Here is a 102936-nt window from a genome sequence, read left to right on the forward strand (position 1 = left end):
CACCCTGGCCCTGGAGATGGATGAAAGGCACACGTTTCTGGCTCCTGGCTCCACAGCAGAGGGCCTAGTGCCCCATCAGGTGGCTGAGGGAGGCATCCTATCCCACTTATAAAACTCAGCTCTGCTAGCTTCCAGAAGCAGCAGAAGCAGCTTCACGGAAAGGTTAAGCCTGCCCGACCCAACCACAGCAAGGAGCATTGGTGACAGGGGTGAGTATGGGGCAGCAACAGTCAATGGCATCTACAGTGACCACGAGAGAAAGATGCTCCGGGTTTAAGGTGAGAGGCTCAGGCTCACGGGCCGTGTGAGTACAACCCCTGATAGACAGACTCTAAGCTCCTCGAGAGACCCTTAGGGTCTTCTATGTGTTCAGAGTTGAGGCTCCCGGATCTAGCCAAGTGCTTGGAACATGGAACGTCCTCAGTGAATATTTATTTCACAAAAAGTGAAGAGTCCTGATGGGTGAATGAGATTTCATGAGCCCCACGGGTGAAGGCCCTGTGAGCATGGGCCCCGGGAACAGAGATGCTGGCAGTGGTGAGGTGCCCTCAAGCAGGCTGGTGGCCAGGAGCACACTTCTAGGGCTCACACGTCTTCTGGAGGGGTCTCTATCTTCCTGCCATCCTGAGCCTACCAGTTTCTGGTTCCTGGGCGGCGACTCAAGGCATATTTGCTGAATCAGATCAAAATGTTTGTTCCAGGGGTGCCTGGGTGGCTCAGTCGGCTAAGCATCCGACTTCAGCTCCGGTCATGACCTCATGGCTCATGGGTTCGAGCCCCATGGCGTCATCCGAGCCGGCTTCGGATTCTGTGTCTCCCTCTGTCTCTGTCCCTCCCCTGCTCGCACTCCGCCTCTCTCTCAAAAATAAATAAATATTAAAAAGTAAATTTTCTCAGTGTTTGTTCCAGACCTATATGTCCTTTGGCTTTGGTCTCTGGGATTTGGGAAATGGGACCGAGAAACACCTGTCAGCCTTTTCTGTCGTTATTGTGGAAGAGAAGCAAGAGCCACATCCACATCCGATTGTCCCTGACCGCCACTCAGATCCTGGGACACAGCCCCCGAAGGCAGATGCTGTTCCCTCCCACAGTCCCCGGGGTGACTGTCAGCAGGCACAGTGTGTCAGGTGCCACCCACCCCAAGACTGTGTGCATGCAGTATGCCCCTGTGAAGGGGCGGGAATGAGTCAGCATGGAGGAGGGAGAACGGCACACCGGGATGCTTCCAACAGCTGTTCCTGGAGTTCAGGCCAGAGCCCCACAGGCTGGTGAGCCCGTACAGCAGCCCTGATAGGCTGTCTGTCACGAAGGCTCCAGTGCCTGGCTTCAGCCCAACTTCCTCCAAGAGGAGCCCCCTTCACCCTCCCCTGCACTAATCTCTTCCCTTGTGGAGGGACACTGTGCCCCGACCCGCAGGGCCTGACCTGAGGCCAGAGTCTCCCTTCCCATCAGATATCTGCAGGGCACATGCCCGTGAGTAAGCCGGCTGAAACCTGAGGAAGGTGGCTAGAGCTAACACAGACGGGGCCATCCAAGAAGATCTTTGGCACCCCAAGTTCCAAAGAACAGTCCTGAGCGTTGCTCAGCTTCAGATTCCAGGCTCTGTCACTCGGTGGTGTCTGAGAGAGAGCCTATTCCTGTAACAGCAACGCGACGCGAAAGCTTTGACACCACCCATTGTGGGCTGTAGACCAGGTCCTATCCATAGAGGGACCCCAGTCTAGTGCCTACAGCCAGAAGCGTGGACATTAGAGTGTTAGGGCCCTGCTCTACCTCCAGCCCTGGGAGCCCAGGGGGAGGGGAGCCCCTCTTCCAATTACACGTATCAGTGACACGTGCTCCCTCCACACACTCAAGGTGGAGGTCATTCCTTAAGTCCAATACGATCAAAAAGGAAGGCGTCTTCAGGACATGCATGTTCTTTTTTTTTTTAAGTATAATTTATTGTCCAATTGGCTCATATACAACAGCCAGCGCTCATCCCAACAATGAGCCTCCATCCCAACAATCCCCTCTCAAATGCCTTGAGGAGGACACATTCTTCGAATAAAAGGCACAGAGAGCCTTTATTATGTCCCAGTCAGAGCCTAGATGGGGACAGGTTAGGTCAGATAAAGGGCAGATGGGTATTTTCTATCACCCCTATTACATAAGCTTTCTTATTTTCAGATTCCTCTTTCTCTTTGTGCATACTTTATTTTCTTTTGTGTGGCTGTGGTTGTTTTCTCCTCTCTCTCTTCTTGACTCGCCTTTGCCCTGACAGGGGCACTCAGGGATTCCATTGGTGTTCTACATCATACTGTTCGTATCGGTATTGAAAAAAAAGCCACTGACCCCAACACAGGTTTTTCCAAATACTGGGGAGACCCCAAGGAATTCTGTAATCCTAAAATCAAGTTGGGTCCATTAATGCAGAAACACAGAAAGCTCTTTTCTGATTTTCAGACACTTGGGTTTCAAATGAAATGAATGTTCCTGTGATAAAAGTAACGCAAGATCACCGCGAGCAATTTAGAGATGACGTGCAAGCCAAAGAAGAAAACGACATCAGCCGTAATCCCATCATCCAGCCATAGCCACATTGTCACATTAGGCACACGTTCCTTCCAGAGTATGCGTGTGGAGCAACTTTTTGCACATACACCCAGCAACCTTCCCTTAAAGTGACCTGCATTTTTACTACGAGTATATCATAATATTGTTGCTATGCTATTAAGTACTCTTCTATGACATTTCTAAAGGTTGCAGCGTTCCCCTTATAGCTATACTATTCCTCGTTTAACCTTAAGTCTCTGTTGTTAGTCATTTTGGCTGTTTCCAACTTTCCCCAGTTATTAAAAGAGCTGTAAGAAATGTCCCTGCAGCTGTATCCCCGTCCACATCCACGATTCTTTCCTCGAGATAAATTCCCAGACGTGGAGCCACTGCGGTGGTAACGCGGATGGCGGTTGCCAAATAGCCGACCCCGGCTGTCCTTCTCCCCACCCCTCGCCATGGATGAAACGCCTCCTGGAAAGAAGAAATTCAGGGGTGACCCAGGAACTGTTGCATCCCCAATCTGTCTTCTTTCTCCTCTTCTAGCCTATGGTTCTAAAAATCTCTATAATAACTCTATAAAGAAAGGGATTGGCAGCCCAAGCATCCCTCCCAACCATGCATGAGCGGGGAGGCTGGGGAGAGAGGGCTTCTGTAAATGCACTCCTCTTCTAGCTTCCCACATGCCCAGTGTTAAGCCCATCCTTGGTCTTCCTCAAATCTCTTTCACCCAAACGAATGCCCCTGAAGCCAGGGGAGATGGTCAGTGTGCTCCTTCCAAGAGGCAGTGATAAAAATCCACACCACCCTACAGAGGCACTGTGTCCTGGGGGAAGTTTCCTTCCCCTTCTGTGCCTCCAGGTGAGCCCCCTAATCTGAGGGGTTCCCAGCAATGGAGCCTCGGGCAGCCTGCCCAGAGGCTCTGCTGGTTGTCAGACAAAGTGAGATCCCTTCCCAGCCCTGTGGCTTCCCCCTTCCACTGCTCTTTGAATTGCTGGAATACATGCGGGGCCTGGGATGTCCTTGAGGCGGGCAGGCCAAATGGGGAGCCAGCAGCCCCTTCCCATCTGGGGGCTGAGGCTCCTTTAATTTGGATACCTTAAAAGGCTTGCGGGAGCAAGGGGTTGGGTTCTTATCTCCTGAGCTCTGGACAGTGCCTTATTTATAGCCCTACTGACAAGAGGCGGCACCTGGCCAGCAGCTGCATACACGGTTGGGGCAATCCAACAGGGTCGTTGGCCCTGTGCTGCCGTGGTCCCCTTTGGTCGGGCTGGAGGGCAGAAGACAGGACAGGTAAGTTTCCTCCTCTCCCTTGCCACCCTTCCTTTCCCATGTCTGCACAGGCTTAGATGCCAGCCGTGCAGCCTTTGTGCCCTTGGAGGGAGCTCTCCGGCACTGTGGACTTGCGGACCCCAAGCACAGACCCAGGTGGCACCGGCAGCTGGCTCCCACCAGCAGCCAGCTCCTGCTGTGGGGAGAGAACAGAACCTGCCCTCCCCAGATCTACAGCAGGTGCCTCCGGGAATATAAAGAACTTGGAGAGAGCCCTTTGTTCATCTTCCCCTCTCTGAGTGCGAATCAGGAATTACACTGAGTTTGGAACACCAGAAAGCTTTTTCTTAAGAGGAAAAAGAAAAAGAAAACAATTATAAGATAAACACTGGAGGGGGAAAACCACGGTGCCCGGGAGCTTTTTCTCTCTGACAGAATTTTCGGATGGCCTGGGGTGAGGATGCAAATTATTGACGAGTCTGATTACCCTTGGAAAGTATGTTTATGCAAGGTGACTTATTATGGCTGATGGCTCAGAAGTCCAGATAGCTGTTGTGTGCTTAAAGGAACCGCATTAATATTTTACTAATTTCTAGAGCAGGATATGAGCAAATGCGCAGGACTGAGTAATGCTGGACCGGTTGCACAATGATGTTAATACTGATGGAATGACATATTATGACGATAGGCAGCATACATACAAATGTCCTAGAGTCATAATCTTTGCAAGGCACTGTATCAGGGCCAATCTAAAAAAAAATATATTGTCAGACCAGTTTTTTTTTTAAATACTTCGAGGTCCAAAGATAGTATTAACACTTGGTTATCGGCTAATGTTGTCTTATCACATACTTGCTCTGTATAGGTCTCTTGTTGTTTTATTTGTTTCTTGAGAAATGTTATTTGAATTTTTTACTGCTAAGTTTATAACAAGGTGTGTTGTAAGAAAACCGATTACATTTTGAGATCTAGCTAATCTGACAAGAGTTTTTGTTTTTAATGATGTAGCCAACTAATCAACCAGCTCAGACGATTACATTTGGGGTGCTTTTTCCCAATATTGAGAAAATATTTCTAGGATGCCTGGGTTGGTTAGGCGTCTGACTCGATCTCAGCTAAGGACATGATCTCACAGTTTGTGGGACCAAGCCCTGAGTCAGGCTCCATGCTGACAACATAGAGCCTGCTTGGGATTTCCTCATTCTCTCTCTCTTTCTCTCTCTTTGTCTCTCTCTCTCTCAATAAATAAATTTAAAAAAAATTTTTAATTAAAAAAAAGAAAATATTTCAATATATAACTTCCATGAAGAGTTGCTCAGTTTCCCCTAAACATATTCCCCGACTGCTCACTCAATCTTGCCTGCCTTTGAACACATTTTGCACTATTAAATTTCATCATCCCATTGAATGCTTCCAGAATTCTCCATTGGTTCCAGATCCCTGAGGCTAGGCCACATCATATTCTCTCTGTAATCTGATAAGCCCTTAACACAGGGACCTACAAACTATCTACTGGTGTCTAAAGGGTTTCATATTTAAAATAGATGGCCAAGAAACTGAGTTTAAATCGTCCTCTCCCCACTGTCAAAAAAACAAAATTCAGCTGAGTAAATTGTAAAGATCATATTGTTTTATTCAATGATTCATGAACTGGGCAGTATCCCGTCCTGCAGGTAAAAAGGAGCTCTGAGGAGTTATGCAAAACGGAAGGCTTCTATAGACAGAAGGGAGCAGGAACAAGGAAGTTACACGTGGGGGGTTGGGGGGGGCCGGAAGTAGACTGGTTATTGCAAGGCTACTTTCCTTTAGGGAATGGCAGGCGTCAATCCAGCAGATGACCTAATTATTGCTGCTTAAGGGATTCCTCATCGACTGGTCTACAATTCCATTTTTGGAAGGGGCCAGTATTGTAACTAATTTTAAGTCTCAGTTTGGTGACGTGGAGTTTAGCATAAGTGACTCCATTTGGGGCCTGTTGTTTTGTTTTTAACAACACTAAACAAAGAGGTGAAGAGATTATATTCACAGTGTTTATGTTTTCTTTTGTTTTTTCTTACTGTGCACATGCTCACCCTTGAAAATACAGACCAGCAGAGAGAAGAAAATGAAAACTTATGTGTAGTCTTAGCACATTCATTTTTATCTTAACAATTTCTTGATTCTAAGAGGTCCTTGATTTTTTTTTTTTTCAACGTTTATTTTTTATTTTTGGGACAGAGAGAGACAGAGCATGAACGGGGGAGGGGCAGAGAGAGAGGGAGACACAGAATTGGAAACAGGCTCCAGGCTCCGAGCCATCAGCCCAGAGCCCGACGCGGGGCTCGAACTCACGCACCGCGAGATCGTGACCTGGCTGAAGTCGGACGCTTAACCGACTGCGCCACCCAGGCGCCCCTAAGAGGTCCTTGATTTTAAGACCAGCCATTAGGGGCGCCAAGAGGTCCTTGATTTTAAGACCAGCCATTAGGGGCGCCAAGAGGTCCTTGATTTTAAGACCAGCCATTAGGGGCGCCTGGGTGGCGCAGTCGGTTAAGCATCCGACTTCAGCCAGGTCACGATCTCGCGGTGCGTGAGTTCGAGCCCCGCGTCGGGCTCTGGGCTGATGGCTCGGAGCCTGGAGCCTGTTTCCGATTCTGTGTCTCCCTCTCTCTCTGCCCCTCCCCCGTTCATGCTCTGTCTCTCTCTGTCCCAAAAATAAAAAATAAACGTTGAAAAAAAAAAAAAAATAAAAAAAAAAAAAATAAAAAGACCAGCCATTAACTTAATACTAGCTTTACAAAAAGAGGGAAAAAAAATTCTCACTATGTTATCCAGATTGATATATTTAAAATGGATCTGAAAACAAATTACACAGGGAAATATAAATTATAATTAAGAAATATATATATATATATTCAGATTATTTGCTAATCTACCTTTTGTTCAATTTATGATTGATGTCTTTTTACCATGTATTCAAACTTTAATTCTTTGAAAATTGGTGATCTTTACATGATGTTGTGACTTCTTTCATTTAGCCAGAATATTAACATACCCATAATAGCTGGGAATAATAATGATGGGTAGTAAAAAAAACCATAAACTGAGCTTTAGATAAGCAATTTTTATCAGAATATAACTAATTTTAAAGTATAATCTGGAGGCACCTAGGTGGCTCAGTTGGTTAAGTGCTGACTTCGGTTCAGGCCCTGATCTTGTGGTTCGTGAGTTTGAGCCCCGCTTTGGGCTCAGTGCTGACAGCTCAGAGCCTGGAACCTGCTTCAGATTCTGTGTCTCCCTCTCTCTCTGCCTCTTCACCCCTCACATTCTGTTTCTCTCTATCTCTCAAAAATAAACATTAAAAAAATTTTTAAGGGGCTCCTGGGTGGCTCAGTCAGTTAAGCAGCCGACTTCGGCTCAAGTCATGATCTCGCGGTCCGTGAGTTCGAGCCCCAGGTCGGGCTCTGTGCTGACAGCTCAGAGCCTGGAGCCTGTTTCAGATTCTGTGTCTCCCTCTCTCTCTGACCCTCCCCCGTTCATGCTCTGTCTCTCTCTGTCCCCAAAATAAATAAACGTTAAAAAAAAATTTAAAAAAAATTTTAATAAGGAAGGCATGTATAATTAGATTTTAAGGGGAAAGTGCAAGAATTTCATTTTGGTTTTTAGGAAGTGGGCCTTCTTTCCCTGCCTGGGAGTGTCTAGTCAGCATGAAGCTGGTAAGGGTATCTGAAGAGGCAGGAGGAACTGACTATTTTCATGTTAAGTAAAAGCCACCAGAGTGCTTTCTGTCTGGGCTCAGTTTTGTCTGATAAATCTAGACTAATTGCAAAATGTCAGTCCATGGTTTAGCATGAGCACAAAAACACACAAAATATGTGATGTTGATTATTCTACTTCTCTCTAATTCATTTCCCTCATAGTAAGACAAAATGGATAATACAAAGGCACAAAGAGCAATGTGACAACATGTATATAATAATGAAAATGATCAACAGTGCAACTGCTCAAGAGTAGAGTATGCCCAGGGCGCCTGGGTGGCTCAGTCAATTAAGCATATTAGTCCTGGTTTTTAGACAAGGAAACTGACTTAGAACAGAGCTATCCACTGCAGAAGGTGCAACCAAGTTTAAACTGGTCTGGCTTCAAGGTTGGTAGTCTGGTTGGCATTTGAATCACAAAAGAGCAATCTTAAGGTCATATGCAATGAATAGTGTGGTTTGAAAGGCATATGCACTAGCTGAAATGGTGGGCAATATTCCTGCAGGAAGGATATATGCTGTAAAGTTTATACCGACAGAGGTATGGGGCCTAGAGGAAGTAAGGAATTATAAAAGGCAGAGACAGGTGGGGAAGAATATGAACAGTATGGAGATGGAAATAAATGGGATTTGCCCACAGAGTGAAGGGTGGTCCTACAGGTAAAAGATGAGCGAAATGTGTGTGTGTTGAGCAGGGAAGGGTAGTTTAGGAACAATGGTTTAGGGACAATCCTTGCTCTTTCTTCTCTCTGAACCCTTCTAAAAACCAAAACCTAAAGACTTCTAAAAATGAAGAGGTATCCTGGCTCCCCAAAGTCAAAAAGTAAAAAAAAGAAAAAGAGACCTCTCTGTAAAGAATCTGAACTGGGACCAATTTGAATTCCAAACTTAAAACAGAATGAAGCTCTGGGTTAGACAGGTGACAGTAGCTGACCAGGGGTGAGTGTTTGTCTCGCGGTCACTGTTGTGAGAGCCACTGTGTGTGACACACACACACACACACACACACACACACACACACACAAATGCACACACCCACATGCTCGTGTGATCCGCACAGCAGCTCTGTGAGGAGCCCTCCCGGCTTCCCAGCGTGTAGATGAGGACAGCCAGGGGCTGAGAAGTAAGGTGCTCAGAGCCAGTAGGTGGGGAAGCTGGGAGTTGAACCCAGGCAGTACGGGGGCCAGGGCTGACAGGAATCCGACCAGAGATTGCTGGAAAAGTCTCCACAATGGAGAAAGAACCTCACCTTAAAAATGAGTGAGGGCTTTCCACTTACCCTTTATTTTTCTTTTTTTACATTCTTCCTTCATTTTCAGCACCTTCTCAAGAGCATGGGAAGAGTGTTACTCTTCTTAGCCATACTCCTGAAAGCTAGCACAGTGCCTTGTACACAGCAGCTGCCAAAAAATATTTGCTGGACTAAATTGTGTTTAATTCAGGGGTAAGAAGTGCTAAGATGCGTAGGAAGGAGCCAGAAGTTTTCTTTGTTGGCTAGTACGTTTCCATTCTGTAATACTGGCTTGGAGAGCGGTTTGATATTTCTTTTCCATCCTTGATACACAGCACAAAGACATAATTAATGATCATAATAATAATGCCTCTTTAGATGGAATTTAAAGTGTGTGTGGTGTGATGTATGTGTATGTGTAAGTGTCGGGGCGGGGGGAGCTGTTGAAGGAAGGGAACAAGGATTGGAGATGCTGTATAAATTCTAGACGTGAATTTCCTTCGTCAAAATCTCTCCAACTTTGTTCAGAATCAATTAATTTATCAGGAAACAAAAACAATTTTGCTCTCTTTAAACATAATTTAGTAAGCAAAAAAGCAGGTGAGAAAGAACAGTCTCCTTATTTCACAACCCCGCCTCTAACTACACAGAATGATGAACCAAAGATTATGCCCTTCCGGTCCCTACGTCAACGAGACTTTCCCATCAGTTAGGTGCCGAGAAAACAGAATAACGTGTACGCAATGCAAAGAAAGCCAAGCGTTTTGAAAGTGCCCAAACTCCTTTGAGGCACCCCTCTGTCTACTCCTGCAAATTGAAAATGCAAAGATCCAATGAGCAGCTGCAAATGTGTTGTCGCTGTTATTAACCAGCATGGGCAATCATCCAAGTGAGGGGAGAAATATTCACGACCCAATGCCATGTCTAACATACTCTCCGATAGAGAAACTCAGACGGCAGCAAGAATGGCGGACTGAGGATCTTCTAATTAAAATAGAATTCTCACTAAGTCAGAAGGTTTGGAAACTCACAGTGACATGTTCAACAATCACTGAAATAATGAAATTTGGACAGAATTGATAAATCCTTCGGCTTCATTATTAAGCAGCTGCAGTAGCCAATCCTCGGGTCTGGCTGTGAATTCGCTCCGGCAGGATCCTGGAACCCCACCGGGGGCTGTTTCTACTTTTATACACAACACTTCACCAGTTCCTGGGAAGCCTCTTCAAACCTCTGCCAGCCTCAGCTAAGGCAGCCCCAGAGGCCAACATGAGCTCACCTGAACCACAAGTCTCTTTTCAAAATTTGTTAGCTTTTTTTTTAATTTTTTTTTTTTATATTTTATTTATTTTTGATGAGAGAGACAGAGCACAGAGAGACAGGGGGAGGGGCAGAGAGAGAAGCAGACACAGAATCCAAAGCAGGCTCCAGGCTCCGAGCTGTCAGCACAGAGCCCAACTCGGGGCTCGAACTCACAGACTGCCAGATCGTGACCTGAGCCGAAGTCAGGCGCTTAACCAACTGAGCCACCCAGGTGCCCCTCAAAATTTGTTATCTTAATTGCAACTTAAATCAGACTGTGTCTCTCACCTGCTCATAAACCCTCCTGTGGCTTCCCAAATCAAAATAAAATCCTAATGCTATGTAACCTACAGAGCATGACATGATCCAGCTGACCTCACCTCCTCCCTATTCCCCTCCGCCAAGGATGCTCCAGTCACACTGCCTTTCCCCAACTGTGCCAGATAGTTACCCTGCCCCCGGACCTTTGCACTTGCTGGTACCACCGATCGATCAGGCTCTCCTTCCAGAAAACCACACATCTCCTTCCCACCACATCTTTTTTTTTTCTTCTTTTCAACGTTTTTTTTTTTTTTTATTTATTTTTGGGACAGAGAGAGACAGAGCATGAACGGGGGAGGGGCAGAGAGAGAGGGAGACACAGAATCGGAAACAGGCTCCAGGCTCCGAGCCATCAGCCCAGAGCCTGACGCGGGGCTCGAACTCACGGACCGCGAGATCGTGACCTGGCTGAAGTCGGACGCTTAACCGACTGCGCCACCCAGGCGCCCCTCCTTCCCACCACATCTAAGCACCACCCCTGAACATACCATCTGAAATTATACTCTCTGTCACTCTCCAGCTCCCTGCCCTGATTTACTTCTTACCCCGATTTCTTTCTTTTTTTTTTCAAAGCTCTTATCATCTCACACACATATACACCCACAAAGGGACACGTGTATTGGCATCTGTCTCTCCCGTAATAATATGTAAGCTCCAATTAAAGCAGAGAGTCTTGGTTATGTTCCCTGAGGTATCCCCATCACCTGCAACCGTAAATGGGGCACAGTAGGTGCTACATAAGTGTGTTGTTGAAAGGTGGAGGCTCAAACGACCCATTTTCGTATATTTCGTTTGCACTAAAAACTCCCGGTACACCTGCATTTTGTGAAGGGAGGAAAACGGCGCTGAAGAGTGCTCGGATTTTAGCTCTGACACTTACAAGGTGCTCAGGCAAGGTTTCAACTTCCCAGAACCCCACTCCGTAAAATGGGGATGACAGCAACAACTCCCAGCAGGCAAGTCCTTGTAAGGCTTGAACAAGGCAGTAACAGTAGTAATGGCAATCATTAAGTGACCGCCCACCATGTGCCAGGGAGCGGACTGTGCATTTGACTGGCTCCATGTTGTCCTGTCTTCACAACAGCCACGTGGTGCAGGCGTGTGTGTGAAGGTGAAGAAACAGACAGAAATCCAAGGAGGTACCTTGGCTGAGCAGATGTAGCTGCCGTATGCATTTCTTATTGCTGCCGTGACAAATTACCCTACGTTTATTGTCTGAAAGCAACACAAATTGAAGATCTCACAGTTCTGGAGGTCAGGAGTCTGACAGGGTCTCCGCGGGCTAAAATCAGGGTTTCTGCAGGGCTGGGCTCCTTCTGGAGGCTCTGGGGGAGAATCTGTTCCTGTGCCTCTTCCGGCTTCTAGAGGCTGCCTGCCTTCTTTGCCTCATGGCCCTTTTCTCCACCTTCAAAGCCAAAAATGTAACATCTTCAGTCTCTCTTGATTCTGACTCTCCTGCTTCCTCTTCCCCTTATAAGGATCCTTATGATTACATGGGGCCCAGTTGGATAATCCAGGATAATCTCTTCATCTCAAAACCTTTTGCACAATCGCATCTGCAAAATCCCTTCGTAAATTCTGGACACGAGGACGTGGATGGCTTTGAGAAGCCATCATTCTGCCTACCAGTTGCGAAGAGAAAGACCTGGGATTTGAGTCTCAGCCAATTTCTTGACCACTACACTGCTGTATTACACAGCAAGCCCTTTGGTGTTTAGTAACTCTTGTTTCCTTTGCCGTAATGAAGGGAAAACGGAAAGCTTGGATCCCAGATTTGAGTTTTATATATGACAGTAAACAGAAAGTGTTGCCCCTTTCCACCCTGCTCCCCTGTAATATGGGATGCCAAACACGGTTAAGTCCAACAGACATTTTATCTTAAAGATAACCAGTCTTGCCTCATCCTCAAACATAACTACTGACTCTCAAGAAACCACAGACATTTGATAAAAGTGGTTGCCAAGAGGAAACGAAAGCCTTGCTTGGAGACAGTCCGAGCTCCCCCACGGGAGTGAGGGGTCCGGGCAGTCCAGGGTGGGCTGGAGCCAGGATGCCCCTTGGTAAGGCAGCAAACCAGGAAGAACCCATTGACACCCCAGAGGTTCTGGGACAAGCTGGGGCAACCTAGCTCAGGGTGCTCCGGTGAGGCACACACAGCCCAGGGATTCAGGTGACCTGGGACAGGGAGGTGGCCCAGGTCTCAACCACAAGGACCTTGGGAAAGTCAACAAGCTGTGGAGCAGTCTGATGCACCAGGAACAAAGGGACTGGGCCAGTGAGACCATGTGTCAGCCGTACAAGGTGGTGGCAGGCCTCCACATGGGGCTGGTGGCCATGATGGTTTCAACCTCCCAGGGTCTGGACAGAGCCCTCCTCCACCAGGGAGTAGGAAATAAGGCAGAAGCCTTATGTGGACGCAGAAGAAGTGGGATTGCGGGGGGAGAGCAGAAGCTGGGAACGGACTGCAGTTCGGGGAAGATGGGGTGGCCACGGCTCGGCAAGCCTTTGACTCCCAAATTTGTGGCAGTTGAACTACATCCTGACCTCACCTCGAGTGGCACAGGGCTGTCCCTAAATATACACATATTCATCCCTTCCACTTGAGGATGGCTCAGGAGCTGTCACAGTGAAAAGGGCTCAGTGCCTCCAGGTAGGCAGAGCTGGGGCAAAGACTGCAGGAGGCTTCTGTCTCCATGACTACCATGACCTTGAATTTTAGAAGCGGGTACCTATTTGCATTATTCCAACACTTGCTTTAAAGTATTCACAGGTTAGAAAGCAGGGGCGAATAAACACATGGTCTATATGTTTTTGTGACCAAGCAATAATAATAATATAGTTCGTGTGCCATAGACGTACTTCCTTAATTATCCATGTTAGCGTGACCATAGAATTTATGGTGCAAACTGGGGCACTCCGAAAGGGAAAGAGAGCGCTTTTAATAGATAAGCCAGGTCAACAGGTGTAACTGGCAAATGCAGTCCCTGAACCCCAGGCTTCATTCATATGCACCAAGGTCCCCCACCGTGGGGTTCCTTTGCTGGAAACTTAACGACGGTGTAGAGGGGTTATTTGATGCTCATAAGTTTCCTGAAACCACAGACATTTTTATTACTTTCACCAGGAAGATAAGAAACCCAGAAGCAGGATTTCTTTTAAGATGCTAGGATACAGGCCACCAAGTTAGAATCACGTGTCTTTCTCCAGGAGATGATTGACGTTTGAGAGCTGCAGACCCCAACTCACAGCTTGATTTCCCTTTAGGACATTTTCCTAAATCGGGTGCTTTTCCTCTCCGCTGTCATTCCACAAGGTCATGTGGGAACCATGAGTTCACAAGAAACTCTCCCTTGCCTGCACCTGCCCTCAATGGAGTTGTTCAAACAAAGGGACCATTTCATAATTTCACCGTGAGCCATAACATTTATTTACCAGATTGAGACCTGCATATTTCTAAAAATAACATAATGTTGACCAGATTTTTTTAAAAAAGAATAAAAAGGAACAGAATGCATCTTGCATCGTAAGGAGAAGAATGATTTTGTGACAGTGTTTTTTCAGGGCGGCGTGTGGGGTTAGGTGATGTGGTTGTGACTTTAAAAATGCACTTCCTAGGGCGGGTTGTTGTCAAAGTGTTGGAGATTCACTGCTGTAACCAAATTTGCAGATTCCCTTTCTCCTTTCTCCTGGACCCTAACAGTGGCGGGGGCACCTTGCTTCCTCATACACGCTTCTCAGCCGTCCTTCCCTCTGCAGATGGCTACTTGATCCTTGAGGCTAGAACCAGTGAAATGGTTTCCTCCCTGATCATTTGTACAAATGGGAGTCTTTGTGAAAAAAAAAAAAAAAAATGACAACAGAAGCCAGTGTCTTCACCAAAGAGTGGAAGGGACATGTGAGTAGAAATCTCTGAGAAGCTTAAAAAAAACAACAACAACAACGTGGCTAGTGGTCAGGAAGTCTACACTTCTGGAGCATCTGTTACCCGAGCCCTCTCTGTGTCTAAGTGTGCAAGCACAGATTGATTGTGCAGTGTGTTCTAACTCACCTCCTTTTTTTTTTTTTAATGTTTATTTATTACTGAGAGACAGAGAGAGAGAGAGAGAGAGAGAGGCAGAGCATGAGCATGGGAGGGGCAGAGACAGGAGACACAGAATCAGAAGCAGGCTCCACGCTCCGAGATGTCAGCACAGAAACCGACGCTGGGCTCGAACTCACAGACCGTGAGATCATGACCTGAGCCGAAGTCGGACGCTCAACCGACTGAGCCACCCAGGCACCCCCTAATTCACCTCCTTTCTGTACCACAGAAAATGTAAAACAAATCACAGCCTGAGGCCCTGGCCCCTTCTGCGTTGTTTCAGAGTCTCTGCAGCAAGCACTGGGCTTCCAGCCGATCCCTGCAATTTGGCAGAAGGGGTGGGGGTAGGTGGTTAAGCGGTTACCCCCCACATCAAAGGCTGCTTTTCATGACTGCTGGCTAGGGAAAGGGGGACGCGGGAATGTTGGGGGAGAGAAGAAGGGAGCCACCCTAGGGAGGATGTCTGGAAGGAGAGATAAAGCAAACTGCAAAGGTATTTTAACAGACATGCTGTTTCCATTCTTTACCATGTGTTTTTCATTGTTTTCGGTTACTTTTGACTTGAATTATGGAACTCTGTCTCTTGGTTAAGGTAACGTAGACGCAATTGCTTTTGTACATCCCAAATGAATGGTGATCTTTTTGGGTTGGGCTGGGGATGATGGTAAGTGGCCAAGACAGAAAGCATGTTGCCTTTCAGAAAGCTGGAAATGTTTTCTCTTTTCTCTTCCTTATGGGAGTAAAGAACAGTCCGTTGCCAAGAGCTCGGAGCACTTTGACAAATGCAGATGGGAAAACCTTGCGTCCACTAGGAAAAGGCAGTCCCAAGGATAAAAAGGTGTGGCCATGGGGTGCCTGGGTGGCTCAGTCGTTGAGCGACCGACTTCAGCTCAGGTCATAATCTTGCGGTTCGTGAGTTCGAGCCCCGCGTCGGGCTCTGTGTGGACAACTCAGAGCCTGGAGCCTGCTTCAGATTCTGTGTCTCCCTCTCTCTCTGCCCCTCCCCCCACTCATGCTCTGTCTCTCTCTGTCTCAGAAATAAATAAACATTAAAAAAAATTTTTTTAAGAAGGTGTGGCCATTACACTGCCAACGAGGGAGCAGACACCTTTTCACCAGAGGGGGCAGGGTGTCAGATAAACAGCCTTCCGGCTACAAAAACGGGGTGGAGGCATCTGAGGTCTGAAGCAAGTACTTCCTCTCTTTGTACCACAATCTCTTCTCCTCTAAAATACAGATAATTATATTTGTACAAGGCTACTAGGTCATTAGGTTGTCAAAGATAAGTCACATCTGGCAGGACAAAAAAAAAAAATTGGCAGAAAATTTATTTTAAGAGTCCTGATGTTTTTAAGTGGCTTATGGTTCAGTCTGTCGCTTCATGTCTCATCTAGAGTTACAATGTGGTAATTAAAAAAAAAAAGTAAATCAAACATGAGGAAACTATAAATTAAAACACACACACACACACACACACACACACACACACACAAACAAACCATGCTTGTCCTTGTAGGTGACTCATTGTTCCCGTGACAGTTTTACTTCCTCCGTAGCTTTATCTTATCTGAGAAGCACCCGCCATCCATCTCCTCCGGGCCCCAGGCAGTCCCCGTGCACAGGTCCATACCTGACGCCCATCCCCAAACTCATCTGGCCACCAGCTTGGGAAAGCCAGGAATCGGATAGTACACAAAACTCCTGTTCTCCTCCTCAAGGACACGAGCATCTGAAAAATCCAAAGTAAGAAGGCAACCAAGTCACAAGTAGGAGCATAATGACACGACAGGAAGCCAAAACAACTATTTCTTATTATCACCTTTCCTTTTTGATCCTCATCGTGGCCTGGATCGCTGCTGGGCCGGCCTGGGGTTCGAGGACCTGCATGCGTACTAGGAAAGACAGCCCTTCACTGCCTCTCTGCACCGGGGCAGGTCCTCTGGCCGACCCTCACTCAACTACAGGACTCCGGGAGAGGCGGAGGGCCGAGGGGAACAAGAAGATTGAGTACTGAACTCTGGTCCAAATATAAAAATAGTGTGGTGAGGAAATAGAAATGTATTTTCCATTCAATCAAAGAAACAAATCTGGAAAATTGGATCCTACCACGTTGAGTCCCTGATGGCAGGGACTGCGATTTATGAGGCCAGCACAGAGCCATGCTTCCCAGTGGTAGATATGCCTTGATTTAACAGTGCCGTATCCGTGGAACGAGGACCGGATTCATCTTGCTGCTCAGAAGCATTCGCTTTCCGTGAACTCGTTGTGAACACTTTCGTCCGACACCTAGCATCCAGTGACCAGGCTTGCGGGCTGCTGGCCTCCTCCTCCTTAAGCCCTGGCCGATAACCTCAAGGAGAGCGAAACACCGCCATGAAGCCCCAGATCACAAGCACCGAATCAAATTTATGAGGACTCTGTCCCAGGCACTCCACGTGAAGCTGGCCATTGTTCCAAGCTGGTAACAAGCTAGCAGCTCTGGGGCAGGGACTATATTCACTTTATTCCCACCTGAGAGCCTCGTTCGTCAATAGAGCCCAGACCGCATGCAGTGTAACCAGAATCCACAGCCCTCCCGTGGGTCTGACCTACACATAACACAGGGCCACCGGGCCACTGGGCCACCGTGGGCTCTGCACAACTTCAAGGGCCCCGTTCCTGGATGTGGATACAACTCCTGCAGCTGAGTGTCTTGGCATCTCTGGGAGACACATGCATTTTCCCTTTTCTCCCAAACCTTGCCGCCTAGCTCTTCCTTGGCCATCCCCCTTTCTACCCAAGTCCCTCCGATTCTCCCTCTTGCCACTATTAGTGGTGAGCAATTTGCTCCTCTTATTAGTAGAGGTGTCATCAGTTGAATTGTGTCCCTCCAGAATCCCTGTGTCAAAGTCCTAACTCGCTGTACCTTAGAATGCGACCTTGTTTGTTGCAAGTATGATTAGATAAGTTGGCGGGGGGGGGGTGGGGGGGGGGGCTTATCTAATATGACTGGTGTCCTTATAAAAAAAGAAAAAAGGACACACTGGGACACACAAACACACACAGACAATGCCATGTGAGCACAAAGGCAGAAATTAAGGCGATGTGCCCACAAAGCAAGGAAGGCCAAAGCTTGCCAGCAAAGATCAGAAGTCAGGTGAGAGGCAAGGGACAGATCCTCCCTCAGAGCTCTCAGAAAAGCCCCACCCTGCCAGCTCTTTGATCCTGGACTCGCAGCCTCTAGAACTGTGAGACAATAAGTTTGCGTGGTTTATGCCCCCCATTCCCTGACATGTGACATTTTGTTCCTATAATCCTAGCAAAGTAATTCAGGGGAATCGGTGGCATCTCTCTCAGAAGACAAGTCATGCTCTTCTGGAACCTGACCCAGGGCTATGTGTATAAATACACTTCATAGAGAGATGAGTCCTTCTGTTTTCATTTATTTTATTTTATTTTTTATTTTTGAGAGAGAGCGTGCGCACACGCACAGGGGAGAGGGGCAGAGAGAATCTGAAGCAGGCTCCGCGCTCTGCACAGAGCCCGACACGGAGCTCCATCCCACGACCCTGGGATCATGAGCTGAGACAAAATCAAGAGTCAGACACTCAGCCGAATGAGCCACCCAGGCGCCCCTTGTTTATTTTATTTTATTTTATTTTATTTTATTTTATTTTATTTTATTTTATTTTATTTTATTTTTGTTTTGAGAGAGGAGTCCTCAAACAAGACACAGCACACTGCTCAGCAGCACAACCTCGGCCACGGTTATACTCATAAACGTGGCAAGTGCAGAGCTGACACGGCTCCCTGTACCATCCTACCCAAAATGAACACCTAATGGTATCTAGGTTTATGGACCCAATTTTCTCGATACTTGCCAACTCGGACCTACCTGATCATCTGATCACAGTACTCTCTTGGTTCTTGTTGGTGTTGTTTAACCCATGGGTCTCTATGGTTTATTTTCAGTTGGAAGAAAATGAGTGGTTTCTGTCGGGGGGGGGGGTGTATCCCTATGGTCCAGGAAGCTCACTCTGGTGCTCAGCTGTCGGGCAATCACAGCATCACACTAGAAGGCCAAGGATTCAGGAAGGTCAGCTCATTCAGCCCAGCACTGTCTCCATGAACGTTGAGCAGCCTTCCACGGCCATTTGCAGAGTCAGAACTAAGAACAGATGTGAGACACGAGCTACACATGCTGCCTATAAATCTCCACCATCCACTTGGATGATTGAAATTATGCCACCCCCACCTCTATTACAAAACATAATAACTGCCCAACATACAGTGGCTTAGTTCGGTGGTTCTCAATGTGTGGTTCCTGCTCCCTGCATCCCTTTCAAAGGGTTTGCAAAAACAAACAAACAACAAAAAGGGTTTGCAAAGTCAAAACTATTTTCTTCACACTTGTTCACTGTGCGGACTTTTGGGCACAAAAGCAGAGGGACTCTTGTCCCTTAGCAGGAATCAAGATGGCGGCTCCCACCAAACTTTATCTCTACCCTGGTAGGGTGTCCAGCTGCATCCGAGACTTAAACTGACATAAAAAGATTAACAGGAGAGAAGCACACAGATTCTTACATGTATGTGGGAGCCTCTACAGGACAATGAAGACCCACAGGGGTGCTGGGCATATGTTTCTATGCCAGGTTGTACAAAGAGAGGCAATTGTGGCAAAGTAACAGAATAGATGGGGAACCTGAAGAAAGATAAGAGGTATTTTAACAAGGTCTCTTCGAATAGATTTTTTTCTGCCTCAGCTCCCCATCTGCTGATGAGAATGTTTTTTTCCCTCCCGGCACAGGGAGGACATCTTTCATATGGGAGTACATCTCTTGCTTTCAGGAAGAAAACAGTGGAGACCATTCTCCTTGCACCTGCTGTTTTTCAAGTGCTTTTAGCTTAAAATAATCCTTATGCCCAAGTGGGATATTTTGAGTGGCCTATTGTGCCACCCTTCAGACATTCTAATCACAAGAGGTGACACCCTTATTCTCACCCCTAAATCTACGTATTTTGGCCAATGGTGACAAAGCACCGCATATTGAATGCTGGTGCCATGCATATGTTTCATCCACAGGACAACATCCCAAACTTGCAAGGTATTTTCTCCCTCCCGGGGTCGAAACTGAGTCTTTTACACACAAGAAGATGCTCACCATCACTAAGTATCAGGGAAATGAAAAACAAAACCACGAGATATCACCTCACACCTATGAGAATGGCTATGATCAAAAAGATAAGAAGTGTTGGTGAGGATGTGGAGAAAAAGGAACCCCCATGCACTGTTGGTGGGAATGCAAACTGGTGTGGCCACTATGGGAAACAGTAGGAAGTTTCCTCAAAAAATTAAAAATAAAACTTCCATATGATCCAGCAATTCTACTTCTGGGTATTTATCCAAAGCAAACAAAAACACTAATTGGAAAACATATTTGCACACCCATGCTTACTGCAGGATTATTTATAGTAGCCAAGACATGGAAATAACCTAATTGTCCACTGATGTATGAAAGGATAAAACAAATATGGTATATAGATACAGTGGAATATTACTCAGCCATGTAAAAGAAGGAAATCTTGCCATTTGCAACATGGATGGACATTGAGCGCATTATACTAAGTGAAATAAGTCAGGCGGAGAAAGACAAATACCATATGATCTCTCTTATATATACATATATACACATATATATACATATATACATATATATACATATGTATACATATATACATATGTATACATATATACATATATACATATGTATACATATATACGTATATACATACATATATACATATGTATACATATATACATATATATATACATATCTATACAGATTGCTGGTTGTCAGAGGTGGGGTTGGAGAATAGGAGAAATAGGTGAATTGTTTGCATTTATTTAATTTAAATGAATTTAAATGAATAGAATAAAAAATCATTGTGCATTTGTTTTTACGTGCAACAAATATATGCCAGTATAACCTTAGGGACAAGGTATGTAATACGACATTCCTTCAACTACTGTTGTATCACAGAAAATTATAAGCGACAGGTTACTGAGTAATTAAAAAGCTATACAGTAAGCAGCATTTAGCTTAGTTGCCAACTGCTAGAGTAGCTCCAGGGAGACATGGTATTCTTCTCTTCTTTAAAAAGAGAGTGGAAATTTTCTAAGAAGAGTGGAAAGTTTCCTTCTTCTGACAGGGAAAGAAAAATCGGATTTTATGCTTCTTGATCTTGGAAAATTTCTGCCCATTTTTGTCAAAGGGTGAAGCAGGAGGGAGCACACAGAGAGAAAGGGGACAGTGGAGAGGCTTTGCCTTTGCACTTTTGAGAGTTTATTTCTTTTGCTAGTTGAGAAGGAGAGACTCTAAGGAGACACGGTGGGTGTTCAGAAACTGGTAATGGCCAAATGGCTTGCTCAGGAGGCAGTATGAGGGAAGCGAAAGGATCCAGCAGGACCCGGGTCAAACACTCTCTTGATCTGAATGCTGCCCACACCATTAACTCGGATTGGTGGCACATTAGTTAGCCTTTGTGCCTCAGTCTTCTCATCTGTGAAACCCCTCTATGTTGTTTCCTTTAGTCTTATCAGACTTCTTAGACTGACATCTCCACATCCTCAATCGCCATTGACTCAACCTGACTCAACTTGGCTTTGCTGACACTTCACTGAAATGGATGTCAAAAGTCAACCAACAGCCTCCATATTGCCTCGTCCAGGGAACTCCCAGCAGCCCCTAGTTTATTCAACACTACTGGCACTATTCCTAGAAATACTTTAGTGGTCAGCCTAACCACTGTCTCCCTGGACCCCGCACCCCACCTTTCTCAGTCTTTGTGGACTTCCTCCCTGCCTGTCCCTTAAACCTTAGAGGTTGTGGGAACTTGATCTTTGACCCACTCCCCACAATCCACCATCCTTCTTGGGAGACTTATTCTACTGTTTGTTTGTTTGTTTGTTTGTTTGTTTGTTTTAAATTACCGTTTGGTTTATGGCCCTTACGTCCATCTCTCCAGTTCTAACCTTCCCCCTTGAATCTCAGGTTCAGACAGGTTTGAAAAAGCTCTTTGTATGGCCATCCCCAAAGTGCTTCAGTCTCGGTAGGTCAAAAGTGAATTCATCAAACTCGTCTTTCTATTTTCCTCATGATGGTGGTAGTTTACAGTTACCCAAGTCAGAAGGTTGAAATTGTCTTAGACTCATCCTCAGTATCCAGTCATCTATGCCAATTTCTACTGATTTGACATCTTTAAAAAATTCTTGAAACTCATACTCTTTCCCCATTCCTACTACTACCTCCCTGCCTTCTTTTCACAGTACCAGCACAGCAGCCTGCTGTCCTGGGTTGGCTTTCCCAAGAGTAGGGTCTGGGAGGAAGCAGAGAAATGGGATAGGGAAGGGGAAGAAGGTACAGAAGGACATGGTTTCAGGTCAAGTGCCAGCTTCAGCCTGATCCCGCATAGACGCTCTTGGGTGTAGACCATGCCTTGGGTTTGACCCGGCCTGAGGAAGGGAGGTGGGCTTTCACATTCCTATGCCAGTCAGTTTTTGCGAAGGACACCCCAGGGAGGAGTAACAGAGCCTCAGTAGCCCAAAGGTAATAAAAGGGACCCACAGGAACCCAACGGGATCTAGGCAGAATGCTGACAATATTTCCTTACACCTCCTAAATGAGCCCTTGGTAGATTTCTATACTTCAGCCACATTTATCTACCAAAGTCAAAGAACTGGCCAGGTCAGCCTACTACTTAAACTCTTTCAAAGACTTCTAATCTCTTAGGAGCACTCTGTGAAAACTGGTTTTCTTCCCCATCTTAATAGGTATCAGAACTAGACAGGGGGAGGGAGTCTGTGTTAAAATACAGCATGGTCTCCTGAAGATTCACGCTGCACACCAACTCATGAAAGGCTCTGAAAAGTCCTGCAGTAAAGAAACCTGTTCACTAGTTCAGCCAAGGAATTATTAGCCCAATCTGACCTTAACCTGAGTGCTTGCTTGTGTGTGTCTTGTGGGAGGCACTTCCTACACACCACTGTCTGCAGACCTGGGTGGGAAGTGCTGACCTGTAGGACAAAGTTCCTCAGCATAGCACATGAGGCTCTCCGTGGGCTGGCCTCACCTCCTCTCAGCCTCATCCCTGGCTCTAGTAATGCTGAACTGTGCACCAAGCCTTGACACAGACCTTGTCACGTCACAGGGGCCTCTGTGTCCCATTCGTGCTGTGCAGCTGAGTTGCCGTCACAGCTCAGGTCTGTTGACATACATTCTAGGAAGCCTTCCTGGGACCCTGCACCAGTCGGGGTCCTCCAGAGAAACCAAACCAGATTATGGAGACTGAGAAGTCCCAAGATCTGCAGGGTGAGTAGGCAAGCTAAACACTTAGGGGAGCCAATGTTTCAGTTTGAGTCCCAAAGCAGAAAACAACAACAACAACAAAACACAAAAACAAAAACAAAACCCTGATGTCCCAGCTTGAAGGTAATAGGGCAGAAAATATTCTCTCTTACTCTGCAGGAGTCAGTCTCTCTGTTCTGTGGACCACTAAGGATGGCAATCTGCCTTAGTCGGTCTACTGAATCACGTGTCAATCTCATCCAAAAACACCCGCATAAAAATACCCAAAATGATGTTTGATCACTTAACTCTCTGGGTAACCCCTGTGACCCAGTCAACCTGACACATAAAGTTAACCATCACGGATATAAGTGTATTTCTTGCGTTCCCGTCACGTTTTTCTACATCATTTTTTTACCATCTCAACCATTTTTTAAATATTTATTTATTTATTTTGAGAGAGAAACAGAGCGGGGGAGGGGAGTGGCAAAGAGAGAGAGAGAGGGGGAGAGAGAGAGAATGCCAAGCAAGCTCCACGCCATCAGCACAGAGCCTGACAAGGGGCTCAATCTCCCAACCCAGGAGATCATGACCTAAGCCAAAATCAAGAGGCAGATGCTTAACCGACTGAGCCACCCAAGTGCCCCTCATCTTAACCATTTTTAAGTGTCCAATTCAGTAGTGTTAAGTGTATTCACACTGTTGTGCCACAGACCTCCAGAACACATTCATCTTGTAAAACTGAAACCCTGTACCCATTAAACGATAACTGCCCATTCCCTCTTCCACCTGCTCCCAGCCCTGGCACCAACCATTCTATTTTTTTTTTCTCTATGGATTCAAAGACTCTAGGAACCTCATGTAAGTGAAATTATTCACTTATTTGTCTGTTGTGACTCGCTTCTTTCATATAGCTTAATGCCCTCAAGGTTCATCCACGTTGTAGCATGTGACCCAATTTCCTTTCCTTTTAAGGCTGAGTAATATCCCAGTGTGTGCATTTTGCTTATCTCTTCATCCGTTGGTGGACACATGGGTGGCTTCCACGTTGAGACTGTTGTGAGCAATGCTGCGGTGGACATGCGCGTGCAAACATTTCTTCGTGACTCTGCTTTCAATTCTTTGGGATACATACCCAGAACAGTTTTCATATCTTAAATCAGACCAGATCTTATCGGAATTTCGTCTTTACCCAGCTGGCTCCCTCCCTTCCGGTCACACTGGACTTTAAGCTTTGGAAGGGAGGGGCTGAGTTTGATTCATGCTGGCAGCATGGTGAGGGTGAATTACTTAGCAAATAGCAATTTCCTGTCCAGTAGTTTCCTTGTGCCCACCGTCTTCAATGCGATTGCCACGAGGAGGGTATTGTGAGCTTTCGATGTCAGAACAGTCCCACATTCCAGGATCATTCACAAATTCTCCATTTCAAAGATTAGGAATCTGGGTGAGCAGGGGAAAAGGATTCTCACTAAAACCAAGAGTAAGGGACAAGGGCTATCATGATGTGCTTGAAAAGAATTGAGGAAAAAAATGTTGCGTGTTGCATTTTGTTTTCTTTAAAAGTTGCTCTGAATGAGACATCACTGATCTTTGGTAATACTCTTTCTATAGTTATAATTTGTTTTTATTTCTGAAAGTTACATCTTAAGACTAACTCAAAGGTAATACTAGGAAGTTACGCCGATGACCTTTAATTTTGTTCTACAGTTTAGGATACAAAGGGTGTCAGTCTGCCTTAGTTTTTGGATCAGTTTTATGACTGAAATGAGAATGAATGAATCTGAACATCTAAAGTGATGAAGGCAGGGGTGCCTGGCTGGTTCTGTTGGTAGAGCATGGGACTCTTGATCTCAGGGTCGAGTTTGAGCCCCACATAGGGCACAGAGCTCACTGAAAAAAAAAATAAACAAATAAAGTGATGATGGCAGTGTGCACACATGTGCTGCTCACGGGGCCCATTGTGCAGTTCTTCACGGACGTTCATATTCCTCATCTCCTGCTTTTAAATTCCATGAGGATTTCATAAATGAGCCATGGGTTCAGGGCCAAAATGGCAGACATTTTGTGAACGATGAGACGGAACTTGGAAACCTTAGAATAAAAATCCTCTTTGTATGGATCCCACGACACCTTACCTGAGGTTGGCTTAATATGCAATGTGCCCATTCCCAAAAGAACTCAGCATGCTTCTATCACGTGACGTTTTCGAATGCTCGAAGCTGTAACCACTGCCTTCTGCATTCAGCTTCACAGCGCTTGTAAGCTTCTATCCCAAAGAATTACTCACCTCACTGCTCCTCTCCTGAGCACTTCAGCATTTCCTTCTCCCTGAGTGGATCCCTTGGCTGCCAGCATAACAGAAACACAAGCTGATACAAGAAAATGTACATACCATAAACTTCCCTCTGCTTACCTGTGCCAAGAAATCCTTCTGGTCTGAGTAAGGCAATCCAACGTGCGGTTTTCGACACCAACATCATCTGGCAGTGTGATAGATGACATGTTTCCCAGAGATGAGCAGTTAGAAGAGACTTGAAAAGGCATTGCCCTAATAAATCTGCTGGTGGGCAGCTTACCAACATTCGGAGCACTAGCTATTGAAGGACTAGCCCTACAGTGATGCCCACTTCGGCTGTGTGGCCCCAGGTCTGTTTGGGGTTATTTCCCTTATCGGGGCACGGGCTCCGTTATTGTCAGGATGATGAAAGGAGAATGACTCCAGGCTTCTAGAAAGTGGAGGAGTTGCCTGGGTTTAAAACTCAGGTCTCTGTGTAGCTGGCAAGCTGCTTCCATTTGGGAGACGAACCTCTTACACTGCCCTCCTGCTTCCCGGTGTCCTGACGTTGGTGTGAACAGTCATCTTTGGTGCTCTGCTTCCCAAAGCACGCACCCTGCTCCCAGCTCTGCCGGGGGGCGCATGGTAATTGCAGTGTCCCCACCCCAGCCTGGTGACCAGGCCAGGGATCCTGGTATTCCTCATCCTCTGGAATGTCCCTTCATTCCAGTTAACTTGGCCTCAAGCCCTTGTGGTAGGAACAAGGCAGGAGTCGGCTTGTCCTCCTGGCAGAGACACTCCTACGGAGCTATAGCTTTGTTACCTGCTCCCGTGGAAAAGTGCAGTCACATGCTTTTCCAGCCTGACTCCCCAGGCAGCTCCACCCCCCCCCCCCCCGCCCCGGGGAGTCCACACTGGACGAGAGGCAGCTCCAGGCTGAATCTGATATTACCCCTGTGCCTCTTCTCTCTGGGACCAAGAACCTCCATAGGCATTGAAACAAGAACATCATCATTTACTACTGCATCGTAAATAGGACTTGCTAGAGTAGCAAGACCAAAGGATAACTTCTGTTAGTCCTACACAGCTACTTTAACAACTCCCAAACAAAATGTACCATTTACCGTGACCTCGGGGGTTGACCTAAGGAGCTGGTAAATGCCCTCTGCCCCTCCCTGATTTGCTGCCTTGCGGGGCTTATAAAGTCATGGCCTCCCTTGGAATGGCCGAAACTAAGTGTGAAGCTGTGTCGTGGAGAGAGTTTGGGGGTAACTGCTGCCTCTTCCTCTGAAACCATTCCCAAATTCCAGGGATCGGCAGGTAAACAGTAGCCTGCACCTTGTCTGTCCACGTGAATTAACTAGCCACGTGCGGGCTTCTTGTGTATTTCCCAGGTGGAAGCCTGCTTTCACTTGCTTTTACCCTCTCTTCCTCTCTCCTTCCCTCACTTCTCTGTTGTCTCACCCACAGTGTCTTTTCGTTCTCATTTGGACCAGTCTACCCAGCAGGCCTCCGCGGCCCCTTCTCTGTGTCCCAAAGCTCGGTTGCAGAGACATTCTGGGCCTTTGAGTCACAGCCCCCTCTCAGCCTTCCCGGCCACCACCTCTGGCCACCACCTCCGGCTGCGTCCTTGGCCCGCAGGGAGGCTCCCCACACTCCTGGTGACTGCTGCTGGCTCTCCTGGCCTCCCCTGAACCAGTGCTCTGCTACCTGCCCCCCACCCCCCGCCGTACCATGTGGGATACAGAGCCCCCTAAAACCACCCCTCCTCCTAGAGTCTGAGACAGAAAAGAGAAGAAACGAATCTTCCAAGACTCTGCCTCTGATCTACACCCACCTCACTTTCCTACACACACACAAAAATGCCACCGTATCAGCAACCAAAAAAAAAAAAAAGACAGAAAGAAAAGAAAACATGTGTTGAAACAGTGATGACGAATGATGGCTCCTCTAAACTCTGCATTCCAGAATCAGGGATGTCAAGTTTACATTCATTGTCTACTAGCCCTGATTAGTTCTGCTCGAGCAAGGAGCCGCTGTCCTCCCTCTGCTCGTGCATGCCCTTTGCAAGTGAGCAAGAGAGACCCATCCAAAGTAAATGAGCTCTCACGGCAAGCCCAACCAGCTGTGGGAAAGGGCGCTTCCCAGAAGGTTCTGCAAGTGCAGGGTGTTGCTTCTAATCTCGGCTGGGAGATGTCCAATCTTATTGTCTGGTGATGTGGAAGTCAACATGTGGATCCCATGACTTGGGAGTGTGGATGGCCACAGCGAAGGAGAGTACAAGCTTATTAACTTGGTCTACTTTGGTAATGTTTATACATCGGCAATACGAGTGAATGAGGGAAATACACCGGTTTTTCTGAATGCGTGATTCTGCCGTAAAGCACATTTGGTGGGAAAGGGTGATCCTATGTGGGCTCATCTCTGCAGCCTGCTCATCTAAAGCACATTTCTGGGGTGGGGACACCCCTCTCCAGCAGAGCTGGATATCGCTAAATAGGCTACCGCAATTAAACCCTCTGACAAATGGCCTGCCAGACATGCCCAGGCAGCTGCAGAGGACAGAACCTTTATCAATTTCTGTGGGAGACAGAACCTCTGTTTTGTATGCTCCCATTTGTATAGACATATTTCCTTAATGCATTTAACAGCAAATCAAGCATGTCCCAAGCATCATTTTAATCCAATGAATTCATTAATTCGGTTGCGAATGTGAATTAGCAACTGCAGTTGTAAATTAGCAACCGACACTGTGGCTTCCGTTTTGCATGGCAACTTGGAGGTTGTTCATTGTCCACGGATGAGCTGCTCTCTCCGAGGTTGAGGCAGGCCCAGGCAGGGGGTGACAGGGGCAGGCCAGGAGACGCAGCTCCCTCAGCAGGAAGAGCTAGACACTCAGAGGCAGAAGTGCTATCCTTCAACAGCCACTTGTGGACCCTCCTGCAGCCTCATTTCAGCTGCTCAAGGTCCCTTTGGAAGACAGCCCTGGGAGCACTCCAGCTAATGCTGGAAGAGCAGCTCCGGGATCACATCTGTCACTGCGGGGGAGTACAGGCTCTGCATTTCGCTTTAATGCAAGGGTTTGCAAGTCTGATCGCAGTGCAAAGCCCAGATAACTGGTCTGCCCAAATGGGCCATGGGATGAATTTGGCTGGTTCCAGGAGGCCCATATGAGCCCTTGCATGGCAGCCCCACATTGGTTTAGGCATTTTCAGGAAACCTGAATTGAATTCAGTGGATAATGACCAAGTTGCAGAGAACGCAGAAATGAATGTCTCCAACCTTGGCCATAAGGGGCTCACAGTCTTACCTCTATTGTTATAAACAAGGGAAGGACGAGACAGTATGGAATGGTCAAAAGCAAGGCTATTGATGGGTACTCCAGGCAGCTTTCCCAGAGGAGATACTTTACCTGTGTTTCAAAGGAGGCACAAGAGTTTGCCAGGCAGAACAGAGGGAGAAAAGCCATCTTTTCTCACTGGTGGCAGGTGAAGCATGTGGCAGCCAAGAGTCTGGGTAGGAAGGGGTCTCAAGGACCTCCTGACTTAGGAGGGAAGTCCCTGTCCTCCCGACCTGACTTTCCAACCATACTCTTCGAAATAGAAAACCTCTCAAGCAATACCTTCATCTGCTTTCAGCATGACCTGGAAACTCAAGGGACCTGTGTTGATCCAGGGAAACAGACATGTCACACAAACAGGGTGGGAGACAGAACTGGGTCCATAACATGGTAACAAGGTCAGGGAGCCAGGTGGTTATGATAAGGTCATCCACAAGAGGAAAGTGTAATTTCAAATTGTTGAAAGGAAAGCAAAAGAAAGACAGTGGGGAGGGCAGGAAAAGAAAAGAAAAGAGGAGAGGGGAGGGGAGGCGAGAAGAAGAGAAGAGAAGAGAAGAGAAGAGAAGAGAAGAGAAGAAGAAGGAAAGAAAGAGAAAGAAGGAAAGAAAGAAAGAAAGAAAGAAAGAAAGAAAGAAAGAAAGAGGGAAGGAGGGAGGGGGGAAGGAGGGAGGGGGAAGGAAAGGAGAAAAAAGAGAGAATGAGAGGGAGGGAAGGAGAGAGGGAGAGAGAGGACGTCCAGACTTTGGCGCCTCGTGTCTTGATTCCCAAAGAAAGAAAGGGAGAAGGAGAGAAAGAGGGAAGGAGGGAGAGAAGAAGGGAGGAAGGAAGGGAGAGAGAAATAATGGGAGGGAAGGAAGGCGAGAGGGAGAGAGAGGAAGGCAGGAAGGCAGGGAAACGAAGAGGCATTTACTAAGAGTTTAAGGAAAGCTAATGAAGGATTCGGGTATCTGACAGTGATTTGCCACTGGAGCCCCTGATCCCTGCAGGAGGCAATGACTAATCTGGAACTGTTACAGAATAATTCCTCAGCATCTCTAACTGTGCAGAAGTTTCCAAAAATATGTGTGCGGTTAGGATGGCCCAGAATTTTAAAAGATTCTTTGGGGGGAGGGGGACAAATAGTACTGCCAGGATACTCCGAAGGTCAGACATTTTAGGAAATCTTTTCCTGGTATTCCAGCGGTGAAGTACCATTACAAGGATGAGCACGAAGCCCGGCCCTTCCAGAAAGCTCTGTTGAGCCTCTCAGGACCGATGTTAAAGCACTTTCTGAACCAGGAGGAAGATAGCCCTCCCCTTGTTTTTTCAGAAGAACATAAGGCAACATAAAATAAAGTTCTTCATCACACACAAACGTCACACAACACGCTGTGGAGTCATTTCTATGACAGGAGACCTTTTAGAAAATTGTCAGTGGTTGATTAGCCATAAAACTAACTTCTGGAAGGACTAGACAATTTCAAATAACTCTTGGAGGAGAGAAGAGAGGTCATCGTTTGTTTTAGAGGTTAAGTAAAGAGGACTCACAAAGGTCACGTGTGGCACACGTACCCAGCTTCCCCCTGGGCTAGAGCCCTGCCCCACCCTCCCCTCCGGGCAGCCCAGGTTCGTCTTCGCTAGAACCCTGGATTTTCTGTTAATGACCCTGATCAAAGTGGAAATAGTACAGAGAGGACTTTGGTGGCAGGGAGAGAGAGTGCCGGGGATTAAAAATTACGGTGCTGGGTCAAAGTTAATTCACAAAGAAGAACTGTGACTTCGGTGTGGGTCAAAGTCAACATTCTGAAAAAGAAGGGAGCACCCTCCCATTTCAGGGACCCCAGGAAGAACTGTCAGAGGCCACACAGACAAGTGCTTCCGGTATTTTAGGGAAGAAAACATGGTGCGTTCAAAATAGGATTTTGCCAGGTTTGTGCACTGTTCTTTTAAATGGGTTTTGGAAGAGCAGACAGAGGAAAAAAGAGTAAAACTTGGCACCCAGAGAAGTGACTGGGTTATTGAAGAAAAAAGCTGAACTCAGAGACAGGAAGATCTCAGACAAGAAGCAAATGTTTTCAGGGCCCACATTAGAAAGTTTTCATCTGAAACAGTTCAGTAACATTTCCTGATCCACAACTGCCCTTTGAGCCTGACAGAAATGAACTGTGGTGTGGACGGTTTCATTTTATTGGCCATTAGGCTGCCAAACAGAACCTTTCTTAAATGAGTTATCAAAGCCACAGTGGAAACTTGTATGAAATGCTCCAAATAAGCTTTAACCAATAATGGCAAGCTCAGAAAAGCATGGAGTAGTTTGTGGATTTGGCTCGAAGCCAGACATGTTTTGAGGTTTTGAACACTTGTGACTATTTGCATCCAGTAAATCAGTTTGTGCAAAAGAGAGAACAAAGCAACGGGATATGGAAACTCTGCATCTTAAGAATGAGCCAAGCCTTTCCCTCCTAACCAGAGCACAGCCAGAGCGGGGAGGGGAAGCGAAAGAGTTGGCTTTTTTATGAAGGGCTGGGCTTTTCCTGAAAGTCTTAACAGGCAAAGGGGCAACGTTTAGAACAAGCTACAAGAACAGAGCTGTAGTGTAACCAGACCAAATTCCTCAGTTTGCTGGAGGGGACATTGGGACCAAGCTCATGGGCACAGACAGGTGAGCGTCCTGCCTGCATGGTCGACTTTGACAGAGGTGTTCCTATTCTATCCAGGCAAATGATACTTTTAGAAAAAGTGAGCCCATGTGTCTTAGCCAGCATCCTGGGGTGGCGCTGTGTCATGGGTAGGCAGACGCGCACAGACCTGCCCCCGACCCCTTTTCCCTCCTGGGAGCATAGCAAGAACTCAGGGCTGACCGCCAGCTTTTATGATGTTAGACACTCACCCTCCAACTATCTGAGGCAATTAAGAATGATTAACTCTGAATCAAGGGCAAATCATCCAACAGTTTCCTGCCCAGGCTTTGAGTGGGCAGAGTTCTGCCTGTGAGAAGTGCTATAAAAATCCTCATTGAAATGGCCAGTTAGGGTAAGGACATAGGGAGGTCTGACCTTCCACCCATGTTTTTGTGTTGTCCCTTTCTTCCCGGTGATGGTCACATCTCCTAGTACCCTGGAGGTGGCCAAGGTCAGGAGGAGGCCCCTGCCTGTGTGCCCCTCGCCCACCTGCTCCCCCCACCATCAGGTCTGACTACCCTCCCAGAAGCAGTGCCTTCCTCTCAGGGCCTTTCAGAGGAGAGGAATTAGGCTTCAGATCTGTATCACTGACATACAGGCTGCAAGGGTTTGCCTTGTGAATTTTCTGCCTGTACTTCCCTCCTGTAAGTACCTGGCAGAGTAATACTTGCACTTAATTGGATTTTAGAGTTCCAAAGCCCAGTCTATGTTTAGTGAATCTATTTCCACTTCCCCCACCCCTAGAAACTAACATGTGGGTTTCTGGTAAATTACTTGTGTCCAGAGTTGGAACCCCTAGGGAGTATTTTACCTCAAGGCACTATTAGTCATCAGAATTACCTGGAGGCCTTGTTAAAACACAGAGAATGTTTACTTCTAACCATTTTCTGGTTGACCCTGATGCTGCTGGTCCCTGGCCATACTCTGAGAACCGCTGGCCCACTCCCTACAGCCTTCCCTCTCTTTCCCTGCTTCCTAGCTACCCCATCCCTGAAACCACCCCTGCAGCAAAGGAAAAAGTTAAGGCGTGGTGCCCGAGGGAATTACAGGAGAGTTGAAATTAACATGAGAAGCGGGAACTACCTATCACAGTTGCCACTGTGCCTTTCCCAGAGAATATAATTTCTTAATTTCTTTCCTCCGTGAATTAGACTTGTATCCGCAGCAGAGAACTTTTCTCTCAAAAAGACAAATCTTTTATCTTTAGAATACAACCTCAACTTTATTCCTTCCTTCTGGATGAGAAGTAAGTCTGTTTCCTTCCCTTTTTTTTATTGAGATATATGGAACGTATAATATTATGTTAGTTTCAGGTGGACAGCATGCTGATGTGATATTCAAAGATACTGCTAAGTGATCACAATAAGTCGAGTTAACATCCATCACAGTTACATTTTATTCTTGTGATGAGAGCTTTTATGATCTACTCTCTTACCAACTTTCAAATATACAATACAGTATTATTAGCGATAGTCACCATGCTGTACATCACAATCGTCAGGACTTACTTTACAACTAGAAGATTGTACCTTCTCACCACCTTCACATTTCCCTCTTATTCCGAATTCATCTCCACTTTACCATCAAATAAAATACCATGGAATATGGGCTGCCTGGGTGGCTCATTCAGTTGAGTAGCTGACTCTTGATTTCAGCTCAAGGCAGGATCCCATGATCTCTCCAGAGTTTGATCCCCAAGTGGGACTCAGTGCTGATAGTACAGAGGCTGCTTGGGATTCTCTCTCCTTCTTGTTCTCTGCCCCTCCCCCACTTGCGCATGCGTGTGCGCGTGCGCTCTTTCTCTCTCCCTCTCGCTCTCTTTCTCTTTCTCTCAAAGTAAATAAACTTAAAAAAAAATTACCATGGAATAAAAACTCATATTTACTGAGTGCCTACTATGGCCAAGGACTGTCCTAATACTGGTTAGTGGTTTATGAGTCATCTCAAAGGATCTTTCCAACAATTTTGCCAAGTATGTTATTCACCCATTTTACATGTGAGCAAACTGTTTTTAAAATAGTTGTCCTTTGGTTAAAATTGTTCAGAAAAGTACATATCATTCAGCTTAGAATTGTATTTCTCTTGCCACTATTTCCAGCAAACCTTGATTTTCTATAAATTCTATTTAACAAATTTGCTTCCTATTTGTCTTAAAAAGGAGCACATGTTGCTTTAATTGGAAAAATATTGTTATGTTTTGAATATTTACACAGCTCAAAGTTTAAAAGAAACAAAAGGGTATAGAGTAAAACTCAAATCGCCGTTCCCCTCCTGACCCCAATCTCCCCAGATCTCCCCAGAGACCGCTATTACTAATATTCGTGGTCTTCCTCTCTTCCTTTCTCAACACAAACGGCTGGTTACTATCTACTGTTGTTTCCATGGACATAACTCAGAGATCAGGCCAAATCAATAAATACAGCTACTTTGTTCTTTTTAAGAGCTATGAATAGAAATAACTCTAAAATATTTACCATATCCCTGTTGATGAACATATAGCATGGTCCAATATTTTGCTGATACGAAGAATTTCACAAGGACTACTCTTGTATATGTATCAGTTTACACATGAGCAACTCTATCTGTAAGATAATTTCCTGTAAGGGAAAATCCTGCGTCAAAACCAAATGGTATGTACATCTGTAATTTAAAAAAAATGTTCCATTACATAATTTTTCAAGTATTACCAAAGGAAAGAGACTAGTATAATGAACCCCACACCCCGTCACCCAGCTTCAAGTTACCGGTAATCCATGGCTGATACTATTTCATATACTGGCCCCACCCCCCACCTCAATGTATTTTGAAACAATTTCAGACACAATGTTATTTCATTGGTAGATATTTTGGCACTATTTCTGAAAACCAGGGGCTTTTAAAATATGTGTATTACTTCATCATCACACCTAAAATAAATTAATACTAATGTATCAACATCATCAACTATCTTGTTAGGGCCACACTACCCCAAAGTGTCTCATGAAAATTGGTTTTTGAAGTAGTTTTTTCTGTGTTTCAGAATCCATTCAAGTCCACGCTGTTCATTGCAGCTAGTTAAATCTTTTGATCCCTCCCCCACGCACCCCCACCCCCCGGAGATCATTTTGTAATTTGCAACTATACAGACAACAAATCTAGATAACTGTCTATACACACTTTGCTGAAGATCCTGTCCTGCTCCATCAGTGGGAATGCAGGTCTGGAGCCCAAGCTCCCGTTCTTGTTGAGAACCTGTAGAGTCCGGGAGGAATGGGGGAAGGAAGGCTGGGTGGGCTCACAGCTGTGGCAAGTCTCAGCCCTCCGGGTTGGGGGGTGGGGGCACTGGAGTGCCTTTCTCTTCCCGCAAGCTACCTGCGTGGCTTTGCCTATGGAAAGACTCCAGGTCAAATCTCAGCCGGCGTAATTATTCTCAGGAGGCCTTGAACAAATCTCTCTGAGCTGAGATTTCCTCACCATAAAAATGGAATATTAATCCTTATCTTCAGGGGGTGAGAATCAAAGAAGATCTCAGGTAGAGTGATAGCGGCTGGGACTCTCAAGTTCTATGATTCCATGATGGAGACCCACTGGGAGTCTAAAATACCAGCAGACCCTGAGCATCCACAAAGAGAGAACAATCAAATCGTTCTTCCTCCTTTGAGGAGCACAGATTGTTAAATATAGCATGCCTGCCCACCGTCTTTCTGCTCTGCCTTTGCGGCGGCCCCATCAGCTCATCTTCCCGCGTGTCTGCGGGCGGAGGCTGGCCACCCACTCAAGAGCCAACATTTCTGTCTCGATGCCCCCCTTCCCCAGGCGTGGGACGCAGCCTGTGCCCTCTGTCCTGCAGGTTGAGCGGTGCCATCTGTCCCTACTAAGTGTGGGCTTCAGGCACAAGGGCTGGGCTTTCAGTGTGGGAGGCACTTTCTCCCCCTCTCACCTTTGTTTTCTCGCCCTCAAGGGAAGGACAGAAAGTCCAAACAGCCCTCGGGCCCCAGGAGTGGGGGGGGGGGGGGGCGGCTGGCCCTTCCCCGGTCCCCAGCCCCGTGGAACAAAGAACCTGGCATTATCCATTCCCTCGGGCCATCTGCTAGGCGCAGGTCGTGACCGAGGGGGGGTCTGCGGGGTCAGGAGGAAAAGGCCCAGGGCGCAAGTACACCCCAGGCGCTGTCCTCCTGCCGCCGCACGAGCTGATCGGCAGCCCCCGCTTCAGCAGCCCGGCCCACCACCCCCCCCTCAGGCTTCCGCGGGCCTGGCGTTCCCGGGACCCGGGCGTGGGGAGACCCCTGCCGCTGCGCCCCGGCCGGGCCCCGGGGGGCGGCAGCGGCGGCCCGCGCGCGGCTCTGGCCCCAAACTCGGCCCTGTGAGCCGACGCCGGGGCCGAAGCTCCCGTAGCCCCCGTGCGCCAGAGACCCGGGGAGGGGGGGAGCGTAGCCCAAAGCAAACAAAGAGTCGGGGTCCGCGGGCGCGCCCCGGCCGCCGCACCCCCGCGCGGCTGCCCCAGCGCCGAGCCCGCGCCGCCGGCGCCTCGGAGGCGTGCGTCTCCTTATATGGTCAAATGACACGGCGGGGGTTCTCTCGGGCGGGAGCCGCCGCGCTCCACCCGGCCGGCCGCCCCGCCGCACGCCCGCGCCGCCGCCGCCCCGGGACGCACGCCTGCCGGGTCCCCGGAGCCCGCCCGCGCCGCGCCGCGCCGTGAGTGCCTTCCGTCCGCGCCCTCCGCGGGGAGCCCACAGCTTGGGGACCAGGCGGCCAGGCCGCGTGAGGGCCGGGGAGACTGGAGCCGAGACGCGGGGGAGACCCCGGAGAGGGGAGCGGAAGCGTGCGGACACCTGGGGAGGGGACCCCGGCCCTGGGGGCGACCTGGAGACCGGACGCGGGGGAGACCCTTGGAGAGGGAAGCCGAACCTTGGAGAGATCCGGGGAGAGGGGGGCGTCTGCGGGGGCGACCCAGGCGGGGGAGACCCAGGCGGGGGAGGGGGAGCGGAACCGTGAGGACCCCTGGGAGAGGGGAGCACAGCTGAGGGATGACGTAGGCTGAGCGGAGCAGAAGCGTGCGGACACCTGGGAGAGGGGAACCGAGCCTGGAGGGAGACCCAGGAGAAGGGAGCTGAGCCTTGGGGACGCTCAGGGAGAAGGGAGCCAAGGCTTGGGGGAGACCCGGGTAAAGGGAAGCTGAACCGTGGGGACTCCCGGGGAGAGGGAAGTGAAGCCGCGGGGTAGACCCCGAGAAAGGCCGGCCTGAGGGGAGTAGAACTGTGGGGACACCTGGGAGAGGGGAGCCGAACTGTGTTAGGGACGGCTGGGGCGCTGTAGTGGGGGGGGGGGCAACGCTGGATCCTAGGGGTGGGGGGAGACCCATCGCCGGATCCTGGGAGGGAAAACATTGGTCCGAGTCCTGGCCAGGCGGGTCGCCGGGTGGGAGCGAGGGTACAGCCAACTCCCGGCGGGCCCTGGGTGAGGGCTGGCCGCGGTCCGAGCGCGGGGAGGTGACCATCCCCGCCCTTACCGGAGGCCAGGACTCTGGAGTGTGAGCGAGTGTGAGCGAGTTGTCGGGGCCAGCGAGCTGGTTGCCATCCACACCAGTGAGGGTGTCCGAGGCATTTCCCTTAGGTCCAAAGATGTGCAGCTTGCGATGGGACCTCAGGCACCGACTTGGGCAGAACTTAAAAGACTGAACTATCAGATTTTAAAATATGGGCCTATTTTAAACGAGAAATACTCTGATCTTAAGTTCCACTTGTATGATATTTTAGCACACCCGAAATTTCGGGTTAAATGTTGTCTCTTAGGTAATCAACAATGAATCCTATCTTATCTTCAGATCCCAGTTTGGGCTTCCATTGGAACTGGTCTAGCCCAGATTAAATGAAATGTATTCAGCTGCCTTCCATGATGTGCACTTAGGGGGTGTGCTCCCTTGCACTTACTTTGGGAGGTAATAAATCACAGTTTGGGTTTAGAGTCAGGAGAACTGTGTTCAAAACGAGGCCAGCTACTTCTTGCACTAGCTTTGCTTACCTGTGTTTTGCAAAAATATGTTAGAGGGGGGAAGTTCTGATATCCGGAACATCTGAAGCAAGTCTTAGAAGTACAGGGATTTCTAGTCTGACAATTCAACTTCCATAAAACCAAGGTACATTTATGTAAATTTGTTTCACAGTGTTTTCCTCTGAATTCGCTCACTCTGAATTTTTAAGGATTATCAGTTAATTCATTTGACCCCCAAACAATGTGGGGGGTAGGGGTGCTGACCCCCCATGCAGTTGAAAATCCATGTATAAGTTTTGACTCCCCAGAAGTGTAATTACGGATAGCCTACTGTTGCCTCGAAGCCTTACTGATAACGTAGTTAACATATTTTATATACTGTATGTATTGACCGCCGTATTGTTACAATAAGGTAAGCTAGAGAAAATGTTATTCAGAAAATCATGAGAAAATACATTCACAGTGCTTTATTTATGGGGAAAAAAAAGCTGCATATAAGTGGACCCGCACAGTTCAAACTTGTGTTTTTCAAGGGCCAACTGTATATAGAATTGGGTTTCTACAGTGTTTATTATGGTGCCATGTTTTAACATGCTTCTGCACAGCAGCACATTGACAAGGGCTAAATCAGGGTGCCTGGGTGGCTCAGTCAGTTAAGCATTGAGCATTAAGCATTGAGCATTAAGCATCTCAGCTCAGGTCTTGATCTTGGGGTCCTGAGTTCAAGCCCCGCGTTGGGCTCTGTGCTGTGCGTGAAGCCTACTTAAAAAGGGGGGAGGGGCTAAAGTGGTTTATTATAGATCAGGCACTGTTCTAGGCACTGACATTCAGTCTCATTCAGTCCTCACAAATACGCTGTAAGGCAGGTGTGATAGGCTGGTGGACATGCACGGTTGGAACAAGGCTCCCTGACATCACATTCCTCGGAGTCTAGCTGTACAACCTTAGCTAAGTCACCTTATCTCTTGGTACCTCAGTTTCCTCAACTGGGAAACAGGGAGGTGATAGTGGCTTGCTTGAAGGGTTGTTACCAAGGCTGCACGTCATAAGCAGTGTATATATTGACATCATCTTTGTCTTTGCAGATAAAGTAAAGCACAGAGAGATCAGAATAACTTTGGCTCAAGGTTTCCCAGACAGTAAATGGTGGTCCTTTGATCTGACCCCAGGCAGCTTAACTGGAGAGGCTGAGTTCTAATCACTAAAGTATTGGGGGCATACCTGTATATTTCAGTGAGGTCTTATGCTGCATACTTTGACCCATGAGTGCTTGTAAATTACTTCCAGTACTGCAGGAAATCTGGTTTGCACACAAAAAAAGCCCTGTCGGATATTGAAAAGCAGTTTGGCTGGGCAGTAGGAGGCCTGGGTTCTATTTCTGTCCTGCATCAAGGGTGGGTTACCCAGCCTCTGGGGCTGGGATTGTTTCATTTGTCAACAAGGGGGCTGGAGTAGATAAGCTGCTCTCTGGCTCAGAGGCCCTAAGATACAAAGTTCCTTGAACTTGAGTGAACAAAAACAGATACGGGATACTTCCTGTGTAGTTTTATTATGAGAATTTTATCAAAGCCCATTTATCATGTGGGATTATACTGAGAGCCCACTGCCTGAAGATGACCACCTTGACACAAAATTTTCCGGGCTCTTCTCTAGTGACCGAGAGCCTGGTCTTCCAGGAGATCAAGCTGGCACTGTGACTTTGGGGCAAGTTACCAGGCACCTCTCTTATCCTGAATTGTGGATTTCAACTTTGGCCCCTGTGATGGTTAATTTTATGTCAACTTGACTGGGCCGGCCACAGGATGTCCAGACAAGTGTCCAGACACTTCCTGGGTGTATCTATGAGGGTGTTTCTGGATGAGATTCACGTTGGAGTCTGTAGACTGAGTGAAGCTGATTGCCCCTCCCAATATGGGTGGGCCTCATCCAATCAGTTGAAGACCTGACCATGAAGGTTGAGCAAGTGGGAATTCCTCTTGCCTGACTGTTGGACTGGGATATCAATCTTTTACAGCCTTCAGACTCAGACTGAAAAGGCGACTACCTAAGAGGGCACTTTCCCTGCCTGACTGCAGACCTGGGATATTGGTCCTTTCCAGCCATTGGGCTTGAACTGAAACTCAACTCTTCCTGGGTCTTGGGCCTGCTGATTTTTGAATTGTAACTGACATCATTGGCCCTTCTGGCTCTCCGGCCTTCCACAGATCTTGGGACTTCCATAATAGTGTGAGTCAATTCTTTGTAACAAATCTCTGTATATATATAAATATATATGTATGTGTATATGTATATGTATCCTATGAGTTCTGTTTCTCTAGAGAATCGAATGCAGTTCTCCAGTAATTTTGCTTAAAAATTCTCCCACCAGCAATCAGTCTTGTTTTTTTTAAGATTCCATGGCTACTTTGCTACCGGTGGTATTGATTTTCTTTTTGCTATAAAATGTGATCCCCTCCTAGAGATCTAATGACACGTCTGGGCAGCGTCTGACGTGTCATGGTTCTCATGGGTGATTCTCACACCTCGTCTGAACTTGGACGTCATGTGTCATCACGCTCGTCCTTGGCCTTCATAATCCCTAAGTTTACTTCGAGTTAGTCTGTGGCTTAAGGATGTTTAGGCTGATGGTACTAAGTGAGGCAAGTGATGCCTGTGACAGTAAGGGAGGTGGCTTCCCTGTTTTTTGTGGGTAAATAAAACGAATAATCACAGGGCATCCTTGACGTCTGGAAATATTTAGGTTTCTAGTCAAAAAGTAAATGGATCCATCTGGGTTCGTTGATATAGCTTTTGGAACAATGAGAATTGGCCAGCCTGTGGACAAAGTCTTAGGAGCTGTGCCAGCCTGTCCTGACAGGATCCCCACGCAGTGTGCTGAAGAAACACCATGAAGGAAAAGGACTGGGAGAAGGAAAAGGCCATGGGCGTCATGGGCGGTGGGGTTCGCTACAGAAAGAGGCTGGTAGGGGCTCATAGCAGATGGAAGGCCGGGCAGGCAGAAAGTACACAATGAGCTGCCTTTTGGAGACTGGGGCAGACTGATGAGAGAGAGTGAGCGGATCTCATTTTGTTCCTGTGGGAACAGAGCATAAATAATGTGTTTCCATGTTCCCAGGAAGGTGGTGGTAGAACTATAAGGTGGGGCCTCCCCCGGAGCCCCACCCTGGGGTGATTTATGAGCCTGAGGCAGCCTGCCATAATTATGCTTGTCTCCCGTTGACTGAACTGACGTGTTTTGAGATTAAATTACAAGCTAGTATCCTGAAAGTGATTTGAATTCTTTGGAGGTAGATCTATTCTGGAACTCTTTAAGAGATCGTATGTTCTATCGCAGTCTCCCAGTGCCTAAAACAGTACGTGGAGAATAGTGGTTACTTAATACGTTCTTATCGAGTGGATTTAAAAGTCCGTAGGACATCAAAGCAGTATTACCGTTCTTGTATCATGGACTTAAGGTCAAACACTGGGCATTTTATTATTTTCCCATTTCGTTCTATTATTCAGTATTCCAGAGGTAACCTGGAAGACCGTGGTTTACCTGAGTCAAGCATTGTCTCTCACACAAAACCTTTCGTAAAACCATCAGAGACGAATCAAGATTTTAAGTTTTTGAAAGTTACTAGTTTCTATAACCAAATTATAAAACATCCCTGAGCCCGGCCCACATACTTGATAAAGGCTCATTAAATTAATCGGTACGTATATCACATAGTGGTAGACCTTGTCAATCTTACACCTTACCAACCATCTAAAAATCGATTTCACATTGATTCTAAATACATAATTATATTCTTTCTAATAGCAAACTCTTTGAACTTGCACCTTGCTCTCGTCCACCAGAATTTTGATTGAAAAGAAACAGTTCAGCTAGACGCGTTTTATAAACAGTGTTAGAAGTGAGCCATGTCTGTGTGTCGATACTACTTTTTTTTAATGTATTTTGAGAGAGCACGTGAGCAGGGGGAGGAGCAGAGAGAGAATCCCAAGCAGGCTCCGTGCTGTCAGCACAGAGCCTGATGCAGGGCTCGAACCCAGGAACTGTGAGATCCTGACCTGAGCTGAAATCAAGAGTCGGACACTCAACTGACTGAGACACCCAGGTGCCCTGTGTGTCAATACTTCTGTCCATAGGAAAGCAAACTGGTGCAGAATGTTCTCTGGCTGCAGTTCCAGGTATGAGAGCCTGTGCCCTTGGACGAGGCCCTTGGATGTGTAAATGTGTCTGTGCAGAACATCCAGCACTTTTCCCTGATATCTGGAACCTGTGGCAGGGTGTCTAGCACGTTCTTTGCAGAGATGCTTGGAAGCGTCCAAGCTGGCTGGTTTTTGCTTCTTGACCCCACCAGGCCTCTCCCGGGCTGTGCAGCTGTGTGTACACATGGATGTAGAATCCAAACCCAGTAGGGAAAATTCTGCCTGCTGTGGAAGCAGCAGTTTATCTGGAAGGGGGAAAGAGGCCAGAGACAGAGGAGGAGGAATGAAGCTCAGGGTCAGTGACGTTAGGAAATTTTCACGGCATCAGATGCCAAACCGCATTACATTTTGGGTTTGGTATGCAACGCGGATCGTTCGCATAACACGTTCCTCGTTTTCACTGTCGATTTTGGCCCACGTATTTGTACTCTCCATCCATTTCTTCAGTCATTCCACAAGTCTTTAGAAGCACCTGACCCTGTGTTTGTCACCTGCTGGCGAGGCCACAGCAGTATGCCTGCCTTCACAGCACTTACGGTTTGCTGAGGGACACAGGTGATCACAATGTCACGTAGTGTCATGAAAGCATTGTATTAAAAAAATTTTTTTTTTAATTTTAGAGAGAGAGAGCAAGTGGGGGATAGGGACAGAGGGAGAGAGAATGTTAAGCAGGCAGAGCCCACATGCAACAGACTGATTTTCTGAATTCTCTGCAAAAAGTTCTGTTTGACTGTTGACAAGCAATGGAATTTTCCAGCCTGGGTCATTTAAAGATGGACACGGTTTCAGCAGGGACTGACTTACGGGCACTGCTGCTCAGTGTTGTGAGAAGGATTGGGGAATATTGCAGATATTTCATTTTTTAGGAATGACTGTGAGAGAAGTCTTGCAAACCAGGGCTAATGCAGAGAAATACTTGGGTCTCCAGGGGAAGAGGAAAATGGCACCTCAGGGGTCAATTCGGCGGTAGCTGAATCAATGGAACTTGGAAGACAATGCCTAAGGGCGACCTCTTTTGCAAACCCGGCTTTTTTAGGCAAGCTTCTGTGGCCCACCCAGCCTCCCTCTGGGAAGGCCAGGCCAGGCATCTGGCCAGCCTGCCAGCCACCTCCCTCTATTCCCAAGACATTTCTCTGGTAAAAAAAAAAAAAAAAAAAAACAAACAAAACATGAACTTCTTGCTTTTAATGTCCTTGTGTCTTTTCTACCTTGTTTATCCTCCGTTCTTTCTCCCCTTTTCTGTGTTTCTCTTCTGTGTTCCCAGCTCTGACACCCCCGCTCTCAAACTTTGCTTCATGGTTTTTAAATCTGCAAAGATAGGGGCACCTGGGTGGCTCAGTCGGTTGAGCGTCTGACTTCGGCTCAGGTCGTGATCTCGCAGTCTGTGAGTTCGAGTCCCTCGTCGGGCTCTGTGCTGACAGCTCAGAGCCTGGAGCCTGTTTCCGATTCTGTGTCTCCCTGTCTCTCTGCCCCTCCCCCACTCATGCCCTGTCTCTCCCTCTCTCTCTCTCTCTCTCTCTCCCTGTCAAAAATAAATAAACATTAAAAAAATAAATAAATAAAATAAATAAATCTGCAAAGATAAAAATAACCCACCTATATAAGCCTGTGGACTTTAAGTTCATTTATTTATTTTGAGAGAGAGAGAGAGAGAGCATGAGTGCAAGCGGGGGAGGGGCAGAGAGAGGGGGAGAGAGAAAATCCCAAGCAGGCCTCACGCCGTCATTGAGGAGCCCGATGTGGAGCTCGAACTCACGAACTGTGAGATCATGACCTGGGCCAAAATCGAGTCAAACGCTTAACCGACCAAACCACCAGGACCCCCTAAGCCTATGGACTGTGCATCACGGCTCCCGTGCACTCGGAGCCTTTGATTTTATACCTGCCCGAAAGCTGGCCCTCGGGGGAGATGCTGAGAACCCGGTGCCCGGGGCTCGCCTCACCCAGTGCAGTTAGCTGGGCCTGGAGCCACGCCTGTACCCTGCCAGCCAGCTTTTTCAAATGCCCGGCTCGTTCTGAGCTGGAGGGGGAATGACCTCAGAGAACGGCTTCCCCCTGGGAAGGGATGAGAACTCCAGGTTCAATGTAACAGCAAGTCAGCAGCCACGCCCTGTGTTCAGGGACGTCCTTGCACCCTGCCGCTCACCTTTCAGCACTTCTGTGTCCCAGGTAATGGCCGGGAACCCAGTCTAACCCGTCAGGGGGACGCGTAGGTTCAGAGGGGGGAAGCCATGGTACACGAGGAGGTTGGGGAAAAAAAAAATCCTTACAGAGCCGGGGTGTCCTATTTTTATTTAAAGAAATGACTCGGAAGGAGACCCCGACACCCTGGAAACTTTCTAAGGTGTCACTGCCCCTCAGTTTCGTCTTCCCCACCCCCACTTGGCAAAGTTGGGCCTTTACGCGGTGAACCCTCAGCTGGGCCTCCTATTACCCATTGCCTACAGGGCAAAGCCAAGTTCACGGTCAAGAGTAGAGGCCCTCCTGTCTTTGAACTTTGACTACCTTTACAGCTTCCTCTACAAATACCCTACCCTGCTCCTTATCACCCCTCTGCCCTCTGCCCTCTGGCCTGCAGTCATCATCTGGCTTATCCTTCTCCAGCACAAGGAGAGAGACATGTCTGGGAAGCCTCTCCTGCCCTCCCAGAGGACCCTCATTGTGTCTCTCCATCACTGCCCTGAGCATGGAGCTTTATCATCTGATGCACAGTTGACTCTTAAACAATAGGGGTTTGAACTGCACGGGTCCACTTGTATACCGATTTTTTTTGTCCCAGTAAACGCGGTACATTACAGTAAACGTATTTGTTTTTCCTTACGATTTTCTAAGTGACGTTTTCTTTTCTCTAGCCTATTTCATTGTAGGAACACGGTATTTAATGCATATAATATACAAAATACATGTGAAGCAACTGTGTGTTATTGGCACGGCTTCTAGTGAACAGTGGGCTATTAGTAGTTAGGTTTGGGGGGACATCAAAAGTTACACGTGGATTTTTGACTGCTCAGGGGTTGGTGCCCCAACCCCCGCATTTTTCAGGGATCACCTGTGTATCTGTTTTCCACACTAGACTACGCGTTCTTTCAGGGAGGGCCTGTATCGTATTCATCTTTGTATCTCCAGCACTTTCCACAACCTCTGACACACAGTTCCAGCTCCACTGACGCCTCTGGAATGAATAATCAGGTGTTCTATAGATTTAAAAATACAAAGTTACGGGAACCTTCTAATGCAGGACGATAGATATATGTGTTTTTTTTTTTTTTTTCATTAAAAAGAAGCTTAAGATTGATAGTGTAACTTTAAATACACACTTTTTAAAAAAGAATGTTGTACGGGGCACCTGAGTGGCTCAGTCAGTTGAGCATCTGATTCTTGATGTCGGCTCAGGTCATGCATGATTTCACCGTTTGTCAGTTTGAGCCCCGAATCAGGCTCTGCTCTGACAGCACGGAGTCTGCATGGGATTCTCTCTCCCTCGCTCTCTGCCCCTCTCCCACTCGTCCACGCCATAGAAAGGAAGGATGGAAAGGAGAGGAGAGGAAAGGAAAGGAAAGGAAAAAGAATATTCTATTTGGTAGCAGTTAATTAAGGGAAAATTGGTATTAAGTACTCTGTGATAGAAGAGAAGCTCTTTGGGGGCGCCTGGGTGGCTCAGTTGGTTGAGCATCTGACTCTTGATTTCGTCATGATCCCAAGGTCATGGGATCAAGACCCATGTCAGGCTCTGCACTGAATGTGAAGCTTGCATGAGATTCTCTCTCTCTCTCCCTCTCTCTGCCCCTCTCCCCCACTTGCTTTCTCTCTCTCTCTTTCCGTATCCAAAATTTAAAAAGATAATAATAAAATAAAAAAAGCAGGAAGCTCTCTGTTTTCTCATTAGCTTATGAGCAACTTACTTTGACTCTCAGGGTCTGTGCTTCACATAATTCTCTGGGAACCCTCAAGAGGACCATCTCAGATCAAGTGTACCTTTCTCTGCTCCTCAACAGTGATGGGTGCTCATTTTACACCTAAACCCATTGGTTTGACAGAAGTGCTCTCCTGATCCTTAAAATTGCAGTGACTTCTGAGGGAAGATAAGGAACAAGGTGGGAGAGAGATCCACCATCATGAGAATCCCATTTGGACCCTCTGAGCAGGTGGTCGCTACTACTCTAGTCCTGCTGGGAGTAGGTGTCAGTGCCAATGACATCTGTCTCTGGAGAGCCTCCGTCATACTTTGAGCAGATGGGGAGCCCTACCAGTTCTTAGAGTTTACTCCCATAGATGATTTCTGTCCCAGGCCCGTGGAACTGGAGGAGGTAGAAAGCACATGTGGCAGGTACCTGAACAGCATCATGATCATTACCTTGAAGGAAATTCACCCCCTTCACTGGCTCGAGAACATAGGAAAGGTCTCTGGAGAAGCGGCTGGTGCTGTCTGCATCCTTTCCCTCACACCATCTGTGTTTTGTCCGAACCCACGTGGAACCACTTTTTGATTTAGACTGGGAGTTTGCTGTTTTCTAACTTAGTTGGCTTTTCTCTAACTTTCTAACTTTTGGGGAAAGCTCACGTGAATCCTCTTTTCTCATTAATATTCCTGGGCCCTGGTTTCCTCCATCCGTAAAATGAGGCCGTTGTTGTAGATCCTCTCGAGATGTGTTTCCACCTTTTAAAATTGTACAGTTTATCGTTCTGTCTCCTTTCATTATTCTTATTTCAAGCCCTCAAATCCTTACTCTTACATTTTTGTGAGAAGAATAGGCAGGCCGCCTCTGGTTCCGCAGGTACACGGCGATGTTTATTGGAAAAATATAAATGTTGGAAACACAGCTCCCAATCATGATGATATAAACAATTGGCATTTTCAAGAGCCAATAACTAAGGAATTACAGGAAAGCATTGAATCTTCAGCCAACATAGCTGCCGCAACCCGAGATGGCCTGAACACAAAGGATATTTATACATTGGGTTTCAGAAGAATAATTCAAGTGCACAAGAACTTCGTATTGTAATGTTATCACAAGAATATCCAGACAATGTTTTCTTTAACTCCGGGAAGAGCCGTTTAGAAGGCTGAATCCTGCCACATGTGTCCAGCTGCGCGTTTAACGCTCTTGGAAAAACATTGCTCTATAAACACAGAAATAACCAAGTACGGGTGCTTGAAGGAGGTTTAGTTCTTTGCTTATTGTTGTCAGGACCGTGGACATACAAGAGCACAAAATTAATAAATGCTATCAAATTTGCCGTGATCATAAACCAGGCAGCGATATTTTTTTTGCACCACAGGCTATTATTCCCGAATTTCACTCTTAAGATGGTTTGAAAGCCCTGGACATCGATCCCAGTGTAATTAGAGTTCGCGAAACACGGCTCAGAGTTACAGTCGTCAGTCTCCCTGTTTAACAATTTGTAAAACTGTGCACACTGAGCAAATTACATATTGCCACTTGAGAAAATACTGAAGAAGACCGAGTCTGTGTTCTTAACGCCCCAGAGGCACTTCTCGTCCCAAGTAGACCCATAGTGGCTTGTTTTGGGGGGCAGCTCTAACATGTTTGTAGGGGAACAGCACATGAGGTGAGCTGAGAAGCTCGTCCTGCCATCCTCCGCCCCTCCTCGTCCCCTTCTGCCTGTGCACACTCTATGCTCACCCTGGAAAAAATGCAGAGTGACTGGCACAGAGATGCATTCTTGTTCCTCTCCGAAAGGCGCGAGGTGTTGCCTGGAAAGCCATTGACCGCAGTCACTGCATTTCCCACTGTGTGATAATCTCTGTTCTTGGAAGCCGGCCTTCCCCTTTATCCTGCTGTCTGGATTACCTGAGCCTCGGAAGGGTTATCTTTTCATAGGGAAGAAGTGACTCGTCCCCAGGGACGTATGGCAGTTTCTCTAGTGCAAGGGCAGGTTTTGCTTCCCAATGTCTTTTCAAGGTCAAGGGTAATGCTCTTTTGGCCTCTCAGGTTTACCAACTCCTGAGGCCCCTCCCTCTGGGCACTGGTTTCTTACTCTTCAAATTTATGCATGATAAAGGGGAGCTCATGGAAAATCTTTTTATAGAAATGAACATATTGTTTCTATCTCGGCCTTTCTATTTTGGGGGCAGGGAGAAAGGGAAGATGTGAGGCTGCGTCACACGTTTGAAGCATAGACCCAGCCCTGCCCGGATGAGAGCTCTGTGTCCAAAATTGACAAAGCTTTTTGTGACACAGTCAACGAGAGAGGGGACGTTTAAGGCAGTGAAATGCGTTCAAGCAACAAAACGGTCCCCAAACTAATTTTTTTTTTTTAAGTATTACTGAAAATTCCAACCTTTGAAAGGGTGAGTTCTAGTTCTTTGCCCAGAGGGGATCCCATCCCTTGGCTAAAGATGACAGCAGGAAGGCATCGGGAGTGTGCTCACAGGAACCTGTATTTTCTCTTTCTGATAGGTCGTTGAAAAGCCGGGCGTCATGATGACGGAGCGCTTTGACTGCCACCACTGTGAAGAATCTCTCTTTGGCAAGAAGTACATCCTGAGGGAGGAGAGCCCCTACTGCATTGGGTGCTTTGAGGCTCTCTACGCCAGCACTTGCGAGGAGTGTGGGAAGCCCATCGGCTGTGACTGCAAGGTACCCCTGCTCCCCCTGCCCCGGGCAGCGCCGAGCACTCCTGGATCCCTCTGTGCTCCCCCGAAACCACGGGCCTCTCTGTGTGGTTTGTGCTGGAGCCCGGACCCATGGGGCCGATTGAAATTCCGTCTCTTGAGCCCCCTCTGATGGGCTTGTCCCCTCCAAGAAGCCTCTCCGAGCCTCCTCCCTCTGGCTGGTCTGTGCCCACTCCTAATTCCACAGCACTGGTTGGTGCGTTTCTGGGACATTTATGCTGAGGGTCCTGAGCACACCTCTTACATTCTGGCTGGTGGTGTCCTGATCTAACCACCCCCCTCCCCCCACCTCCCAGCACTGTCACTGTCTGGAAGGCAGCGCTCTCTTACTCATGTTTGTCCCGTGCTGACTCAGAAGCAGTCGGTGCTGCTCAGTAAATATTTGATGAATGCATGTGCACATGAGTGAATTGGAGCTGATTCCCAGATAAATGGGCACATAAAGCACTACATTCATTGGACCATTAGGGGCTCTTTTCTTCCTAGTGGGAGAAGAGCAGGATTTGTACCGCTTCTTTCTCCAGGGAGAAAGCTCACGCCTAAGGAATTACCAGCTTTCCCACTGTGGATGGGAAAGCAGGTTCAACAGAGGTTACCGGTCATTTGTGCTGATTGCGTGGGATTGAGTGTCCAGAACCCTAGCCCGTGCTTCTCAGCATATCTTTAGTCCAACCTGGACCACCCAGAAACGCCCCTGGAGGTCCACCCGTGTCTCTAAGACCTCTGATATCTTCACCTGCTAAACGGTGGCCAAAACGCACTTGACAAGACTTTAAGTGACTGTCATCCTGAGAGTCACAGAATTGGTACAAAATGGGGTCCCTTGGGGCAGCTCCAAAGGAAATCCCAGCTTCATGGACTTTAAAGCAATTCATGGCATTTTGGTGTCTCTATTCTGCTCTCTTCCCTTATACGCTTTAGGGAATTTGGCACTCTCCTCCGTGGTCATGAATATCGATACGTAGCTGCTGCCTCATTAGATTAGGCTGTGTCTGCAGCTGGACGGTTCTAACACAGTCCGTGTTTCATATGTTTCTTTTGTTTTAAGTTTTTATTTCTTTATTTTGAGAAAGAGAGAGCACGTGAGCATGAGTGGGGGGGGGACAGAAAGAGAGGGGGAGAGAGAATCCCAAGCAGGCTGCGCACCATCAGCACGGAGCCCGGTGCGGGGCTTGACGCGGGGCTCGAAACCACGAACCGCGAGAACGTGACCTGAGCCGAAATCGAGAGTCGGCTGCTTAACAGACCCCCCCCAGGTGCCCCTGTTCCTTACATTTCTTCCCATGATTACATCATTCCTAGGAAAGGCAGGAAGCAGAGCGCTGCACCGTCACTTTCTGTTGCGGGGTATTTGGTGACAGTTGGGGAATAACGTCCATCGTGTATGGAGCGAAGCCTTCGCCCCCAGCGGGCCCAGTGGGCAGCCCGGGCCACCTGAAACCAGGCCACAGCCATGTATCTTTTGGCTACAGAACAGGCAAGGCCTGCCAAGAGTGAAAGAACCAAACTCAGCAGTAGTCCTGTGTAAACTTCCGAACGTGCAGAGAGGCGGGGCTGCTGCGAGCAGAGAAAAGTGGCTGATCTTGCTAGTCCCAAAGGCTAGACACCGTCCTGTCTCTAATGTCGACTGATGTAGGTCTCACGGTCCCTAGTGGGTTCTTAGAGGGCTCTTAGTCCCTGTTCCTCTATTTACTGGGCCAAGCGTCAAAGCTCAGACACCAAACGGCCCTGTCCCCGTCCTCACTCTGTGGCTCGCTAGCTGTGTGAGCTTGGGCTGATTACTTGCCCCCTCTGTGCCCGTCTTGCCCTTTATGAATCGCCAATGAAACAGGTGCCAGTTTCATGGGGTTACTGCGGTCTGTGGATACGAAGCCTCAGCACTCCAAAGAGCAGCTGATGGTCTTATAAACTCTATCTGACTACTTCCCTATTCTTTCTGCAACACGTTTCTTCCACACCACCCTTGGAAGCTTCGCTCTCTCTCTCTTGCTCCATCTCCATTATAGAAACATCACTAAAAATGTCTGGTCTGAGGAAGAACCGAGAGGCAGAAGACAAAAATGATTCTCCTATAAAAATGTAACCTGGGGGGTGCCTGGGTGGCTCGGTCGGTTGAGCGGCCGACTTCGGCTCAGGTCATGATCGCGCGGTCCGTAAGTTCGAGCCCCGTGTCGGGCTCTGTGCTGACAGCTCAGAGCCTGGAGCCTGTTTCAGATTCTGTGTCTCCCTCTCTCTGACCCTCCCCCGTTCATGCTCTGTCTCTCTCTGTCTCAAAAATAAGTAAACGTTAAAAAAAAATTTTGTTTTAAATAAATAAAAATAAAAATGTAACCTGGAAGAGGCTTCAGTAGGTGAGAGGTTCAGCCATTCTTCTGACAAAGAACAACCGTAGTTTAGAGGAAATGTTTTGGATGTTTGGGACTAGTCACCCTTGACTGGCGGCTAAAGGAGAAACTAAGGGCGCTTCCCATTTTTTTCCAATACGATTGAATGGAAAGACCCTTCCAACTGGCTACCCTTCGGCACATACTTGATGAGCAAATAAACAAGAATCCCCCACATGGGGCCAAAATCAACAAGACTGCTGCAAAGCCAGGAGTTAATCGCGCTGAACTTTTCAACCCAGATTCATGGTTTACTACACGTGGAGTTGAGCCATGTGGTTTTTCTACATTTTGGAAGAAAAAGAGATTCTTTCCCGAAGTTTGCCTTGGCCGTGTGGGGCTCCTGAATATTTGGAATGGTTTGCTTGACTTTCAGAAGGAATTATGTACTTGACTTTGTGGAGGAAGCAATGATAGGAAAAACATTCCTGTTATTTGAGGGAGTAAAGCCAAAAATCTTGGCAGGCTTGATCGAGCAATTGAGCCGACAGACCTGGTGACCATTCTCTTTTCTTAAAAGAGCAGGGGCACCACGAGCCCCGCCTACCTCCTTTGAAGGACATGCGTGGGGGTACAGATTTCAGATATTGGCACACCAATGGGACTTAGGCTCATTTTGTGGGTACTGAGTGACTTTTATATGACATAGATGAGACCACAGCGCCAGGTTTCATAGTCAGCTCACATACGTGTGAAAACACTTCGGCGTGGTTACTCAGTTGTACTTGTTATTTCTGCTTAGTTACTCCGAGGAGATGTGCTCGCAAAGGGTAAAAACCATTCACTTCACGACCAGTGGAATAGTTGAGAACAGGCAATGCAAATAAAATGTCGTGATCCTCTAAATGACCCTGTTCCTGAAATTTTTCTTGGACATCTGTGGTTACTAGCAAAAACTGTCTTAGCCTGATTACAGATAGTCTTGGACGGGTCCACTCATGCTCTGGGCTTCAAAAAGTCAAGAAACAAAGGACAACGTAGGCAGGGCCCCTGACTTCGGAGATGGCTGCTAGTACCGTGCACTTAAGAAAGCAGCGAACAAATTCCGGGCCGTATGCCTGGCTCGGTGTGTTTCTAGAGCACACTTTAAGCTTCCTAGTAATTAAGTGGGAAACGTCAAACTGATAATCAGGCCCAAGTCCACCCACCAAACTGTAAGTTTCTCAGCAAACATCTAGAAAGTTCTTAAGGAACAGAAAATCGCTGGGATCCTTTGATAGAAAGCAGTCGGGACTAAAGGGAGAGACAGAGGCTCTTACCCCTCCAGTGAGATCTAGATGTCTCTGGTACACTTTTAGAAGGCTCCTGACCCTGGCTGGTGTAGGAGGCATGAGATTACAGTGGAAACACCTGTCCTGTCCTGGAGCAGGACGCAGGCCTCTCCTGCCCACCTTTCTGGGCCGTCATGGGGAAGGCTGCTATTCCAGACACGTTCCAGACACGTCCTCACAGTCCAACTCCCCCACCCGGCACTATTTTTTGTTTGTTGAGGTGACTTTTAAGGGCTTAGTGAGTGAATCATCTTTTTAGAGTTTCCATGTAATTTGTTCACAGGGTTTGTAATGGGCACTGAAAATATGTCTATTTGTTTAGACATCCTCCTGTAAGAGAAAACTGTGTCTCTAAGGGGAAGTGAGTGCCGATCCACTCACTACGCAGGATCACTAGACGCGGGAATGAGGCTAGCCATGTGGGTAACACGGGGCCCTGGAAAACCAAAGGGGCACCTGCAAGGCACGCCACCAAAGGCACAGGACATTTGGCAGTGAGTCGGCCCCCACCAGGGTGGGTCTCGAGCCAGACTTGCTGAGACGTGGGTAAGTTATGCCGCCTACAAGGGCTCTGTTTCCACATCTGAAGACGGGGCTGCCGGCCTGGCGACTGTCACGGGAATTTAGTTACCGTGGTTGGGACACCTGATATAGGGCCATGTAGATCGAGTGCTGTCCTTTCTGCCATCATCCGTTCTTCAGGACTTTTGTTCTTAAGTATTGGAAGGAACATCCAGTTGGAAACAGGATGCCCCGACAGTCTCAAAGCATAGAATGCCTTTTCAAAGTGCGGAGTGTGAAGGGTTGTGAGCACCCACTTACCACATGAAATCTGGTGGATTTGAGGAGCGGTGGCTTTGGGAGATCTTCATCTGAACCAGTCCCGGCACAGGTGGAACGTGGTGGAGGGGTGGCGCCAGCCCCTGCTGCCCAGGGTCACCTCCAGTCAGCCGAGGGGACGAGGGCCCCTCTTGGCCACCTGGTCGTCCCCCTGGCTCAGCTGGCATCTCAACAAGGCACGTTCGGCGTCACACGAGAAGCACTTCCCATATCGGGCATGTTTCTGAGATGGAAAAATATAAAATCTGAAAGGAAGTGTTGGGTCCTAATCTCACATTGTTTATCAACACATTACTGCAATTGATGACATTTCTGTGAGCACAAGGTTAGCCATGGTATTTTTCCTGGGACGTGTAAACGATTCTTTCCTTCTTCCAGTCTTTCTTTCTTTGTCCTATTCTCTCTCTAGAGGACTTTAAAACCAGCATGTTTCTAGGACATTTTGAGTTTCTTGAACGTCAGTCAGTGAGTCTATACTTCTTAACCTTGTGCCTCCAGCATCTAAACGGTGTCCTTTGGGGACCACGTGGTGTACTTAAGATACATAGCAGGATTAAGCTAGATGGACGAGCTCAGTCCTAAGAATGAAAACTCACCATCTGTTTGGAGCTGTGAACGCAAGAAATGAGAAGGGCCTCCAGGTACCAAAGCTTTGAGAGAAGGATTTAGAACGCGACATGAAGCTCAGGTCCAGGCACGGGGCTGTGGCCCATTATAATAGCCTCTTGTACTTCTGGTGGTATTTTCTGGCCCAGCTCTCAGCTCCAGGGACTTCTGTGTCTAAACTCCTACCCCACACCGAGAGGAGAAATTTGTCTTGGCCAGAAGCCTCACCGTGCCCTCGGAAGGCAAAGCTGGCAGTGTTCAGTTACCTTCCTCTTGCCATAAAGTCTTTCCTCGCTTCCTATGTATTGTGGGCTTTCTTAAGAAGTGAGTCCAAGAGGAAGCTGTGACATGAATTTATTAGCTTAACTCAGACTTCCAAAGAGAACACAAGCCAAGAGCCCAGGAAAGAGAATTACAGGGAAACCTGATAGCCTAATGACTTAGATAAGGGTTTCCATGCAGGAGTTTGAAGAAGATGTCGACACAGGCATGTTAGCTGGGGTGGCGCATGTGTTGCCTTGGGCCGGGGCAGCTCAGAGCAGGTGGCGTGTGAGCTGGGCTTTATAGGGAACAGGGTTCTCCCAGTTGGAGAGGAGGGGCAGGGCCTTGTGAGGCAAGGTGTGGCAAGGGCCAGGGTGCAGAGGTGTGAAAGGTTGGGAGCTGGGCTTTGGAAGGTCAGAAAGTCTTGCACTGATGCGTAAGGTCTGCTAAAGTCACGTGGACGGTACCCCAAATGTGGAGGAACGCTTTCTAGTGCCTAACATCTGCCAACGCATAGCTATCATGTTGCACGTGTGTTTTCAGGTTAACCGTAGAAAAACTGGGCTTCTGCGGTGCTTCGGAGCCCCAAGCACATTTAAAGCAGCTTTTCCCACGACTGTCCGTGCACGTTGACCACTCCGCTGCTCTTTCCTCCCATCTGGGTACTCGCTAAGCGGTCTGGGGACCGTGGTGACATCTGGTGGCTTTGCTCTCGCAGTGTCGCCCATAGAGGTCCCTCCCTCAGTGTGTTTGAAGATCGGTCCCCAAAGGCAAGTTTCCTTGAACCCATGTTTCCTTTCCTTTTCATTGCACTAATGAGCTGTGTAGGCGCTGTGTGTGTGCCGTGGATGCCCTGGGCAGGGCAGCCCCCAGCCCCACTGGGCCACCTTCCGGGAAGCAGGCCTGGGATGGCTTCCCTTCCGCCCTCGAGACCTCCCCGGGGGGGCTTCTCTTCTCAGCCAGGCGGTGGGCGATTCACGGAGCACGGAAAACGCTTCCAGCTTTCCCACGACGGCAGTCCTTTCTGAGGTGACTGGCCTGCACAGGGGGCACCTACCTAACATCTGAAAAGGCTTTTCCACCTGCTACGGAATAGTCCAAACCGATCGCTCTAACTGTGGTAAAATACACCTAGCATAAAATACGCCAGCTTCGCCCTGTTGAAGCATGCAGTTCAGTAAGTGCCACGAGGCTTCACGTTGTTGTGCAGCCAGCCTCTGGGACTCTTCATCCTGCAAAACCGAAACTCTGTCCCCGTGAAACACTAACTCCCCGTCCCTCCTCCCCCAGCTCCTGGCAGCCGCCGCTCTAATTTCTGTTCTGCGCATTTGACTCCTAGGTACCTCGTCTCAGCGGAGTCGTACAGGACTTGTCCTTTCGCGCCTGGCTTATTTCGCTGAGCGTAACGTCCTCAGGGTTCCTCCACGTGATAGCTTGTGTCAAAGTCTCCTTCCTTTTTGAGGCTGGATAATATTCCATCGTATGCATGTACCACATTCTTCTTAGCCGTTGATCTGTTGATGGACACTCGGGTTTCTCCCACCTTTTGGGTGACTGTGGACAATGCTGCTTTGGATGTACCCATGTGTACAAGTTCCTGCTTTCAGTTCTTTATGCCAACACTGTTTTCCATAACGACAACAAAAAAAGTTAAATGCATGTATTCTGTAGCATTATCACAATAATAGCATGATTTAAAACCTCCCAACTCTTTCAGCGTCTGGGTGGCTCAGTCGGTTGAGCATCCGACTTTGGCTCGGGTCGTGATCTCGCTTTCATGCGTTCGAGCCCCGCGTCGGGCTCTGTGCTGACAGCTCAGAACCTGCTTGGGATTCTCTCTCTCCCTCTCTGTGCCCCTCCCCAACGCATGCTGTCTTCGTCTCTCTCAAATAAATGAATACAAGCTTAAAAAAAAAAAGAAGTATGAGATTACTTAGGATTCCTCAGGTGAGGTCAGGAGCAGCACAGAGACCACACGATGTTCTCTCCTGGATTCATTTCTCCTTTTCAGCCTTTGCTAGAAAGCGTGGATTCTGCCTTCTTAGTAACCCCTGCCGTCTGTTCCCGACTGTGTGCCCCACTCTCGTGCACAGCCTCAGCCGGCCTGATTCTCTGCGGTGCCTTCTGTGAGGTCTCCTTCCTGTCCCCCCGTACGTCCCCCACCACATGTCCCACATCGTCTTAGCCTTTCATGCCCCTGTTTAAACAGCTCATGCCCCCTCCACTGCCTTCAGGGTAATCTTAACTTCTGTGCAGACATTAAAGGACCCTCCTGTCCCGACCTGGATTTGAACCTTCCTGCCTGGTGCCCTGGGCTGTCCCTCCAGCCAAGGACCCCTCTCACTCACACCTCAGCTGTGCTCATGCTCTGTCTCTTCCCAGAAGTCCTTCTCCGACCCCCTGTGCCCACCTCCCTGCTGTCCGTGAGTCGTCCACACTCAGCCCGTGCCACCTGTTCCAGAACTCTCTCCCAACCTGCTTCCCACCAAGTGACACCAGAGCCCTGTCCTCGTGGCTGTCTTTCTGAAGTTCCCTACATCCAGGCTTCTCTGTCCAGCCAGGTGTCCCAGTGACCCTGCTGTCACACCTGGTTTTGCTGGGCTCCCTCAGAGCTGAGGGCTGCGCTCTGTTTCTCTCACCAGTTGTCAGTGAGAAGCAGTGACGAGTCGCATGTTTTGTGTTTCACTTTCTTACAGACAATACTGAGGGGGAATCCATTTGTTTTGGGGAAGCATCTCTTACACACACACACACACACACACACACACACATATCTAAATAGTTGCTCTGAAAGCCCAGCCTTCCTCATTTCACCAGCAGGGTCACGATCCAGGAACGCCCACAGGCTTCAGCCCCCGTCTGCCCCCAGGATTTGCACGACTGCCCCGTGCCGTGGGTCAGGCAGAGCAGCCGTGGCCACTCCGGCCCTCTCACTGTCTCATGCTCTGGGTCTGCAGGACTTGTCCTACAAGGACCGACACTGGCACGAGGCCTGTTTCCACTGCTCGCGGTGCAAGAGCTCGCTGGTGGACAAGCCCTTCGCTGCCAAGGAGGACCAGCTGCTCTGCATGGACTGCTACTCCCACCAGTACTCGTCCAAGTGCCAGGAATGCAAGGAGACCATCATGCCAGGTCAGGAGCGCGCCCTCCTCCCTCGCCATGCCTCAGAGCAGGCATGCCCTTTTCTGCCCTTCCACTGGCTGAATTTGTCCGAATCTGGTCATTGCAGCAATGGGTATGGTGCCCCGCTGTGCGCCAGGCGCTGGGCCGGGGGCCGGGTGCTCACAAAGCAGTGAGCCCCCTGTCTTCCTGGACTTTGTGTCCTACACCCACAGACATTCGTTTTCAACAGACCCAGACTTGACCCCAGCTGGGTCGGGTGTCGGAGGAGTAGTGAGGTGGCTTGTCTGTGATGGGGGAGGTGGGACTGGGTCCCTTGGGGGAAGTTTCTTGGGGCAAGTTGGTCTGTTTTGTTTTGTGGGTCTTTCATTTTTTTTTTTTAATTTTTTTTTTCAACGTTTATATTTTATTTTTGGGACAGAGAGAGACAGAGCATGAACGGGGGAGGGGCAGAGAGAGAGGGAGACACAGAATCGGAAACAGGCTCCAGGCTCTGAGCCATCAGCCCAGAGCCCGACGTGGGGCTCGAACTCCCGGACCGCGAGATCGTGACCTGGCTGAAGTCGGACGCTTAACCGACTGCGCCACCCAGGCGCCCCATGGGTCTTTCGTTTTTAAAAAACTGAGTGAACACGTGGTTTGTGAGTTTGAGCCCCACGTCAGGCTCTGTACTGACAGCTCAGAGCCTGGAGCCAGCTTCGGGTTCTGTGTCTCCCTCTCTCTGCCTCTCTCTGCCCCTCCGCGCCCCCGCTCACACTCTGCTTTCTGTCTCTCTTGAAAATAAATAAACATTAAAATAATAGTAATAAATAAATAATTAATTAATTAAAAAACACAAAAGACTAAATTGAAGTATACAATTTTTTAAAATATTTTTCTGAGAGAGCACAAGGAGGGGAGAGGCAAAGAGAGAAGGAGACACAGAATCCAAAGCAGGCTCCAGGCTCTGAGCTGTCAGCACAGAGCCTGACGCGGGGCTTCGAACCCACGAACCGTGAGATCGTGACCTGAGCCGAAGTTGGACACTTAACCGACTGAGCCACCGAGGCGCCCCTGAAGTATACAGTTGAATACGATGGGAATTTTCATAATTTATCAACTGTTGTGATGCCTGAAGTATTTTATGGTTCGTATTTATAAGCTCAATTCATTTCAGCAACAATCACTTAAGAACTTGAGGTTTGGTTTGTTGGTTGAGGTTTTTTAGAGGGACGTCAACTATGTGAAACTTTCAGGTGCAGTTTTGAAGGAGTTGAGGTCCAGACCGTAATAAATAGAAGAAAGCACCAAGTCCCCTTCAAAGTGATTTTTAAAACCCGCTGTATTCATGAAGCCAGATAAGACGTGCAAAATGAATGGAGCTTGAGAGTTTCGGGCTGGTTGCATCAGGAGGTTGACGTTAATTTAAATACAAATTTTTTTAGTGTTTATTTATTTTAGAGACAGAAAGACGGAGCATAAGCATGGGAGGGGCAGAGAGAGCCAGAGACAGAATCTGAAACAGGCTCCAGGCTCTGAGCTGTCAGCACAGAGCCCAACGTGGGGCTCGAACCCACGAACCGTGAGATCATGACCTGAGCTGAAGTCAGACACTTAACCGACTGAGCCACGCAGGTGCCTGTAAGTTTTAAAGCCCAGGGTGGCCTGCTGAGTCACAGTATTTCACACAGCAGCTGGATTCCCGCTGACATGTAATGGAAATTAGGGTTCCCAAGGTCATTTAGAGCCAGACTCTTGACTCTTTTAGCAGAAAACTGCTTGCCATGCCCCAGAGTTTTCTTTTTATTTTTGGTTTGCTTTGTTTGTGGCAGTGAAGAGATACTGAAGAGTTTTGAGCCGGAGACTGATGGGCAGGAAGTATAATTTTAGGAAGATATATTGGATAAGAAATAAAAGGCGAGGGCACGAGATGGTTTCTCCTGGCTACTACATTTCTCTGGCTAATACATCTCCAAGATAACTGACTCCATGCTCTTACAAGGAACAAAACCCCCAGAGCAAGGCCTCTTACAGAGATGCGTCCATGCTGCAGCTGTGGGGCAAGGGCCCAACGTGGGGGCCATGGAATGAAAACCAAAGCCCACGTACAGCAGAGCTGACCTGAGGTCACGGGTATGGACGATCACTGACTTCCTTCCACTTTGGCAATCGTGGTTAATTCAGAAGGTAGAGTCACAGAGGACACACAGGATGAACCTTCACAGAACGGAGGTGCTCACAGCCTCCCCAGAAGGAGAGCAAAACAGACGTGTTGGGATCATGTCCGAATCAACTAGGTTTAGTCCAAGCTCTAGCAGGCCTGAGGGTCTCTGCTTTGCTGCACAGTAGCTGTGTGGCCTTGGCCACTTGGAGCTGGGGGAGCCTTGGTCTCCCCGCCCCCACCTGCACTTTAAATTCAAAACCAGCCCCGCAGATACTGCTTTATGCCACCACCGTATGTCTGTCCCAGCTTCCCCCTCACTTCGGCGCTCCTTCCCTGAACCATCGGTTCTCAGGGAAAACCTAGAAACCGACAGGTTTGGTTGGCTGTTCGCTGGCTTTGACTTTCCACTGATCATTGCCCCTCACGGAGACTTCACTAGAGAAGCCTGGCTCCTACCCGCTATGGTGGACCCAGAGCAGAGGAGTCAGAAAGGGGCCCCGGGGATGTCGCATGTGAGTACTCTTGAAGGATGAGCTGAGCTTCACCCCTGGAGAAGTCAGAAAAGGGCACTTATGGCAGAGGAAGTGGACGCAGCACCAACGTCAGAGTGTCTGGAAAAAGCTTGGTTGAAAGGTGGTGGGGGAGGGGGGGAGTGGTAAGGGAAGAGGGGAGGGGAGGGAGAGGGAAAAGGAGATAAAGAAAAGAAAGGAAAAGGAAAGGAAAGAGAAAAGAAAGAAAAAAGAAAACGAAAGGGAAAAGAAACAGAAGAAAAGAGCTACATCATAGCACGACCTTCCTTGCTTTGGTTCCATTTTTTAAAGGGCTACCAAATCAAGATGACTAGGAGTACAGATCATCAGCGTAGCTTTTGCAACGACCTTAGATACACAGAACAAGAGGCGGGTACTAACTGACAAACCCGCCCACTGGCCACAACCCTGACAAGAGTTAACTTCCCAAAGTAGTCAGGAAACTAGAGTCTGTCACAAACCACAGCGAGCCTCTGTTTGCAGAGGATTCTGCAGAATCCTCTGAGCAGCCTCTCAACTGTTGCCAACCCTTCACCACGTTTCTGGTTCCTCACTTGTTTATTTGAATCAGGAAAACAACAACAACAACAACAAACAAACACCCCTTGGTCAAGACCAAGACCGTGTACTTGGCATCTGCCGGAGAAGCTGGGCATTGTTAGAAAGAAGGAAGTTTGCTGCCACCTGCTGGCCATGTTGTAGAACAAGCTATGCAGGTGTGACTGCAGTAAATAATTGGTACCTCTCGGATGCGCATCCACCATCCCAATTGGGCCTCGAGTGCCCACCAGCTTCCCGCCTAGAGACAAGACAATTCCCTGAGGCCAGTGTTGATATAAGACGGTTATTCTGGAACACGCCGAGAATGCACTTACACGGTCTTGCTTGTGGTCTTTAGTGATCATCTGACTGCCATGTATTCATTGATAAAAATCCTTTGGTATTTTAGCTGTTTAACCAGAGGGAAGGTCAGAGATTAAAGGAGCAAGTGGCAGGGGCACCTGAGTGGGTCAGTCGGCTGAGTGTCCAGCTTTGGCTCAGGTCATGGTCTCTCAGTTCGTGGGCTTGAGCCCCCTTTTGGGCTCTGTGCTGACAGCACTCTGCTCCTCTCCAGCTCACACACACACTCGCTCTCTCTTTCTCTCTCTCAAAACTTAAAAACGTTTTTAAAAAACATTTAAAAAAAGAGCAAGTGGCAAAAATATATGTGGAAAAATAAGCCCCTGGAGACAAGGAAAATCATTCCAGATTTATATCATAATTCTTCTATTTTTACCTGAAATTCAGTCACTGAATGTAATTTTCCTTGTTTCAGGGTTCATCACCCTGTGATTGGATTCCATAGCTTTGAAGATCATTATGTACCCCTCCATGAATTCCCTCACACACATCCCCACCTTCCAACGCCTATACTTACCCTGAATATTTTATATACTCTGTGGGAGTTAGTGCCCAAATGTCCTGTCTGGGAAGTACAGGAAGCTGAGACAGTGACCCAAAAATGACATCTAATAAAATAATCTTGCAACGGTTTTCTGCATATATTCTAATTCCTGGAGATACGGACATCTCTTTGTCAACCTTGGAAGCAACCAAAACACAAACCCTTAGCCTGTCATCTCGCCCATATTATCTTTGGACTTAGGCTAAAGGCGAGTTTCTAGATGCCCGAGTTACGCTGTCTGCCTGATGCCAGCATGTGGCCATCCTGGTTCAAAGATGGCAGTCCTGCTCCCAGCCTAACCACCCCCGGCCCCCGCCATGCTCTGATCCCACGTTGAAGTCCAACTTATGCGCCCTTCCTTCTACAACCGCAAACTTTCAGTGAGCCCATGGGTTGGCCAACAGGTTACCAGAATGAATCAAATACTTGGGGCCTTGAAGCCCACACTTTGTCACAGCTCCTTTCTGCCATTGTAGGATGAAGCAGCCGTAGACAATTGAAATAAATGAATGGGTGTGGCTGTGCTCCCATAAACCTTCAATTGTTAAATGGGGGTGGCTGAGACTGTGCGCACAGGCCCTAGGTAGTGCACTGGCCCCGGGCACTAGCTCCGAGATTTGGAGCCCTTTTCTTGTTTTTCACCCCCTACCCTCCTGTCCCCCCAAAACTTACCTTCTGCTGCATGCAAAGGGCTCTTGCATACAATCTGTCTTGAATCATCTCTTTCTGTAAACACACGCCCTTTTATTTTCTGGGAAAAGTACGGGGAAACATCAGTCAACAAATACCAAACATTGGCTATGAACCCAGCTTGGTGGTGTGTGTGGAGTGGGGGGCGGGGGGTGAACCAAACAGCATTTCCGTTCTCTAGACTTCTTAATCTACTCGAAGAAATCACGTAAACCTATCAAATGATAACAGCCATTCGAAAGGAAATGGGATGTCACAAGATAAGATCAGAAAATCGCGAAATGGAACGTATGAGTGTCACGTTTGGCTTTTAATGATAGTGCTCAGTGCAGTGCATAAAACCGCTACGACACATCACAGCTTGGTTTATTTACACAGCAGGTCACATAAAGTGAGCGACGTGGAGGCTCCTCACTGAATCAGGCTTGAGACTCTAGGTTCATTTACACCCCACCAATTTCCATCCCGTTGGAGAGCCGAAGGGTGTTCGTTCACGGGCCCCCGGGCTCTGGGAATCTCACTCCATCCAGGAATGGTCTGAGCTATGCCAGATTTCTCTTTCTGTTATGCAGTGCTGAGAGACAGAGACAAATACTTGCTCCAGTTAATGTTCATAACCACCCTGCTGGACAAATAAATCCCAAGTATGCACAGAGACTGTTCTAGAAGTGGGGTGTATGGCAGTGAACCAAAAGACAAAGTCCCCGCCCTCTCCAAAACATTCCCACTTAAGAGGCGAGCCTCTGAGAGCTGAAGTGACTTCCTACAGCCCCAAAGCCAGATGGTGGCAGGTTCTCAATGCAGATCGTAGGGGCCCCGAGCCGGTCGTGTTGTCAACTCTGCTCTTTGCTGCTTCTTCTGGACTCTCATGACAGGTACCCGCAAGATGGAGTACAAGGACAGCAGCTGGCACGAGACCTGCTTCATCTGCCATCGCTGCCAGCAGCCAATTGGCACCAAGAGCTTCATCCCTAAGGACAACCAGAACTTCTGTGTGCCCTGCTACGAGAAACAGTATGCCTTGCAGTGTGTTCAGTGTAAAAAGGTATCTGTCATGCTCCCTCGGACCTTGCGCGCTCCATTCGGTCTGCCCCCACGGCCCCTGGCTGGGAGTCCTCCCTCCCCGGACAGACACCTGTAAGACTGGAATGGCACAAGAGTCTTGCAAAATCCTCACGAGCGCATGTGCATTTTACCTGCTGGACGGACCCCCGTCCCGGTCCTTCTTTCAAGGACATGAGTGCCCCTGTGACCTGAGAGAAAAATCCTGGTCGCCTCCCTCCGACAGCATTGTCCAAGATTTGTCCCTGTTTATGGCTTCATGTTAAAGGGGAGGAAAACTTACTGTCCCAGAGCTCTCCTGATATGCTCGCTTTCCACCAGTAGACAAGAAACCAGCTGCTAATAACCCTAGTGGGAGGGAGGGAGGGAGGGAGGGAGGGAGGGATGTGAGAAACGGAGGAAAGTTGTGCCCCGAGCGCTTGCAGACCCTCTTTGGCTCCGGCCCCTTTACCAACTCTGCTGTTGGGCCTTTGGGGGCCCAGCCTGGTCTCCGCCTGCGGCACTTTTCAAAGGGCACCATATTTCTAACTCCCTTTCAGCCTTTCTTTCTCATTTCCTAAGGTCTTATTTCTGTCCTGGTTTGGTTTTTGTTTTTTTTTTTTTTTTTTTTATTACCACTTTAAATTCCACGTCTCCCGATTTCCGCTCTTCTGGTTATACTATTTATCTACTGTTTATTCCTTCCTCCTTAGCTGGAACTCTCATTCCCGTGTTTATTTCAGGAAGCTGCTTCTCCGCTCTCTCCCTTTTTTGTTAGGTTTGCTCTTTCCCACCAAGAGCGAAGGAAAGTTCATGTGATTTGCTTTTCTTCCCCTCTTTTCCTCCCAACCTTCATCGCCACGTTTCATTGCGGAAGTGATGGTAACACATCCTCTGGGCAGCACGGCCCTGTGTGTGTTCATCAGGACACATGACAGCATTCATGCCAGAAACATCCATCACTCCTGTAGTGAAGTAGGCACCCAAGGCTACCAGGGCCCGGTGGGGGGGGATGCAGTCCAGCGGCAAATATTCGAGTACTTACTGCCAAGTGGGCTTTGAAGGAGAACAGAGTTTAACAGAGTGTGTACTGGGAGGACGTGAGCTAGCCTGAGGGGTGGGAGCCAGGCTGGTGTTGAGGGAGGGGCGCTCTGAGAGAGTGACCCTGTGCTGAGCATGTCAGAGCTAGCCGCGTGGGGATGTGGGGTGGGGGCATGGGACCTGGAGTCCAGGCGCAGAGAGGAGAAGGATGTGTGTTTCATCCTGAGCAAACCTCTTACATACACACATGCCTTCTGCATTCACATAGATACCTTGCAACAGTCCTGTTCCAACAATGAAATTAAAAAAAAAAAATTTTTTTTAATGTTTATTTATTTTTGAGAGAGAGAGACAGAGCGCGAGTGGGAGAGGGACAGAGAGAGAGGGAGACACAGAATCCAAAGTAGGCTCCAGGCTCTGAGCTGTCAGCACAGAGCCCTATGTGGGGCTCAAATCCACAAACCGTGAGATCATGACCTGAGCCAAAGTCAGACTCTTAACTGACTGAGCCACCCAGGTGCCCCCCAGTGGTGACATTTATAGGAAGATCAGTAATGCTTTATAGTTTAATGAAAAGATATGATAAAGGGAGTCCTAAACACTGGCACCTGCTTTGTCTTTAACTAGCTATGAATTCTCAGGCAAGTGGCTTAATTTCTCCAGGTCTCCGTTTTGTTCATCTGTAAAATGAAAATGATATCTGTGTTATTTCAAGGTCTTTATACAGTTGAGCCTTGAACAACACGGGGATTAGGGGTACCAACCCCCGTGCAAGTTGAAAATCCACATAAAACTTTTGACTCCCCAAAAACTTACCTACTAATAGCCTGAGGTTGACCAGAAGCCTTACTGATGACCTAAATCCTCGATTAACACATATGTTGTATGTTATATGGACCGTATACTATGTTATTACAAGAAAGTAAGCTAGAGCAAAGACCATGTTATTCAGAAAATTCTAAGGGAAGATACATTGATAGTACCATACCGTGTTTATCGAAAGAGATCCAAGTAGACGTGGACCCGCGCAGTTCAAACCCGCTGCTCGAGGACAAGACTGTCCTGACTGTAAGGACGAGAGGTGGCAGTGGATGATGGGGCCGCGTTACGGAAACAAGATGCATGAACCTGCCAAGGGCAGGTGTCTCCACTCCATTCTCCATGGTTCTGTGGAGCTGAGACCCGCCCGTCCCTCGTCCACTGTTGAAATAAATACGAAAAGCAACAACATGAAAAGAAAAACACTGAGTAAAATTGAGGTGTTGATGACCAGTTCTATCACATGTGGCTTCTCACTGCATTCTAAGCGGCGGGACGGCGTGAGAAGGCAGGCCCTGGCGCATTGTCCCCCCGCTCTGTCCAGGGGGCCGCCCCTGACTGCAGCCTTGGTGGGCACCGGGCCCACGGTGTCCAGGCCTCTCCTGTCTTCCACCACTAGGAACCGCGTTGTAAGTGGTGTTTGCAAGTTTAGCACCCAGAGGGAGGCGCGGGGAGCTTCGCACATGACCTGCCCGCGGGCACAGGGCTGGTGAGGGGAGGGGTGAGCGTTCACATCTGAGTCTCCTTGAGGCCGCCCCTGGCCGCACCCCTTCCCAGCACGGCCCCTTGCACAGCGGCCACGCGGAGCTGCCTTGTGGCACCTGTACCTTCAGATGCCCCAGCATCCCGAGGGGCTGAGGTCACGGCTGGGATCCGCAGCACTGCACTGAGAGTATACAGAAGGGGAGTCCAGAGCGACTGTCAAGTCAGGGGAGCCGTTTCTGGGTGACCTTTAGCCAACACCGGCCGTGCTCTGGATGGGGACGTCGCATCCCCCGGAGGCTGTGCGGCCTCGGGAACCTGAGCCTCTGCCTCCTTCCTCCTGCAGCCTATCACCACGGGAGGCGTCACGTACCGGGAGCAGCCCTGGCACCGGGAATGCTTTGTGTGCACGGCCTGCAAGAAGCCGCTGTCGGGGCAGCGCTTCACGTCCCGGGACGAGTTCGCCTACTGCCTGAGCTGCTTCTGTGACTTGTACGCCAAGAAGTGCGCCGGCTGCACCAACCCGATCAGCGGTGAGTGTCCCCCAGGCCCCCACTCACGCACGGCCACCTGCTCTCCCTCACTCAGCCACCCCAGGGATGGACAAGATACCGGACTTTGGCCCCCGAATATGTTTACCTACCAAGACTCCGGGCCTCGCTGAGGTTCTGAACAGGCCGACACTTTCTGCCTCTCTTGCTTTCCTGTCCTCGTTACACTGGGGCCACTTGGGCAGGGGACGCTGCCCCTCTAGCTCACCTGATCACTGAAACCCATACGGCCTGTTCTCAAGAGGTTTGTTATTTCTGCTTTTGGTTGGGTTATCTCCACATAGCAGTCTGTGAGTCTATGGCACCCGGAGAGGCACAACGAAACTGGCATTTGCAGGCGAGCCGCTCCTCTGTGTTTCTAAAGGTGCTCCCTGGCATCTTCGAGGGACTTGTCTACCACCAGGGCATAGCTTCACGAGGGCAGAGGGCAGTGTTCGAGGCGGTTCTCCCTTAGCCCCCAAAGGCTCCCGCAGAGCAAGAGCCCAAAGTCTGGCTGGCTGTAGACTGGCATTGTACTAAACGGTTAGACGTGCCGGGAAATGGAGCGTGGAGGACAGATGGCTGGTCAGACTCAAGTCCTGTAAATGTTCACCACGCATCACCACACGAATCAGTGACTGGGCCGGAGGGAACCGTGAAAATTCCAGACTGACGGAGGAAAAGTTCCGTGACCTGGGATTCCCAGCTCTGCTACGTTCGGGTGACGGGCTGATCCCTGTCAGTGGCAGATGGCAGACACGCGTAATGTAAATATAGCTGTGTGGCCAAATGGCGTCCCTGTGTAGCTTTGCAGTGTAATCACACAGACAGATTTCACAACTCCTGTGTGCTTGTCCGTGACTTTCTTTTTCCTGGGGTCTGGAACTGAGTGCATCTAAATGCACCTTTTTTTTTTTTCTTTTTTTTCTTTTTACGTTTATTTATTTGAGAGAGAGAACCTGAGTGGGGAAGGGGCAGAGAGAGAGGGCTAGAGAGCGAATCCCACACTGCCAGCGCAGAGCCTGACACGGGGCTCGAACTTACGAAACTGCAAGATCATGACCTGAGCCGAAGCCAAGAGTGGGACGCTTAACCGACTGAGCCACCCAAGCGGCCCTAGAACTCAGTGCAGATAACTCAGCCAGCTCACCCGATGTAGGAAGCCCCAGGTCACTAAAATAATCCTTGATGCGTAATCCAGAGCTCGTATTTCCATATGAAATTAAAATGTAAAGAAAAGAAGTCCAACATTTAAATTTTTCTGTTAATTCGATTCCAGCCATATATACCAGATTGCCCCCTTAGAATCATTTAGAGAGAAGAAAAGCAGTCTTTTGATTAATCCAACAGATTAATCTTGAATACTGTTTTTACAGTAACAATCTGTGGAAGTAAATGTTTATAAAATTAGGCTTCATATGGGGCCCCTGGGTGGCTCAGTTGGTTGGGCATCCGACTTCAGCTCAGGTCATGATCTCACGGTTCGTGAGTTCCAGCCCCACATCGGGCTCTGTGCTGACAACTCAGAGCCTGGAGCCTGCTTCAGATTCTGTGTCTCCCTCTCTCTCTGCCCCAACCCTGCTCATGCTCTGTCTCTGTCTCTTAAAAATAAATGCTAACAAAAATTTTAAAACAATAAAATTAGGCTTCATGAAGCAATATAATCTAGCTAAAAGCGCTTTGAAATAGAAAGTATCAGATATGTGTCGTTATTCCCCTGGTAGCACTGAAAAACGGAAACACCACTAGGAAAACAGTGAGGAGCGTGGCTTCTCTGAAGTGCAGAGAGTAATGTTCTGGAACCTACAGAGGAACTTTGAAGTTGCAGCTGAAATGTACTTTTAGCCGAATCCCCATTTGCAGGACATTGTGCATTTAGATTCGGTTTTTAATAGATCCTTACTCAGCACTTTTTCTCGTCAGCAAAATCTAAATGATTTTTGCAAATAAATCACTGCACATCCTATGTGCAGCGATGCTAAATCCACACATGCGCACAGTCCTCGTTACTCTGAGTCCGTATCTGCAAATTCACTGACCTTTGTTTGAAAGTCCAAAATCAACACCACGTTGCTTTCATGGCCATTCCCAGGCACCCAGAGTGGTGAAAACTTTGACTTGTCTGACACGTGCACCCCCAATGGAGGCAGAACGAGGTTGACGCTCTGCCTTGTTTCGACTAGCATACTATAATCATGACCTGTTTAGTGCCATGTCGTGGCCCGTTAGGTGCCATGTCGTTAGCATTTTGGTGCTTTTTGTTGGCAATTTCGCTGCTTAAAATGGCCCCCAGGGGGCAATGCAGATGTGCTGTCTGTGTTCCTGAGTGCGGGAAGGCTCTCATATGGAGAAAATAACACGTGTTAGATGAGCTTCCTTCAGGCCGGAGCCATGGTGCCATTGGCCGCAAACCTCAAATAATGAGAGTTGACGTATGTACCTCTTGCCTTTAGAAGGATTCGTCCTCCTTGGGCTGCTTTGGGCTCTCATTTCTGTGACCTGCCCCATTGATTGGCATTTCAAGGCAACCGTGGAGTTTCTAATCCACCTGGAACAGCACCCAGCATAGCTCCTACGCTAACATCCTTCTTCATCCTCTTCGGTTCGCTCAGTGCCGAGAAGAAACACAAGTACCTTCTAACTGTTCTGCAGCCCCCACCCCTGAATCAAGTTAAAGGGTTGCCTGAGCCTCTGGTTTTTAAACATGGGTGCATATGTGAAACGCCTGGGAAGCTTAAACAGTTACTGCTGCCTGGGTTGTGATTTAATTGGTAGGGGCTATGACCTGGGTGGTAGGATTTTGAAAAGCTTCCTGGGTGATTCAGATCTGCAGCAAAGTTTGAGACCCTTGGGCCTAAATCACTGGCTTGGTTCTGCCGCAGGGCCAGGGCATGCACTCTGCGACCACAGGTCTAGTATTAGTAAAGGCAATCGGCGTTTTAGTAACATTGCATATTCAGGATACCTCTGCTTTTAAATTTTTTTTATTTTATTTTTGAGAGGGAGAGACAGAGCGTGAGCAGGGGAGGGGCAGAGAGAGAGAGGGAGACACAGAATCCGAAGCAGGCTCCAGGCTCCGAGCCGTCAGCACAGAGCCCGACGCGGGGCTCGAACCCACAAACTGCGAGATCATGACCCGAGCCGAAGTCGGACGCTCAGCCGACTGAGCCACCCAGGCACCCCCAGTATACCTCTGCTTTTAAAGCTATGGGGTATTCAGGAAAAGAGTCAAAAAGCTTTCCTAGTGCATACCCCCCCCCCCTCCGCAGGGCTAGAGAGGCATTAGAAGGAGCACAGAACTGGTGTCTAATTAGCTGAGGGGGATTAGCTCATAAGTCTCCCCCAGGTGAAAGGACTAATGCCCCAAGCCAACCTAGCCAATTAAGTTACAAAAGGAACTAGCTGTTGAGTGAATTACAGACTTCTCATGCTCTCTATTTTATTATAATGGACTTCAAGCCATTATAAATGGAGCAGTCAGTGTGGTTACTTTCTTTTTTACTGGGGTAGATTGAACCACTATTTCTACAAAGAATTCTTTGTAATTGAAATTCATGATCCAGATTTCACCAGAATCAATCACAGACTTTTTTTTTAAGTTTATTTATTTTGAGAGAGAGAAAGAGAGAGGCAGAAGCAGAGGGAGAGAGAGAGAGAATCTCAAGCAGGCTCCGCGCTATCAGCACAGAAACCAACGTGGGGGTTGAACTCACGAACTGTGAGATCATGACCTGAGCAAAAACCAGGAGTCGGATGCTTAACTGACCGAGCCACCCAGGTGCCCCTCGATCACAACTGTGACTGACCCTGTGTATTTCATTCCATTTTATTCCAGGTGGCTCAGTGACAGCACAGAGCGACCGTATTTTAATAGGTGGCCAGTGTACCTTAAACATTTGATAAGAAGCAGTCCTCAAACAAGAGTCAAACGCCGAACTGACTTACCACTTTTCTTGCTTAAAGTATCAGATGGTTTACTGCTCACACATCATAATGTGCCCCCACCCACCTTAGCAGCCCACCTTCCACCTCTCCCACCGAAGTTCATGCTGCCGTAGCTTGTCTCCTGACATTCCCACCGCAAGAAATGTCCACACCCACCTACCACATACCGTTTCTTTTGTGAGGCCTTTCCTGGCCATTCCAGAGAAAATTAGCTTATGCCCCTTCTCCCCCCACCCTTCAGCACTTCATTCATCAAATCACAAACTATTTGAGCTCCAGGCAGGAGGCACCCAGCGAAGGAACAAGAGAAATCAGCGACCTGTCTCCTGGAGTTTCCTTCCGATGGGACGAACACACACACACACACACACACACACACAGTGGGCTCTTCCTAAGTATAGTACTGATCACACAGATGTGGAGCCAGTTTATGTGCCTGCTCCTGCTGAGGTGTATGAACCCCTCAAGGCTGTGCGGGGTGTTCTGACTAGCAATGTCCTCCCCCGACCCCCCGACCCCGGTGTTCTTTCTTGTCTGTTCACAGGACTGGGTGGCACAAAGTACATCTCCTTTGAGGAGCGACAGTGGCACAACGACTGTTTCAACTGCAAGAAGTGCTCCCTCTCCCTGGTGGGGCGAGGCTTCCTCACAGAAAGAGACGACATCCTGTGCCCGGACTGTGGGAAAGACATCTGAAGTCCGCACCGCTGACTGCTGGCGACACTCACGGAGTTATGTACGCTCTCCTTCTCAGCCAGGCAGTATTGTGTCTGGTCTCCACCGGCCGCGTTGAGACTCTCCTCTTGTGCTTTTCTCAGTGATATCCACGTTTGTTTAAACCCTTTAATCCTTTGTACTAGTTCAGTCCCAGGGAAGGAGGAAACCCCTGTTGTAAACCCTCGGTGGGAAGCTGGTTTTGGAGTTTTGTAATCAAGCAAGGCAAATCCAAGTGCAAAAGTCCTTTCGAATGACAGCTTTCTAAATGTATCTTTCTTTCACTGCGTATTTAATTTTTAAGTGCAATTAACATGTCACGAACTCGAGTTTCCCAAACCACACGAGATAATGCAGAGTAGGTATTTACAAGTATGTAACTTCCTGTCACGTAAGCCCTAAAGCAAGATTATACAGCTTACAATAAAGTTATCCAGAACAAAATGGCCACACAGCGTGTGAAACAATGATTAAACACTGAAGTTCTGTGCACCGCGGTATAAAACGCTTTATCGTATGTTCCGCTGATCGCTGTCTGAAGTGCACGTTCAGACGGGCTGGGTCAGCGTTCACTGAAATTACATCACACCTTTCAGTCCAAAGAAGGCCTTCAGTCAGCAGCACAGCCTCTCTCTTGCTACCTTCTCTTTGTGCCTCTCTCCCACATTCTCTTGCTCTGCATTGGATGCAGCAGCATAAACTCCAGAATATGAGCAGCAGAAAATGAACTAATGACAGTGAAGGCAGTTGGGGGGAGGCGGGGCACTTTTTCTTTTTAGAGAAAGAGAGAGAGGATGCAAGCAGGAAAGGGAGGGACTCTTTTCAAGTTTGTTTACTTTTGAAAGAGAGTGAGCATGAGGGGCAGAGGGAGAGGGAGAGGGAGAGAACGAGAATCCCAAGCAGGCTCCACACTGTCAACACAGAGCCAGAGGAGGGGCTCAAACTCACAAACAGTGAGATCATGGCCTGGGACGAAATCAAGAATCAGACACTTAACTGACTGAGCCACCTAGGTGCCCATTGGGGTTTTTCTTTCTTTTTTCTTTTCTTTCTTTTTCTTTTTCTTTCTTCTTTCTTCTTCCTTCCTTTCTTTCTTTCTTTCTTTTTAAAAATTTTTAACATTTTTATTTTTGAGACAGAGAGAGAGCAGGGGAGGGGCAGAGAGAGGAGGAGAGAGAATCTCAAGCAGGCTCTGCACTGCGAGCACAGAGCCCGATGTGGGGCTCGAACTCACGAGTTGTGAGATCATGACCTGAGCTGAAATTCAAGAGTCGGCCACTTAACCGACTGAGCCACCCACGTGCCCCATTGGGGTCACTTTTGCTAACAGAGCTGAGTTCTTTCCCAATACCATGGGTCCATATCCTACCTTGACTTACCTTCTCGTTCATGAAGTGAAGGATTTCAAAAGGATACAAGCACCTTGAGGCCAGAGATGACCTCTTGGTTCATCTGGGTATTCCCAACACCCTAGCAATTTAGGGCATGCTTTGGAAGCCTTTGGTGTTTCTGAAAGGGGGGAAAGGAGAGAGAGAGAATTGTGGCTATAAAGATATGAGCTCCTAGTTTGGCATTTGTCTGTAAAACCGTCTGTGAAAGCATGGTATACGACCGGAAAGCACTGAGCCAATTTATGAGACACGGCAATGTGTATTTCTCTTTACAGAATGGTAACACTAGTGATTTTTGTCCTTAGTTTTCTGAGCGCGGTACCATAAAACGATAGGCCATGCAACAGAAAACTCTGGTGGAAATCAAGTCCCACCCATGCTGAGCATGTGTGAAGTCCGTCTCTTAACCTGAGTGCCAGTGCATGTGAGAAATGTCTGAGACAGGCCATCTGAGGACTCCACGACTCGCGAGTCGTTTTGCCTCCTCCTACTTCATGGGATAAAAGTGAAAACGTTCCTGCAAGTGTGCCTTTTGAAACAAAAATAACAAAATTCAAAATAAAAAGGTAAAAGCTTTGCGAATCTCATTGTGGAGCAGCTTACCTCTTCCTCATTAGACCAACAGAGACACTGGATGCACCCAACCTTAAATTAATGGTAGGGGAGGTTCTACTTCCAGTAAGGAGCTCCTGTTGGGCTCCAATAACCTTCTGGACAAAAATATTTAAAAATCTTCGAAAACCCTGGTGCACGACCCAAAGCAGGAACACTTCGGAGGGGAACAGATACCTGAAGAAGAGAATGGCGGTGGGTAGGTTTCCCATTTTCATGGCTTTTACCGAGGGGTGGGTCCCAAAGGGGAGCTAAAACTCTGTTACAGAACCTATGGTCTTACTGGCTTGAAGACCCAAAGGCCAGAGCTTGGCACAAACTGTCTCTGGGAGGTAAGAGTGAAAAATGGTATGAAAAAGAACCCCGAGTTCTCATGAAATCCCTACCAATCTCTGGCTGACAGCTAAATCACATGCAGAGGCTAGACTCCGAGTAGCCCAGCCAAAGCTCAAAGGTTGGGATTTTCGGGATGGTGGTGTGCAGAGCTCAGGGAATCTCTTCCCAGTGTAACCATGTAATTGGGAGAACTATGCGCGTGTGTGTGTGCCAAATAAATACCTTCCACTCTTGGAAAATTACCCTAAAGGTGAGCAGCAAGTGGAGAAACATGCAGGGAAATCTATAGGTTATAGTAAGAAGAGTGAGAGTCTACAGCAGTTGACCACGGACTGATCCCACCCCACCCCTGCCCCCAGTTTCATGTGACAAAAGCTCTACTCTGGGCAAGTGCAGCCAAGAAGGTAAAGGCTCCTACTGTTCTAGGGCTGTGCCCCAGGCACGACAGTCTGACAATCCTGGGATTCCCATCACTCCTGCTCCAGCCTGCCCACAGGGTGGAGGCTCCATGTTAAGAGGGGGCAGTCTGAGAAGACCAGAGGCTACTCCTAGGAGGAGGATTGTGTGAAGACATTTATTAGGATGATGTTGGTATGTTCCGCTAAGGATACCGGTCCTCTCTGTCGAGCACCTACTCATAGAGGTGAAGCCAGACACCGTCCAGCCCCGAGGTATGGGTGTAAGTGGCAGCTTTGGGAACTGGTAGCTCCGCAGCTCTGCAGGAAGGGACTATTTGGTACCAAGAATGGAGGAATCTGTGCTTAAGGGGACTATCAGAAACAATGGGGATCTTGGTGGCAAGTGACTGAGAGGGGGATGGTAGGTATAGGATACTAGCAGCAAAAAGCAAAATGGCAGATGAGCCAGGAGTTTAATGGAGAGAACCAGGGAAAGAGACAGGTAGGGAGAGCCCTCCTGGGATCCCACTTACCCCTAGGGTTCTGGAAGACCATAGGCATGTACCCCGTGGATTGTACCCACTCCGGAGCAAACAGTGTGGGGGTCCAGAAGACCATGGGCATGTACCCTGTGGGTTTTACCCACTCTGGAGCAAACAGAGTGGGACCCAAAGACCACTTGAAAGCATTCTCCAAGTCACACACAGATCATCAGCAAAGAGCATCTTATTAGCTCAAAGTGCTTACGCAGAAACCTCGAACCAAATGCTGGCCAAACATATAAACATGTTCAAAAAACTAAAGGAACATATATAATAACAATTCTCATCAGAGAACACCAATAAAGAGATAAACATTATTTAAAAATCAAATGGAAATTCTGGAGTTGAAAAGTATAATAACCAAAATGGAAAATTCACTAGAGGGGATCAACACTACATTTGAGCTGAGAGAAGAAAAAAAAAATCAGTGAACTTGAAGATAGATCAACAGACATTATGAAATTTGAAAAATGGGGTAAATGAGGAAAAATTAACAGAACCTCAGAGCAACGTGAGACAATGTTGAGAACCAACATAGGTATAATGGGAGCATCAGGAGAGGAAAGGGAAAAGGGACAGAAAGAAATACTTTAAAAATTAATGGCTGAAAACTTCCCCAAGTTTGATGAAAATTTTTTAATCACCCATTCAAGAAGCTGGACAAACTTTAGGGGAGAGACTTTGATGTTTGAGTCCAACCACATCAAAACCTGGGTCTGCCTCCAGCCTGACTCTACTCAGCCTTCTATCAATTGGGAGTCATGACACTGCATGATATTTCTAACTGGCTCTAAAATAACACAGTTATACGATACTACTTTTTATTAAACAACACTTTCCATTAAATTATGAAGTAAAACATACACAGAAGTGCATCATACAGGTGTTAGGTAAAACTGAACCATAGAGATAGAAGTAAGAATGGTCTCAGGGAAGGGACACGAGAGAAGCTTTTGGAATGCCGGAAATGTTCTGTATTATGGTTGGCAAACTATGGTCCATGGCTAAATCCTGCCCACTGCCTGTTTCCTTAAACAATGTTTTTTTTGTTTGTTTTTTTCAACGTTTATTTATTTTTGGGACAGAGAGAGACAGAGCATGAACGGGTGAGGGGCAGAGAGAGAGGGAGACACAGAATCGGCAACAGGCTCCAGGCTCTGAGCCATCAGCCCAGAGCCTGACACGGGGCTCGAACTCACGGACCGCGAGATCGTGACCTGAGCTGAAGTTGGACGCTTAACCGACTGCGCCACCCAGGCGCCCCTCCTTAAACAATGTTTTATTGGAATACACCCATGTCCACTCATTTACGCATCGTGCGGCCCACAAGACATTTTTACTACCTGGTCCTTGACAGAAATTTTGCCAACCCTGCTCTATACCTTGATCTGGAGAGTGGCTACATATTTAGGGATATATAAACTCGCTCTGTAGAAGATTTTTTAAACTCTACAGTGGTTTATGATACCTCAATAAAAATAAAAATATGGGGGCGCCTGGGTGGCTCGGTTAGTTAAGCATCTGACTCTTGATTTGGGCTCAGGTTATGCTCTCACAGTCGTGGGAGACTGAGCCCCGCATGGACTCCATACTGGGGGGTGGAGCCTGCTTAAGATTCTTTCTCTCCCCCCTCACCCCCCCCCCGCTCACACTCTCAAATAAATAAATACATACATACATACATACATACATACATACATATGTTATACTTTTTATAGTTATCTCTACCGAACAATTATTTTCAAGCTCACCTTTCCCTTGAAACAACGCAAGCGAACTTGCCTGATCTTTACTTGGTGATTCTAATACACGAAAGGTCTGGAGGTCAGTCCCTATCACCTGATGCTTCTACTGCGCCTCATGCTTGGTGCAGTGTTTCCTCGTAGGCTTGGGCACTTTTGACTTGGGCTAGTTAGTCACTGACTTTAGAAAAATCATCTGTGGGGGTTTCCTCGGGAAAACCTGTCTTCCCACAGACGATTTCTGCTGCCTCTGCCACGCACCTGGAGCACCCCCGAACCGGAACCGATTCCCAGTCACTTACTGTGTTTCTTTCACCACGCTGGCGGTCTATATTGTGGCTACAGATCTGTATGCCAGCCTGCTTGCTCGTTTCCAGCCTCCGCCGCCTGCCCTGCTCCCTTTCCTGTTCTTCCTTGCTGTTTTCCTGTTCTTCCTTCCTGTTTTCCCGTTCTTCCTTCCTGTTTTCCTGTTCCTTCCCTCTTGTCTTCCCGCCCTCCCTCGGTAGGGCAGGTTTTCTTCTCATTTATCTTTGCCATGTGGGGTTGCTCTTTGGGGTCGTAGCTGTTAGGTTTCCTATTTTGGGGGACACGGGGCATTGACGTCTCTGTACTTTACATCACTGTCATCAAAGCCATGGCTCACGTTCGAGAGAACATCAAAGTGGCCTGCTTCCCTGGATTCTTGTGTTCTCTTAGACTTGTGACTGTCAGCTCATCAGTGCTTTTTTTCCCTCAAACATTTTTTCCAGCAGGGTTGTTCCTTACGTTTAAAAAGTCAGCTTCTTTCTCTACGGTTTGGCATAAGAAAACGATAAACGTGTGTTAATTCCTCTCTTTGTGACTCAGTCTACAATGTTGAGACTTACCTTAATCTTGCCTATTTTAGTATGTTGGAGCTTTGATTTAAAAATGTAGAACTATCTTGTAGAACAAGTTATATATTTATTAGAATTACATACTTACACTTGGCGGTAGTATTTAGGATACTGTACAATTTTTAAGTTTATGTATTTATTTTGAGGGGGGGAAGGGGCACAGAGAGAGGAGAGAGAGAATCCCAAGAAGGTTCTGCACGGTCAGCACAGAGCCCCACGCGGGGCTCAATCTCACGAACTATGAGATCATGACCTGAGCTGAAATCAAGAGTCAGACGCTTAACCAGCTGAGCCACCCGGATGTCCCAGGATATTGGAAAATTCTTACTAGTTTACCTTCAACCCAAACCACGAAAATCCAGTCACCAGACTAACTGAAAGCAAACAGGTTTCCTCATGAGGCAGTCACCTGTTGTAGAAACTCATCAAAGAGAAGTGACTGCCGTTTGGCACGTGAGCTAGACCTGGGCACTCGGAGGCTCCCTGCTCCCTCCCTCGTCCATGGAATGTGGGAATATAGCTTGCCTTTCCCGCTCCCAGAGGCTGCCCCATGGACACGGCCTTGAGATAGTGATGTGGGGTTGAGAACACCCACACGGTATATGTGACGGAACCTCGTTAAGGGCTCTTTATCAACTTTTACAACCTGGAGGCTGGGCGCCGGGATCCATTCATCTTCGTTGCTACCCAAGACAAGCCTCGTATAGAAGTTCCCTTTGCTTATTAAAACTGCCACCTACCAACCTGGAGCGGCCTTTCTCTTCAGTCTCTCCCTGCCCTCCTGCAAGGGGGCCAGTTTCAGATTCCACCCGGGGAATCTCCTGAGATGGTTACTAACACACATGACCTTGCATGGACCCTGACCGTAGCAAACAGCTCGGTAAATGTATCTGCTCTGATACAGTGAGCCCTGGAGCCAGGCCGATGACCACCGTCTCAATACTGTCCTTAGTGACAGCTTCATCTCTGATTAAACTTCAAAGACATGTCTGTGAAAGTCCGCAGTGCTGGCGGTGAAGCAGAACCCTAGAGGTCAGCAGAGAAAGCCTGGTCATCAACAGAGGTGAAACCAGAGTGTATTTAAAACACATCACTGATGGGGCGCCTGGGTGGCTCAGTCGGTTAAGCAACCGACTTAGGCTCAGGTCATGATTTCACGGTCCGTGAGTTCGAGCCCCGCGTCAGGCTCTGTGCTGACAGCTCGGAACCTGGAGCCTGCTTCGGATTCTGTGTCTCCCTCTCTCTCTGCCCCTCCCCTGTTCATGCTCTGTCTCTCTCTGTCTCAAAAATAAACGTTAAAAACAACAACAACAACAAAAAAACCACATCACTGGGGCGCCTGGGTGGCTCAGTCGGTTGAGCGTCTGACTTTGGCTCAGGTCACGATCTCACGGTTTGTGAGTTCGAGCCCCGTGTCGGGCTTTGTGCTGACAGCTCGGAGCCTGGAGCCTGTTTCGGATTCTGTGTCTCCCTCTCTCTCTGACCCTCCCCTGCTCATGCTCTCTGTCTCAAAAATAAATGTTAAAAAATAAAAATTAAAATAAATAAATAAATAAACCTTAAAAAAAAAAAACACAACACATCACTGATTCACCACAGATGGACACAACCCAGTCTGTAAGCAGAGGGCTGCCCACAAGTCATAAAGCAGCCTAATAAATAAATTCTAATTCCCTTTGAGAAGATTTTTTAAAAATTAGCTAAAGTAGAATAAAAGTGGGATTAACTTGTGTTGTCAGTTAATCATATTCCTTTGGAAACTTAAAATAGGTGAAACATAAAATCAATTCTCAAACAGCATTAGTGATGCCCGTTGGAACTTGAGGGCACCTCTCATTTGCTGCCTGGCCACTAAATGACAGAATGGGGGCTCTGGGATCCGTATAAGGTAGAAATATGGGGAAATAAGATCTGGAAGAGACTTGAGGGTCAGAGAGAAATCTGCTTCCTGACAGAGGAGGAAATGGGGGAGCACGGAAGGAAGAAAGCTGACTCGAGACTACACAGAGGCCAACATACTAGAACCCAGGTCTCCCGACTCCTAGCTCACTGAGAATTTTCTGACGGCAGTAAAAAGCCAGCTGCTATACATGTTTATAATACTTACATCTCGTCCCTGTGGCAGCCAGGTTGACTGCCCTTTTGAATAACTGCTTTTCCAAAAGCTGGTGCCATTGTATACGTTGTTCCCAGGGCAGGGATGGGGTGGCTTTCAGAAAGGGACCCAACCTCTGGTTTAATACAGAAGGGTGTAGGTTTTAGTCACCACTCGGCCCACCATCAAACTGCCCGCCTTCAGAGAAGCCACTCTTCCTCCAGGTATCAGGTTCCTCTTTTGTAAAATCAGGAAGTTGGATTAGACTGTGTTTACAGTCGGAATAACCTCCACTGGAGAAGAACTAGAAAAACCCATCATTGGACTTAATCAGTTTCAGGGAGGGTAATCTATCTAAAATAAAACACAAACTATTTTCTTACATGAAGAGATGATTATGGGGGAAATGCCGTCTCTGAATACGTAGCAGTTCTTCTGAAACACCGAGGAATGTCCGGGTGATACCTATGCCAAAATGTGCATAAACTAAGAAAATGATCTTCTTTTTTTTATTCTTTTTTTTTATTTAAAAAAAATTTTTTTTTAATGCTTATTTACTTTTGAGACAGAGGGAGACAGAGCATGAGCAGGGGAGGGGCATAGAGAGAGGGAGACACAGAATTGGAAACAGGCTCCGGGCTCTGAGCTGTCAGCACAGAGCCCGATGCAGGGCTCGAACCCACGAACTGTGAGATCATGACCTGAGCCGAAGTCGGACGCTTAACCGACTGAAAAACCCAGGCACCCCGAAAATGATCTTCTTAAAAGTGGCAAAGCAACTGGGAGAGAATGACAAATAAAACCCTGTTACAAAAATAGGAGCAGTGTAACTTTCTCCACAGACATCTATCAGCAATTACAGTTAGAAGCATGTGAATAAAGGGGCGCCTGGGTGGCTCAGTCAGTTAAGCATCTGACTTTGGCTCAGGTCACGATCTCATGGTTTGTGAGTTTGAGCCCCACATCAGGGTCTGCGCTTACACTGCAGAGCCTGCCAGGGATTCTCTCTCTCTCCTTCTCTCTCTGTCCCTCCCCCACTCTCTCTCTCTCTGTTTCTCTCTCTCTCTCTCTCAAAATAAATACACTTAAAAAAATAAAGAACACACTTCTTTAAAAAAAAAAAAAGCATATGAATAAAAAAAAATCCAGGAACAAGACAAACGAACACACAGCAACAACAACAAAAAACAGCGACAGGCTCCTAGATACAGAGAACAAATGGGTGGCTGCCAGAGGGGGTGGGCGTGGGGAGATGGGGGGAATAGGTAAAGGGGATTAAGAGGTATAAAATAAATAAATAAGTTGTAAAATAAAGAAGTCATGGGGATGAAAAGTACAGCACAGGGAACATGGTCGCCAATAGTGTAATAACGCTGTATGGTGACTATACTTACTGTGAGCGTCTTATAATATACGTTATTGTCTAATCACTAGGCTGTACATCTGAAACTAATATAGGTCAACTATCAAAAAAAAAACACAAAAAAACAAAAAACCCGAGCCTCTCTTCCTTCTGCCCCCCTACACTTTCTGCTCTCCACCGGAGAGGTGGTGGAGAGGCCAGGGAACAGGACAGGCCCCTCCTCAGGGACCCCTGCCCATGCGACGCCATACCTGCACATGTGGGGCCTTCAACTACCCAATCCAACACTAACCTATGTTTTGATTTGTCTCAAACACAGGGCATGTAAATTAATTTTTAACTCATTATTTTCCCCCCGGCGGATCTTCTAAAAGAAAAATCCATTCTGTTTTGGGTTGGCTTCCTCAGGTTTCAAAGAATTAAAAACATAACTAGTAAACTATCTAGAATGCAGAATACCGTGACTTGAACTATTAAATGTTCTTCAGATTCCTTCTCAAATTATTTGAATACTTAGACTGAAACAATTGGGATTGATCAAAGGATAAAACCCTTTGAGGGCAGGGGGCGTGTCTTATAACGATGCCTTGTAAGAGTGTGAAAACACAGCAAACACCTGTTGAATGAATGATACGTTTTTCCAGGGAGTTCACTTTGTTTGTGATTAAGAAAATAGAGAAAAGTTAACTTGACAGTCTCTTTTTCATTACAATGGTAAAACTGCAAACCCATCAAGTGATAATGACTTAAATGAGAGGAAATGAGAGGAATCTGTCAAAATAAAAGCAAACGGAACTAGGCATAAGCGCCATACTCTAATTGGTAACGTTTTGCACACGGATTCAGGCTAACAATTCTGCAGCTGCTGGAGTGCTGGAATTGAATGATGAAGGAAATGGATGGTGGACGGTGGGAGCCAAGTTTCTCACTGTTGGGGTGGGAGGTTACAGACAAGCAAGGGAAGCCTGGAATGATCCACAGGTAATGGATTCAAGTTGGAGATATCAGTATGAACTTATATTAAACTTACTTTATAGAGAGATGTTTAAGATGCGTGTATCTACATGGTTAGTATACACACACATCTATTTCTTTACTCTGTCAGTTGAGATCTAGAAGCAACGACGCCCCACTCTCAGTGTCCAGATCTTGCTAACACCACTCGTCAGTAAAAGGAACCAAGACTCTGTGGAGGAATGGCTGAGTTTAGGACGGGGGCAGGAACCTCACAAGATGAACCTACAGCAGCTGGAAGCGCTAGAAAGTAAGGAAGGGCTCAGAAGAAACCACAAGGATGAGCCAAGAAAGGGACACAGGAGACAGCTGAAAGTTTCCCATGGCCAAATCTGGAACAACTGGAGAAAAAAAATAAGAAGGCATTAGATAATAACCCAAAGTGTAAGAGTCCAAGTCGACACTGACATAAGTTATTAAGTAAATAAATAAGGGCGAATAGATCAATCTGCACAGAGTAATCACAAGTCATTTATGTGGAACAGTTGGCCCATAAGGTGGAGAATAATGCTCTCCTCAGGTCTTCCTTCCAAAGAGTCCAGTAGGAAGAGGAGGAAAAAGAGTAGCTCTGCATTAACCCGACACAGAGTACCTCAGCCAGGTGACCAAGACTAACACTGCAAAAGCAGTTAAGTCACGTTGACAGCACGTACCCTTAATGTGGGATGACAGTGGAACTTTACCTCGGTGATGTTGCCTCCCAAATCCATAACCCCAGTCTAGTCATGAGAAGAACATGAGACAAATTTGAACGGAGGGACCTTCCACACCTATCTAACCAGCATGCCTCAAAACAGTCAAGGTCATCCAAAATCTAAGGAGAATCTGAGCAACTGTCACAGCCAAGAGGAGTCTGAGGAGACCCTACGGAGGAGTCTATACGTACTCCTAATGTATGCAGGGTATCAGATACTACAGATAAGGTGGTGTCCCGGATGGGATTCTGGGACAGAAAAATAACATTAGGTAAAAAATTAAGCAAATATGAATAAACTTATGGACTTCAGCTAACAATAACGGACCGGTATTGACGGGAAGTCCACAAACGTACCAGACCGATGTCGATCAGTAATAGGGAAAACTGGGTGTGCAGTATACGGGAAGTCTCTATCCTTTCCTGGCGATTTTTCTACAAATCTCGAACGTTCCTAAAATAAAAGGTTGATTTTTTAAAAGTTTATTAAAAAAAAAAAAAAACCCTATAGCAGGGCAGGACGGACGTAACAGAAAGCTTGGCTAGATACGGTGTTTCTACATTTACAAAAAATCTCTTTTGCCACAAGTGGTGTTTTAGTCTCTTAAGGTTTAATCATTAGCCAAAGAAACACAAATATTTTAGTGCAAATGGACTGAAAAACAAAATGAAAAAACTTGGATAATTTTACTAGAGAAAAAGATGCTTAGAGCTATTACATACTTTATTGAGCCAGTCTTATTTCTGTCTTTTGGCTAAATGCTTGGTCAAGTCTGAACAGTTGACGGCTTCCAGTTGCTCTTAGAATCGAACCCAAAGTCCTTAGCGTGGCCCACAGAATCCAGCTCCTGCCTATCTGCTTTGGCTGCATTTTAAACTACGCTTCCTGCTATTTTCACTGATTGGAGCTGCACAGTCTTTCTATTCTGAAATCCTTTATTTTTTTTTTTCGTTCTAAAATCCGATTAAGTCTCTCTGCTTTCACTCTTCTTGTCCGGTATCTGTTATCTAATGCCGGGCAGCAAACCATCCGCGACACTTGGCGTGGCTTTAATGTAGCCCCTGTTCTGTTCACTCAGGATGTTCAGAGTCTATCTGGGCTGGTCTCACCTTGGACACTCATGGGGCAGCTGGAGCGGGGACGGGGGATTAAGTCACACCTGGTGGTCAGTGCTGTTGGCTAGTATGTTTTTCTAGCATACTAGAAAAGTGGCTCTCTCAGGGGGCTGCAGTAGGGGTCCCAGAGTGAGAGGAGCATTCAACTGATGAAAGCAAATCACAAGACCAATCTATATTCGAGCAGCAGGAAACAGACTCCATGTCTGACAGAAGGAGCAACAAAGAATATGTAGACATTTAAAATCTATCACGTGTACAATGCTTTTCCTGAAAGCTTTCCTTAACTGTCCCCTTAAGAATAATCTCTTTGGGGGCGCCTGGGTGGCTCAGTCGGTTAAGCGGCCGACTTCGGCTCAGGTCATGATCTCGTGGTCTGTGAGTTCGAGCCCCGCGTCGGGCTCTGTGCTGACGGCTCAGAGCCTGGAGCCTGTTTCAGATTCTGTGTCTCCCTCTCTCTGACCCTCCCCCATTCATGCTCTGTCTCTCTCTGTCTCAAAAATAAATAAACGTTAAAAAAAAAAAAATTAAAAAAAAAAAAATAATCTCTTTGGCGGGCACCTGGCTGGCTGCCCGTAGAGCATGCAACTCTCAATCTTGGGAGTCGTGAGTTGGAGCCCCATGTTGGGTGGAGTTTACTTAAAATTAAAAGAGAATTTAAAAATGTTTTCAAATTTCTTCAAAGAGGTCTTTCCTAACATACATTTCTTTCTTCCTTTTTCTTTCTCTCTCTCTCTCTCTCTCTCTCTCTCTTTTTTTCCTTTTGAGAGAGCTAGAGCACAAGCTGGGGAGGGGGCAGAGGGAGACAGAGAATCTTAAGCGGGCTCCACACATGGCTCGATCCCACAACCCTGTGATCATGACCGGAGTTGAAATCAAGAGTCAGATGCTCAAGTGTCTGAGCCACCCGGGCACCCCGCAACCACTATATTTAAAGCAGCTCTTCACCCTACATTCCCCATCTCTCACGATTTCATTTCTCGGTTTGATTTTCTTTCTGTCATTACGATCATCCATTATTTCATTGAGCAGGAACATAATTAACTCACACCTTTGTTTTTTCTGCCACAACACTATAGACAACCAGGTTTAACAGCTGGAAAAGCAGAGCACTTTAGTAAACAGCACTTTAGGAAAAACAAGGTAAATGAACATAAATTTGTCTCTTCTGTCTCCTCCCCAAAAATGACCTATTTTTTTAAAATTCAAGGTAGATAAAGTAACCTGAGGTGTTTTTACAAGTCAGTTAATTTAGAGCTTCGGTTTCCAACATTAAGATGACCAGTTTAGAGATTTACTCTTTAAAGACCACCCCGAACGCAAATAATCCTTTCGCCTGAACCTCTGGTTTGTTCCAGTTTGTTAAGAAAGCTTACACAGGATAAGGTCTGAGGGACTTGTTTCCGTCTACCAAAGAATAGTGGCAGTCGGTGTGTCAGCCCCTGTGGCGTCAGGCTCTCCTGAACGCCAGGCCACTGTAGCCCCCAGCACTTCACGGTAGGGTCCCCAAGACGTGGCTGGACTCTGGGGATCATGCCTGATCCCAGTCAATTCTGGTACAGAAGGTCGTACTATAAAGAATGACACTTTTCCACTGGATAGTCTGCTCAAATAAAAGGAGACCAAGTCATTACAGAATGTTTTTCCACTTTATTTTTTTATGAATGACAGACCTACTCAATAATTTTATTCAGTTTATTTAAATAAGGATAAGGCTACTTAAAAGACCTTTACATACAAAAATGTACATTACAAGGTTAAACTCTCTGTACTGAATTACAAAACCTGCACAAGCATTTAATAAAAGAGCACGCTTAAAAACATTTTGACCGTTTTGTAACCTCTTAAAATTACTGAAGTTCCACAGTAGTAAATAGAGGAAGCTCTTACACGTGTATGATTTAAGCTACTGGCAGTTTTACTTAATGTAAGTTTTTAAAAGGTCATTGCTATTGAATGAGTCTCTAGACCAGTTTTAGAATCATCTCTCAGAAAACGAAGTCAACCAAAATATTATTTCAAATAATAATTACAATTCTGAGGAATTTTAATACTAGCAAAAATATTATGGCCTCATAGTGGTAGTTGAACCAACTTTCCAAAGTGTCTCGTAGCTGTCTAGATTAATAAAGCTATTTTGGTAAACTGTACTGCCTTTACGGCCACTGGGAAGCAATTCAGGGCCTTTGGTGCTGCAGGGGCTGGAGACTTCCAGAATTCACGCGGCAGTCTATGATCCCTCAAATGTAAGAGGAACGGGGGTTATCCTATCTTCACTCCTCAATGAATGCGTAGGGCCAGGCATTATGACCCGCAAACCTAAGCCTGATGCTTAGGGTCTGCAGAAAGGAGGATGGAGAATAGAAGCAAAGAAAGTTAAAATATGGGAAAGGAGAATAAGAAAAAAGAAACCAAGAACAAAGAAGTTGGGGAAGAAAAGAGCAAGACCACCTGCCAGTGGCAGAAGTGGTCAAGTGCTCATAACTACACCTCAGAAGCCACTCACTGACTCGAATGCCATTCGTCTGCCTACCACCCCCCCCCCCAAAAAAAAAGCTGGCTCTGTTGAAACAGGAAATCGATAGTAACAATATTACAATGATCGTGAGTCAAGAGTATTCCAAAGTCGTTTGCCATTCAACTCAATTCCTTGTAAGCTTTAAAGCACACCAAAGCAACCCTTCAAAACCTAAGATTGCCGACACTTCTGCCTCAAAGTCCCATCATTCAGTAGGCTTCGTCATGTGGAGGAAGACATCTCAAGACCAGCTGTATGTAAACACCTTGAGAAGGCACAGCGCTCTGAGATGTCAGCATTAGGTAATACACAGTCCATGGTTTCCCACTTCTCCACATTTCAACCTCAAAATAGCCCAATAATATGCTGCTATATGAGCATTGATTCTGAATGTTCATAATATAAACTTCAATTTGAAGCAACAATGTTACACAGTTCAGCTGTTATTACCAACCTACTCTGTAAGTTAAATATACAAATTAAAAATTAATTTTCTTGAGTAACTAAAAATAAGTTTCCACTGACTTAAAACTGTCAAATGGCTAACTCTCTCTTAACTAAGAGAGAATGCAGATGGGAGCAGCAGGGACAACTGAATACAAAAATCTGTCATTCTACTCTAAAATCTGCACTTTTAAAATCTCCCTTTACAGTTATGTAGAGGGTTACAGTTGTCCTTCAACAGTATCACACGCATCAGCCCCGCAGGTAACTATGTAGTTACTGATTTAGCACAACATGCAACACATCGTATGTACCAATTTTGTCTCGTATGTATAGATTTATCGACTGGATAAAGGCAGAACGGCTAAAAACTGTAGGGTTAAAGTTTTAGTACCATATGTACCTGCAAGGCTGAATGAATTTTTTGTAAGGCTATTTGAGAGCTGAACTAAAATACTTGCGTTAACAAATCAAAAGAGGAACGAGACTGCTGTCAGAAGTAAAGAAAAGGCAAACCCCAATTTGAAGATCGATCACATAAGGAAAAAAGTATAAAGTATCCTCTGCACTTGGTTAGAAATACAAGGCAAAACATGGACACGAGAACTCACGGCTCTAAGGTATACCCTACTTTCCCACTGATTCCCACCACACAAATGGGATGGTGACACCATTCCAACAGGAACACACAACCTCAGTGGATAACTTGTGCGTGTGACAGACAGTCCTGCGGGGAGCTGTCCCCGTCACCCCAGCAGGGAGCCCCGTCTAGCTGGTACTCGTCTCCCATGCTGCCACTCTGGGGTGACTTCTGGCTTCAGTATCTTCTCGTCTTCTGCCTACTCCAGAAGACACTAAGCTTCCCTCTCACCGCTATCCTTCCTGGACTCTCTGAAGTTCTAGAATTCCATCCCCCTCTTCCTACTCTCTAAACCTTCTGCCATTGGGTGCCATCTTGAACATGACCACACATGAAGGCTTTACAGTTGGCTTCTTTTTGAAAAGCTGCAGCACCAGGGAAGGAGCGATCCCTGCGCTCAGAGTGAGATCACAGACTGCTCATGAAAACAGCAGGTAGGGCTACTACACGGCCAGGACATCTTAAAGGGCAGACCAGCTGTGAGAACGACCAGTCAGCTCCTAACAGACCAATCCTGTCGGGACTTCAAGGGAAGGAGCAACAGCAAGCACTGATTTACCTTTTGATTTTTATGGGGAAAGGCAATGTAAGCACTTGGAGAACAGCAGTTTCATCTGTATATTCTGAATAGTTTACCGGCAGCACTACAAATATGCTTTATTGGTGAACCTTGAGGAGTTTGGCAGTATTTACTAAAATGTTGGGATAAACTGTCAAATTCTTTTGCTAGGGAAAAGAAATAAAAATGGTGAACTTCCAGAAGATTTGAGCTTAAACAAAACCTCAAATTTCCCCAAAGACTAAAACAGGCTAATGAGAATAATTCTTAAAAGTCATCAGATGCTTTATACCAGACTTGCAGCTAATAATTGACTAGGATCGCTATAAATGACTCACACTAAGCCGCTTGTTGAAAAAGAAATTCCTTCCAAATCAAGGAACAAAATGCAAAAATTAAAAAAAACAAAAAAGGAGGAAGGGAAAAGGAAAGACTTTTTTCAAACCTAATTTGAAACCTCTTTGGAAAATTCCACAATAATCAGGATCTCTGTAAATACTGTCAATATATGTGAACTTGCTTGAAAAACTACAGTTACAGTTATATTTACATTTTTGGAAACTTTCCTTCATGGCCATGTAACATGCTGTATCTTCCTCTTTGCTTCTGGGGGCTTCAGGTTATTCTGAAAAGACATGAACAGAAATCAGTATATACTTGCAGAAATGTCAGAGAATAACTTGAAATGAGCACTCTAAACCACCAAAGTGTACTACTAATCTATGCACAGTAGATCACTGCTGCCATCTGGTGGGAAAAGACTTTAGGAGCTTGGGGGGAAAAAAGCAAGCCCCCTGCCACCCTTTTTTCCAGCTGTGGTTCTAACGTCTGCAAATTAGAATCGCCCACGGCACTTACAAACATGCCCAGACCGGGGCCTTATCCCACAACCAATTAAGTCAGAATCCACGGGAGGTGGCAGGAATGAAGCTCTGACGTCTGTCTGGGTTTTCAGGAAGCTCCTCCAGGTAATTCTAAGGTGCATTCAGAACTGAAAAGCACTGAAGGCTCCAGACCTGCTTCCTTCCTGCCTGCCCCATCGCCTTCCTCAAATTCACAATCCAAGATCTTAACACTCATAAATTAAAAAAATAAATAAAACAAACCTCTGAAGGAGTAAAATTTTTGAGTAGAAAAATGCTTTCTAACAGACCGAAAGAAAAGATCCTCGAAGCTAACTCTTTATTGTAATATTTGAGGTCTGGATTCTTCCTCCTACCTTTTCTCTTATTCTTCCCTCTCTTATCTGACACCCTCCTCCCACTTCCCACAGAAGTGACTGAACTCTGTCAGTCTAGAGGCAGCCCGGTGTCAAAGGTGCATGCACTGAGGTGAGACAGACCTGAATTCCAAATGCAGCCTGGCCACTTAGTAACTCTGACACCCTGGACAACTTTATTTAAATTATCTGAGCTTCCATTTCCTCATCTGCGAGATGAGAAAAAGACCTGTGCTATGTCACAGGGTCACTGAAAGGATGAACTAACATAAGAAGCATGAGCTGGTCACACTCACAATAGTTTTCTTTTTTCAGGGTCTACTATTTTAGAATGTTGGAACTAGTCTGAGTCTTGATCCTTTGGACACACAATTCCAAGGGGATAATAAAGTCACTGTATACTATAGGAATACTACAGAAACTGAATGCCTGTGTCCCCTCGGAAGTCCCATTTTGAAACCTAACCCCCAAGGTGATGGTATGAGGAGGCACGGCCTTTAGGAGGTGCTTAAACAACAAGGAGGAGCTCTGATGAATGGGCCCTCATAAAAGAGACCTCAGAGAGCTTACTAGCCCCTTCCACCAGGTGAGAACACAGCGAAAAGCAGCCAGCTATGAACCAGGAAGTGGGCCCTCACCAGACACTGAACCTGTCAGCACCTTGATTCTGGACTTCCCAGCCTCTAGAACTATAAAAAATAAATGTTTGCTATGTAAGCCACCCAATCAAAGTTGTTTTTTTGTCATACCAGCCTAAATAGACTCAGACAAGAAATAAAAGCTATAAAACTGGATATTTAAAAGTAAAATAATTTTCTGACAAGTCTAGGGAAGGATCAAATACACACACACACACACACACACACACACACAATCTCAACAATTAAACCCTAAGTAAACTCTAAATATATTGCCTATCTCTACCAAATTTGCCAGTATATGAAATCCAAGCATCTAAATGGTTAACTGTGACACAGTCCAACACAGTAGATTCCCTTAAACTTCCTCTACCCTCCAAGGATAGGTAAATTTGAGAAGGGGAGGTAAGTGATAAATCCTAAACACTCTAGTGTGGTTTAAGATAAGTGCAAAACAGACAGACTAAAGGTCAAGCTCTAAAACTCTACTTAATAAATATGTGACCCTGGGCAAATTGCTTAACATTCTGAGCTTTGCTAACAAAGGAATATTTTCCTCTTTTAGTTCCAAGATAAAGGATCTAAATGAGAAAACGCTAGGAAAAGTGCCTAAGACACTCTCTTTACACATTTTAAGCAGAAAGAAATCGAGTGTACACAGACTTCAAGCTGTATTACAAAGCTGTAATCAAGACAGTATGGTACTGACATAAGAACACACTCAGATCAATGGAACAGAATAGAGAACCCAGAAATGGACCCACAAACGTATGGCCAACTAATCTTTGACAGAGCAGGAAAGAGTATCCAATGGAATAAAGACAGTCTCTTCAGCAAGTGGTGCTGGGAGAACTGGACAGCGACATGCAGAAAAATCAACCTGGACCACTTTCTTACACCAGACACAAAAATAAACTCAAAATGGATGAAAGGCCTAAATGTAAGACAGGAAGCCATCAAAATCCGTGAGGAGAAAGCAGGCAAAAACCTCTTTGACCTCGGCCGCAGCAACTTCTTACTCAACTTGTCCCCGGAGGCAAGGGAAACAAAAACAAAAAGGAACTATTGGGACCTCATCAAAATAAAAAGCTTCTGCACAGTGAAGGAAACAATCAGCAAAACTAAAAGGCAACCGACAGGATGGGAGAAGACATTTGAAACGACATATCAAACAAAGGGTTAGTATCCAAAATCTATAAAGAACTTATCGAACTCAACACCCAAAAAACAAATAATCCAGTGAAGAAATGGGCAAAAGACATGAATAGACACTTCTCCAAAGAAGACATCCAGATGGCCAACAGACACATGAAAAGAGGCTCAACGTCACTCATCATCCGGGAAATACAAATCAAAACCACAATGAAATAACCACCTCACACCTGTCAGAATGGCTTACATTAACAACTCAGGCAACAACAGATGTTGGTGAGGATGCAGAGAAAGAGGATCTCTTTTGCGCCGTTGGTGGGAATGTGAACTGGTGCAGACAGTCTGGAAAATAGTATGGAGGTTCCTGAAAATATTAAAAATAGAACTACCCTAAGGGTCAGTAATTGTACTACAAGGAATTGATCAATGGGATATAAAAATGCTGATTTGAAGGGGCACATGCACCCCAATGTTTATAGCAGCATTATCAACAAAAGCCAAATTATGGAAAGAGTCCAAATGTCCATCAATGGATGAGTGGATAAAGAAGATGTGGTGTGTATATGTATGCATGTATGTGTGTGTATATATATATATGTATCTATATACCTATATATAGATACATATATAGATACATGTGTGTATACACACACACACACACACACACGCACACACAATGGAATATTACTCAGCAATCAAAAAGATTGAAATCTTGCCATTTGCAATGATGAGGATGGAACTAGAGGGTATTATGCTAAGCAAAATTAGAGAAAGACAGTATGACTTCACTTATATGAGGACTTTTACATACAAAACAGATGAACATAAGGGAAGGGAAGCAAAAATAATATAAAAACAGGGAGGGGGACAAAACATAAGACTCTTAAATGTGCAGAACAAACATAGGGTTACTGGAGGGGTTGTGGGAGGGGGGATGGGCTAAATGGGTAAGGGGCATTAAGGAATCTACTCCTGAAATCATTGTTGCACTATATGCTAACTAACTCAGATGTAGATTAAAAAATAAATAAACATAGAAAAAAAAAAGAAAGAAATCGAGTAGACTTTAAAAAATGTTAACTTATCATCATGGATTTTATACTTCCAGGATTCAAACACGAGAAAGGACATGTAAAAAGTAAGATCATTTAAGAGTTCAAGATCTGCTTGTGGCACTGCTCTCCCACCTCAGCTATGAGGCAGACTGCTCGAAGATTTCATTCACATCTCCCATGAGCCCAGAAACTTCTGCACACTTACCACGGCCTCCGCTTCTTCCTTAGGAGCAGCTCGCTTTAACTTCACTGGAGTAGTTCCAACAGGGGACAAAGGTGGGGACTTTGCAGGACCCAAAGGACTTTTCCTATGCGTTAAGTCATGGTTCTGTTTAGTGTCATTATTATTGTGTTCCGTTTTATTGTTCACAGGCAAATTGGAAGACAAAATTAGGGGTGAAACACTGGAAGACGAATTTGGTAATTTTCGAAAGGCATTACTGGTAAAGCTTGCCTGAGGGGGAGGCTTGAGTCGATCATTATCTCCATTCTCTGTCTTTTTCACTTTGATGCTTGTTCTGGTTGAACTTCCATCAAACACAATGAGGGGCCTTTTCCTTAACCCATCCACAGTGCCACTCCTGCAATCACAGAGATGTATTCACGGAAAACATAATTGGAACAGCAAACCCATTCGTTCACAGGAACTCAAAGCTAAAACAATGGCCAAAAAAACATTGCTAAGACTAATCTATTTTAAGTAGGATTACTGGGAATCAAATTTTCTATGTTCACCCTAAATGAAATGGTAATATTCTAGGGCTTTGACGTTTAAAGTATTTACTGACAAGAAACGTAAGTTAGCTTTAATGTACACACAAGATACAAATATTTTGAAAACATCAGCCGACAAATTAACCCTAGGACTTAAAAATAAGATTCCTAAGTAACTAAAAAAAATTTTTTTAAGTTTTAAAAATCACCCTCTAATTGACAGAATTATCTTGACTATGTATCAATTATTACTTTAAAAAGGATAATAACCTAGAAAACTATAGCAAGACTCCTACAGTAGCAGTCTACAAACAACGAGACAGAACATTCTGTTCTAGTCATTAAAGATCTCTAAAGCCAAGGCATTTTCTAAACTGTAACTATAACATTTATAAAGTTTTAATGTTAAAATTCAGCAAGTCTTCACATTTAGCTTCTGAAAACCAAATTTCCACTCTGAATCACAAAGACAAATGATAAGAGCGTTCATTTGTCCATTATTCATGACACCTCGGGACACAACACATTTGTTCTTGGGGGGAAAAAAAACCAAAACCTTTTAATTAAACACGTAAGAATTTGAGCGGTCATTTATTAGGAAGAACACTTTAGTCTTACATCTCCAAGTGTGGTCCAGGGACCAGGGGCATTAAGCATCCTCTGGGGAGCCTGTTAAGAAATGCAGAATCTGGATGTGAGGGCGATCTGGCTGCGACATCTGTCACCCCATTGATCGCCAGGGTTGATTCGGCTGATCTGGCTGGCTAGGCGGGTGTCCCCTTCCTCCCTCACCGCTCCATGTGCGTCCCTCCCGAAGCTGCGCGCTCGGTCGAAGAGGACGACCTTCCCCGATAGAGGAGGACCGTTCTTTGGTCAAGGGTATACGAGTAGCTGCGCTCCCCTGCTAGAACCTCCAAACAAGCTCTCAAGAAATACAGAATCTGAGGCTTCAACCTGTACTGATTCAGAATCTGCATTTTAACCAGATCCTAGGTGATTCGCCAAACTCACCAATTCTCAGGTCACCACTGAACATTATTTGGTAGAAGGTAAAAAATAAGCTCACTATACACCCACTGTCACCACAGAAGGGAAACAGCACGTCAGCTTGTGAGAGTTCAACCTAAGAGCCCAGAGGCCCGCTCCAACTTGGGCACCGTCCTGTAGATCTGGTCCCAGCTCTGTGTGGTCTGGAGGACATCACAGGAGCTCAGTCTGTCCACAAAAAAATTAATAAACAATTCAACAATACCTGATTGTCTCTTAGATGCTTCCAGCTTTAATGTTTTGATTCTAAAGTCAAATTGTGTTTTTTTTTGTTTTTGTTTTTTTTAAAGAGCCAAATATGTCCTCCAAAAGGATACTGAGGGGTTAAAGGGATTTTTATACGAAGTATAACAGTATTGAAAGCTTTGCTTAGAACAGTGTGCCTGAATGTGCAGAGCAAGAAGAAAATACTTTCTTATTAAGAATCAACAGAAGTAAATTGAAAACATATTTGGCCTAACCCAAAGATTTACAAAAGCTAACTCTAATAAGTAGCCTATCCCAGTATATAACCATCAAGCTAAAAGGATCCTCGATCTGAACTGAATGTGTTCCTGATCAAAAGAGTGACTGTATTTTCCAAAAGACTAAGGGCATACGTGTTACATTCTTCAACGTTTTCCACAGTTGGGGGAATAATCTCCTGGTCAATCATGAGTTTTTCTTCATAACTACAAATTAAAACCTCAATTCATCTCACCACTAGCATCTTCCCTCGCTCCCACCCTTCACTGCATCTTTTTCCACAATCACTGGTGTACTGCCTATAGACACTACCTTACAAACAGAAACCTCCAAAAATAAGTTCAGTAGTTAATCAATAGCACCCACGTGGGATACAACAGACACAGGAAGAGAAATAACTAGCCCACTCAGGGTTGTTAGGACACCTTGTCCTCATTAAGCTATCCCTGTTAAAGAAAGGTAGCCTTCTTTTAAAAAGGAAATTTATTTGCTGTGGTTTTATCAAGTATTTTCTGAAATTTAAAAAATTTAAATAGTGCCCCCGAAGCTACATGACAGTTCCTTCGTTCCTGCATCATTCAAAGACCTTAATGTCTTAACTTGACTCTACCTTTTCTCCCAGTTCAGCAAATCTTGTTGGCTCTACCTCCAAAATAAATCCAGACTCTGACCACCTCTTACCAAATTCACTACCTCACTCAAAGTCACCACCATCTACTGCCTGGATCACAGTATAGTCTCCTGTTTGACTTCCCTATCTCCTTCCCCCCACCTTAAATTACAGCCAGGGTGATGCTGTTGAAATGTACATCATATGGTGTCATCATTCTGCTCAGAATCTTCCAATGGCTCCTCATCTCAGAGCAAAGCCAAAGTTCTTACAACGACTTACACAGCTTTATGGGATCTAGCCAACAATTTCTGCTGCTCCCCTCCAATAAACCTCTTTCGTCTACTCTCCCTCAGATTCTCTCCATACCAGCCTTGATAGCCTCTTTATTGTTCTTGGTCTATGATGGGCACACTCCTGACTCTTGTATTCTGTCTGGAATGCTAGCTTGCTCTCTACCTTGTAGGTTTCTCTGCTGAAATGTCTTTTCTCAGTGAGGTTGTTCTTGGCCACTTTACCTAAAATGGTAATCTCTCTCCCTGTTGTCCTTTTCTCCTTAGCATTTATCACTACATAACATACCGTATATTTTATTTCACTTTCTAAATTATGTTTCTCCCAATTAAAATACAAGCAAGGAATTCTGTCAGTTTTTTTCGTGCTATAAGCACAGTGCCTGGTGCTCAATAAATAGTAGTTGTTGAGCAAATGAATTTTTCTTTTTTTAAAAATTTTTTTTTTTTTTCAACGTTTATTTATTTTTGGGACAGAGAGAGACAGAGCATGAACGGGGGAGGGGCAGAGAGAGAGGGAGACACAGAATCTGAAACAGGCTCCAGGCTCTGAGCCATCAGCCCAGAGCCCGACGCGGGGCTCGAACTCACGGACCGCGAGATCGTGACCTGGCTGAAGTCGGATGCTTAAACGACTGCGCCACCCAGGCGCCCCACAAATGAATTTTTCTTACCTAAGTTTACCTGGAGAAAAAGAAGAAACACAAAACTGTTAAGTCATATAAACCAGAACCACTGAAAAGTACCTTTTAGTCTCGTTTTTCGTCTCATGTTGCTCTCTTTTCTTTTCCATCATTTTCCCCCATCTGTTCTTTGGCAAATCTCTCTGAGGCAACGGTATTGCATGCTGAACATAAAGATCAGTAAGATTGTCTTTGTTTATTCTTACATCATTTTCAACAGCTATGTTCTTCTGTGGAGAAGGAAACAAAAGTAATTTCAAAATAACATCCTTTGTTTTAATTACTACCTACATAACACGGTAGAACGTTTCTGTTTAAATAACAAATTTTATAATAATAAAATTTAGTAATTACATAATATATAGTTTATTTATAATCATAAAATGTATCGTATAATATATACTCTTATTTATAATTTATAACCATAAAAATCAATATAATATACTCATAATTTAAATTTCCAATTATTATATATTTAATATAATTACAAAATTTGTTATTTAAGTCAGAGATTGTTATCTAAGTCTTACACGGACTTACAGGGACTTCAAGTACACCGCAGTCCTATACAGTTCTCTAAGAAGTACTATTACTAAGAGATTCAGCTCTGCAAACATCAGGTTCAGCTGCATCTTAAAGACAATGGCCACACGTTCACTGTGACAAGGACTGCAGCTCACATCTGGTCAGCCAGCATACCAGGCGCGAAGGCCATTTCCAGCAGCATCATCTTTTTTTTTTTTTTTTTTAACGTTTATTTATTTTTGAGACAGAGCATGAACAGGGGAGGGGCAGAGAGAGAGGGAGACACAGAATCTGAAACAGGCTGCAGGCTCTGAGCGGTCAGCACAGAGCCCGACGCGGGGCTCGAACTCACGGGCCGTGAGATCATGACCTGAGCCGAAGTCGGATGCCCAACCGACCAAGCCACCCAGGCGCCCCCCAGCAGCATCATCTTAATCTAGGACGTAAACTGAAAATGGGAGACTGCCTGGGGAAACCGGACAAAAGAATTCCAACAGTGATGACAATTTACTACCTGCTGTCAAAGGTCACCCAGAGTGTTACCATCACAATCAAAGCGTGGGCTGTATATTGTTTCCCATGTCTCCCTAATAATGCTTAAGTTGAAGTTAACCACCAAGATTTCAGATGGCCCTACAGATGGAAACTGCAGTCCCTTACTGATGACCATCACAACAGTGCGTCATTACAACCTCCCTTTTACGTTTTCATCAGTCCTTTCTATTTTTAGTACTTAAAAATTTTTTTTCATGTTTATTTATTTTTGAGTGAGAGAGAGAGAATATGGCCCTACTTACTGAGCCACTCAGGTGCCCATCACCAGTCCTTTCGAGTAGCTTCCAGTCACTGTCCATCAACCTTGTCAATATTACCTCATTCTCCCTCATTTTCCAATTTGCTCTCAACATCACGGAAAACATATAGCATAAAGAGAAGGAGCAGCTATGGATAGGGTTTGGATTTAGGAAGGAAAACGAAGATGGTAATGAGATCATGGACTCCTCAACTGCAATTCAGGAAAGCTTGGAAACATTTGTGCTCAGCTTAACTGGCAAAACAAGCCCAATCTTTGTGCTCTGATAAACTTATCCCACTTACTGTTTCCTTCCAAATTTAAAAGCACAAGTAGTACTTTTCTCTCTTATACTTGACCACCCTTTGTTATCAATTTTCACCCTCTATACACTTAGAGATACGGAAAAACCCTGGAGAGTCTCTTGGATAACATTCCTAGGGAATTCATAGGCACGTTAGTTTGGGACGCACTGCTCCAGGGTGGTGATTCTCAAACTGTGGTCCCTGGACAAGCAGCATTGGTTAAAAATGCCAATATTCAGGCCACACCCCGGACCTACTCAATCCGATGGAGCCCAGCAATCTGTATTTTAATGAACCCTAGAGTGATTCTGATGTACCTAAAAAGTTTGAGAACTGCAGGTGAAGGGTAATTGATATCAATACATCTGCAGGGCACTTGAGGAAGTTAGAGACAGAGTACTGAGGAGAAAACACAAGGAAAACCACAAAACAAGCTACTTGAAACCACAAGGAAACTTTCAGTAATTCTCTACCACTTTAAACCAAACTCATCACTTCTTTTGTCTTTTTTGTTGACTATCAGAGGCCACATTAGCTCGAAAAGAGGATATGCTACATTGAGAGCCAGGAGTACTGGTTTCTCCTCCTGGCTGCACCACTTACCGGTGGTGCGACCTTAAATATGTCACTTCACCTCTCCGAGACTCAGTTTCATCTTTAAACGAGGTGACACTATGAAAAAAGGGCGATTTCTCCGATGCTTTCCAGCCCTGACAGTCTCTGATTACTACCCTTCATTGCTACTACGATTCTTCCCCAGGCCCTTGCTCACATCCAGGCCGCGGGGGTCGCCTAGGACTTCTGTGTCGGAGCCATCAAAGACCCCAAAAAAGAGAAGTCCTAATTCCCAGGAATCCCTGATAGTCTAAGGACGTCTCTTTCCCGGATAGGGGCGTGGGGAGACCTGGTCGGTCCGTGTGGAGTGGACGCTGACACAAACCAGGCGGGACAAGCGACGGCGGCGGGTGTGTCCGCTGCCACTCAGGATTACTTGGGGCCGGCTCAAGTCCGAACCTCTCTCCCAAACAGGCCCACCCGCCTCGGCGCGCCCGACCTGCTCCAGGGTGAGGAGAAGGAACTCCTGGGACAGCAGCTCCGGGTGCAGCAACAGCTCCGAATCAGTGCAGCTGCGACCGCCCACATCCCCCGCCATCGTCGTCGCCAGGAGACCCCAGCCGGCTACCCACAAGGCTCCGCGAAGGAAGCGTCCCGGAAGTGATGTAACGGGCGGGGCCTCGTTTGACGTCACTCTTAGTGCGCCAGGCGTCCGCTCCGCCTTTCGCGGCCGGCTGGGGTGCTGGGAGAGATCTTGCGGAGGGGACACTCCTGGGAGCGGTAGGAGCGAAAGGGACGTCCGCAGAGGAGACGACTGGCGTTTGACGCCTTGCAAGAAGAGAGGGGAAAACCAAGTTCCCAGAGAGGGTCACGATTGGTCGCGATTCTTGTGACGTCCAATGGCAGAGGCCAAAGGGATTCCGAGGGCAGTCTCGCGGGAAAGAGGCGAGGCAGCCTGACGTCCGTTACCCAAAGTATAGCTCTGGTCGCCTCTGAAATTGTCTTAGTTTTTCTTTTTGACCTCTTTGTCCCCTAATCCTCTTCCAATATGATGTAAGGCCAGAGACTTTAATTCCTTGTAACCCCATGGCTTCCCACATAGTAGGCGCTCAAGTATTCCCCGAAATAATAAGACTCCGAGCTGACCTCGCATATGAAAATAACGAAACCGCAGGTGACAGACAACAGCTAAACATTTGTTAGACATTTACGATGTGCCAGGTGCTGGATTTTACATGGATAATCTTGCTCCTCAGAACAGCACGATGAGGTGTATATTATTAGAATGCTTATTTTCCAGGTGAGGAAACAGGGTAATTTGCTCAAGATCAGAGAATGAGGAAGTAGCAACACTGACAAGTACATTTTCTCTGCACTAATTTCTCTACACTTATGTATATTATTATACATTTGCTCTGCACAAATGACAAGTGCATTTTCTCTGTATTTATAACTACAATGAAGGAACAGTTTTAGTTTAAATTGTTGCAGGTTCAAATATGATCTAAACCTTGATAATTCAAGAAATCTTTTCTACTTCTTTCATCTTTTGTGGAAGAGATACATGTTCCAAAACATTAGGCACATCTAACACTTAAACTTGCAGGCATGTTGTAAATGCTTATTCTAAATATGATGTATCATTTTATTGGAAATTATTGCAGTAAAAAATGTGACCAAATCTGAGGATGTTAAAAGATAAACCTTGAAAAAGTTGGGAAATAAATGAGGTGCCAGCTTAAAAAGATAAGGTAAAGCTGGGAGATGTTTTGCAATTTTTCTTAATCATTTATGTATATGATACTTCCGTCTGGAAATTGAATTTCAGAGCTGGGCAGAAACTTAAACGTTAGCCCAGTCCTTTCATATTAGTGATGAGGAAGCTGATCTAAATGAAAGACATTTAAGATGACTTGCCCAAAATGGAACAGAGTTTAGACCCGAGTTGAGGCAGGCATTTGGATGTTCTAATTTGGAGTTAAGTGCATTAACTTCATGGTATTAAAGTCATGGTATTTTATAACCAAAATCTGAATACATTTCTTTTTTTTTAAATATTTTGTAAAAACTATTTTAGAGACAGAGAGAGCGCGTGAGCAGGGGACGGGCTGAGAGAGAGGGAGACACAGAATCCAAAGCAGGCTCCAGGCTCTGGGCTGTCAGCACAGAGCCCGACATGGGGCTCGAACCCACGAACTGTGAGATCATGACCTAAGCCAAAGTCGGAGGCTCAACCGACTAAGCCACCCAGGCACCCCTACGTTTCCCTAACAATAGTGAAATTAGTGTGACTGGTATCCCCATTTCCTTCACCGGAAAGCACATTGTTTTAATGGCAAAAGCAGTTGTCTTGGAAGGAACCTGGCCTTGAAAACTAGAACTTAGTTCAGATTTTGTTCTGCTGCAAAACGAGACGTTGGGTGAGTTACTCAAGTCTCTCAGCCTCAGTCTTATCAGAAACAAATGCTGTGCTAACATCTGTGAAGAATTATCAAAGGAGTACAGATTATATAACACACTTGGCACAGAGCAGGGTACTCATTAACCGGTAGCTGGTTTTTAGAAAGTATTCGACCATAATTATGAGGCAGTCTAGCAAACTGGACCAAGGGAAGGCTTTCGAGTGGCTCAGACTTGGGTTCTAGCCTGGCTTCAGCACTCACCTAGGAAAGATATTCCATGTCTTTCCGCTGCAGTGTCCTCACCTGTAAAATGGAAATTGTAAGGCCACTCCACATTGTGCTGAGATTGGAGCTAGAGTCTGTAAAGTGCCTGCTCTGTAGCCACTACCTGGAGATTTGTTGTAGCCTATTGACTGTCAGTGAAGGAGACATGTGGCATGATGGTGGTGTAGGTGGGGAAAAAAATTGAGTTTAAGAGTCTGAAAATGTGATTATAGGTTCTTGCTGGGCTCTTTCTCCCTGTGGTTTGCTGAACCAATCACCTAACCCAAAGCCTCAAGCTTTTAATCAGCAAAAATGTTTTGCAGGAGGTAAGATCTATTCTTTTCTCTCCCTCTCTGTTTTTCCTAATTTCCCAGAAGTACTTCTCTGCTTTAAAAATAATCCGTTAATTCCAGTTGCCTCGGAATCAAAAATCTCTAGAAGGAGTGTCCCCTGGGGCAGAAATAAAACCATGGAGATTCAGAGTGGAGGAAGTAGAATGAGATTCTAACACTCCCCAAAGGAAGGAGAGACTATTTGGTAAAGCCTGCTACACTCCATCCTGGGCAGAGCCTGGGAGAGTGGAGCCTCGGAGAATTTGTGGTGAGGTGACTGTGCTTTAATCTGAGTCTCTGATGTAGGAAGTCGGGGTAGGGGAGAATTAGCATTTCTGACAAGTTCTGATGTGATGTTTCCAATATGTCCAGGCTGAAGAGCCACCTCACAGAGATTTCTGCCTCATCCCAGAACAAGAAACCCAGACATTCCCTGACCCTCAAGCCAGGCCTGTCAATACGGAAGCCATAAAACTGAAAACCAAATATCCCAGTGGACAAAGAACATCTCCAAGTCCCCGTGATGCTAGGACCTGACATCTCTTGCTTCCCCTGTTGGCACTTCAGAAATTCCCCAACCTGATTAACACAGCCCTGGGAAAGGGAGAGGGCCTCAGTTGATAAGATTATTGTCACTGCAGCTGAGTGAGGGCTTGAAAAAGAAAGAAAGCTCAGTTACAGAAAAACTTCTATTTGTTACCTATTTGAGTTTGTAGACTGAAGTTCATTCCTGCTATGCTGTTACCTGTGAGTGTGAACTAGTAGCCACTAGTTTTTAAGTTCAGTAATATAAGAATTTTCCCTTTACTCAAAGATCGTAGGGTTTTATTCTTTAACATTTTTACCTGGTGCCTATAGTTGACAAGAACAAACTGAGGGAAATCAACAAACACTTCCCTGCCTGGCATCATCACCTCACTGGGTTATGAGTTCTTCTGGGACAAGGTCCATACATTTCCTTTGAATCTCTTACCTGGTCATTAGCACACACGATGCCTGCACTTAGTAGGTACTCAGTAAATGTTGAATGAATGGGTCATGAACAAAATATGGACTGAAAACTTTGGGTGTTGATTCTTCTTGTTGGTAGTGTAATATTTAAGATACTTAGGTTCCAGGGGCACCTGGGTGGCTCAGTTGGTTGAGCGTCCAACTTCAGCCCAGGTCATGATCTCCCGGTTTGTGAGTTCAAGCTCCACATCGGACTCCTTACTCCCTGCTGTCAGCGCAGAGCCTGCTTCAGATCCTTTGTCGCTCTCTCTCTGTCCCTCCCACGCTTGCACTGTCTCAAAAATAAATAAAACATTAAAAAAGAAATAAGATACTTATGTTCCAAATATTTTAGTTGTCAAAAATATATTTGAGCGCAAATAAAATTAAGGAGCTTCAAAGTGAATGTAACAATTTAAAGAATACTTCACATTTTGACCTGTGTTTTTAGGTATTTAAAACCCCAGTTTTGCTTTGAATTTCAAATAACTATCTTCAGTACCACAGTAATAATGACTATAGTTTTATTGTCATTTCTTATTCCTTTTACGATCAGATCATAATTAAGATGCGTTTGCATACTTAAACTACTCATCTCATAGGTCACCCCTTCATGAGCTCCTTGAAACAGTGTTTCATTTTTGGGTTATCTCCTGTCACCCAACTTCTAGAACACATTATTTTTTGCGTTAGGGGCTGTTTAGGTGGGTATTTCTTCCACATGTTCTACTAACTCAGGGTTTCTCAAAATTGATAGAGTATTAGAGTGACCTGGAGAGCTTATGAAAAACAGTTTGCTGGGCCCTGTCCTGCAGTTTCTGATTTAGGAATTTTGGAGTAGGGACCCAAGAATTTGCATTTGCAGGTTTGGAGATGATGTGGGTACCGTTGAGTATCGACCATACTTTATAAACCATCGCACTAAATTAAGCTGCTTGAGGGTGGGGGCTGTGCCTTTTTCATTCCAGGATCCCCTGCAGCTTCTACCATAGTACCTGGCACATAGGAGTTGCTCAAGAAATAGCTGACTTGAATAATAGTTCAAAAAGTTTGTTGTACTGAATCTAGATTATAGGTATATGAATGTATGTGCATGTATCCTTAAATGAGCTGATACATAGTGTAGTGAGCTCTGTCTGCTAAAATAAAAACAAAAATCATTATTGTAACCTTTCTTTGCTTAACTTCATCTTCTAAAATGATACCCAAACATTCGAGAGGTGTACGCAGCAAGTCTGCTTATAAATGAGAGCAACAGAATCTTTGCAGTAAGAGCCTCTTTTAAAAATAACGTAATTTATTAATATTGAGCATCAGGAATTAAAAAAACTTTTTTTAATGTTTATTTTTAAGAGAGAGAGAGAGAGAGACAGAGCATGAGCGGGGGAGGGGCAGAGATGGAGGGAGACACAGAATCCGAAGCAGGCTCCAGGCTCTGAGCGGTCAGCACAGAGCCTGAGGCGGGTCTTGAACCCAGCCCCGAGCATCAGGAATTTTCAAAATTGGTCGAGTGCTTCCCACATGCAGACAGACACAGCAAGAACATGGTAGCCACATTAGTTACCCTCAGGAGCTTATAGCCAGTGAGGAAGTAAGGAACCCAGAGGAAGTGTGAGGAGGTGTAAGAGGGGATATTAAATATATCCCCTATATAGCTGGGAACTATGAAAGGAGTCAGTTATATCTATTCAACTCTTAATCGTCATTAATCTGTTAGATTTCATCTTTTGTATATTCTATGAAATACGCCTAACGTGTTTGGTATGGGCCCTAGGGATATTTACTAAATATTAATAAATGAGGTTAATAATTCCTTTGCAAAACTTACGACTTTGCTATTTCTTCTTCAGTGTAACCAATCAAAACAACATGAGGAATGTAGAATTAGTCTGATGCAGATACTTGTACACTTATGAAACAGCTATTTATATCCAGGTATCTGTCATATGTGAAACAGACTTTTCAGAAAGTTCCAGAGCAAATGTTATTAGATGGAATAATGTGTGCATGTGGAGCTTGCCATTTTAAGAATCCTATGGTAAACCTTTCATAAAGGAAATAATTATTTCGGAATTGCCCTTTTCCCCTCTTTTTTGTTAATACACGTTTTCACTTCTACATCGAGGCAGAACATAGGGGTTCCATAAACTCAATCAATAGAATTTAATTTTATATATACGAACGTTCACTATGTTGTTGAATTTTGGGTTCTTATGCCCTCTACTCTTACTACCATGGAATTTGGGACAAATCATTCCGTTTTCTTCACCTCAGGCAACTCATCTATAAAATGGAGAAATTAACAGTGCCCACTTTGTAAGGATATGGCAAGGCTTAAATGAGATCAGTGCTGTTAGGCCAGTATCTGGCAGTCAGGAGATATCACCTCTGCAGCTAGTTTCGTGCAGCTCTCTGTACGATGGTAGATTAAAATGGAGAAGCACAAATTCTAGGCCCAGCTGGGTCAGTGATTAGCTGACGACCACTCACATTTTCTTCGTGGGCCTGGGCAAAATGAGACTGGGCTGCATTTGCTCTGATGCCTTCCTGCTCCTGGGTTCCCCTGGCTGCTGGCCTCCTTAGACTTGAATCCGT

At 46.5% G+C, this 102936-nt stretch overlaps 2 protein-coding genes across 8 annotated transcripts; one reads left to right on the forward strand and one right to left on the reverse strand.

Annotated features, from left to right (window-relative positions):
* The first annotated feature begins 3719 nt into the window (after nt 1-3719).
* FHL2 (four and a half LIM domains 2) lies at nt 3720-70410 on the forward strand. 4 transcript variants are annotated; one of them, XM_030310307.1, is made up of 6 exons: nt 3720-3828; nt 47665-47844; nt 56199-56373; nt 62044-62213; nt 65118-65304; nt 69791-70410. In XM_030310307.1, the coding sequence occupies exons 2-6, from the start codon at nt 47686-47688 to the stop codon at nt 69940-69942; spliced, it is 843 nt and encodes a 280-aa protein (XP_030166167.1). In that variant the 5' UTR covers nt 3720-3828; nt 47665-47685; the 3' UTR covers nt 69943-70410. The 4 variants fall into 4 exon arrangements, with proteins under 4 accessions (XP_030166167.1, XP_030166165.1, XP_030166166.1 ...); XM_030310305.1 differs by lacking the exon at nt 3720-3828 and adding an exon at nt 35728-35752; XM_030310306.1 differs by lacking the exon at nt 3720-3828 and adding an exon at nt 39108-39274.
* A 13381-nt stretch (nt 70411-83791) lies between these two features.
* Nucleotides 83792-97005, reverse strand: CA3H2orf49 (chromosome A3 C2orf49 homolog). Of its 4 annotated transcripts, XM_030310311.2 has the most exons (6): nt 96853-97005; nt 94239-94405; nt 91696-91746; nt 90818-90944; nt 90569-90691; nt 83792-86924 (listed from the first exon to the last, which is right to left on the reverse strand). In XM_030310311.2, the coding sequence occupies exons 1-6, from the start codon at nt 96949-96951 to the stop codon at nt 86868-86870; spliced, it is 624 nt and encodes a 207-aa protein (XP_030166171.1). In that variant the 5' UTR covers nt 96952-97005; the 3' UTR covers nt 83792-86867. The 4 variants fall into 4 exon arrangements, with proteins under 4 accessions (XP_030166171.1, XP_030166172.1, XP_030166169.1 ...); XM_030310312.1 differs by lacking the exon at nt 91696-91746 and having other exon boundaries at nt 96853-96996; XM_030310309.1 differs by having other exon boundaries at nt 90569-90944; nt 96853-96996.
* Nucleotides 97006-102936: the final 5931 nt, after the last annotated feature.

Source organism: Lynx canadensis, chromosome A3, assembly GCF_007474595.2.
Source record: "Lynx canadensis isolate LIC74 chromosome A3, mLynCan4.pri.v2, whole genome shotgun sequence".
Taxonomy (NCBI): Eukaryota; Metazoa; Chordata; class Mammalia; order Carnivora; family Felidae; genus Lynx; species Lynx canadensis.

What these genes read in the sequence shown, in the direction of transcription:
- FHL2 (XM_030310307.1), top strand. Translation starts at nt 47,686, where the DNA reads ATGATGACGGAGCGCTTTGACTGCCACCACTGTGAAGAATCTCTCTTT. An exon ending in CAAGGAGACCATCATGCCAG is followed by an intron (nt 56,374 to 62,043) that starts GTCAGGAGCGCG and finishes CTCTCATGACAG; the next exon opens with GTACCCGCAAGATGGAGTAC. An exon ending in AGTGTGTTCAGTGTAAAAAG is followed by an intron (nt 62,214 to 65,117) that starts GTATCTGTCATG and finishes TTCCTCCTGCAG; the next exon opens with CCTATCACCACGGGAGGCGT.
- CA3H2orf49 (XM_030310309.1), bottom strand. Translation starts at nt 96,951, where the DNA reads ATGGCGGGGGATGTGGGCGGTCGCAGCTGCACTGATTCGGAGCTGTTG. An exon ending in TTCTCCTCACCCTGGAGCAG is followed by an intron (nt 94,406 to 96,852) that starts GTCGGGCGCGCC and finishes CCTTCTCCACAG; the next exon opens with AAGAACATAGCTGTTGAAAA. An exon ending in AGGAAGAAGCGGAGGCCGTG is followed by an intron (nt 86,925 to 90,568) that starts GTAAGTGTGCAG and finishes ATGTCTTTTCAG; the next exon opens with AATAACCTGAAGCCCCCAGA.